General features: G+C 43.2%; 5 protein-coding genes across 9 annotated transcripts in view; 3 read left to right on the forward strand and 2 right to left on the reverse strand.

The window, feature by feature from the left end:
* The first annotated feature begins 1,391 nt into the window (after positions 1–1,391).
* On the forward strand, positions 1,392–52,155 carry LOC112256389 (storkhead-box protein 1). Its single transcript, XM_042325331.1, has 4 exons — positions 1,392–1,932; positions 46,914–47,066; positions 47,554–50,398; positions 51,331–52,155. The coding sequence occupies exons 1-4, from the start codon at positions 1,557–1,559 to the stop codon at positions 51,482–51,484; spliced, it is 3,528 nt and encodes a 1,175-aa protein (XP_042181265.1). The 5' UTR covers positions 1,392–1,556; the 3' UTR covers positions 51,485–52,155.
* A 6,494-nt stretch (positions 52,156–58,649) lies between these two features.
* On the reverse strand, positions 58,650–64,805 carry si:ch211-198a12.6 (zinc finger protein 883). 3 transcript variants are annotated; one of them, XM_024429632.2, is made up of 2 exons: positions 64,644–64,805; positions 58,650–62,722 (listed from the first exon to the last, which is right to left on the reverse strand). In XM_024429632.2, the coding sequence occupies exon 2, from the start codon at positions 62,578–62,580 to the stop codon at positions 60,928–60,930; it is 1,653 nt and encodes a 550-aa protein (XP_024285400.1). In that variant the 5' UTR covers positions 62,581–62,722; positions 64,644–64,805; the 3' UTR covers positions 58,650–60,927. The 3 variants fall into 3 exon arrangements, with proteins under 3 accessions (XP_024285400.1, XP_024285409.1, XP_024285416.1); XM_024429641.2 differs by lacking the exon at positions 64,644–64,805 and adding an exon at positions 63,682–64,620; XM_024429648.2 differs by lacking the exon at positions 64,644–64,805 and adding an exon at positions 63,677–64,620.
* A 2,991-nt stretch (positions 64,806–67,796) lies between these two features.
* Positions 67,797–69,051, reverse strand: LOC112260971 (toll-like receptor 4). Its single transcript, XM_024436349.1, has 2 exons — positions 69,015–69,051; positions 67,797–68,544 (listed from the first exon to the last, which is right to left on the reverse strand). The coding sequence occupies exons 1-2, from the start codon at positions 69,049–69,051 to the stop codon at positions 68,150–68,152; spliced, it is 432 nt and encodes a 143-aa protein (XP_024292117.1). The 3' UTR covers positions 67,797–68,149.
* A 6,755-nt stretch (positions 69,052–75,806) lies between these two features.
* Positions 75,807–80,021, forward strand: ftr14l (finTRIM family, member 14-like). Its single transcript, XM_024429661.2, has 8 exons — positions 75,807–76,342; positions 76,682–76,939; positions 77,132–77,227; positions 77,457–77,690; positions 78,002–78,161; positions 78,357–78,464; positions 79,105–79,241; positions 79,436–80,021. The coding sequence occupies exons 1-8, from the start codon at positions 76,178–76,180 to the stop codon at positions 79,820–79,822; spliced, it is 1,545 nt and encodes a 514-aa protein (XP_024285429.1). The 5' UTR covers positions 75,807–76,177; the 3' UTR covers positions 79,823–80,021.
* A 16,702-nt stretch (positions 80,022–96,723) lies between these two features.
* The window catches only part of LOC112256415 (transmembrane protein 150A), a 74,274-nt gene continuing 26,818 nt past the window's right edge, over positions 96,724–144,179 (forward strand). Inside the window, exons 1-5 of one of the 3 annotated variants that reach the window (XM_024429689.2) lie at positions 96,724–97,098; positions 97,411–97,676; positions 112,680–112,727; positions 114,809–114,895; positions 134,271–134,338. In XM_024429689.2, coding sequence (XP_024285457.1) covers positions 97,516–97,676; positions 112,680–112,727; positions 114,809–114,895; positions 134,271–134,338 — 364 coding nt within the window. In that variant the 5' untranslated portion in view covers positions 96,724–97,098; positions 97,411–97,515. Of the gene's footprint in view, positions 97,099–97,410; positions 97,677–111,980; positions 112,560–112,679; positions 112,728–114,808; positions 114,896–134,270; positions 134,339–144,179 lie in introns of those variants that run through there. The other 2 variants (XM_024429673.2, XM_024429681.2) reach the window with 2 other exon arrangements.

A 144,179-nucleotide genomic window follows, 5' to 3' on the forward strand; every position in this document is an offset into this window, starting at 1 on the left:
CTGGAAACTAGGTGAACAACAGACAGTAAAATAAAGCGTTAGCAAAAGTAGGCATTAGTTTTCTGGTATAGGCCACCACAAAATATCTCTCTGCCAACCCCATATGCCTTTGCCTTGTAACTGCACTCCTCTCCCCTCCCCTCACATCCCCTTCCTCCTCCGCGGGTAAAACACAGCACATAATTCATCAAGTGTAGCTTGGGTGATGTATCCTTTTCATGTACAGAGGAAACACAATATCCTGTTCCAGCACTGAGCTTAATACCACCGCTAGTCAGGGTGGCCCCTTTACTTCTACAGGGCTCTGAGTGCCCCTGAAACTATAGACAGACCTTAGGGGCTCTCTAAGACTGATATAATATCTGTCTATCTGTGGCTCTGACTGGGCCTGCTTAAAGTTGGAGCCTGGCCTAAGCCTGGCCTAATGGGGGTGTCTGTAGTAAAAGCATGTGGGAGGGAATGGTTCTCATTGTAGCTACAGTATCTATATAGGGCACTGGTTACCAAACTTTTATTAGAGCCCTGAGTTAGTTTTTCTTGTAACCTGTGACATTGCATGTACGTTCCATGTAGCAAAACTAAAGAACTATGGCACCATTTTGCAAAAATGTTCTTATCGGAATCAAATTATTTGTCTGTTGGAAGCAAGTAACCCCGAGCAGCAGTCTAGTGAGTTTATTCTTATGTAGAGGACCTAGCCTTCAACAAAAGTTGCTTTCAAGCCTGGCTCTGAGCTATCCCATGTTCTTTCTGATGTAGCAACCATTTATAAGAAAAACATTGAACAGGAACCAAGTGTTTTACAAGGAAGCATTGGAGCTGGTCTGTTGCCAAACCTTACCCTGCACTACTGATGTATTCTGAACAAACAAGATCTGTGTTATGTGTTCTGTGAGCAAGGGCATTTGTACATATCTCTTCTTGCATAAAGTCTTGCATTCATGATATTATTATGGAGCCTACACAATTAAATGACTAAGAACTGTTGAATATTATTGACTTCAGAAAAAACCCTTGGTAGGCCCAATTTCAATGTCATCCAGAATATGATTTTGATACCAGCTCTTATTAGACATTAATGTGCTATTGTGTAACATGTGTTAAATAATTACATTGTAAGAGGTGTATTATAGGCAACATGGCAAGTGTATTTGGGTTTAGAGCGCTCTCTTGTATAAGGACAGCCTTAGCCTACATAATATGCGCATTATTATTATGCCAATGCGTAAAAGCCATAGACATTATATAGGTAAAAATCGAGATTCGCACCTGTCTGTCAAGTTCCAGTTGAATTGCACTTCCAGTTGAATTGCACTTCAATAGCCAACCTAAGACTACTTTTATTGGCCCTGTCACAACTAGCTGATCCCTCCGCCTCCTCTGCCAGATTCACCACTGGTTACCTTGGAAGCAGGAGAAACTACCACAGTCTGCGCTCCGCTCAGATCACTTGGCACAGCTCCGACGAACACTGTCGGAATATTTTACAAATTCTAGCGTTCCAAGGGTATTTAGGGTGGGAAATACGTGCTTCGTTGTGTGATGATGTCTGTAGCATGATATTTTTCCTAGAATCGAGCGAATCGGCGATAACAAAAATGTCACAACAACAGCGGATCGTCCAACTGTCGACCGCCTCGCTCGCGCTGGTCTTCTGCAAGGAAGAGGAGAGCTCGATAATCACCGGTGGAGGGAAATACAACGTGAACAGTGCGAGTGGTCAGGAGATTTTTACGGATTTCAAAGCGCAAAATCTGCGCAGTTTTTGGAACAAAAGACTTGTGAAAGCGGTAGCTGAAGTTTATTTCCACGGATGGATGGAGAATTTGGTCCTTTTCGTCCATGGGAATGCCAACAACCTGGAGGTGTTGAGGGAAGCTTGGATGCGCAGAGCGCTGAGGTCACCCAAAGGGTTTGTCATCAAAGCAGTGGGTATGTGCCGGAATTATTATTCTACCATTACTATTTATACTTTGTTTGATTATTTTTTAGATTACATATGAGAACATGTTGCCTGTGCAACAAAATATATATGAATGGCCATTGCCATCATGGCGCACAATAAATGATGATTTTCTTCCATAAGAAAATTATCTAACCCCATTGATAAGTATTGACTTGAGTCCCTACTCTCCAGAATTTATATAGGGACTCTTTGGAAAATACTTTGTTTTACACAGCACTCAGCCTCGAGATGTAGGCTAATGAAAATAAAAGCCTGAGCAACTGTCAATGGGCGAGTGATCAACAGGCGGTATTCTGCCTTCTCCCTACAGTTTCAGCGATTAGTTTCTCCCACGACTGGCTCATGTGAACTACAATCCCGAAGCTGTGTTTTAATGTTTCGAAACGTCAATCATCATCGCTTGCGATACGCCTTTCGAAACATACAGTATATGGCACTTTCATCAACGAAAAAGAATCCTTAAAATATTTTTTGATTTAACTAGACAGGTCAGTTCATTAAGAACACATATTTACAATGATGGCCTACCAAAAGGCAAAAAGCCTCCTGCGGGGACGGGGCTGGGAATAAAAATAAATATAATAAAATAAAAATATAGGACAACACACATCACGACAAGAGAGACACCACAATAAAGAGAGAACTAAGACAACAACATAGCATGGCAGCAAGACATAACACAGCATGGCAGCAGCACAACATGGCACAAACAACAGAACAAAGGGCAAGAAGGTAGAGACAACAATACATCACTCAAAATACACTTACTGTAGCAGTTTTTCACAGTTCCATACAGCTATGGGTGCCTCCATTTGACCAAACGACACTTCTCGAGTTAGCTTACACACAGGTGTTTGGCGCAAGCTAATTTATTCCGCTTTCATAATGGTAGTCGAACTCGTATTTTTTTGTGTGAAAATTATTTCTGCCTGATATGAAATATATGTTCCTTATGTTTAAAAAACTGTACATCAAGCGTTGCGTGTTCATGTTTACAGCAAGTGTCAAGGCTCTTAATAAAATTTCCCAGGAAGTAGATGCATTCATCAATAGGCGCTAAAGAAAAAAACCAATAGGTGCTAACTACCTTTAGTTGGGTACCCTCATTGCTGCATGAAGTTTGGGGGTGGGGATGCTGCGATCTATATTGGTCCGCTAATACTAGTATAGGCCCAGTGCACTACTTTTGTGGAAAAATATTGATTAAAAAAACAAAAGTGTTTATATATATATTTTATTCTTATTTTTTAGGGGGTGCTGCAAGCACCCTCAGCACCCCTACTTCACGCGGCTATGGGTACCTATGCCTGTTTAATTTATGTGATTGGTAAACTATCTATTGTATTTGTCACAAAGCTTCAGCCATGATGTCCAATAAACGTCCGCTTGCTAAAAAACATTGTCTGGTAGTCTTCTACAGACTTTTGACTGACCAATCAGTGTCATCTTTCACGTTGAAACATTCTGTATGTTTGTCAAAGCCTGTTTACAAATTTCTGTACAACCTTAAATAGGCTTCTCTCTCTCTTATTACTTTCAGAAAGCTATATTTAAAAAAATCATTTTCAGGTAGCTATATTGTGCATGGTGTTTTGAACATCCATATATGTATGACATGATCTCATGGGTTGTATAGTAAGTGTAAATGACACCTCTGTGTGGACCCAATTATGGTATGATCAGGTTATAGGACAGAAATAGAGAGAAATATCCCTGTCATAAATATCCCTGCCATGACGAAAATCTACCAACTTTACCATGTCAACCTTTTGCCGCCTTTTTCTGTATATCTTAATGGTATTGCCAGTAACAACGCCTGTACTTTTATTTTGGCCAACTGAGGCATGAATATGCTAATATGTTTAAACGTCCTGCCAATGCCTCAGTATAAAACTTCCCCTTTCACCAGCTTTGGCACGCATTAAATAAATGAACATTCTGTTGTTGTCTGACATTAAATTTGTCCTTATCACTCTCAAAGCTTAAAGGAAATGCTTAAAATGTATGTAGTTCTGTCCTTGTGCTTTTCTAGTCTATTGTCACTGAAATTCTATGGCACCTAGCCCGGGGAATGCACACTAGAGGTCTTCACGGATCCACCTGTACCCAAATTTCTGGGACCTGAGCAGGTCCAGATGCAGAATTCTAATTTATGTCATGAGTCAGATCTGATCTGATTGTCACTCTTCTCTGTATGTGTCATTTTAACTGACTTGTTCGGAAGAACCCATACAGATCCAAACTTCACTGCTAACTGGAGAGGGGGAGAGAAATTGTTATTTATGTTGCTGCTCTTTGCTTTTCACAGTGTTGTTGTTGTCGTCCAATCATAAGGCATCAAAGAGGAATTTAATTTTTTCAATAATTTAATCTTTATTTAACTAGGAAAGTCAGTTAAGAACATATTCTTATTTACAATGACGGCCAAACCCGGACGACGCTGGGCCTAATGTGCGCCGCCCTATGGGACTCCCAATCACGGCCGGATGTGATTCAGCCTGAATTCGAACCAGGGACTGTAGTATTGCCTCTTGCACTGAGATGCGCCACGTGGGAGCAGTTGTTACAGTCATAGAGCCTTCATGTGGGGCAAAAGTTAGGAAATATCTAATCAATGGAAGATGAAATTAAAATGATGGAATTAAAAGTTAAAGAAGAATGATAGCTCTTGGTCGCTGTATCCTAACAGGTAGGTTGCTACTTTATATTCTGAGTTGTTGTTTGTAGCTGTAGGCCTAGCTAGCTAGCTTAGCTAGCTTCTCCCGGTTTGATGCGCTCAAGACAGGTAACTACCGGTACTTCCGGCGCCGACAGAGATGGCCGCCTCGCTTCGCGTTCCTAGGAAACTATGCAGTTTTTTGTTTTTTTTTACGTGTTATTTCTTACACTAGTACCCCAGGTCATCTTAGGTTTCATTACATACAGCCGAGAAGAACTACTGAATATAAGATCAGCGTCAACTCACCATCAGTACGACCAAGAATATGTTTTTCGCGATGCGGATCCTGTGTTCTGCCTTACAACCAGTGTAACGGAGTGGATTACATGCAGAGACCCAAAAAAACGACTCAGAAAAAGAAGAAAACGAAGCTGTCTTCTGGTCAGACTCCGGAGACGGGCACACCGTGCACCACTCCCTAGCATTCTTCTCGCCAATGTCCAGTCTCTTGACAACAAGGTTGATGAAATCCGAGCAAGGGTAGCATTCCAGAGGGACATCAGAGACTGCAACGTTCTCTGCTTCACGGAAACATGGCTAACCGGAGAGACGCTATCCGAAGCGGTGCAGCCAGCGGGTTTCTCCACGCATCGCGCCGACAGAAACGAACATCTTTCTGGTAAGAAGAGGGGCGGGGGCGTATGCCTTATGACTAACGTGACATGGTGTGATGACAGATACATACAGGAACTCAAATCCTTCTGTTCACCTGATTTAGAATTCCTCACAATCAAATGTAGACCGCATTATCTACCAAGAGAATTCTCTTCGATTATAATCACAGCCGTATATATCCCCCCCCCAAGCAGACACATCGATGGCTCTGAACGAACTTTATTTAACTCTCTGCAAACTGGAAACGATTTATCCGGAGGCTGCATTCATTGTAGCTGGGGATTTTAACAAGGCTAATCTGAAAACAAGACTCCCTAAATTTTATCAGCATATCGATTGCGCAACCAGGGGTGGAAAGACCCTGGATCATTGTTACTCTAACTTCCGCGACGCATATAAGGCCCTGCCCTGCCCCCTTTCGGAAAAGCTGACCACGACTCCATTTTGTTGATCCCTGCCTACAGACAGAAACTAAAACAAGAGGCTCCCACGCTGAGGTCTGTCCAACGCTGGTCCGACCAAGCTGACTCCACACTCTAAGACTGCTTCCATCACGTGGACTGGGAGATGTTTCGTATTGCGTCAGACAACAACATTGACGAATACGCTGATTCGGTGTGCAAGTTCATTAGAACGTGCGTTGAAGATGTCGTTCCCATAGCAACGATTAAAACATTCCCTAACCAGAAACCTTGGATTGATGGCAGCATTTGTGTGAAACTGAAGGCACGAACCACTGCTTTTAATCAGGGCAAGGTGTCTGGTAACATGACTGAATACAAACAGTGCAGCTATTCCCTCCGCAAGGCTATCAAACAAGCTAAGCGCCAGTACAGAGACAAAGTAGAATCTCAATTCAACGGCTCAGACACAAGAGGCATGTGGCAGGGTCTACAGTCAATCACGGACTACAGGAAGAAACCCAGCCCAGTCACGGACCAGGATGTCTTGCTCCCAGGCAGACTAAAGAACTTTTTGCCCGCTTTGAGGACAATACAGTGCCACTGACACGGCCTGCAACGAAAACATGCGGTCTCTCCTTCACTGCAGCCGAAGTGAGTAAGACATTTAAACGTGTTAACCCTCGCAAGGCTGCAGGCCCAGACGGCATCCCCAGCCGCGCCCTCAGAGCATGCGCAGACCAGCTGGCCAGTGTGTTTACGGACATATTCAATCAATCCCTATACCAGTCTGCTGTTCCCACATGCTTCAAGAGGGCCACCATTGTTCCTGTTCCCAAGAAAGCTAAGGTAACTGAGCTAAACGACTACCGCCCCGTAGCACTCACATCCGTCATCATGAAGTGCTTTGAGAGACTAGTCAAGGACCATATCACCTCCACCCTACCTGACACCCTAGACCCACTCCAATTTGCTTACCGCCCAAATAGGTCCACAGCCGATGCAATCTCAACCACACTGCACACTGCCCTAACCCATCTGGACAAGAGGAATACCTATGTGAGAAAGCTGTTCATCGACTACAGCTCGGCATTCAACACCATAGTACCCTCCAAGCTCGTCATCAAGCTCGAGACCCTGGGTCTCGACCCCGCCCTGTGCAACTGGGTTCTGGACTTCCTGACGGGCCGCCCCCAGGTGGTGAGGGTAGGCAACAACATCTCCTCCCCGCTGATCCTCAACACTGGGGCCCCACAAGGGTGCGTTCTGAGCCCTCTCCTGTACTCCCTGTTCACCCACGACTGCATGGCCATGCACGCCTCCAACTCAATCATCAAGTTTGCGGACGACACAACAGTGGTAGGCTTGATTACCAACAACGACGAGACGGCCTACAGGGAGGAGGTGAGGGCCCTCGGAGTGTGGTGTCAGGAAAATAACCTCACACTCAACGTCAACAAAACTAAGGAGATGATTGTGGACTTCAGGAAACAGCAGAGGGAACACCCCCATCCACATCGATGGAACAGTAGTGGAGAGGGTAGCAAGTTTTAAGTTCCTCGGCATACACATCACAGACAAACTGAATTGGTCCACTCACACAGACAGCATCGTGAGGAAGGCGCAGCAGCGCCTCTTCAACCTCAGGAGGCTGAAGAAATTCGGCTTGTCACCAAAAGCACTCACAAACTTCTACAGATGCACAATCGAGAGCATCCTGGCGGGCTGTATCACTGCCTGGTATGGCAACTGCACCGCCCTCAACCGTAAGGCTCTCCAGAGGGTAGTGAGGTCTGCACAACGCATCACCGGGGGCAAACTACCTGCCCTCCAGGACACCTACACCACCCGATGCTACAGGAAGGCCATAAAGATCATCAAGGACATCAACCACCCGAGCCACTGCCTGTTCACCCCGCTGTCATCCAGAAGGCGAGGTCAGTACAGGTGCATCAAAGCTGGGACCGAGAGACTGAAAAACAGCTTCTATCTCAAGGCCATCAGACTGTTAAACAGCCACCACTAACATTGAGTGGCTACTGCCAACACACTGTCAATGACACTGACTCTACTCCAGCCACTTTAATAATGGGAATTGATGGGAAATGATGTAAATATATCACGAGCCACTTTAAACAATGCTACCTTATATAATGTTACTTACCCTACATTATTCATCTCATATGCATACGTAGATACTGTACTCTATATCATCGACTGCATCCTTATGTAATACATGTATCACTAGCCACTTTAACTATGCCACTTGGTTTACATACTCATCTCATATGTATATACTGTACTCGATATCATCTACTGTATCTTGCCTATGCTGCTCTGTACCATCACTCATTCATATATCCTTATGTACATATTCTTTATCCCTTTACACTGTGTATAAGACAGTAGTTTTTTTGGAATTGTTAGTTAGATTACTTATTCGTTATTACTGCATTGTCGGAACTAGAAGCACAAGCATTTCGCTACACTCGCATTAACATCTGCTAACCATGTGTATGTGACAAATAAAATTTGATTTGATTTGATTTGATTTACTATGTATTCATATTGGATGATAAATAACCTAGCTATGGCAGCTATTAGTCTACTATGGCGTGAGTCGGGTTGGTTAGTTGCTGTCTATCCCTCCTTGTTCCCCATGTCACTTGCTCACACTCACAGTGGCCTACACACACAGCACAGCCCCTGCTAAAGTGTCACCTCTCTCTACCTCTTCTCCCATCACGCTTTATCAGCTCCGGTTAATAAAGTAGCTTAAAAATGTACTTTCTGCTGCTTCCCTCACTTGGATCGGACCAGTCTGAATCCGATCAGGTATATATGGAACAGGTCTAGTTGTCCTTGGATCCGTTCTGAACCGGTCCATATGGGACCCGCAATGGCCTCTAATGCACACTGCCATTTCATATTTTTTTCCTGTCTTAACAGGTAAATATTTAAAGGCCCTTATTTAGCTAAGAAAATGATGGGTTAATATGCATGCAACTACAAATTGCTAGTAGGCCATCTGTCTTCAGCCAAAATAACTGGTGGGTGTTTGATAGGAGAGAAAGCGTGCGATAGTGTGATCACATTGGCTGGTGATGATACATTACTGCAACATTGGGCATACTATTTAGCCAACACATGATGGGTTGATATGAATTTGCTTCTTTAGCTACACATAGCCTCTCTTTTCCAGATGAGCCCATACGCAGTTGTGCATGCCGCTCTGCTATTCCTCTTCTCCCGGAGTTGCAAAACCATATGAGTCCAGGGAGATATCTGGGGTGAGATATTTTCAAGACACACATCTGATGCGTGTGCACCCGCTTACATATTTGTCTAATATTCTAACTCTGGAAAGGGTATGTGTCAACATGCTGACATATCTAAGCCTTTATAATTAGGCAGATCCATATATTTTACATATAGTTTTAGAAATGTATCATATCAGTAGTCATCACCTAATCATTTATGTATCCGTATTTATTTATTTTTTCATAATTTCAATAGATATCCTTACATGATATGTAATATTCATCCTCATATGTCTGATAGAAAATGGGATAAATTCGACTCATGAAATGCCCAGCGGACAAATAATTTTACCTGTTCAGGTGCCGAAAATCATTGTGCTTCTTCACATGAAGTTGACATATCTGAGCATACATTTGCACCATATTCAGAAGTAGGCTATACAAAGCACGGAAAGGCAAACATCGTCATATTTCATCCAAGTTGCTATTTCTAAAGCACATCTCACATCTATTTTTGTTTAAAAAATGCAGTGTGGAAAATCCAGAGCTCCAATCACAACACGTTTTCGATAAAGATCTTTGCTAAAAACTCTTTGCTAAAAAATGTTATTTATTTAACAGAAAATAAATGTTGCACACCCTTAATACCCCTGCCTACCCTGTTTGTTATGGACAATGATGCGATGGGTGCAGATTGAGTCGTCGGCGGAGGTCCCTCGTAGTCCAGACAACTTTTCAATCAGTGTCGATAAAGGGGAGAAGACAGGTTAAAAAAGGATTTGTAAGACTTGAGACAATTGAGACATGTATTGTGTATGTGTGCCCTTCAGAGGGTAAATGGCAAGACAAAATATTCAAGTGCCTTTGAATGGATTATGGTAGTAGGTGCCAGGCGCACCGGTTTATGTCAAGAACTGCAACACTGCTGTGTATCAAGAATGGTCCACCACACAAAGAACATCCAGCCAACTTGACACAACTGTGGGAAGTATTAGAATAAACATGGGACAGCATCGCTGTGGAACGCTTTCAACACCTTGTAGTCCATGCCCCGACGAATAGCGACTGTTCTGAAGGTGTTCCTAATGTTTTGTACACTTAGTGTATGTGCACACGTTTTCCAAACCACACTCCAACATTTACTGTAGACTACCACACGTGATCGCAGCATCCTGAAAAGGCACTTGAACAGCTGGGGCAACCTAAAGGGCTCGTCTCAGGATCCTCCATCTTGCAGCAAGGATCCCAAACACGTGATCGCAGCATCCTGAAAAGGCACTTGAACAGCTGGGGCAACCTAAAGGGCTCGTCTCAGGATCCTCCATCTTGCAGCAAGGATCCCAAAGCAAGGATCCCAAAGCAGTTCTCTGAAATTCTTCTGGCTATTGAATGGTGATAGTTGTAGATCTTCTTGGCGCCATTAAAGCCAGAAGAATCTTTGAATAAAATAAGCTTTTCTATTAGTATTGAACAGGAACATGAAGGCTGCCAAATGTGTACTGTAACATCTGTGCAGCCAATGCTTTGGACATAGGCCCCCGTCCTCTTACTGGGATGCCAGATCACATTTATGTGAGGCATATAATTACAATGTCCAAGCAATAATTTTCACATATGTACAGTCACATGTATTAAGCGTATGTTACCTGGATATGGTCGCATTAGATTTACCATCAGAGGGAATGCCTCATCTTCCACGAAAACATAGGCTCTGTGTTTGGGTCCCCGGCAAGCTCTCTGACCTTGGTAGTGGCAGATGGCCTGTAATGAGTTGGGAGCTCAACTTGCTTCGGGAAAAGATTCCTGCATTTCCCTCTCGGCTATGCATTCACGTCGACCATGGTGAAGCCCATTTTTTGCCACAGAGGGATAAGCAACAAAATCCTCCTTCAGGACATGCCAGATTGCGTGGCACACTTCTGTGTGCTGCCACTGGCAAAAAAAACATGTCAAAGACAGCCTTCCTGAAGCAATGACGGTCAAGCTGTGAGTTCTCTCGTGCTAGAGGTTAGGGGGAAGTCGCTGATGCAAGTGGTCAAATCTGGCATCCGACATCCGAAAGTATTGAAAATGTCTTTCCTCATCATTGCTTCACATAGGTTGAACAACAGACGTGTATTCTCCAGCTCGTGTATTCTCCAGCTCGTGTATTCTCCAGCTCGTGTATTCTCCAGCTCGTGTATTCTCCAGCTCGTGTATTCTCTTCATTGGATGAACTCGCCATTTTGTCAGCAATTTTTTATTCTCCTGAGTAGTTCAATCTATTGCCATTCATAGAGAGACATGTTTGCTTCATCTTCTGTGGCTAAAAAGTAGCGTTGTAAAGCATAGACCAGACTAGCCTGACATGTAGCCAGCTAGCTACTATTTATAAACAGGCATGTAACACCGGATCCGGAAGTTCAAATGCTGTCACCAGCTAGAGTTAAAAAAATAAAAAAATGAAAGAGTGCCTCGACCCTCTTGCTTGGTAAGCTCCGATGCCTCCCCAAACCCCCTAGTGAATATACATTCCACAAGGCGGACTTCCTCACTGGATGGAACGCAACGGAAAGAGTCCGCTGCCCCCAAAAACATCTCCTCCCACATGCACGCAAGCATGTAGATCAATGGAGTGGAGCTTCAACTCACAACAAACTCCCACATACACACTCACCACATGGGGGACAAGGATATTGTTATGCACACCCTAAAAACACGAACACATGGGCGTGCATAAATGCATAGTGACACACAGGCAGACTGACAGACACACGTGCACACAAACACACACACACTCTTCTCTTCCTTCTGATCAGACTGATTCTACTCGATAGTGATTTGTTTGGAAATTAGTCCCTGCAGGTTGGTTTACTGCCTTTTCACTACAAGGCGGTCAGCAGTGAATCAGTCCTCCATTGGCTGCCAACCAGAGCCACCCTAACAACCCCAGTCCTTCAGGATTAATGTCCTTTCATTTTATGGCCAGTGAGGGACTATATAAGCCTGATGCCTTTATAGCAGACACCGAGAAAGACCTTGACATTGACTTCAACACGCCAGCTCCAACTTGGAAATGCCCCCTCTGACCTTTTCCAGGTTATAATTTGTTATGGAGTTTTTAACCAGACAATTTCCTACGTTTTGAATGTGACTAGAATGCAATTTTCCTAACTGAGAGGGCTGTTCTCTTTCTATTCACTGGAGGAAATTGGGTGGTAGGATTTGTAATGACGTTACCAGCTAACCAAACTATTTGATTAGCCTATCTTAGGCATTTCTTAAGACACTGCGCAAAAGCCCTAGCAAGAACCCTCTTTGAATATGGCCTAACCCTTGTTTAACACAAAGTCCCATCTCTTTTCTAATTGAGAGCTCGAGATGACAGTAAACCTCAGTGCAGTGGTGGGTTTAGCTAATCTACTGGTAGTAACATAACTCTTATTATAACTTTTAGGAGAAGTTTAGCCCAGAGAGAGCGACAGAGAGAGGGAAAGGTGAGAATCGATCACCACATCTCTGTAATTTATAAGGCGGGGTTAGTTTCCTCATTCGGTCTGTCTGATTATCACTGTGTCAGTGCTAATGGGGGGAGAAGACTGATGGTTTACTGGTGCCACCACTGTTTGGATGAGGGGAGAGGAGGAGAATGAGGGGAGAGAGGAGGACGATGAACGGAATGGGTGAGGAGATGAAGGGGTTTGGGTGACTGATTGAGGAGGAGGGGTGTTTGGAGGGGATGAGTGGAGGGAGACAGTGGGTGGTGAGGGTGAAGGATTGATGTGTTAAGGGAATGAGGAAACAGGGATGGTGTGAACTGGAGAATGAACAGGCTCTGTTTTGTCTTTCTGGAAATGGACCCCCCCTGGTACTGGAGTTGACCTCCTACGCTGGAGTAACACTCATCTCTCTCTGTCTCGCTCTTTCTCTCTCATAGCCTCAGGCTAGCCTCAAGGCTTATGAAATCATGAACAGATTTTTTATACAAAGAGTAGAAACTGTAGAGTGTTTTATTGGAATGATTGAATGATTGGACAGCTATGTTTGTCCTGAAGGTTCCTGAACAATTGTGGTAAAGTAAAGCATGAGGTTGGAAGGAAGGTCTTTTGAGAGAATGGTGACACCATACAAATAGATGTCCTAGGCTATACTGTTATTCTACTATGGGGGAGTGGCACTCTCATCAGTCTTGTTATGTCATAATACTAATAGCCTTGTCATGGAAGAACCTAGTTGTTGTTCAACTCTTTTCCTCAGGTGAAATAAGAGGCTTCCCTCATCCATCACAATGACTGTTAGCTGCCTCTGCATTATTGAGAAGGCTAATATGAGTCCCAAATGGCACTCTATTCCCTATAGTGCACTACTTTTGTTCTTGGCCCATACGGCTCCCGTCAAAAGTAGTGCATAATGTAGGGAATAGGGTGTCATTTAGGACGGCATCTCACTCTGGATATAGTTCCTGGTACGAGGCTACAGCCAGGCGGAGGGATATGCACGTAAGACATTAATGTTGAGTCGCCCTGTGGTGTAATGAGGTATCCTGTGTCCTCCAACACAATTTAACCCTCATCCTCCACTGTCAAGGGCAACAAGAGACTATGTCGTCACTGTCAGTGTCGTGGTATTGAATTTGAATGTGGAGCTTCCAATTGGGTAATTCAATCCAATGTAACTCTTCTCAACATCGTCGTTGTAAATGATATTGTGTTCTCAATATATTTACCTTATAAAATGCAAATAGATGAAGAAGAAAAAACGTAATTGGAGAAGTATTGCGTTAGGCCTATAAATTGAGTTGATGAGAGGATGTAGAATTATAGTACACATGCAAAACAAATGTATGCATTGGTTCCAACTCATTTCTGCAATGCTTCCCTCTTGAATCAATCATTATCTGAACACAGAGAACTTCTGTTTGTCCTTTTTCTTCACATCTTGGAGATGAAAGTGCTTGTATACTTTAAGACATAGGGAGTCTGATTTCATTGGTTTGTTTGGTCCGAGACTCGGAGCTGTACTAATGATCGTAACTCTACCAGATGTCCGCTTATTAGCCATGACATCCCCTCGACTTACTGGGGTTAAACTGCCCACCCTGTGTGTGTTTGTGCATATGTGTGTGATTGCCACGTGGCCTGGGCACCCTGTCGTGATCATGCAGCTAAGGTCAAAGGTGGCAACTTCTGGGCTAACTGGGGTCGTAGTTAAGGCAACCGGCTCATATAATCACAGCGTCTCCAGGTGTTCCATCCTCAGACTGTGTGTGTGCACGGGTGTTCGTGCTATGTTTCTAGATATTCCTCCTAAACAGAAAAAGCCCTGTTTGTGGGCGCGTGCATGCTGTGTTTCTAGATATTCCTCCGAAACAGAAAAAGCCCTGTTTGTGCGTGCGGACATGCTGTGTTTCTAGGTGTTCCTCATATACAGATAAAGCCCAGTTGAACCACCATGTGCCTGTAAAAGAAGTAGAACGCACACACACTCTCTCCCTGTAGAAGAACACACACAGTACAGAGGTAGTGTTTCTGAGTGGAGATGAGGCTTGATTACAAGTGGTCGGACTCTGCATTCAACAGGGCCAGTCAGGCGTAGCTTGGCTTGACAAACGTTTAAGCACACTGAATGGTGAAATGTGTTGGATTTGAATAATGAAGTAGCACAAACCATTTTCCTCCAAGAGTTGTCAGAATAGGCCTAGCTATTCCCTGTTGTCCACCGATTCAGCCAGACTGGCTGGGCCAGTGACGTTCTTACAAAGAAAAAAGGCCTTTTTATGAAGCTCCATCTTTCATGCTACCAGTCCAGTGTGACCTGATGCTGTTAGACATGGGTCTCGCTCTCACTCTCTGTGTGTCCTGGTCATGGACCCCACAGTGTGAGAAATGGAAAAAGGAGAAAGTATGTGTGTATGTGGTGTCTTGATAGCTATTTCCTCAGTTGCTTTATTATTAGTCCAGAGAGGAAAAGACAACCTCACCCTCCATTCTCTAACATGACCCCTCGGTGTCCCTGATCGTTTGTTAGCTACATCCTCTTCCCATTCAGCAGGAAACTCCCTAGGTGAGAATTATACAGACTGGGTCATTTATTAACCTGTAGAGTTTACCCACAACACTGGATCACAGCCAACAATTACACACAGATCTTGCACCCCTCAGCTTATTCACACTGGTGTGTGTGTGTGCATGGTTTGTGGGTGTGTGTGTGTGTGTGTGTGTGTGTGTGTCGACTGCTTTTATTGGATTTTAACCTTAATCTCACTGCTGGTCAGAGGTAGAAGTTACCAGGTGATGTAGTATTCTAGTATTTCTGTTATTATTGAAGCTTCAGCTTCCTGAGGGGACGTTGACTTAGCTTCATATAACACTGATAACACATGCTCGGAGATAGAAACACGGCCTGGTATTATTATATTATGGATGAAGATAAGAATGAATTGAAACATACGGTTTTTGTCTTTGGTTCAGTTTGTTGGCGCATCAGACGTCTCTCCGCTAGGCCTACTGCACATACTCTGGTTAGACTAGAGAGGAAATGGCTTTCATCTGGCCTCAATGACCCACGCACCACCATCACTCTTGATTAGAGGGGGTGGGAGTACTATAAACCATTCCTCTCTCCCAGGGGTAAGGGTAGGAGTGTGTGTGTGCATGCGTTTATATGTGTGTCTGCATGCCTGTGTGTATGTATGTATGTGCATGCTCGTGAATGTGTGTTCGAGGCTTCGAGCGTGTGTGTGCACGCGCGTGTGTGTGAGTGCATCCGTTTGTGTGTGTGCACACGTTGGTGTCCGTGTGTATGTGTACCATCACTCAATCTCATGGGGGTTAAGGCTCCTTGGGTGGAGCGTGCTGGAAACAAAGCTTGTGAAACTGAAGTCTTCTGCATTCCTCTGGGCTTGGTGGTCACTAGACAGCCAGGATAGAGGACAGAAGCACTGTGCTTTCTAACCATAACATGCCATTTTAATGACTAGGTCTAAACCATGCTCCGTCCCTTTATAATATCACATAATACCTTAGAAACGAATGCCAACCTTCGTCCCACTGTTTAATTAAAAAAAACATTGGAATGTAAGTTAACATGTTTATCTGCTACCTGCCTCCATGGTCAATGCATCACAGTGATGAGGGATCTAAAAGTTGTCTGAGCATCGGGTTACAGTGAGCACTTTGGGAACCGGGCCAAATAGGGGCTTATTCTCTGTTACATTATTACCTTTCTTCAGTCTAACACCTGGTTACTCTGTCTGGTTCCTAGGAACATTACAGGGTTCATTGTTTGGGGAATGAAGTGTCAGGATTCAGGTCACTATTGGCCCATTTCCTAAAACTCCGTATGCGGTGAGGAATAAGCGTTCTGTCTAGAGCAGGAGGAGGAGTCTAGGAGGAGGCCTAAACATCATCCAGGTCCAGGAAACCATCCCTTAGTGTGTTGATGACTGACGAGAAGGAGGTCAGCATCTTCACAGCTCTTATCCTGAAGACATGTCAAAATGTTGTGTCACAGAATTAGTGACACAGACTCTTCCACCTCTGACAATGAGGCTGCAGGACAGTAAACTTGCGTAGTCTACTCAGACTGGCCTGTGCTCTAGGGTATAACATGCAATGAAATGTTACAATGTAGCCTATCAACATTGCTCTCTTTTCACGCTGCTCCAATGTAATACATGTACAAATCTAACAACAGAAGACTCATCTGGGTCTGCATCCCCGCTCGCAATCACGCCTACATTATGTATATTTTTAAACCGACAGAGGAATAGACGCACATGAAGAGCAGACCGAGAGAAGCAGGTCAGTGAAAGGCGCTGCACGGTCATTCTGGAGCTATACGGAGCCCTCCGCATTGTTACAACATTTTGGAGACGCACATCGATGCAGTACGGAGCTCTGCAATTTGACTTCTGCATGGCTCATGAGGCTCCGCGAATGGGTCACACCATCCATACGGCGCCTCCGACCACATTTTCGGATCAAATATAAATTGGCTTTGAGGGCTGGTAGGGGATGAAGTGGATATTATTGGCTCTATTATTGGCTCTGCCCATAGAAGAGACCAGTGGCTGTTACTTAAATTCGACTGAATTTATAAACACAACTGACTTTATAAACATGTTATAGCAGGCGCCAGCAGGTTCTTTAGATCGGTAGGGCTGAAAAAGTCGGTAGTATCATATGAAACTGTACTATGGTATTCTAAAATGTTGGTGTCATAGGTATCGTGTTGTTTTGGCACTGTGATATTGCTGTGGTACCGATATACCGTGAACCACTACACTGACTGTTCTTTTTAATGCCGAAAAGCACCTCTGGCATCTCTATACAACAGTGTGTCTGTTTGTATAAAGTCAAATGTCTGGGTCTTTGCTCAACAAATGTGGTTAGATGTTTTCTTCACAGACTCATAACTCATATCTTTGAGACTTCAGAACATACACTATATATTAAAAATATTGGGATCCCATACTCAGTGAAGAGCTCAGTGACTTTCAACGTGGCACCGTCATAGGATGCCACCCTTCCAACAAGTCAATTCATGAAATTTCTCCTGCCCCAATTCATAGTGCCAACTGCAGAGTTTGGTGGAGGAGGAATAATGGTCTGGGGCTGTTTTTCATGTATCGGGTTAGGCCCCTTAGTTCCAGTGAAGGGAAATCTTAACGCTACAACATACAAAAAATATTCTAGACAATCCTGTGCTTCCAACTTTGTGGCAACAGTTTGTGGAAGGCCCTTTCCCGTTTCAGTATGACAATGCCCTAATACACAAAGCGAGGTCCATACAGAAATAGTTTGTCGAGATCGGTGTGGAAGAACTTGACTGGCCTGCACAGAGCCATGACCTCAACTCCATCAAACACCTTTGGGATGAATTGGAACGCCGACTGTGAGCCGGGTCTAATCAACCAACATTAGTTCCCGAACTCACTAATGTTCTTCAAATCAAATTTTATTAGTCACACGCGCTGAATACAACACTGAAATGCTTACTTACGAGCCCCTAACCAAAAATGCAGTTGAATAAAATACAGATAAGAATAAGAGATAAAAGTAACAAGTAATTAAAGAGCAGCAGTAAAATAACAACTGCGAGACTATATACAGGGGGTACTGATACAGAGTCAATGTGCGGGGGCATCGGTTCTTGTGGCTGAATGGAAGCAAGTCTCCACAGCAATGTTCCAACATCTAGTGGAAAGCCTTCCCAGAAGAGTGGAGACTCTTATAGCAGCAAAGGTGGGACCAACTCCATAATAATGACCATGATTTTGGAATGTGATGTTTCGACGAGCAGGTGTCCACATAATTTTGGTAGTGTAAATGTAATAATGTATTGGTTTTGAGACTTTGTCAGTGCAAGGCATTTTGTGTTGATGGGTAGATTTTTTCATCCTTTTGATATCTGACTTAGTGGGAGTGTATCGCTGCAGAATGCTGTGGTAGCCATGATGGTTAAGTGTGCCTTGAATTCTAAATAAACCACTGACAGTGTCACCAGCAAAGCCCTATCACACCTCCTCCATGCTTCCCGGTGGGAGCCATCCGTTCACTGACTCTGCGTCTCACAAAGAACGGCGGTTGGAACCAAAAATCTCAAATTTGGACTCCAGACCAAAGGACAAATTTCCACCAGTCTAATGTCCATTGCTTGTGTTTCTTGGCCAAATTAAGTCTCTTCTTATTGGTGTCCCATAGTAATGGTTTCTTTGCAGCAATTTGACCATGAAGGCCTGATTCACGGAGTCTCCTCTGAACAGTTGATGTTACTTGAAAACTGTGAAGCGTTTATTTGGGCTGCAATCTGACGTGCAGTTAATTGCCCATTTCTGAAGCTGTTAACTCTAATGAATTTATCCTCTGCAGCAGAGGTAACTCTGGGTCTTCCTTTCCTGTGGCAGCCCTCATGAGAGCCAGTTTCATCATAGCGCTAGATGGTTTTTGCAACTGCACTTGAAGAAACTTTCAAAGTTCTTGAAATTGTCCAGATTGACTGACCTCCATGTCTTAAAGTAATGATGGGCTGTGGTTTCTCTTTGCTTATTTGAGCTGTTCTTGCCATAATATGGACTTGGTCGTTTACCAAATTGGGCTATCTTCTGTATACCAACCATACCTTATCACAACACAACTGATTGGCTTAAATGCATTAAGAAGGAAAGAAATTCCCCAAATTAACTTTTAAGAAGGCACACCTGTTAATTGAAATGCATTCCAGGTGACTACCCCATGAAGCTGGTTGAGAGAATGCCAAGCATGTGCAAAGATGTTATGGAAGGCAAAGGGTGACTACTTTGAAGAATATAAAATATATTCTGATTTGTATATTCTGATTTAACTTTTTTTGGTTACTACATGATTCCATATGTGTTATTTCATAGTTTTGATGTCTTCACTATTATTCTACAATGTAGAAAATAGTAAAAAATCAACAAAAAGGAGTAGGTGTGTCCAACCTTTTGACTGGTACTGTATGTGTGGTGAATATTCGTTCTCTTTTGTGTTTTCCTGTCCTGCCCCTGAAAAATCTTCATCCAAGATGAATGGACCTTCACACAGCTTTACTTAACCCATGATTAGATATTCTATGGCCTGTTTCCTCATACTTCAGCTTGTAGTAATCATATCACTTTGCCAGCACAGCCATTTCCTCAAGCTGTGATTACTATGAGGGTTCAGTCATAACATTGCCCTTTGCTCCCACTTAAGTCTTCTACTTTATGTTTAAACACTGATGCCCTGAGATAGTAAAGTTTCTACTGAAATGTTTATCTTATGCCCATAGGGAGGGGTGGGAAGGAGGGAAGGCTGAGTTTACTGCTGGAAGTCAATGGAGCTGTTAAGTCATCACAAAGTGTTCATGGACTGATTGTTGCCTTTTTATGGCTCAGTAATGTGGATATAATTTGGTTGGAATCATTCACTTCTGTAGTGGCCATTTTGCTTGTCATATATGAAAATTCCAGAAATGATTCCGACTGTTTCAGTCCTTAAGAAAACCTTTTTTTTCTTAAAAAAAAAAATGAAACACTACATTCATCAACATGATTTGAAAACAGGGTAAATGAAGCAGTATGGTGGATGATGTCTACTGGGATTTTACTTTCATTTATCCAGCTCTTTCACATCAATAAGGAGAGGAAGTCACTCAGATTCTGGAGATGTGCCCTTTGGTGTCTGAGATAAGAAGAACCCAAGGGCAGACCCCAGAGAGAGTCAGGCTGAGATGGGATGACATTGACTGGGATGGAGTATAGAAGTTAATGGCTCCAGTGATTTGAATGCATGTGTTGCTGGCTCCACATCTGTGCTGGCCTCGTAAAGGACTCTTTTCAGTGTCTTTATGGGTCTGTTTTTACTGTTGCTGGCTCCACATCTGTGTCCTCCATGACGGCCACCGACACTCTGCTCGTAAAGACACCACACACACACACACACACACACACACACACACACACACACACACACACACACACACACACACACACACACACACACACACACACACACACACACACACACACACACACACACACACACACACACACACACACACACACACACACACACACACACACACAAGGGTGTGGCAGGGAGCCCTGTAAGCCCACAAGGACAAAAAGGCAAAGAATAGCGTCTGGGAGGATGTGGTAATAAAAATTCACAACAGGCATCCTTCACCATTTATCACTGTGTGTGTGTGTGTCTGTGGGGTGTGTGTGAAAGAGAGAGGGGTTGTAACAACGGTGACATTGTAGAGACATTGGTAAGATTTATGTCGATTTTTATTCAGTCAACATTCATCTGATGATTCACTGAAGCCGGTGGTTAAGTGTCTCTGTGAGTGGGAGGGAGAATCCTTCTAGTGGTTTAAATCAGTTTCCAGGTTCACTGTGACAGGGAGGGAGAGTCCTACTAGTGGTTTAAATCAGTCTTCAGGTTCACTGTGACAGGGAGGGAGAGTCCTTCTAGTGGTTTAAATCAGTCTCCAGGTTCACTGTGACAGGGAGGGAGAGTTTTCGAGTGGTTTCAAATCAAATCAAATTGTATTTGTCACATACACATGGTTAGCAGATGTTAATGCGAGTGTAGCGAAATGCTTGTGCTTCTAGTTCCGACAATGCAGTAATAACCAACGAGTAATCTACCCTAACAATTCCACAACTACTACCGTATACACACAAGTGTAAAGGGATAAAGAATATGTACATAAAGATATGTGAATTAGTGATGGTACAGAACGGCATAGGCAAGATGCAGTAGATGGTATATTGTACAGTATACATATGAGATGAGTAATGTAGGGGATATAAACATAAAGTGGCATAGTTTAAAGTGGCCAGTGATACATGTATTACATAAAGATGGCAAGATGCAGTAGATGATATAGAGTTGATATAGCATTGTTTAAAGTGGCTAATGATACATTTTGTACATCAATTTCCATTATTAATGTGGCTGGAGTTGAGTCAGTATGTTGGCAGCAGCCACTCAATGTTAGTGGTGGCTGTTAAACAGTCTGATGGCCTTGAGATAGAAGCTGTTTTTCAGTCTCTCGGTCGCTGCTTTGATGCACCTGTACTGACCTCGCCTTCTGGATGATAGCGGGGTGAACAGGTAATGGCTCGGGTGGTTGTTGTCCTTGATGATCTTTATGGCCTTCCTGTGACATCGGGTGGTGTAGGTGTCCTGGAGGGCAGGTAGTTTGTCCCCGGTGATGCGTTGTGCAGACCTCACTAACCTCTGGAGAGCCTTGCGGTTGTGGGCAGAGCAGTTGCCGTACCAGGCGGTGATACAGCCCGACAGGATGCTCTCGATTGTGCATCTGTAGAAGTTTGTGAGTGCTTTTGGTGACAAGCCAAATTTCTTCAGCCTCCTGAGGTTGAAGAGGCGCTGCTGCGCCTTCTTCACAATGGTGTCTGTGTGGGTGGACCAATTCAGTTTGTCCGTGATGTGTACGCCGAGGAACTTAAAACCTACTACCCTCTCCACTACTGTCCCGTCGATGTGGATAGCGGGGTGCTCCCTCTTGCTGTTTCCTGAAGTCCACAATCATCATCTTTGTTTTGTTGACGTTGAGTGTGGGGTTATTTTCCTGACACCACACTCCGAGGGCCCTCACCTCCTCCCTGTAGGCCGTCTCGTCGTTGTTGGTAATCAAGCCTACCACTGTAGTGTCGTCCGCAAACTTAATGATTGAGTTGGAGGCGTGCATGGCCACGCAGTCGTGGGTGAACAGGGAGTACAGGAGAGGGCTCAGAACGCACCCTTGTGAGGCTCCAGTGTTGAGGATCAGCGGGGTGGAGATGTTGTTACCTACCCTCACCACCTGGGGGCAGCCCGTCAGAAAGTCCAGTACCCAGTTGCACAGGGCGGGTTCGAGACCCAGGGTCTCGAGCTTGATGACTAGTTTGGAGGGTACTATGGTGTTAAATGCTGAGCTGTAATCGATGAACAGCATTCTCACATAGGTATTCCTCTTGTCCAGATGGGTTAGGGCAGTGTGCAGTGTGGTTGCGATTGCATCGTCTGTGGACCTATTGGGGCAGTAAACAAATTGGAGTGGGTCTAGGGTGTCAGGTAGGGTGGAGGTGATATGGGCCTTGACTAGTCTCTCAAAGCACTTCATGATGACGGAAGTGAGTGCTACGGGGCGGTAGTCGTTTAGCTCAGTTACCTTAGCTTTCTTGGGAACAGGAACAATGGTGGCCCTCTTGAAGCATGTGGGAACAGCAGACTGGGATAATGATTGATTGAATATGTCCGTAAACACACCAGCCAGCTGGTCTGCGCATGCTCTGAGGACGCGGCTGGGGATGCCGTCTGGGCCTGCAGCCTTGCGAGGGTTAACACGTTTAATTGTTTTACTCACTTCGGCTGCAGTGAAGGAGAGCACGTAGGTTTTGGTAGCGGGCCGTGTCAGTGGCACTGTATTGTCCTCAAAGCGAGCAAAAAAGTTATTTAGTCTGTCTGGGAGCAAGACATCCTGGTCCGCGACGGGGCTGGTTTTCTTTTTGTAATCCGTGATTGACTGTAAACCCTGCCACATAACTCTTGTGTCTGAGCCGTTGAATTGCGTCTCTACTTTGTCTCTATACTGACACTTAGCTTGTTTGATTGCCTTGTGGAGGAAATAGCTACACTGTTTGTATTCGGTCATGTTTCCGGTCACCCTCCCTTGGTTAAAAGCAGTGGTTCGCGCTTTCAGTTTTGCGCGAATGCTGCCATCAATCCACGGTTTTTGGTTTGGGAATGTTTTAATCGTTGCTGTGGGTATAACATCGCCAATGCACTTTCTAATGAACTCGCTCACCGAATCAGCGTATTCGTCAATGTTGTTTTTGGACGCAATGCAGAACATATCCCAATCCACGTGATCGAAGCAGTCTTGAAGCGTGGAATCAGATTGGTCGAACCAGCGTTGAACAGACCTGAGCTTCTTGTTTTAGTCTCTGTCTGTAGGCTGGAAGCAACCAAATGGAGTCGTGGTCAGCTTTTCCGAAAGGAGGGCGGGGGAGGGCCTTATATGCGCCGCAGAAGTTAGAATAACCACGTTCCAGGGTTTTACCAGCCCTGGTAGCACAATCGATATGCTGAAATCAGTCTTTAGGTTCACTGTGACAGGGAGGGAGAGTCCTACTAGTGGTTTAAATCCGTCTTTAGATTCACTGTGACAGGGAGGGAAAGACCTTCTAGTGATTTAAATCATTCTTTAGATTCACTGATTCACCCAAATGGCACCCTATTCCGTATGTAGTGCAGGACTTTTGAACAGGGCCCTTAGGGCTCTGGTCAAAATGCTTATTGGAAAAGATTAGAGACAAGATAAAGAGTCTACACTTACAGACATGGCCTGGGTAGAAGTGTGTGTGTGTGTTCAGTGCATGCGTGAATGCATGTACTCGGTGTATTCAGTGTGTATCACAAAGTCCACAGAGTGAAGGATCATGGTGGATTTAGCCTAAGTTTCCAATAGATCTAGAACGTGATAGTATAGTGGTATGCAGGGGGGAGCATGAACATGGTCTTGTCAACCATGCTGGGAAACTGCATCATAGATGACTATTCTTTTTCTTATAGGGAGTAGTGTTCAGTCATTACCTTGGTTTTGAGGCTTTTCCAACTGGAATGGTGGTAGTAGTAGCCTAGCCTCTCCCTACTAGAACTTGGTATACCTATTAGATACCGTATACTGCTCCTGTAATCAGTTTATCATAAAATGTCGGCACAAGGCATAATATTTGCCGATTTTAAATACAAATCAGCCAGATCCTGTTCAGTCTCTGTGAGATATTATGGGACTTGATGGGTGTGGGTCTGTGTGGGCTTGGCAGTAGAGTACTATAGGGATAAATCTCTGTCTATGCAGAGGACGATCAATGCCGAACCAGAGGGAACTGTGTCTGAGTCTTGCGTCTACTGCCTCAGTAGCTGGTCAGAATGTCTCTGAGGTTAGATGGCACAGGCACACGTTGTTCCACTGATGAGGTACTAGGTAGACGGAAACCTAAAGAACAGCTGTATAGGGCTGTTATTTCACGCGTACGGAATGAGGACCACATCATTAGAATTTGGAGATTAGAAAGGGACAAGAAAGACTGCGTGTGTGTGCACCTGCATGCATGTGTGCGTGCATGTCTTTGTGTGTGTGTGTGTGTGTGTGAGAAAGAGTGATATCAATAGACCATCCAATGATTAGAGTATGAAGTCCACACAGGCAACGGGGCTGACTCCAGACCTGCCAGTATGTCCCTTATTGGTAGTGTAGTAGGTACTACTGACTAACCCAGTGTTATCTCTCCTGTTGTGTAGGCTGTCAGAAGGGGCCTGACTGTAAGATATGTTTCTAGACCTTTAGGCTGTAATGTAATCACATGCCTAATCTAATGGGACTCATGCGACTGACCCGGTGGGGCTAAAGCAGCAGCATTTGAATAGAATACATGTGGCATTTATCAGCCTCGTGATAGGAGAGAGAGAGGCTAGATGGTCTTGTCTGTCAATTTCTTTCAAAATCACAGGAGTATCATTTCAATAAACCTAGCTTGTTTATGTGATATTTTAGATTTTTCTTTCCATGTTTACTCTAGTATGGCAACCTATTTGATGTATGAGAGTAAATATAGCCTAGATAAGATAATTGTGGACATTGCTTGTTTTGATTAGTGGTTGGCCGATTAATCGGCATGGCTGATTTAATTAGGGCCGATTTTAAAGTTTTCCTAACAATCGGTAATCTGCCTTTTTGTGCGCGGATTATGGCCGATCACATTGCAATCCACGAGGAGACTACGTGGCAGGCTGACCACCTGTTACGCAAGTGCAGCAAGGAGCCAAGGTAAGTTGCTAGCTAGCATAAAACGTATCTTATAAAAAAACAATCAATCAATCTTAACATAATCACTAGTTAACTACACATGGTTGATGATATTCCTAGGTTAACTAGCTTGTCCTGTGTTGCATATAATCAATGCGTTTCCTGTTAATTTATCATCGAATAACAGCCTTCTTCAAGGGGTGATGATTTAACAAAAGCGCATTTGCGAAAAAAAGCACAATCATTGCACAAATGTACCTAACCATAAACATGAATGCCTTTCTTAAAATCATTACACGGAGGTGTATTTTTTTTAAAAACCTGCATATTTAGTGAAAAGAAATGCATGTTAGCAGGCAATATTAACTGGAGAAATTGTGTCACTTCTCTTGCGTTCAGTGCAAGCAGAGTCAGGGTATATGTAGCAGTGTCACGCCCTGGTCGAAGTATTTTGTGTTTATCTTTATTTATTTGGTCAGGCCAGGGTGTGGCATGGGTTTTTGTATGTGGTGTGTATGTATTGGGATTGTAGCTAGTGGGGTGTTCTAGTTAAGTCTATGGCTGTCTGAAGTGGTTCTCAATCAGAGGCAGGTGTTTATCGTTGTCTCTGATTGGGAACCATATTTAGGCAACCATATTCTTTGAGTTTGTAGTGGGTGATTGTCCTTAGTGTCCTTGTTCCTGTTTTTGTTAGTTTACACAAGTATAGGCTGTTTCGGTTTTCGTTTCGTTCGTTCGTTACGTTTATTGTTTGTAGTGTTTGTATTTAGATTCGTGTTACGTTTGTTCATTAAACATGGATCGCAATCTACACGCTGCATTTTGGTCCGACTCTCCTTCACACCTAGAAAACCGTTACAGAATCACCCACCACAACCGGACCAAGCAGCATGTCAACAGGCAGGAGCCGCAGGAGAGGCAACAGAGGCAGCAGCAGCAGGAGCAGCAGCAACTACAGTGGGAGAGGCTGCACTACTTGGAGAAATGGACTTGGGAGGAGATTCTAGACGGGAAAGGACCCTGGGAACAGCCTGGAGATAATTGTCGCCCCAAAGCCGAGCTGGAGGCAGCAAAAGCGGAGAGGCGGCATTATGAGGAGCTAGCACGGCAGAGCGGATGGAAGCCCGAGAGTCAGCCCCCCAAATTGTTTTTGGGGGGGCTCACAGGGAGTATGGCTATGCCAGGTAGGAGATCTGCGCAAACTCCCTGTGCTTACCGCTAGAGAGACTGGGCAGGCACCGTGTTATGCAGTGGTGCGCACGGTGTCCCCAGTGCGGGTGCATAGCCCGGTGCGGTATATTCCAGATCCTCGTATCGGCCGGGCTAGAGTGGGCATCGAGCCAGGTACGGTTGGGCAGGCTCGGTGCTCAAGAGCTCCAGTGCGCCTGCACGGTCCGGTCTATCCAGTACCACCTCCACACCCCAGCCCTCCAGTAGCAGCTCCCCGCACCAGGCTTCCTGTGCGTGTCCTCTGTCCAGTACCACCAGTACCAGCACCACGCATCAGGCCTACAGTGCGCCTTGCCTCTCCTGCGCTGTCGGAGTCTCCCGCCTCTCCAGCGCTGTCGGAGCCTTTCTCCTCTCATGCGCTACCGGAGTCTCCCGCCTGTTCAGCGCAGCTAGAGCCTTCTTCCTCTACAGCGCTGCTGGAGTCTCCGGCCTGTTCAGCGCAGCCAGAGCTGCCGGCCTGCATGGAGCAGCCAGAGCTGTCGGTCTGCATGGAGCAGCCAGAGCTGTCGGTCTGCATGGAGCAGCCAGAGCTGTCGGTCTGCATGGAGCAGCCAGAGCTGTCGGTCTGCATGGAGCAGCCAGAGCTGTCGGTCTGCATGGAGCAGCCAGAGCTGTCGGTCTGCATGGAGCAGCCAGAGCTGCCAGTCTGCAAGGAGCTGCCAGTCTGCAAGGAGCTGCCAGTCTGCAAGGAGCTGCCAGTCTGCAAGGAGCTGCCAGTCTGCAAGGAGCTGTCAGTCTGCAAGGAGCTGCCAGTCTGCAAGGAGCTGCCAGTCTGCACGGAGCCGCCAGAGCTGTCAGTCTGTAAGAAGCCGCCAGAGCTGTCAGCCTACATGGAGCAGCCAGAGCCGCCAGTCAGCATGGAGCAGCCAGAGCCGCCAGTCAGCATGGAGCAGCCAGAGCCGTCAGTCTGCCAGGTTCCGCCAGTCAACCAGACTCTTCCAGATCTGCCAGTCAGCCAGACTGTTCCAGATCTGCCAGTCAGCCAGACTCTTCCAGATCCGCCAGTCAGCCAGACTCTTCCAGATCCGCTAGTCAGCCAGACTCTTCCAGATCTGCTAGTCAGCCAGACTCTTCCAGATCTGCCAGTCAGCCAGACTCTTCCAGATCTGCCAGTCAGCCAGACTCTTCCAGATCCGCTAGTCAACCAGACTCTTCCAGATCCGCCAGTCAACCAGACTCTTCCAGATCCGCCAGTCAACCAGACTTTTCCAGATCTGCCAGTCAGCCAGACTCTTCCAGATCTGCCAGTCAGCCAGACTCTTCCAGATCTGCCAGTCAGCCAGACTCTTCCAGATCTGCCAGTCAGCCAGACTCTTCCAGATCTGCCAGACCAGACTCTTCCAGATCTGCCAGACTCTTCCAGATCTGCCAGTCACCAGACTCTTCCAGATCTGCCAGTCAGCCAGACTCTTCCAGATCTGCCAGTCAGCCAGACTCTTCCAGATCTGCCAGTCAGCCAGACTCTTCCAGATCTGCCAGTCAGCCAGACTCTTCCAGATCCGCCAGTCAGCCGGGATCTGCCAGAACTGCCAGTCGGCCAGGATCCGCCAGTCAGCCAGGATCCGCCAGTCAGCCAGGATCTGCCAGATCCGCCAGTCAGCCAGGATCTGCCAGTCAGCCAGGATCTGCCAGTCAGCCAGGATCTGCCGAAACCACCAGCCAGCCAGGATCTGGTAGATCCATCAACCTGCCTGAGCTTCCTCTCACTCCTGAGCTTCCTCTCACTCCTGAGCTTCCTCTCACTCCCGAGCTTCCTCTCACTCCCGAGCTTCCTCTCACTCCCGAGCTTCCTCTCACTCCCGAGCTTCCTCTCACTCCCGAGCTTCCTCTCACTCCCGAGCTTCCTCTCACTCCCGAGCTTCCCCTCAGTCCCGAGCTGCCTTAGTCCCGAGCTGCCCCTCAGTCCCGATCTGCTCCTCAGTCCAGTGGGGTTCTGGGTGAGGACTACTAGGCCATGGTCGGTGGCGAGGGTGGACTATCCAAGGACGCGAGGAGAGGGGACTAAGACATTGATTGAGTGGGGTCCACGTCCCGCGCCGGAGCCGCCACCATGGACAGACGCCCACCCGGACCCTCCCTATTGTTTTGAGGTGCGTTCGGGAGTCCGCACCTTAGGGGGGGGTGTTCTGTCACGCCCTGGTCGAAGTATTTTGTGTTTATCTTTATTTATTTGGTCAGGCCAGGGTGTGGCATGGGTTTTTGTATGTGGTGTGTATGTATTGGGATTGTAGCTAGTGGGGTGTTCTAGTTAAGTCTATGGCTGTCTGAAGTGGTTCTCAATCAGAGGCAGGTGTTTATCGTTGTCTCTGATTGGGAACCATATTTAGGCAGCCATATTCTTTGAGTTTGTAGTGGGTGATTGTCCTTAGTGTCCTTGTTCCTGTTTTTGTTAATTTACACAAGTATAGGCTGTTTCGGTTTTCGTTTCGTTCGTTACGTTTATTGTTTGTAGTGTTTGTATTTAGATTCGTGTTACGTTTGTTCATTAAACATGGATCGCAATCTACACGCTGCATTTTGGTCCGACTCTCCTTCACACCTAGAAAACCGTTACAAGCAGTTTGGGCCGCCTGGCTCGTTGCGAACTGTGTGAAGACCATTTCTTCCTAACAAAGACCGTAATTAATTTGCCAGAATTGTACATAATTATGAAATAATATTGAAGGTTGTGCAATGTAAAATAAATATTTTGACTTAGGGTTGCCACCCGTTCGATAAAATACAGAACGGTTCCTTATTTCACTAAAAGTTTTGTTTTCGAAATGATAGTTTCCGAATTTGACCATATAAATGACCAAAGGCTCGTATTTCTGTGTGTTTATAATATTATAATTAAGTCTATGATTTGATAGAGCAGTCTGACTGAGCGGTGGTAGGCAGCAGCAGGCTCGTAAGCATGCATTCCAACAGCACATTACTCCGTTTGCCAGCAGCTCTTAGCAATGCTTGAGCACAGCGCTGTTTATGACTTCAAGCCTACCAACTCCTGAGATTAGGCTGGCAATACTAAAGTGCCTCTAAGAACATCCAATAGTCAAAGGTATATGAAATACATATGGTATAGAGAGAAATAGTTGACGCGTCATAATGCCTATAATAATGACAACTTAAAACTTCTTAACTGGGAATATTGAAGACTCATGTTCAAAGGAACCACAAGCTTTCATATGTTCTCATGTTCTGAGCAAGGAACTTAAACGTTAGCTTTTTTGCATGGCACATATTGCACTTTTACTTTCTTCTCCAACTGTTTTTGCATTATTTAAACCAAATTGAACATGTTTCATTATTTATTTGAGATTAAATAGATGTTATTTATGTATTATATTAAGTTAAAATAAGTATTCATTGTTCATTCAGTATTGTTGTAATTGTCATTATTACACACACACACACATATATATATATATATATATACATATACATATATATATATATACATATATATACATATATATATATACACATATATATATATATATATATATATATATATATATATATATATATACATATATATATATATATATATATATACATACATATATATACATATATATATATATACATATATATACATATATATATATATATATACACATATATATATACACATATATATATATACATATATATACATATATATATATACATATACATATATATACATATATATACATATATATACATATATATATATATATATATATATATATATACATATATATACATATATATACATATATATATATACATATACATATACAGTGGGGGGAAAGAGGAAGTAAAGTACTTTAAGAATATGTTTTTGTTTCAGTCTCCCCCATTTCCACTAACCAAAGCTAATTGTATGGATTATTTTCCTATTAATAATGTAAAATTAACATCTGTACAGAAAGACTCATGTGAAGGCCAAATTACAGAGGAGGAACTTCTTTATGCATTTAAAGCCTTTAAGTCCGGGAAAACTCCAGGGCTGGATGGCACACCAGTGGAAGTATACCAAACTTTTTTTTATACAGTGGGGCAAAAAAGTATTTAGTCAGCCACCAATTGTGCAAGTTCTCCCACTTAAAAAGATGAGAGAGGCCTGTAATTTTCATCATCTAGGTACACTTCAACTATGACAGACGAAATGAGAAAGAAAATCCAGAAAATCGCATCTCCATCTATACTGCTTGAAGGCTACAAGTAGGCTACATGTAGGCTTACATTACATTTAAATCAGAGAGTGAGTCAAGCAGGGCAGACAGGAAGAGCGAGTCACAATTTATTTTTAAGCTACAACACACAATATTTTACATACAGCAGGTTTTTAAAGGACCAAAGAGTTAGGTCTGCTTCGTGTTAACATTGTTGCCATGGAAAAAGTATTGTGATACTTAGACACAAGGGTTTAATGTCCGTGTCCAGGTGTCTGGTTCCTCATACAGACGTCCTTGCAATCGAGGTAAGATGGATGCTGGCTGTCTGAGTGAGACCAGTTGGAGGGTCATCTGCCTTCATAATCTCTCTCTTTCTTATATATTCCCCTGGAGAGAATTGGGCTACAGCACTGATCTCTATTACTGAGGGGTGGTCACACCTTCTAATGTTAGACTGAATAAAAACATTAATCCACCATAGGCAGGTCCAGTCTGCTACTGTGCTGTGTAGGCAGCTTGTGGAGCTTCCCTTTCTAAGTGCATTACAACACCTGCCAAGAGGTCTGGACCTTTGTGGTGCAGAACGCAGTGCACTTGCCCTGTTACCTGGTTGCTGGTTCCAAGCCCTGTTCAAGACGATTTGCCACACTTACATCTTAGAAAAACAACGTTTTAGTGTTCTTCCTTCCTCATTATCAATGTTTCCGGTCATTTCTGTCTAAAATGACCAATGAGCACCAACATGTGAAGTTCACAGTAAAATGTTAAATTTGGTGTCAAATGAAAGCTAAGAGTTTTTAAAAAATTTATAATTAAGGCATAAATACATTTTTCAACTATTTTCCATTAAAAAAATTAGGAATAAGCTATTGGATTTCTGGTCAAACAGATGGAAAAACCGACCAACTACTTTCAACACTTACTGTATATTTAGTTTAGGATTTTAAAAATAATTATATATATTTTAAATTACTTTTTACCCCATTTTCGTGATATCCAATTGGGTAGTTACAGTCTAGTCCCATCGCTGCAACTCCCGTACAGACTCGGTGAGGCGAAGGTCAAGAGCCATGCGTCATCCAAAACATTACCCTGCCATGCCACACTGCTTCCTTAACCCGGAAGCCAGCCACACCAATGTGTCGGAGGAAACACCGTACAACTGGTGACCGAAGTCAGTGTGCATGCGCGCGGCCCGCAACAAAGAGTCGCTAGAGCCAATGGGACAAGAACATCCCAGCCGGCCAAACCCTCCCCTAACCCGGACGACGCTGGGGCACGTGTGCGCAGCGCAGCCGACACAGCCTGGGATTGAACCCCGGTCTGTAGTGACGCTTATAGCACTGCGATGCAGTGCCTTAGACTGCTGCGCCACTCGAGAGGCCCCAGGATAATTTTTTCTATCCCTCATGTGAAGGAAGGAAAATAAAAGTCACAAGAAAAGGTAGACCTCAATTTTGTTTCTAAATTATTAAGTGATTAAAACCTAATTCTGTTACCAAATCAGTAACAGAATTTCAGAAAAATAGGTAACTGAAATCATAGTAGTCACAAACCACTTGGGTCACCTTCTACTGTCCTCCCTTCCACTGGCATACTGTTATGTTCAGCTGATAACTGTTTTTTTTCTCATTCTGTCTGCTTGGGGTGTAAAGTCTGGATAACCTCTCTCTCGCCAGCCTGGTTGTCAGGGGATTGTGCTGGGGCTGCACTTTATATGCCCGGAGACACACACACACGCCAGCATGCAAGTGCGCACACAAAACAAACATACACACACACACACATACAGGCCGTGCTGGTGATGGGCTGGTGCATCATCTATTCCAGCCTCACATAGAGGCCTTAAGAGTGTCTGGGTGTTTGTGTGTGTTCTGCGTCCATTGCCCTCTTGTCTGGTTCCTCATACAGACGTCCTTGCAATCGAGGTAAGATGGATGCTGGCTGTCTGAGTGAGACCAGTCTGAGGGTCATCTGCCTTCATAATCTCTCTCTTTCTTATATACAGTGTCTTCGGAAAGTATTCAGACCCCTCGACTTTTTCCACATTTTGTTACGTTACAGCCTTATTCTAAAATTGATTATAAATAGAAATCCTCAGCAATCTACACACAATACCCCATAATGACAAAGTTAACTGATCATTAGAAATTTTTGCAAATGCATTACAAATAAAAACAGAAATACCTTATTTACATAAGTATTCAGCCCCTTTGCTATGAGATTCGAAATTGAGCTCAGGTGCATCCTGTTTCCATTGATCATTTTTTATGTTTCTACAACTTGATTGCAGTCCACCTGTGGTAAATTCAATTGATTGGACATGATTTGGAAAGGCACACACCTGTCTATATAAGGTCCCACAGTTGACAGTGCATGTCAGAGCAAAAATCAAGCCATGGGGTCGAAGGAATTCTCCCTAGAGCTCTGAGATTATGTCGGGGCACAGATCTGGGGAAGAGTACCAAAAATGTCTGCAGCATTGAAGGTCCCCAAGAACACAGTAGCCTCTATTATTCTTAAATGGAAGAACCACCAAGACTCTTCCTAGAGCTGACTGCCCGGCCAAACTGAGCAATCGGGGGAGAAGGGCCTTGGTCAGGGAGGTGACCAAGAACCCGATGGTCACTCTGACAGAGTTCTAAAGTTCCTCTGTGGAGATGGGACAAACTTCCAGAAGGACAACCATCTCTGCAGCACTCTACCAATCAGGCATTTATGATAGAGTGGCCAGATGGAAGCCACTTCTCAGTAAAAGGCACATGACAGCCTGCTTGGAGTTTGCCAAAAGGAACCTAAAGACTCCCAGACCATGAGAACCAAGATTCTCTGGTCTGATGAAACCAAGATTGAACTCTTTGGCTTGAATGCCAAGCGTCACCCTGGAGGAAACCTGGCACCATCCCTACAGTGAAGCATGGTGTTGGCCGATGTTTTTCAGCGGCAGGGACTGGGAGACTAGTCAGGATTGAGGCAAAGATGAGCAAAGTACAGAGAGATCCTTGATGGAAACCTGCTCCAGAGCACTCAGGACCTCAGACTGGGGCGAAGGTTCACCTTCCAACAGGTCAATGACCCTAAGCACACAGCCAAGACAATGCAGGAGTGGCTTCGAGACAAGTCTCTGAATGTCCTTGAGTGGCCCAGCCAGAGACCAGACTTGAACCTGATCGAACATCTCTGGATAGACCTGAGAATAGCTGTGCAGCAACGCTCCCATCCAACCTGACAGAGCTTGAGAGGATCTGCAGAGAAGAATCGGAGAAACTCCCCAAATACAGGTGTGCCGAGCTTGTAGTGTCATACCCTAGAAGACTCAAAGCTGTAATCGCTGCCAAAGGTGCTTCAACAAAGTACGGAGTAAAGGGTCTGAATACTTATGTAAATGTCATAATTCATTTTTTTTTTGCAATAAATTAGCAAAAATGTCTAAAATCCTCTTTTTCTTTGTCATTATGGGGTATTGTGTGTAGATTGAGGGGAAAATGATTAATACATTTTAGAATAAGGCTGTAACGTAACAAAATTTGGAAAAGAAATCAAGGGATCTGAATACTTTCCGAAGGCACTGTATATTAATGTCAACTCTCCCTCTCTTTCCATTTACTGTAACATGCATCATCACCCACTAAGCACCGACTGACACCGGACGTCCTTGGACGTTGAAAATTGGTCAGTCCGCCCTGGCCTTTATTTCAACGTCCACAGATGTCTTTTTTGGTCCAAAACATAGAGGTCCATGATTGATTTGGTACAGGTCGGACCGAATCATTAACATCGATGTATCACAAGTTTGGACAGCACAGTACAGTAAAGAAAAGTAGAGTATAGTTCAGTATAGTAAGGAAAAGTATAGTTCAGTACAGTCCTGAACTGTTCTTGAACAGTAGAATAGAGTGGATATACTTCACTGTACTGAACGTTACTGTACTATACTTTTCTTTACTGTACTATAATCTACTGTAGTGTACTTAACTATACTCTACTTGATTGTACTGAACTCTACTGTACTACACTGTACTGAATGCGACTGTACTGTACTGTGCTGTGCTGTACTTTGATGTCCAAACTTGTGAAACATGGACGTCTATGATTGGACCAAATTTGGTCTTGTTTGGTGGCAGAGCTCCTTCAAATAATAACCAGTTTCTAGAACAGTACACACATATGCAAAGGAGGATATAGCATATTTATACCTTTGTACCTATTTAGGATACATCCATGAAGAGAATGACATTCATATCCATAATTATGCATTTCTGTATAGGACAGATTAGGGATCCATAATGAAATTCCATTACCTCCAGTGGTGTAAAGTACCTAGTACTTGAAAGTATTTTGTGCATCTATACTTTAGTTTAATATTTATATTTTTGGCAACTTTTACTCCACTACATTCCTAAAGAAAATAATGTACTTTTTACTCCATAAATTTTCCCTGAAACTCAAAAGCACTCCTTACATTTTGAGTGCTTAGCAGGACAGGAAAATGGTCCAATTCACACACTTATTAAGAGAACATCCCTGGTCATCCCTATTGCCTCTGATCTGGTGGACTCACTAAACACAAATGCTTAGTTTATAAATTATGTCTGAGTGCTGGAGTGTGCCCCTGGTGTCAAGGGTGTGTGTACTGGTGGCGAAGTCAGGTGCAGGAGAGCAGAGTGTTGTGAACAGGCGCACTCTTTATTCAGGCTGGAGTGAAAAAACAGATGGATGCGAACTGCGTCAAAACCTCCAGAAAAAGGCAAAAGCGCGAAAAAACTTTCACCAAAGCTAATGTACCAAACGAACATACAACGTGCACAAACATGGAACATGGAAACATAGCCTGGCGTGTCACAATAACAATAAACAATTTCACACAAAGACATGGAGTTTAACAGAGGAATAAATACATGCAGTGTGATTAGGGAATGAAAACAAGGTGTGCAGGGAACAAGACAAAACAAATGGAACAATGAAAAATGGAGCGGCGATGGCTAGAAAGCCGGTGACGTCGACCGCCGAACGCTGTACCGAACAAGGAGAGGAGCCGACTTCGGCGGAAGTCTTGACACCTGGCTATCGGTAAAAAAAAAAATACAAAAACAATTGGTGCCGTCTGGTTTGCTTTATTTGAAATGATTTATACTTTTACTTTTGATACTTAAGTATATTTAAAACCAAATATTGTTTACTTTTATTCACATAGTATTTTACTGGGTGACTTTCACTTTTACTTCAGTCATTTTCTTGAAAGGTATTTTTACTTTCACTCAATTATGACAATTTGGTACTTTTTTCACCACTGGTTACCGCAATTCTGTAACTGGATGTAAATCCACTTCACTTACTGTAGTTAAAAAAAACATAATACACTGCTCAAAAAAATAAAGGGAACACTTAAACAACACAATGTAACTCCAAGTCAATCACACTTCTGTGAAATCAAACTTAGGAAGCAACACTGATTGACAATAAATGTCACATGCTGTTGTGCAAATGGAATAGACAACAGGTGGAAATTATAGGCAATTAGCAAGACACCCCCAGTAGAGGAGTGGTTCTGCAGACCACAGACCACTTCTCAGTTCCTATGCTTCCTGGCTGATGTTTTGGTCACTTTTGAATGCTGGCTATGCTTTCACTCTAGTGGTAGCATGAGACGGAGTCTACAACACACACAAGTGGCTCAGGTAGTGCAGCTCATCCAGGATGGCACATCAATGCGAGCTGTGGCAAGAAGGTTTGCTGTGTCTGTCAGTGTAGTGTCCAGAGCATGGAGGTGCTACCAGGAGACAGGCCAGTACATCAGGAGACGTGGAGGAGGCCGTAGGAGGGCAACAACCCAGCAGCAGGACCGCTACCTCCGCCTTTGTGCAAGGAGGAGCAGGAGGAGCACTGCCAGAGCCCTGCAAAATGACCTCCAGCAGGCCACAAATATGCATGTGTCTGCTCGGACAGTAACAGACTCCATGAGGGTGGTATGAGGGCCCGGCGTCCACAGGTGGGAGTTGTGCTTACAGCCCAACACCGTGCAGGACGTTTGGCATTTGCCAGAAAACACCAAGATTGGCAAATTCGCCACTGGCGCCCTGTGCTCTTCACAGATGAAAGCAGGGTCACACCGAGCACGTGACAGACGTGACAAAGTCTGGAGACGCCGTGGAGAACGCTCTGCTGCCTGCAACATCCTCCAGCATGACCGGTTTGGCGGTGGGTCAGTCATGGTGTGGGGTGGCATTTCTTTGGGGAGGGGGCACACAGCCCTCCATGTGCTCGCCAGAGGTAGCCTGACTGCCATTAGGTACCGAGATGAGATCCTCAGACCATATGCTGGTGCGGTTGGCCCTGGGTTCCTCCCAATGCAAGATAATACTAGACCTCATGTGGCTGAAGTGTGTCAGCAGTTCCTGCAAGAGGAAGACATTGATGCTATGGACTGACCCGCCCGTTCCCCAGACCTGAATCCAATTGAGCACATCTGGGACATCATGTCTCGCTCCATCCACCAACGCCACGTTGCAACACAGACTTTCCAGGAGTTGGCGGATGCTTTAGTCCAGGTTTGGGAAGAGATCCCTCAGGAGACCATCCGCCACCACATCAGGAGCATGCCCAGGCGTTGTAGGGTGGTCATACAGGCACGTGGAGGCCACACACACTACTGAGCCTCATTTTTACTTGTTTTAAGGACATTACATCAAAGTTGGATCAGCCTGTAGTGTGGTTTTCCACTTTAATTTTGAGTGTGACTCCAAATCCAGACCTCCATGGGTTGATACATTTGATTTCCATTGAACATTTTTGTGTGATTTTGTTGTCAGCACATTCAACTATGTAAAGAAAAAAGTATTTAATAAGAATATTTCATTCATTCAGATCTAGGATGTGTTATTTTAGTGTTCCCTTTATTTTTTTGAGCAGTGTATATATTTTTTCAAAGTAATCTTGTCATGTCATAGCTGACACCCCGTTCTTTCTGCAGGTATCTTTTGATCATAATTTTGAGTTTTTGGAAAACTTGCTCACATTAAAAAAACAGAGGTTTTACCGAAATTCTGTTACCAAGCTTTGCATCTGCACAGTTCTTCCACTAAATGTGTTTTTTTTCTGTCTAAATGGTTAAAAGTAGGCCTTTTGCATAAAGTTGTATGGTCTGTTAAACTTTTAAATCAATGGTTTTTGTTTAGTATACATTTAAGTGAAAAATCTGAGTCTCGGTGTAATTCTGTTACCATGGAAATGTCCTTCCTCCATCTCCCCCACAAGACTGTGTTAAGGCGTCCGCATGTTTTTTATTCAAAACAGTTTGTACGTACACTATATATACACACAACAGTATGTGGACACCCCAACAAATTAGTGGATTTGGCTATTTCAGCCACAACCGTTGCTGACGGGTGTATAAAATTGAGCACACGCAATCTCCTTAGACAAATTTGCAGTAAAATGGGCTTACTGAAGAGCTCAGTGACTTTCAACCTGGCACCGTAATTGGATGCCACCTTTCAGTTTGTCAAATTTCTGCCCTGCTAGAGCTGCCCCAGTAAATTCTTAGTGCTGTTAATTGTGAAGTGGAAACGTCTAGGAGCAACAATGGCTCAGCCGTGAAGTGATGGGTCACACAAGCACACAGAACGGGACCGCCGAGTGCTGAAGTGCATCTGTCCTCGGTTGCAACACTCACTACGAGTTCCAAACTGCTTCTGGAAGCAACGTCAGCACAAGAACTGTTCGTCGGGAGTTTCATGAAATGGGTCTCCATGGCCGAGCAGCCGCACACAAGACTAAAATCATAATGCTCAATTCCAAGCGTGAGGTGGAGTGGTGTAAAGCTTGCTGCCATTGGACTCTGGAGCAGTGGAAACACGTTCTCTAGAGTGATGAATCACGCTTCACCATCTGGCAGTGCGACGGATGAATCTGTGTTTGGCAGATGACAGGAGAACGCTACTTGCCCCAATAGTGCCAACTGTAAAGTTTGGTGGGGGAGGAATAATGGTCTGGGGCTGTTTTTCATTGTTTGGCCTAGGCCCCTTAGGTCCAGTGAAGGGAAATATTAACACTACAGCATACAATGGCATTCTAGACAATTCTGTGCTTCCAACTTTATGGCAACAGTTTGGGGAAGTCCTAATCACCCAACGTCACCCTAATCACCCTCACTAATGCCTGTGGCTGAATGGAAGCAAGTCCCTGCAGCAATGTTCCAACGTCTTGTGGAAAGCCTTTCCAGAAGAGTGAAGGCTGTTACAGCAACAAAGGGGGGACCAACTCTATATTAATGACCATGATTTTGGAATGAGATGTTCAAAGAGCAGGTGTCCACATACTTTTGGTCATGTAGTGTATATTATGACAACATTTTGTGAAATGTTTGTTCGTTTTAGTCATTGGCAAGGGTTTTTTCGGCTGTTTGTGCGCACAACCTTTTTTTCCAGGCAAGCCGAAGTTTGGGAGCCGAAGTCTACTACCCTCTGTTAGTGATCAGTCAACAGTAAGGATTCTTCAATGAAGTTTGTTGGCGTTCAACCAGAGACAACTCGTTTTCATGCTGATTTTTTCACACGAAAAATACTGCACCAAATAGTTAGATGTAAAATTGCGGGACTAAGATCTCCTCGGCAAAAACTTTAATTAATTACATATTTCTTGAGTTAGCTTAGATTAATTCGGACTATTTTGAGGAAGTGTATACTGGCTACGGCGTCTCAATATGGACGAACAGTGCTATTGTCGATTTTTCTTTTTTTCTCTTGTTTTTCAGGCGAAGGTCTTTTAAGGAAGTATGCGAGCACACTCGTTCGGTTCGTCTAGCCGGGTTCAGCTAGGCACCAGCCAAACTGAAGCATACGGAAGCCCTAAGTCCCAGCCATTAGCTGTTGCTAGCCAGCCTGGAAGCTATTGCTCTAGGAAGTGAGCACAATAGAGCTAATACCTAATGGAAGGAACACTCAGTGAGACATCAGATCTAAGGATTAGACTGAGCTTTAGCAGCCTGTTGTCAGTGGTGAGGATGTATGGGGGTTAGGGGTTGAAGGCATATTTTTGTCTGGCTATGGCCACTATCCCTCAGTCCCCTCCCTTAGAACAGGATCAGGATGTTTAAGAAGTAAGAACAGACCTCTCCCACTAGTGGGCTGTGGATAAGTGGCTGCTGTGGCTTAACACTGACTGATAAAGGGCCTTGTTGTTGTCAGCTTAATTCCTCTACTTAGCTGTATACTGTATTTCATCAGACAAAAGCTCAGCAAAATGAATAAGATAAAATGTCATGTTATATCAGTTACACAACTCACGTTGGGCGTGTTTGTGTGTTTCAGGATTTATGAGCATTTTAACTTCTTTGCTGTGTTTGCAAACACTTTGTAGGCTCATCCAGAGATATGTATATAATGACAAGATGCTCATGTCTCCAGCCTAATAATGTGAGTCGTTGTTTCAACAGCGGGAAGGCAGGCTTAGGTCCAAAATAAGCCCATAGAAACGCATTGGGCTTATATTGGACTTTGGGCCTATATCGCCCCTTCCCCTCTGGCTCCTCAGACTGCCTCGGGTGTGCATGTATGTGTGCGTGCACACCATGCATGTATGCCATACATGATTAACCCTACCATGGCAGCCATCTGATTAGTGGTTTATTTTCGCTGCCTCCGACATAAGTGGTTCAAGTGTGTGGGGGAGGTGAATGTTTACTCTGCAGGGAGCGGTGTGTGTGCCAGACACAGTTTTAGCTGAGTGGTCTAAGGAGTGGTGGGAGAAACTCACACACACACACACACACCACAGGGTTTAACCACAGACATGTTTCTTACATTTTCTTACATGAAAACATGCAGCCTACTTGAAATATCTCACAAGAATTTGTCGATACAGCATGTGTTGTCGATGAATGAAAACCAATATCCCAGGTCTTTATGAGGTAGTGGTCACTGCCATGTGTCTGTCTGTGGTTGTGCCCGTGTCTGTGTTTGGGGTTGGTTACAACTCTCTAAGAAGAAGAGTAAACCTATACTATCTGTAAAACTCAGGCTTGTTGGTAGGCTAATCATTTAACACCTCAGGGTGGGAAAGCACTAAAGTGGCCATCCCAGATTGTGAGTTAACTATAGCTTACATTATAATAGGTTAAGTATTAAGAACTGTTGTAGTAGTCACTAGGCAGTGTGTACATATAACCATTCGAGCAAGCAACATAAAACACAACTTCAAACTGTGAACTTGAATCAAGATGTAACTAAATCGCCTCAAAGTCCATTGTTTGCCCATAAACCCAGTCCTGTTAAAACTTCTTAGGGCTGCAATCCCGTTAACAGGATCGATATGACAACAGCCAGTGAAAGTGCAGCCAAATTCAAAACAACAGAAATCTCATAATTAAAATTCCTCAAACATACATGTATCGTATACCGTTTTAAAGGTAATCTTGTTGTTAATCCCACCACATTATCCGATTTCAAATGGGCTTTACAGCGAAAGCACAGAACTTACAGAAAAATTCTGCCATTTTTCCAGCCAAAGAGAGGAGTCACAAAAAGCACAAATAGAGATCAAATTAATCACTAACCTTTGATGATCTTCATCAGATGACACTTATAGGACTTCATGTTACACAATACATGTATGTTTTGTTTGATAAAGTTGATCAAATCTCAGTATACATTGGCGCATTACGTTCACTAGTTCCAAAAATATCTGGTGATATTGTAGAGAGCCATATCATTTTACAGAAATACGCATTATAAATGTCGACAAATACAATTGTCAGACATGGAATATAGATATACCTCTCCTTAATGCAACCGTTGTGTCAGATTTCAAAAAAACTTTACGGAAAAAGCAAACCATGCAATAATCTGAGACGGAGCTCAGAATTATTTTATTTTTTATCCGCCATGTTGGAGTCAACAGAAATCAGAAATAACATTATAAATATTCCCTTACCTTTGATGATCTTCATCAAAATGCACTCCCAGGAATCCTAGTTCCACAATAAATATTTGTTTTGTTCGATAATGTCCATTATTTATGTCCAAGTACCTACTTTTGTTAGCGCGTTTAGTACACAAATCCAAATGCTCGTGCAGGTCTAGCCAAACGTCCAACGAAAACTTTAAAAAGTTATATTACAGGTCGAAGAAACTTGTCAAACTAAGTATAGAATCCATTTTTAGGATGTTGTTATCATAAATCTTCAATAACGTTCCAACCGGAGAATTCCTATGTCTGTAGAAAAGCCATGGAACGCAGGTCGCTATCATGTGAAATGCGTGTGACCAGGACCTGGCTCTCTGCCAGACCACTGACTCAAACAGCTCCCATCCGACTCCACATCACAGCAGAAGCCTCATTCAAGTTTCTAAAGACGGTTGACATCTAGTGGAAGCCTTAGGAAGTGCAACATAACCAATATCCCACTGTGTATTCAATAGGGGCTGGATTGAAAATCGACCAACCTCAGATTTCCCACTTCCTGTTTGGATTTTTTTCTCAAGTTTCTGCCTTCCATATGAGTTTTGTTATACTCACAAACATCATTCAAACAGTTTTAGAAACTTCAGAGTGTTTTCTATTCAATACTAATAATACTATGCATATATTAGCAACTGTGACTGAGGAGCAGGCCGTTTAGTCTGGGCACCTCTGGGCACCTATCATCCAAGCTACTCAATACTGCCTCTGCAGCCATAAGAAGTTTAAGGGATACTTCGGGATTTTGGCAATGAAACCCTTTATCTACTACCCCAGAGTCAGTTGAACTCAGGGATGGCATTTTTATGTCTCTGCATCCAGTATAAAAGAAGTTAGATGTACTTTTGTGAGCCAATGCTAACTAGTGTTAGCACAATGACTGGAGGTCTATGGTATCTACTAGCATGCTAGATGATACCATAGACTTCCAGTCATTGCGCTAACACTAGTTAGCATTTGCGCAAGCTCTAGTTAGCAACTTCTTTCATACTGCACACAGACATAAAAATGGTATCCACGAGTTTGTCTAACGTAGACAAAAGGGCTTCATTGCCAAAAGACCCAAACCACCCAAGCCATAGACTATTTTCTCTGCTGCCACAGGGAAAGAGGTACTGGTGCATCACGTCTGACATCAACAAGCTAACAAAATAATTACAATATTTGCACTGTCTCTATGCACATTCACAGAGCCCTATACACTCCAACACACACACAAACACATAATATGCATATACAGTACCAGTCAAAAGTTTGGACACCAACTCATTCCAAGGTTGTTTTAAAAAAAACTATTTTCTACATTGTAGAGTACTAGTGAAGACATCAAAACTATGAAATAATACATATGGAATCATGTCGTAACCAAGAAACAAAATATATTTTATATTTGAAATTCTTCGAAGTAGCCACCCTTTACCTTGATGACAGCTTTGCACACTCTTGGCATTCTCTCAAGCAGCTTCATGAGGTAGTCACCTGGAATGCATTTCAATTAACAGGTGTGCCTTGTTCATTTGTGGAATTTGAACCAATCAGTTGTGTTGTGACAAGGTAGGGGTGATATACAGAAGATAGCCCTATTTGGTAAAAGACCAAGTCCATATTATGGCAAGAACAGCTCAAATAAGCAAAGAGAAATGAGTCCTTCACTACTTTAAAACATGAAGGTCAGTCAATCCAGAAAATGTCAAGAACTTGGAAAATTTCTTCAAGTTCAGTTGCAAAAACCACCAAGCTCTGTGATGAAACTGGCTCTCATGAGGACCGCCACAGGAAAGGAAGACCCTGAGTTACCTCTGCTGCAGATGACAAGTTCATTGGAATTACCAGCCTCAGAAATTGCAGCACAAAAAATGCTTCACAGAGTTCAAGTAACAGACACATCTCAACATCAACTGTTCAGTTGAGACTGAGTGAATCAGGCCTTCATGGTCAAATTTCTGCAAAGAAACCATTACTAAAGGACACCAATAATAAGAAGAGACTTGCTTGGGCCAAGAAACACAAGCAATGGACATTAGACCGGTGGAAATCTGTCCTTTGAGATGATGAGTCCAAATTTGAGATTTTTGGTTCCACTGCTGTGTCTTTGTGAGACGCGGAGTAGGTGAACGCATGAATCATGGAAGAGGAGGTGTGATGGTGTGGGGGTGCTTTGCTGGTGACACCGTCCTTGATTTATTTAGAATTCAAGGCACACTTAATCAGCATGGCTACCACAGCATTCTGCAGAGATACACCATCCCATCTGGTTTGCGCTTAGTGGAACTATCATTTGTTTTTCAACAGGACAATGACCCAAAACACACCTCCAGGCTGTGTAAGGGCTATTTGACCAAGAAGGAGAGTGATGGAGTGCTGCATCAGATGACCTGGCCTCCACAATCACCCAACTTCAACCCAATTGAGATGGTTTGGGATGAGTTGGACTGCAGAGTGAAGGAAAAGCAGCCAACACATGCTGAGCATATGTGGGAACTCCTTCAAGACTGTTGGAAAAACATTCCAGGTGAAGCTGGTTGAGAGAATGCTAAGAGTTTGCAAAGCTGTCATCAAGGCTGTAAGATGCCTCACTAGGACGAGGTGGGTGCAAGAGTCAGGAGCAGGAGAGCACTGAGGTCCAAATAGAAAATACTTATTTGGAAGTCCCAAAACACAACAAAACTAGTCGGGAAACAAACCCAACGAAGGCACCAAACAAAACAGGAATAAGAAGTGACAACAGGAGGAAAAACAATCTACTCCTAAATAAATCACAATGGCTCAAACGACCGTGAGAATAGCCTGTGGCGCTACCTAGCACACGCACCAAACAAACACAGAAATAATCCCGCACAAAATACCAGCAGGCAACATGGTTAACAAACCCACAGAAATTAACTCAATAGAACATAGGTGTAAGAAACAGACAGAACCAAACAAAAAAGAAAAATGGATCGGTGGTAGCTAGTTGGCCGGCGACGCCGACCGACGAGCACCTCCCGAACAGGGAGAGGAGAAACCCTCGGTGGAAGTCGTGAATAAGGCAAAGGGTGGCTACTTTGAAGAACCTCAAACATAAAATATATTTGATTTGTTTAACACTTTTTTGGTTACTTCATGATTCCATATGTGTTATTTCATATCTGTGATGTCTTCACTATTATTCTACAATGTAGAAAATAGTACAAATAAATAAAAACCCTTGAATGAGTAGGTTTGCCCAAACTTTTGACTGGTACTGTACATTTACACTGACCCACCACACCCGCACACCCACTCACATGCAAGCTGCCGCTACTCTGTTAAACGCATATCCTGTTGCCTAGTCCCCTTAGTCCTATACACATCTACCTCCATCACTCCAGTATCCCTGCACATGTAAATATTTATATTGGAACTGACTTTTAAAATATTTCCTGTATGTAGTGTTGTGGCAATTCTCACAAATGTCGTGGAAATTACCACCAGGGACACTCAAAGTCAATCTTGAATGAATCATCCTTTATTATCAGCGCGCTGGAGAGTTTCCAACCAACTCAATGCACCAAGTACACATGTCAATCAGGAGCTCCACCTGGGGTAGTCCCGTTAGTTCTCTTATATACAGACAAGTTATATTTGCATGATTGAGCTTATTCACCATTCATAATGAATTAACGTTTGCTTTATTCATGTGACCGACCAATATCTCACGAGGCTTCTTCTCTCTAAGCTGAGACCTTGAAACTGAGATCTTTTGTTCTCAAAACAAGGTCTGGGCGTACTGCCAAATTGCAGATACTGATAAGTGAGGATTCGTTCAATCAGTCACTTGCACGAACATAGAAATTGGTTATTAGAACAGCACATGAATAGAACACAAAACTGAGTTATTAGAAAAGTACAAGTATAAAATATCCATCACAGTAGTATGCTTACTTACTTACGTTATTGTGTATTTCATATTTCCTATGAGACATTATAACTTGAAACTATCCCTTTAGGGGGGGGGGGATCTTTATGGTTTTGTTATCTCCCCCTCTCTCTCTCTCTCTCCACATCTGTTTCCCTGTCGCTTTTCTCTCTCCCGCTCTGTCCCCCCCACGTACCATCACGGTCTCTCCTCCCCCTGTCTGTGCATCTTCAGTTAGTAAAGAAACAGACACTGAAGCAATACTATAAAAAACCTGTAGTCCTGAGGGAGTTCAGTCCTTCTAGTCTAGGCTGGTATGGCAGGTAATTGACTGTTTTACTGTATGTGAGGAACTCCACTGCAGTTTCTTGTCTTTGGTCCTGAGATGAATCAGTCTTAAAATTTTAAAATGTCTGCTATGTTTTGAAATGAGTTTGTTTTATGATTTCAAAGGCCTGTGGTTTCTCTCTGAGATGGCTTCCAGATCTTAGAATCATGTCATTGGAACTCTGTCAGTCAGCCCTCGGGTTGGTTGGGTGGGTTTGATGTGTGTGTGTGTAGTGTGCACTCCACGGGAGGTTGGTGACAGCTTAATTGGGGAGAACGGGCTCTTGGTAATGGCTGGAGTGGAATTAGTGGAATGGTATCAAATATTTCATTTCCTCCGTTCCAGCCATTATTATGAGTTGTCCTCCCCTCAGCAGTCTCCACTGGTGTTCACTTGTGCATGCGAGAGAGAGACACAGACAGAGAGACAGAGACAGAGACAGAGATTTTAGGTACAGTCTGAGCTTTGTACGGATTGAAGTGTCTGTAAAATGCTCTCTCTTTCTCCCTTCCTCCCTCCCTCTCTTTCTCTCTTTTAAACATACATTTAGTTTATGTATTTTTCTTGGATCACAAGAAAATTCCCAAAAGTGTGTGGCCGGGTTATAGCAGCTGAAGACACAGTATGATATAGAGGTGATATGTGATAGCCTGGCAGGCAGAACTTGTGGTCACTTCTGTGGGGGTAATGACATTCCGTGGTCGCTCCCAGCATATATGGAATACCGCAATCCATCCCAGTATTAATGGAATTCCAATGGAAGTCAGGCCTGGTCTACATTACTCACTGGACCACCCGCATTCAGAAATCTCATCTTGGGCGTGACAGGATTATTTTTTACTGGAAAAAGGATCTAGACCACAAAGTAAAAGTTGCAACCATGACAGAATTAAGTTATTTTGACTGGCAAAAACAGACTTGTTGAAGACCAACAGTGGTCATAACATTGCTACTACATGAAAATTCAAAATTAACAGATGTGGATGTTACACAGATGTTTGTGTGTTTCACCAGTCTAAGTAAGTGTGTGTGTGTGTGTGTGTGTGTGTGTGTGTGTGTGTGTGTGTGTGTGTGTGTGTGTGTGTGTGTGTGTGTGTGTGTGTTTTTTTTCCAGGTGACCTGTCCCCAGTGCAGATGTCTCCAGTGCCCCAGTCTCAGTTCATCCCTCTAGCCGAGGTCCTATGCTGTGTCATCTCTGACATGAACTCCTCCAACATCACCGTCAACCAGGATGCCCTCATCAGTCACATGACCAAGGCTCACCAAGGTAACATATACAGATGTATGGGGAGAGCTTCAGAGCATGTCCTTACATACAGGCAGCCTAGTGGTTAGAGCGTTGGGACACTAACCGAAAGGTTGCTGGATCGAATCCCAGAGCTGACAAGGTAAAAAATCTGTCGTTCTGCCCCTGAACAAGGCAATTAACACACTGTTCCCTGGTAGGCCGTCATTGTAAATAAGAATTTGTTCTTAACTGACTTACCTAGTTAAAATAAAGGTTAAATCAAAATAAATAAGTTAAAACATACAGTACATTCAACCACAGGTGCTCCTGAAAAAGGGGAATTGTAGTTGGGAAAAAAGGGGAGAATGATATTTAGTGTATTAAGTCTAACGCTTAGTCTCAACTGGCAGTTTTCAGCCTGGCGGTAGATTAGTCTGCAGACATACAGTGACTTTTGAGGGATTTAAAGGAGATAAACTGTATTAACTAATATGGCTGAACTTCTCTCTCTCTCTCTCCTTGCCAGGGATGACCATCCCTACTCAAGACATCCTGTACAACGCTCTGGGCTCGTTGATCAAAGAGAGGAAGATCTACCACACAGGAGAGGGCTACTTCATTGTCACCCCTCAGACCTACTTCATCACCAACAGCCTGGTGAGAGAGAAGAGCTGGTGGACCTCAGGGTCTGGAGACAATGAGTTGCCCTCCCCTCCCCCCATCACCTACCTGCTCAGTAATGACACTCTGGAGAGCCACCCACAGTCCCCCCTGGTGACCCACTGCAAGTCCTGCAGCTGCTTTGCTCCTGCCCAGAACGTGACCAATGCTGCTACTACGGCCACTATAGCTGCCATGGTTCCTCCATCTGTCCCAGACCAGCACTCAGTTTCTGTTTCTATTAGCGAGTGCACAGGGAAGAGCCTGAAGTGGCCTCGAGACCACAAGCCTCAAGTCCAGCACCAGTCGACCTCGACGGCCGCAGACTACCAGATTAGTGAGGTCAGCAAGACCACTACGGCTACCACCACTGCCACTAGCCGTAAGGACAAAGACAAAGATGGCAAGGAGAAACTAGGGAGGAGGTTTGGCCTTAGCCTCTTCAGGAGGAACGGAGGGAAGAAGGAGAAAGTGAAGAAAGAATATGCCTTGTTCTCAGGTCAGTTCCCTCCGGAGGAGTGGCCAGTGAGGGACGAGGAGGATCTGAACAATCTGCCCAGAGACCTGGAGCACGCTATCATCAGACGCATCAACCCTGAGCTCACTGTTGACAACCTAACACGCCACACTGTACTAATGAAGAAACTGGAGGAGAGAGGAGGGGAGAGAGGGATGGAAACGGAAAGACGAGGGGAAAGAGGGGTGGAAAGGGACAGAGGGTTGCACAAGGGGGACAGGGTTGACGAAGGGGACAAGGGTGTGGACAAGGGCATGTCCACTGAGATCCTAAACTGCTCCAAGCCCAGACACCACCAGTCCTCCCGAGCCAGACTAGGAGCAGGGGCTGGGGGCAGGAGATCTACCTCCAAGGCCTCTCGCAGTAAGAGAAGGGCCCATTCCTCCAGAGAGAAACGGAGAGACCGGCTGAAGACTAAGGCCCCAGTGTGTGTGGATGTGGACCCAGACGGGGAGGACCTGGTCCCCTCTTGCCTCAGACCAAAGGTCCCTATTGATGAATTAGACCACAGAGAGGAGCCAGGAGCGGTGGAGGGGAAAAGCCTCTATAAGAAACGCATTGACAACCCCTTTGATGGTCAACCACCTGGGAAAGATACAGCCACAACCCAGACTGTGGCACCTACTATGACTCACAAAGAACAGAGGAGGAGAGAGGGAAAGACTTCAGGAGGAGGGAGGAGAGAACCAGCGGGACACCGCTCCAAATCCTGGGACCCGCACAAAGCAAAAGCAACCTCTGCTGACACACAGTATGCTGGGAAGTCTCATACAGCCGAGGACAGGTCATGTGACCGTCTCCACGAGAGGGTGTTCACCACCGAACCCCTCCTCCTGCCCCTCTCTGACACCAAACCACCCAGTGAATTACCGTTGGACTACAGCTCGGCTTACCCACAGAGCAGCACACTAAGGATGGACGACAAGGTTAGATATCAGAGGGAGGGAAAGAACAGAGGGAGGAAGAGCAGGGAGGGAGGGAAGGAGAAGGAGGGAAAGCATAGGACGACACAGCAAGTAGAATATGGCAGTACAACAGACCATAGACACCCAGCAGTAACAATCCAAACCCTGGACTCTGATGCCAACCTCCCTAGTACCCACCCCCATGACTCAGTCCCTGCCCACCCGTACGACCAGGCCATGCCTTGGCCAAAGCCTGCTGTGCATCGCAGGCACTCCTTCAAACACACAGGCACACAGGGAGACCTAACCCACAGGCCTGACCTGCTCTCCTCACACCAACAGGCCTGCAGTACCACCCCCAAACAACATGGGCTGGTACACAGCAGTGGTGTCAGTAGAGCCCACAGGAGTCCAGGGCATGGGCAAAGGGCCAGTGATGGGTTAGCAGTGAAGAGTAATGGCTTTATGATAGAGAGTGATGAGTTTATAGAAGATGATCACAGGTTTTACCAGAGAGCAGAGGAAGAAGATGAGGATGCCTGTAGTTCTCTGTATCTGAGTGAGGAGGGAGTCATTGACAACAGAGAGGTCTATCAAACACACCTGTCTCATTATCGTGACTCTCAATCCCTCTACCACGATCCTAAGACCATATACCAAGACACTATCACCCACTACCACAACCAACCTCACTCCCCTTACCACGAGCCCCAACCCCACTGTTCCAACCCCCATTCCCTCCAAGCAGACTGGAACAGCACTTTTCTGGGGGAACACTCTTCCCCTATCCACCAGGACCCCCCTCTGTCCCCCCACAGCCCCCAAAGACAAGAAGAGGAGAGGTGGTTCAGGGTGAGCGGCTCTACCCATAACCACCGCAGCCACACGTCCCCAGGAATCCACAGTGATCCCATCCCCAGACGAAGAGCTCCAATCCTGGGGGAGCGAAGACAGGACGCCAGCCTCTCCCTGGAAGCTCCAGAGGGTTTAGAGCCACCTGAGGCGGCAGACAGCAGCATCTTTGACTACTGCCAGACCAGCGAGGTGGACTCGGATGCTGAGACCCTCCATAAATCAGCAGACGAGGGGGACAGGGAGTCATCTCACTGGGGGTGTGGAGTAGAGGAGGAGGAGGAAAAGGGCGGCTTTGAGACCCTGGGGGAGAGAGGAGGCCCTCAGACCTCAAGTGCCAGTCTGGGCATGCCCAGTGGAGCTGGACGGGGAGAGATAATGGGGGAGGCGGGGGAGAGTCAGAGCAACACAGGAGACAGCGGGATAGACTCGCCACGGTGAGTTTATTTCTTTGTATTAAAATGTTGATGATCATCATCGTTACATTTTTTTAATGGATTGCAGTTATACCACTTTTCACAAAGGGTCTCGTTATATTTTGTGGAGTGATTGTGACAATTTGGCACCAGCTAGATATTATTAAATGACCATGATATTCATCAGTATTAGTCTATTTTAAAGGACTATGCCCCAGGAATGGCCTTCATTTGTAGTGCTATCTCACTGGAACTCCTCTAGGCAGCAGTACCTATCCTCCTCACATCCTCTCCTGTGTGAGGTCCCAGTCAACCAGAAAACATAACAGAGGCACTTGGCCCTTAAATCCCCTGTTTATTTGTCTTCTCGCCTGCGGCCTCGACCTCTATCTCCAGCTGTAACCCTAGCCTCTCTCTTTGGCTGAGGTAGAGGCCATAGAGCCTATAGTGCTGGCCCAGGGAGGGTGGAGGAATGTGGAGATGCAGAAAATAAGCTAAGGCTGGGAGTAGTTAGATCACCCATGGCCCTGGTCGGTGGTGTGCCTTCTCTCTCTTCCCTTTTCATGTCAATGGAGATGAAGCTGAACAAACACCCCATAGCCAATTACACCAGGCAGTATTTAGACAGAGGGGAATGATTATAGTGATTAATGTAATTACTTTGGAATGAGTACACCCTCATGTTTAAAACAAAGAAAGGGGAAAAGGTCCAAAGTTTTTCCATGAACTTTATAAGTACTTGGCTTTTCCCCTTTTGTGGTGAAGAGCAGAGTTGTTTTCACTTGGATTTCACAGTATAGTTAGTGTGTGTGACTAACGGTGTATTGCATATTGTATTTCTATCCAACTGATATGGTTAATCTCTCCAATCCCCACAGACCAGTTTGTGTTCATGTGCACACAAGTGTCCATCCATGCATTTACACCCTGTTCTTCTATGTTTCTCCCTACAGGACCTGTGTTTGTCTGGCAACTAACAACACAGGGATTCTGGAGAGTCTAAATAGGCAAGGTTTCCTACAGAACCTGGAGAAACTGCACTCCAAGAGCTCAGCCATGCGACCACAGAGCTCTCTGCTACAGCTCACACCCGTCATGAACGTATGAGACCATAGGCCCCCTGATGCAGCTCCGTGTGAGGGATCATGAGCTCCCCGATGCAGCTCTGTGTGAGGGACTATGATCTCCCTGATGCAGCTCTGTGTTAGGGCCCATGAGTCCTCTGATGCAGCTCCCTCTTTTCTACTACCAAAAAGCATGGGAAGTAGGAACACTGTGCTATCAGATATGGGGTACACAACCCCAGTCTTTATGGACTTACAGCATCTATTTGTTTCACTGCTGTCATAAATCTGCTGTGAACCTCTAACCTTTCCTCATTGTCTAGCCTGGTTATATATCCTGTCCTCCAGGGCTACAGTCTATAGCAGCAATTTATGGATGCTCAACTCCAAACCTACCCCAATGGAGGTCTTTGTACAGATGTATAGTCTACTTTTCCCATTCTGTATATAACATTTAACAGGAATATCCTGAGAGACGTATTCGGCTAATGACTGGTGAATCGGCTACGTTAAATGCATGATCAATTGATTGGTGGGGTTGAAGTAACAGGTTGTACTCTGAGTTGCTATTGTTTTTCACTACATTCAACTTGGCCTAAAATGATGACAAAATAACTCAGTACTGGATCTGCATCTTAACCTGCATCTTCATTTTCACACCTCTTTCCTTGTCGCCATGTGTAACACAAATAAATCTTTATGCACCACAAGCCACCTCCTCGCTGAATGTGTGGATCATATCTTCTATCATAAAAATTATTTTTTAAAGAAATTGGATGACACATGTACACTCACAAGAAAATAAGGTGACTCTACTACTACCTAACCTTTCACCTGAAATGACTAGATTTACAAGAGGAATTCCAGTGAAAGGCAAAAAAGTTAATTCACATCACTCAGGAAAGACCTGAACCTGGCAAACAGCTGATGAGCTAAGCATTGGGTGTTGGTGGAGGCTCCAGTGAAGAGGTGTACATGGAAGAGAAACCCCAACCATGTCACCCCGTCTCTGGGGGAGCTAGCGTTAGGAGTGTGGAATGGGTGGAGGAATGGGAGGTGGTTTAGTGTTATGTGAAGGCTAGAGGGCTGTTGTGGTGGCAATATTACCACCACACCACCAGTCATGAGTCATGACCACAGTCAAATTCCATGTGACTGTTGAGTCATGGTAATTTCTTGTTATGCACTGTGGACATGCTTTGGTAGTACAGGTTCTAATGGCCTGGTTCTAAGGGGTCTATTGTCCCTCTAACCACTCTGACATCAATGTAACTGCAATCGAAAATCACATCAAAATAGTATCATGCTTTTAAAACTCACCTCACTGGTGATCAATTTGAAAAAAGAAGTTCAACAGCCGGTTGAAACTGAGTGTACATGGTCATTGTAAATGTTGTTTCAAAGACTAACAATGAAATGGACAGCATTCTAAGGTGATGATTCATTAAAAACGCCCATATCCATATTAGAGTTTATGCATATGCTTTTGAGCCTAAGCCCGAAAAAACCCGGAATTAAAATGATGATTGTGCCGTTAAACAATACATAGCCTACCGCATATTATGCATGACAGAAAAACATAAAACAAAACCGATTTAAGATGTCTTTAGTACATAATTAGTCTAGGCTATACTTCAAAATTAAACAATTTCGAGTAATCGCCTTTGAGTGTGGACTGTATTATTATGCATAATGGATGGACTGGTTACCGTATACCAAATGTTATATCCACGAGCGATTTTGAATAGCCTTCTGATAGGGAATTTTTATATTTGTATAATTAATTGGGTGGCACACCTTTAGCTATAGCCTACATCATTTCTCACCACAATTCGTTTCCCATCTCTCCTTTATTTCTTTCTCGAGCGCACAGAAGGGCTGTCAACAGTTTATTGAAATATGTTTCGTTGTGAAACCATGTTCCCGAACAGATTTCACTCGGTTTCCCAATATGGCAATATGTAACTTTTTGGGCTAACCGACCAAATCCACATAGCAATTTGAGTTATAGATCTATCATTCGACTTGAAATAAAGTTTAAGAAGCGGTAGATCTGTTCTAAATACTGCAATCTAACTGCAAAATTAATGCAGTAAAAAAACAGTGTTGTTTTGGATGCAGTATTTGCAGCACACTGCAGTTATACTGCACTCTTGACTGCAATCGTTTTTCGTAAGGGTTTGGTTATGGAAAATATATTTTAGCTGGTACAATGATTATCTACACTATACTATCTTATTTTGTCACTTAAATTGAAATTAGGTGTGTTGTGGACAATTGTTTCAGAAATATAATACTCTCAGAAGAACTTTGTGAATTCAATGTAGACTTTAATACACGTTATTAAGAGCCGTGCTGGCCCGCGGAATAGCCCACGCTTCTTAGCACTGGCTCTGCTTTTATACATACATAGTATTTGTGTACATCACATATGTAAATAAAGTTACTCCCTCTTAGTTCGTCTGCCACCATTAAATTCCTATTCTGAGTTCTTTGCTTGTTTACGCCCACTAACGCTCATATCTGCTTTTGGTTATAACGATGGCAGAACTCTTTCCATGTTCTAAAAATAATGTATGTATTGCATGCTTATGTTTTACGTGTTAGTCATCAGCTATCTGGCCTACATCTTTCTTCCTGTATTCTGCTGACCACAGCACGTTCAGCTGTCATGAATGCACGTATGGTCTTGGTTAATGTATTCTTTCAAAAATAGAGTATGGTCTGGGTGTCATATGGCCTGGGTATCATCTTCTCTTAATATGCATGTCCTTGCTACTTCAGCCTAGCAGCCAAACCTATCTACATGTAATGCTGAGCTTTCCTCAATGGTTCGCTCCAACAGGTGTACTATTAGAGTTTGGTAACCAGGAAATGGTGGAGCGATTTCTGCATAGTACAACTTTAAGCACTGGGTAGCTGCAGGAACAGGTTTGGTGAGAACATGGCATACAGAGTTTGGGCGGAATATCACCTGTCGCGCAGCGAGAGAATGCTCATCAAACAGCGGTTGATGCGTGGAGTGAAATAAGTGTTATAGTATTTATTTCTCAGCTGCTCATATTACGCACATGCTCAGCTATAAAACCGAAGACGTATCATTGAACAAGACCGGTGGGAAAGTGCGCGGCCTCCATTCACTATTTGCTTGCATACAGATAACATGTATTTTTTTCTCCTGCACTTGTTCCTGCCCACTTGATAATTGCTCATTCTAAATCTAAACAAATTGTACATATTAGTAAAGACAAGATTAATTGAGAATAGTCTGATGGGTGACAATATGATCAATTGATGAGAGAACAGCTGTGCAGCTTGAGGCAAGGAACAGAGTGCAAGCTTTTTTCTACTTTCTCAAATTTGGAATAGCCGATAATAGCATCATGCAGGCCATATATGTGTTGATTTCTAAGACATTCTAAGGTTTGTATTATTCACAAATTAAGTTGCCAAATAACTCTAAATCTATCATATAGGGAGGACCTGCTTCAAAGACACTTCATATGCACACCCACTCCGTAATGGGAAAAATATCCTTAGTATTTTATTCAGTTTAGTTCAAAATATTCTTCCTACTATAAAATCCTATAATATAAAACAATGGCATGACTTATAAGCATAAGTTTCAGCTAAACCAACAAGCCTACAGTCTATGGCATGGAACATAACCAGATAACATACAGTAGGCCAACCATTCTGTTCTTACATATATTTTCTTCATATCAGGATTCTTTAGACCTGACTAAAATAAATAATGGATTTATTGTGTATATTCAATTGATTTATTATACTTAATTTAATATAGATTTAGCAAAAGCACGCATCAGCGGCTTGTATGCATGGAGGCCTGGAGATACTAAGGTAACTGAACTAAATGACTATCACCCCGTAGCACTCACTTCCATCATCATGAAGTGCTTTGAGAGACTAGTTAAGGACCATATCACCTCCACCCTACCTGACACCCTAGACCCACTCCAATTTGCTTACCGCCCCAATAGGTCCACAGACCCAATCACACTGCACACTGCCCTATCTCATCTGAACAAGAGGAATACCTATGTGAGAATGCTGTTCATCGACTACAGCTCAGCATTCAACACCATAGTACCCTCCAAACTCGTCATCAAGCTCGAGACCCTGGGTCTCGACCCCGCCCTGTGCAACTGGGTCCTGGACTTCCTGACGGGCCGCCCCGAGGTGGTGAGGGTAGGTAACAACATCTCCACCCCGCTGAACAATGGGGCCCCACAAGGTTGCGTTCTCAGCTCTCTCCTGTTCTCCCTCTTCACCCACGACTGCGTGGCCATGCACGCCTCCAACTCAATCATTTTCAAGTTTGCAGACGACACTACAGTGGTAGGCTTGATTACCAACAACAATGAGACGGACTACATGGAGGAGGTGAGGGCCCTCGGAATGTGGTGTCAGGAAAATAACCTCACACTCAACGTCAACAAAACAAAGGAGATGATCGTGGACTTCAGGAAACAGCAGAGGGAGCACCCCCCTATCCACATCGATGGGACCGTAGTGGAGAGGGTAGAAAGTTTTAAGTTCCTCAGCGTACACATCACGGACAAACTGAAAGGGTCCACCCACACAGACAGCGTGGTGAAGAAGGCGCAACAGCGCCTCTTCAACCTCAGGAGGCTGAAGAAATTCGGCTTGTCACCAAAAACACTCACAAACTTTTACAGATGCACAATCGAGAGCATCCTGTCGGGCTGTATCACCGCCTGGTACGGCAACTGCTCTGCCCATAACGGTAATGCTCTCCAGAGGGTAGTGAGGTCTGCACAACGCATCACCGGGGGCAAACTACCTGCCCTCTAGGACACCTACACCACCCGATGTCACAGGAAGGCCAAAAAGATCATCAAGGACAACAACCACCCAAGCCACTGCCTGTTCACCCCGCTATCATCCAGAAGGCGAGGTCAGTACAGGTGCATCAAAGCAGTGCCATCAGACTGTTAAACAGCCATCACTAACATTGAGTGGCTGCTGCCAACATACTGACTCACTCCAGCCACTTTAATAATGGAAAATGTATGCAATAAATGTATCACTAGCCACTTCATATAATGTTTACATACCCTACATTACTAATCTCATATGTATATACTGTACTCTATACCATCTACTGCATCTTGCCATCTTGATGTGATAAATGTATCACTCGCCACTTTAAATAATGCCACTTTCACATGTTTACATACACTACATTACTCTTCTCATATGTATACTGTACAATATACCATCCACTGCATCTTGCCTATGCCGTTCTATACCATCACTCATTCATATATTTTTTTATGTACATATTCTTATTAATTCCTTTACACTTGTGTGTATAAGGTAGTTGTTGTGAAATTGTTAGGTTAGATTACTCCTTGGATATTACTGCATTGTCGGAACTAGAAGCACAAACATTTCGCTACACTCGCATTAACATCTGCTAACCATGTGTATGTGACAAATCAAATTTGATACTAAATGTGTTTATGTTAATTAGCATAACCTTGTGACCGGCAGTATTTTGCATAACATTAACCGGCTGACAAAATGTCATGCTGCCACAGCCCTAACTACAACTACAAGGAAAGGCTATCATTTTCTTGAATTATTAAATCTGTAACCTATAGCAGAAGAATGGCGGAAGATCCATGCATTAAAGCAATTTAAATTTAAAGGCAATTTTCCCGCATTCGAGGGAATGCATTCAAGGTAAATGCTGCATATGTCAGCCCGATCAGAAATTACCTTCACATTTTAAGGTGGATCTTCTGTGATACAGATTGAATCCAGCTCTTAAAGTATCTTCCCTGTGTTCCAGATTTCAATGAAATATTTACCAAAAATATATAACAATATGGATTTAATAGATGTCCTTCCAAAAAAAAAAAATTACGACGTTAAAAGCAGGTTTTCTGTGCCCCTTGGCCTGTGGGGAAATAACAGAGTGGTTTGAGCAAATACAGCTCAGCCAATGAAACGTGCATACACTTGGTTATTCAAATTAGCTACAAATTCCATGCTTGCCTTTCTGAAATTATATTTGTGTACTGATTTGCTCACACCAGATGCCTTTTATCAAAATATTTGACGCTCAAGCAGTAAGACATCCTGCAGCCTCATTAGCGTGCTTGTGACTCCTGCCTGTTTGAGTTGAGGACTTACAGGATGTTTGATTTGTTTTATATTAGATTGCTTTGTGGTTTTACTAACAGTGCTTTTTGAAAATGCCCAAAATGATTTTTTTGTAGACTGGCAAGGTGTTGAAAGTGGGACATACACAGCTGGTGGAAGATATAGTTAATTCAGTAGTTAAGTAACTTTTCTGATTCGTACTTCTTCTTGGCCATCAAATACGTCGAAAACCGGCATATGGTAAGTTAATTCCCTCGGAAACACGTATGTAATATATATCTTATATGACCACGTTTTCATGAATTAGACGATGCAAAGTGTTAGGCCATTCTTAGCCTACAAAACGAGACAACAGTAAGTACCACTTTCTAATGCCTGTAGTCAGTATAGATGGATTCAGTATTTGGAAACACATGATGGAACTACTAGAGCATTTAACTACAACAGAAATAAATGCAGAATGATTATTTTACAAGCGTGAGTCATTTCTGTCCATTGCTTTGTTATTTTTGTTGTTAGCTAGCTACTAGCTAGTCATGAATGCTAGAAACAAATTTCAAGCATTTAAAAAAACGTTTTTTTTCTTTCAAAAATAAGTTTTAGATGGTTGAGTATTTGCCCTAATTTATACTTTGGCCACAACTACAAGGGACGAGTTCAGAACATTATTTGAAAATGAGAAAACAGAATATGAGCTTTAAAAAATTAGATTTTCACTGGAGTGTTACTTTACTTTATGTAAGGCTGCCCCCAAGTGGACTCAAATGTAGGCATGTGTCTGAAAAATCAAGACCAAATGAGCCGATGCTTGGGGAGGAGGCGAAAACATCACTTAAATAATTCATAAATTCTCACATCAAATAGTTGTAAGTGGTAGTTTTCAAATGACACGGATGCAATCATGAACATAAAAAATAAACATTGGCCCACTATTGTATTTTTAGGGCATCCCAAACTGAGTCAATATGTAAATGGGAAGTCTGTGGGTGTCATTTCAAAGTGTTATATTTATATATCAAAATGACAGAATCAGGAATCAGACAAGAAACCGTTGATGCGATGTTGACAGTCAACCTTTATTTGTCCATATGTTCCACTCAGAGATCTGGGGGGAAAGGTGGGGCTGGCTGGGGCCTCTACAGAAAGCAGAGCCCTATATGGATTGATGACATTGTAACAAAATGTATTTTCCTTAATTAAGCTTCAATAAGAAAACCTACATCGAGGCCAATCAACAAAGACAGGAGAGAAAATTAAATGACAATGAGATGTGTGTAAACACATGGTAATATACATAGAAGACTGAAAGTAATGACATCTTAAAATGTTGGAGTAAGTTAGTATGAATAACAAAAAAATAACAAACAAAAAAAGTTGACAGCTCAGCATACATTTCTACATAGCATGCAATTAGGCACCTATCTAACACAAGGAATAAGCCTATGCTATGGTTTGAAGCATAAATGTTTTTCAAAAGGGGGAAAAGAAACTGCTCAAAATATCATTCCCTCCCATAACAGTATATGTATTTTATCCTTTGAAAATGACCCAAACCATTAAAAAAAAGTATTTTTTTTTGTTTTTACACAGAACAGTAAATAGAGCTCAATACCATGGAATTTGCACAAAAAATAATAAACTGGAAGTCCAAAATTAAGTGTTGTCAGTAAAAGCAACCTAGTCCTGTAGTCGTATAGATTAGTATACACAATAAATCTATTCAGGATAGAAGTTCTCATCTGAGTGAAGACCTATGAAGCTAACTATAATTCTATACACTGATAATCGAATGAGTCTCCAAAGCAAAAAAAAATGACTGGAACACCTGAGTCCAGCCCATTGTCTATCTGTAATAACAATGATATACATTTGGTACGGGAACACAGAAATCAATAGGGACTCAATGAAAAAGGACACAAGTCAACTTCAAATAAAGCTACCGGGTGGTTTTATTTTTTTTAAGCGATGCATCTTGTCCACTTATCATCACGACTTAATTGCATCCCATACTACGATGTCTTGAGGCAGTATTGCTCTCCAGTCTGTTCAGCTGTATGACCACGTCACTAGGTACATTCCCATCCACTTTACCTGATACACATGGAGCTGCATCACACTGGATGGAGCCCCAGATCCGAGATGACTGTATGTACATAAGAGAGCAGTAGCAACATTTCCTGGTAGCTCTGTAACACCTAAAACAAAGACCAATGAATAAAATGAAAATGGATTGGGGGGGGGGAGACTATGGGGATGTTACTAATTTTATATAAATAAAAGTCCTATTTCTGGAACAAAACTGCACACTAGCCACCTATACAGATATATAAAAGGATAAATCAACAATTATTTACATGGATTTCTTATTTTTTCACGAGTTTACAGGTGAGGTGGTAAGATGGGGCAAAAAAAAATAGCAAAATGGCTAATTTATGCTATCAAGACAGTATGACTTGATAGCAAGTTGCATCAGTAGCCAAGTGTGGGAGATTGACCTCAAATGTTAGATCTTGAAAAGCACTCCATATAGTCATATACAGTGAGACTCCCCCATACGTGTCAGTTAGTTACACCATGACTTGAATTCTCAGAGTAAAGCGTGTAAGTGGTCACACTAGGATAAGGGGGTATTATGTATGAATTAAATAACTACATTGGTCAGATAACATTTTTATCATGTAGATCAGGGTTTCCAAAACTGTTTTGCTGCCCCCCCAGGTGCACGTTTTGGTTTTTGCCCTAGCACTACAGCCAATTCAAATAAAGTCATCATCAGGCTTTGATTATTTGAATCAGAGGTATAGTGCTAGGGCAAAAACCAAAAAGGTCCAGAACCAAGTTCAGGAAAACCTGATCTAGATTATCAAATCAGATTTGATCTCTTTAAAACAATCAATCAAAAAGAGGGTCTCCAGAGCAAACGTTTAAGCACAATCACAAATGAGAATTGCAGGCTCATTCAAAATGTCTATCAGACAATTTATTTTAAACAAACTAATCTCAAAGGTCCAAGGAACTTGTCAACAGCTCCTCTGTAAAGGGTTATAATAAGTCCTTTAAGTTCAGGCAAGAACTTTTATTTATGATTTCTTCCTCCTCTTGAAAAATGATTTTTTGTTGTGTCATTGTCCATTTGTTTTGACTGCTCCACAAAGACAAACTCCTTGCCCCTGACCTCTACACTGTTTACTGTGAGAGCTGGCCTGGTTTTATTCGCAGTAGTCGTGTCATGTCTGGAGCTTGGGACAGATTGGTAGAACAGAAACATCACAGGGGTGGGTGTCAGCCAGGGCTGTGTGTATGAGACTATGTTTGGGTGTGTGTACTAGAAGCTCACTGGTCTATGTGGATCCTATGATGCCTGGAGAGTGAGGATGAATGGTTGAAGCCTTTACCACACTGGGAGCACCTGTATGGCTTTTCGCTGGCCAGGATGCGCTGTTTGAGGATGGTGGTGTGGGGGAATCCCTTTGTCGAGGGCACAGCGCTGTACTGTTGCTGCACTACCACCTGTTGCTGCACCTGCTGCTGCTTCTCCTCTTGGTGAACACGCTGGTGCCTGGACAGGGAAGAGGAGTGGTTGAACCTCTTCCCACAGTGGCCACAGGTGTAGCTTTTCCCCTCCGAGTGCACTCTTTGGTGGCGGGATAGGGAGGAGGAATGATTGAAGCCCTTGTCGCAGTGGTTGCAGCTGTACGGTTTGTCCCCCGCACCTCTGCCTCCCCCCTGGTGCAGTCTTGCCTGTTGCTTCATAGTGGACCCGTAGGAGAAGGCCTTGCCCTGGGGAGGAGAGGAGTAGATGCGGGCCTCCAGGTGGACCTTGTGGTGCCGGGAGAGCGAAGAGGAGTGGTTAAAGCTCTTGTCACACTGGGAGCAGGAGTAGGGTTTCCCACCAGAGTGGACCTGCTGGTGCTTCTTGAGGTGGCGCTTGCGGACGAAGCTCTTCCTGCACTGGTTGCACTTGTAGGGCTTCTCCCCAGAGTGGATCCGCTGGTGCTCCCGCAGGGTGGAGGCAGCGGCAAAGCACTTCCCACACTGTGTGCAGCGGTGGGGCTTGTCCCCTGCATGGGTCCTCTGGTGCTGCTTCAGGTTGGAGGACGTGGTGAAGCCCTTTCCGCACTGGGAACAGGTGAAGGGCTTCTCCCTGGCGTGGAGCTCCTGGTGCTTCTTGAGGTGGCGCCGGCGGATGAAGCTCTTTCTGCACTGGGTGCACTTATATGGCTTGTCCTCCGAGTGCATCTTCATATGCTCCCGCAGGGTGATGGCTGCCGCAAAGCTCTTGCCGCACTCAGAGCAACGGTGGGGCTTCTCTGGGCTGTGGATCATCTGGTGAGACTTGAGGTTGAACGTGTCGATCACCCCCTTGCCCACCATCTCCACGCCTGTGGTGGCGTACGCTTTCTCTTTCATGTGGATCTTCATGTGCTGCTTGAGGCTTGACTCCACAGCGAAGCTCTCGCCGCAGTGCACACAGATGTAAGGGTTGGTGGCCTTGTGAATCTCGAAATGCTGGTGCAGGTCGGCCATGCTGCCGAAGATCTCGCCGCACTCGTTGCACTGCAGGCCGTGGGCCTCGTGGATCACCACACCATTCTCTGACTCCACCGTCAGCTCACCGCCCACGTGGTCCGACTCCACCTTGACCATATGCTCCGTCTCAGTTTTTAACAGCACCTCTCCCAGCAGTGCCTCCCCCTTGCCCTCACCCCCCATGGTGAAGCACTGGATCTCACCATGGTGGTCCATCTTGGTAACATAGTCATGGTCCGTCTCTGTGACCATGGCGTCCACACAGGCCACCGCGGTGAGCCCCTCGATCTTGGCCAGGTCGGCCCCGTGGATCTCCAGTTCCAGGCCGCGTTTCTCCTCTGTCATGATCTCAGTCTCGGCCGCATAGTGCAGGTCAACCTGGCTGTGGGCGATGACACACTCCGACCCCAGCGTGTCAAGGCCGGGTGTGTCACACTCAGTCTCTGACTCAGCCATCAGAACACACTCCAGCCCGACGACCTCCGTTTTTGTGCTGGACGAGAAGCTTAGAGGGACTTGGGGGTAAGAGAGCTCCACTTAGTATGGCGAGCACAGCGGGTTGGTAGTCGTGCTTGGATCAGCAGTCAGTCACAAAGGGCTGTCAGGCGAGAAAATACAATATACAGCTAGGATTAAATGACATGACAATGAGCTATCATTTACATCTCAACGAAGGGTTTCCATGCTAATGAACAGTAGCACTGTGGGGCATATTCAATGTTACTGATACTAAGCACAGGACTGCTGGTGTTCCTTAAAACAAATTATATTTGGAATACTGTATTGTATTAACTTGGCTATGAAGAATAATATTCTGTTTTTGTGCTATATAACCCATGAAAACACCCAACACGCCATGGAGCCATAGCTTCTGCACTATGACACTTGTTGTTATTAGCCAGCTAACTAGCCAGCCAAGACCACCAACTAGCAATTCATTTAGGGCTAACTAGCCAAGTAACAGGAGGAACAAGGGCAACACACAGCACAAACTGATAAAAGAATACTTGTATTAATTCTACAACAGAGACCACGGGTGTGTACCATCCTCTAACAATGGATATAAATGTCACCAATTTACATTAGATTTGAAACAGTTCAAATGCATCTTAGTGCTTCATTAGATGGCTATAAATCGCTATCCCAAGTTGAGCTCAAGAACTGCGGCTACCTAGGCAGAATGAAAGACATCGGTTCTTGCACAGTCATTCATTGCATAAGACATGGCACGCAGATGTTTGATAAGACAATGCACGCGGGCTTCACAGAAGCCACAAGTTATTTACACATTATTTGAAATGGCATGACAATAGTGTAAACGCAGTGTATAGCTAGCTAGCCAACGGAAGACAACATTTACCATCTTGGCTACATAGCCAACATTAGCCCGCTAGTTAGCTGGCTACGGTAGGGCGAAAACAACTTAACGACGACACAGCATTGTTAGCGGCTAATGTTTGCCAAGATAGCGCGCTAACTAGCTTAGTAGCTGACAACTAGCTGGCTTGTTTTGATCATCAAAACAAGAGTTCCCCCCGAACATGCAACAAACCTTACATGCACCCAAGTCATTTTTCAATGGTTAGGAACACAATCACGAATGCGGAAATTATCCCTGAGCTTGTGCGCAGTTTTAACAGGCCATCTTGTCTTTGCCACACCACCACTTTCCAGTTAGCCAGGAATAAGCATAAGATGGCTGCCACTACGCTAAGTACCGCCCTTCACAGCGCATTTCAGAACTACAAGGGGGTTTCAAAAAGCACTGCACATTCCATATTCAAGTAAATTGAGCTACACGAGCAGAAAACTATTTTGTATACAACACAAATATGCCACACCGATGTGTAGAAGGGTTATTGTTTTCACTATAATCCGATAAATCAACCTGAAACAAAGATGGCTAACATTATCCGGGCGAGGAGTGTTCGCGTCGCTAAAAAGCCCGGGAAAGGCGACCCCATCTTATATAATCAACAATGCATAACAAAACACGTCTCAAATGCCTTAGAAATAATACAACACAGGACAAATGCCTGTATCATTTACAGTTAATTGAATTTACCCATGTATTGTAAGATTGAGAACGCTCGAGCATCAAGTTACCCAAATATATACTCGAGATGAGACAGCATTGCAGGAGTATATTTTCAGCTCACATACAATGTGGCCTAGTCTCGCTAGCTACCGCGCTAGCGTACTCTTGTAGCAGGCTACTTAGCCGCGACTTCACGCTAACTAGCCGGCTATCTTCCTAGCCAGCTATAACTAAGTCCGTACGGGGCCCGACTGTCATTTCTTTCTTGGATTTCTTGGATCACTGGGGTGAATCATTGACATTTCATAGTGGCATATTTTCAATTTGTGCGAAAGTAATGAATCTATAAATTAATTGAATTTAAAACATACAAAATGATCACCTGATTGTATAGCCTGTTAATACGCAACCTAAACAAAACAAACAATCAACCTCGACAGCTGATTGGGAGTTTAATTCGTGTAGGTCTGCGGGTACCCACCTTTTTGTCTTCTGGTTATGTTACCTAGCTAGGTGATGAAAAAATGTTTATGGGCTCTGCACAACCGATAGCTTGCTGCCTGCGACTGTCTGCAATGTCTTCCTCTCTCTTTCTGTAGAGCTGGCGCCACTGATCTTCCTTCTGGCGCCAACAACGTTGGAGCGCATTAGCGAATGCGTTGTAGCTTGTCACTGGCATATGCAATCAAGACTGCCCCCTATAGCCCCGGAGTAATACATGCCGACTGCCTCTACTGTAAATTTACGAAGTTGCCTTCACTACCTGTGTCCTCTCTCTGTTCAATTTCAATTCAATGGGCTTCATTGGCATTGGGCACATATGTTTACATTGCTAAAGCAAGTTAAATTGATAAACAAAAGTTAAATAAACAATAAAAAGTGAACAGTAAATATTCAAAAATAATATTATGTCCATATACAGTGTTGTAACGATGTGCAAATACTTAAAGGAAAAAAGGAAAAAGAAATAAACATAAATATGGGTGGTATTTACGATGGTGTTTGTTCTTCACTGGTTGCCCCTTTCTTGTGTCTACAGGTCACAAATCTTGCTGCTGCGATGGCTGTGATATTTCACCCAATGGATATGGGAGTTTATCAAAATTGGATTTGTTTTTTAATTCTTTGTGGATCTGTGTAATCTGGGGGAAATATGTGTCTCTAATATGGTCCTACATTTGGCAGGAGGTTAGGAAGTGCAGCTCAGTTTCCACCTCATTTTGTGGGCAGTGTGCACATAGCCTGTCTTCTCTTGAGAGCCAGGTCTGCCTTCGACGACCTTTCTCAATAGCAAGTCTGTACATAGTCAAAGCCTTCCTTAATATTAGGTCAGTCACAGTGGTCAGGTATTCTGCCACTGTGTACTCTCTGTTTAGGGCCAAATAGCATTCTAGTTTACCATTTTTTTTGTTCATTCTTTCCAATATGTCAAGTAGTTTTGTTTTCTCACAATTTGGTTATGTCTAATTCTGTTGCTTTCCTGGAGCTCCGTGGGGTCTGTTTGTGCTTGTGAACAGAGCTCCAGGACCAGCTTGCTTAGGGGACTCTTCTCCAGGTTCATCTTTCTGTAGGTGATGGCTTTGTTATGGAAGGTTTGTAAATCACTTATTTTTAGGTGGTGGTAGAATTTAAAGGCTCTTCTCTGGATTTTGATAATTAACGTGTATTGGCCTGAGGATGATGTTAAAGAGTTAAGTATAGCCAATTCGAATTTGTGGTCTGTATATTTTATCATTTCATGTTGGATACCATCAACACCTTTTTGGGTTTAAGGGTTTGTATTTTCTCCTGTAGTTAATTCAATGTAATTGGAAAATCCACTGGGTTCTGGTAGTCTTAAATAGCTGATTCTAAGATTTGTAATTGATAATGGACATGTTTTTGCTATTTGTTCTTTGTTATAGACCAAAAAGATTGGTATAAGATTGGTATCTTCGTTTTGGATGGATAACTTCGTGTTGTTGTTTGTTTAGTGTGTTCCAACTTTCCCAGAAGTGATTAGATTTGATAGATTCTTCAATTACATTGAGCTGATTTCTGATGTGCTGTTCCTTTTTTTTCCGTAGTGTATTTCTGTATTGTTTTAGTGATTCACCAAAGTGAAGGCATAGACTCAGGTTTTCTTGGTCTCTATGTTTTTGGTTGGATAGGTTTCTCAATTTATTTCTTAGGTTTTTACATTCTTCATCAAACAATTTGTCATTGTTGTTAATGTACTTAGGTTGTCTTCTTGAAATGTTTGATAGGGAAGCTGAAAGTTCAAATATACTGTTTAGGCTTTCTACTGCCAAGTTTACACCTTCACTATTACAATAAAATGTTTTGTCCAGGAAGTTGTCTAAAGGGGATTGAATTTGTTGTTGCCTAGTTGTTTTATGGTAGGTTTCTACACTACTTTCCTTCCATCTATAGCATTTCTTAATATTGTGTAGTTACTTTGGTTTTGATGCCTCATGGTTGAGTATTGCTCTGTTCAGGTAGACCGTGATTTTGCTGTGATCTGATAGGGGTGTTAGTTGTCTGACTGTGAACGCTCTGAGAGACTCTGGGTTGAGTTCAGTGGTGAAGTAATATACAGTACTACTGCCAAGGGATGAGCTGTCGGTGTACCTACCATAGGAGTCTCCTCAAAGCCTACCATTGACTATGTACAGAACCAGCGTGTGACAGAGCTGCAGGAGTTTTGACCCATTTTTGTTGGTTGTTTTGTCGTAGTTGTGTCTAGGGGGGCCATATTTTGGTGGGAATACTGTCACCTTCAGGTAGGTGTTTGTTTCCTGTGTGCTGAGACTGTCAGGTTCTTGTCCAGTTCTGCCATTTAGGGCGCCACAGACTAGTACATGTACCTGGGCCTGGAAATGGTTGATCTCCCTCTCTATGGTGGAGAAGCTGTCTTCATTAAAGTATGGGGATTCTACTGGGGGGATATAGGTAGCACACGTGGACATTTTTGGGGGGTTGTCAGGAGGGCTTACAGGGGGGCTGACAGGGGGTGGGATCCCCTGGGCTTAATTTATCTGTCCTGCTGTGATGTCGAGGCTATGGTCAGGGTCTGAGGTGCGCTGTTCTGCTCTGGTGTTGAGACTTTGGTCAGGATTTGAGGTGGACTGTTCTACTGGCTTCTCTGCGGGGGTGGCCAGCTCTCTAATGGGTTGTTCTCTGTCACACGTCATCTCTCTCACACACACATTTTTTGGCACTTGACATGTGTGTCTATGGTAAATCAGCAGCTAGAACCCGCTGTCTGTAGGCGAGTCACGTCAAACAAAAAAATCAGATTTTGTGTATGTAATTTGATGTCTTTTTCATGAACCTTTTTTCCAATGGAAGTATTTACTATTCAGACCATCAACATTCTTGCCTGTAAACAACAACCAATCTGATAGATGAAATCCGATAGCTATAGGCTTGGTGTCAATGACTCCGGACGTCCCTGTATTTGCATGCATTCACTGCAGGCGTTGTCTTATAAATGGAAGCATTTGTATTACAGTGCCAGGACAATGAGGCCATTCACAGAACTGGAAGATGCATGATTTCCACAATTCTCATCCTCCTGCTTGGCCTATATTATGGACTTCATATTTCTCTGGTAGTCAAACTGCTCTCGGAGAATTAAAACAGCATTCTGTAGTTAACTGTGCAAAAAGGGAGTGTTTGTAAATTCCCATGTGTTTATTCGAAATAATACAGTTGGACCACGTGAATATATGTAGAGAAGAATAATAAAAGCTGCAGTCATGCCTTTTTACAATCACATTGTCTAAAGTCAACAAATTACAAAATTGAGGTACATATGTGCAGTACTGCAGTGAGTACAGTCTAATATAAAGCACTGTATCACTGAATAATCTCTTGTATCAAAAAAGTCATTATACAATTAATTGATGTTAAATGTATAACCTAAGTAAAGGGTTAGGAACTTAAAAGACTCACTTCTCAATATCTGAGCATGTGACACACAAAATGATGACATGCAGAACCAGTTTATCGTGTCTTTGAGATGACAGCCTTCCTGTGGTGACTCCAGAATCTCATGCTGCTGATGGGGTTGTCCCTCCATTTCAGGTAAGTGTTCCTCTTCAAGTATTTGTGGAGCTCAAACATTTTCTTGGTCCTCTTCTCCACATCCCCCAGTATGATGATGATGATGGTGATGATAGGGTTGCCCTTCAGCACCAGCCAGGACTGAGCTACATCAAACTCAAAGCGACACCATGCGCTGTTGATGAAGTGGCGCGACACTTCCATGATGACTTTGCGGCTACCCTTAATGTCCTTGTCTATGATGTTGGAGGTGGTGGACTTAACCACTTCAAAGTCCCACTCGTGGAGGCACAGTTGAATGGGAGCGTGTAGTGATGACTGGAGAAGTGGGTATACTCAAAATGTACCAAATAAATCCCAAATGAATGAAAGGCGCCCTGTGTGAAAAATGACATGTGAAAATGATATGAGAAACAGTGACACACTCTGAATGATCTAATGATAAATCCCATATTGGTCTTTTACAGTCAGGTCAACCTAAGCTAATAGTAGGCCTACTGTTGAAACAGATAATAAGCTGACTGTTGTTTTTTACATTTCAGGTTTTCATTCTCAAAGTTAAGATTTTTTAATAGATTAACAACAACATTGGATGTTGTAAGTCCACAACAATGCTTAAACCACATCAGGAGACCACTTTAATAATAATAATAAATATTTATTTTTTTCATTGATAAGGTTTTTGGGAAAACCTTTCCATCTACAAGAAGATGGTGAGGCCTATCATTAGCATCACTATATTTTTTATGTTCCTTAAATTGTTTGAAACTTGGACGTTTTACTTCATATATGAGGCATTTCTTACCTTGCTTCGAAGTAGCCTTTAGCCAAAGTCCCACCATAGAACCGTGGAGTCAATTACTTATAAAGACTTTCTTTTATGCATTCTCCTGTTCTATTGCTTTTCTTTCAACTTTCTTTCATTGTCTAGCAGCCAAAGGCATTATCCTAGTCATATTAGCAACCCATGATAGTTGTTGCATCTTTAGATCTCCCCTCTCTAAATTTCTTATGTGTATTTCCATCTCTGTCCATGAAACTGCTTGCATGTGGGGTGCACATTTTGGAACAGGTGTCATGCACTCTATGCGTAGTGGGTGCGGAGTCGGGTGCATGAAGCAGAGGGTAAAGAAAATGTTTTATTCCAGCGCAGGGAAAATGATCACGCCAAACACCAGGCGCACTAATAAGACCGGCCCAAAACCTGGACCCAACCACACAACCACAAACATGAACAGAGGAAAAATAAGCCCGCACAAAGAGCAGGCGGGCATTACCGGCTTAAATAGCCCAACTAAAACCTAAACACGAAACAGGTGTAACCAATAAGACAAAATCAACAGAAAAGGGATTGGTGGCAGCTAGTAGACCGGTGACGACGACCGTCGTGCGCCGCCCAAACAGGAAGTGGAGCCACCTTCGGTGGGAGTCGTGACAGTACACCCCCTCCCTGACGCTCGGCTCCTACAGCGTGCTGACACAGGCCTTGAGGGCGACCCAGAGGGCGAGGCGCAGGGCGATCTGGATGGAGGCGATGGAAATCCCTCAACAGTGACGGATCCAGGATGTCCCCCACCGGTACCCAGCACCTCTCCTCTGGACCGTACCCCTCCCAGTCCACGAGGTACTGCAGGCCCCTCAACTGGAGTATAGAGCCCAGAACAGCATGTACTGTGTCCACCGAGGACCCCTCGAAGTCCAGAGGGGGGGAGGGACCTCTGGCACCTAACCTTCCTGCAGGGGACCAGCTACCACCGGCCAGGGGAGAGACACATGAAATGAGGGGTTAATACGATAGTAAGAAGGGAGTTGTAATTTATAACACACCTCATTTATCCTCCTCAGGACTTTAAAAGGCCCCACACACTGCGGCCCCAGCTTCCAGCAGGGCAGGCAGAGGGGCAGGTTTCGGGTCGAGAGCCAGACCCTGTCCCCCGGTGCGAACACGGGGGCATCACTGCGGTGGAGGTCAGCGCTCCTCTTCTGCCGTCCACCAGCTTGCTTGAGGGATACCTGGACAGCCCTCCAGGTCTCCTTAGATTCAGTCTCCTCGCTGCCCTGATATACTCCAGATTACGGTGGTCAAGCCAGTGTCTCCACACCTTCAGGGCCTTTACCACAGCTAACAACTCCCGGTCCCCACATCATAGTTTCGCTTTGGTGGCGTGCCCGAGTGCTGTGATAGCACGGCTCCAACCCCAGCCTCGGACGCATCCACTTCCACTATGAACGCCAAAGAGGGGTCCGGATGTGCCAACACGGGAGCATCAGTAAACAGCGCCTTCAAATGATTGAAAGCTCTGTCCGCCTCAGCCGACCACCGTAAACGCGCCAACCCTTCCTTCAGCAGTGAGGTAATGGGAGCCGCCACCTGGCCAAAACCCCGGATAAACCTCCGGTAGTAATTGGCAAACCCTAAAAACCACTGCACCTCCTTTACCGTGGTCGGAGTCGGCCAATTACGCACGGCCTTAACGCGGTCACACTCCATCACCACCCCCGAGGTGGAAATGCGATAACCCAGGAAGGAGACGGCTCGTTTGGAGAACACACATTTCTCAGCCTTAACGTATAGGTCATGCTCCAGCAGTCGCCCAAGCACCTTGAGCACCAGAGACACATGTGCGGCATGTGTGGCGGAATAGATCAGGATATCATCAATATACACCACCACACCCTGCCCTTGCAGGTCCCTGAGAATCTTGTCTACAAAGGATTGAAAGATGGCTGGAGCATTCTTTAACCCATACGGCATGACGAGGCACTCATAATGGCCAGATGTGGTACTAAACGCGGTTTTCCACTCGTCTCCATCCCGAATACGCACCAGATTATACGCGATCCTGAGGTCCAGTTTCATGAAAAAAATGCGCACCGTGAAATGATTCTACCGCGGTAGCGATGAGAGGTAGCGGGTAACTAAACCCTACTGTGATGGAATTGAGACCTCGATAATCAATGCACGGATGCAGATCTCCCTCCTTTTTTTTTCACAAATAAGAAACTCGAGAAGACGGTTGACGTGGAGGGCCGAATGTACCCCTGTACCAGAGATTCCGTGACATATGTCTCCATAGCCAACGTCTCCTCCTGTGACAATGGGTACACGTGACTCCTGGGAAGTGCAGGGTTCACCTGGAGGTTTATCGCGCAATCCCCCTGTCGATGAGGTGGTAATTTGGTCGCCCTCTTCTTACAGAAGGTGATAGCCAAATCGGCATACTCAGAGGGAATGCGCACAGTGGAAACCTGGTCTGGACTCTCCACCGACGTGGCACCGATGGAAACTCCCATACACCTACCTGAACACTCCTCTGACCACCCCTGGAGAGCCCCCTGTTTCCATGAAATCTCTTTTTCCTTCACTCTGCGGTCCAACTCATCCCAAACCATCTACATTTGTAAGTCAATTTTTGAGGTTGAGGTCGGGTGATTATGGAGGCCAGGTCATCTGATGCAGCACTCCATCACTCTCCTTTTTGGTCAAATAGCCCTTACACAGCATGGAGGTGTGTTGGGTCATTGTGCTGTTGAAAAACAAATGATAGTCCCACTAAGCGCAAACCAGATGGGATGGCATATCACTGCAGAATGCAGTGGTAGCCATGATGGTTAATTGTGCCTTGAATTCTAAATAAATCACCAACAGTGTCACCAGCAAAGCACCATCACACCTCTTTCTCCATGCTTCACTGTGGGAACCACACATGCGGAGATCATCCGTTCACCTACTCTGCATCTCACAAAGACATAGCGGTTGGAACCAAAAATCTCAAATTTGGACTGATCAGACCAAAGGACATTTTTCCACCGGTCTAATGTCAATGCTCGATTTTCTTGGCCCACGCAAGTCTCTGCTTCTTATTGGTGTCCTTTAGTAGTAGTTTCTTTGCAGCAATTTAACCATGAAAGCCTGATTCACACAGTCTCTTCTGATGTGTCTGTTACTTGAACTCTGAAGCATTTATTTGGGCTGCAATTTTTGAGGCTGGTAACCCTCATGAATTCCTGTGGTGGTCCTCATGAGAGCCAGTTTCCTCATAGCTCTTGATGGTTTATGTGACTGCACTTGAAGAAAATTTCAAGTTCTTGACATTTTCCAGATTGACTGTGGGGTTTACCCAAAGAGGATGTTCTTGTATAAGTGTCTTTGGTTTACCTCGTTACACAGTCATGTGTAATTATGCAATACAGACATACAGCTATAAACACTAGAGATGTGTTTAGACAGACAGCCCAATTATTTTATTTTTGTTCACTAATTGGTATTTTGACCAATTTAGATTGGCTCTGAAAAAGATCTGATGTCAAAAGATCTGATGTGATTGCTCAAAAGACCAATTAGTGGCAAAATATCAGAATTGGGCTGCCTGTGTAAACTCTACCTGAGAGACAGCAGTGGACAAATCAAATCAAATGAAAATTGTCACGTGCCGAATACAACAGGTGAAATGCTTACTTACAAGCCCTTAACCAACAATGCATTTCAAGAAATAGCGGTAAGAAAATATTTACTATATAAACTAAAGTAAAAAATTAAATAACAATACAGGGCGTACTGGTACTGGTCAATGTGCGGGGTACAGGTTAGTTGAGGTCATTTGTACATGTAGGTAGGGGTAAAGTGACTATGCATAGATAAACAGCGAGTAGCAGCAATGTAACAGTGTAAAATAATCTGGGGACCCATGCCAAATCTTTTCAGTCTCCCGAGGGGGAAAAGGTTTTGTCGTGCCCTCTTCATGACTGTCTTGGTGTGTTTGGACCATGATAGTTTGTTGGTGATGTGGACACCAAGGAGTTTGGTCCTCCTTTTCCTGTAGATGAACACTTTCAGAATGAAGGGATGTTTTGATCTCAAAGTGTGTGTCACGTGTGCTCCCTCTCCGGCCTCTAGGTCACCAGACTGCTTGCTATGGTGCAGACCTGTCACCATCGTTACGCGCGTCTTCAGACTCACCTGGATTCCATCACCTCCTTGATTACCTGCCCTATATATGTCACTCCCTTTGGTTCCTTCCCCAGGCATCATTGTTTCTGTTCCAGTGTCATGTCTGTGCGTTGTTTGTGTTTCTTGTTTTGTATTTAGTTGCATTTATTTAATAAATCACTCACTCTCTGCACTTGCTTCCTGACTCTCAGCACACTCGTTACAGTGTGGTTGCATGAATGAAGCATTCATCTGAATAGAAGTTTAACATGAAACTGGATCAGTTTCCTGTAATTTATACATTTTAGTTGACCATGAAGCTCAACAGGGCTAAGTGAATCAAAACAAAGTTAACTACCCACAAAGACAGGTGTGAAAAATGGCTGCCTAAGTATGGTTCCCAATCAGAGACAACGATAGACAGCTGTCCCTGATTGAGAACCATACCCAGCCAAAACAAAGAAATACAAAACATAGAAAATAGAACATAGAATTCCTACCCACATCACACCCTGACCTAACCAAATAGAGAAATAAAACGTTTCTCTAAGGTCAGGGCGTGACAGTACCCCCCCTCCCCCCCTCCAAAGGTGCGGACTCCGGCCGCAAAACCTGAACCTATAAGGGAGGGTCCGGGTGGGCATCCATCCGCGGTGGCGGCTCTGGTGCGGGACGTAGACCCCGCTCCACCTCTGGCTCACCCCGCTTTGGTGGCGCCTCTGGTGTGGGGACCCTCGCCGCCGACCCCGGACTGGGGACCCTCTCTGCGGGCCCCGGACTGGGGACCCTCGCTGCGGGCCCCGGACTGGAAACCCTCGCTGCGGGCCCCGGGCTGGGCACCCTCGTTGTGGGCCCCGGACTGGGCACCCTCATTGCGGGCCTCGGATTGGGGATCGTCGCTGGAGGCTCCAGACTGGGGACCGTTGCTGGAGGCTCCGGACTGGAGACCGTCGCTGGAGGCTCCGAACTGGAGGATGTCGCTGGAGGCTCCGGACTGGAGGACGTCGCTGGAGGCTTCGTGCCATGACTCCTCACTGGAGGCTTCGTGCCATAGATCATCACTGGAGGCTTCGTGCCATGGATCATCACTGGAGGCTTCGTGCCATGGATCATCACTGGAGGCTACTTGCCATGGATCATCACTGGAGGCTTCTTGCGATGGATCATCGCTGGAGACTTCTTGCCATGGATCATCACTGGAGTGGAGAAACACACAGGAAGCCTGGCTCTGGGAGCAGGCACAGGACTCACCAGGCTGGGGAGACATACAGGAGGCCTAGTTCTGGGCACAGGCACAGGACTCACCAGGCTAGGGAGACACACAGGAGGCTTTGTCCTTGGCAGAGGTACCGGATACACTGGGCCGTGGAGGCGCACTGGAGGTCTTGAGCTTAGAGCCTGCACAACCCGTCCTGGCTGGGTGGTTATCTTCACCCTGCAAATGCGGGGAGCTGGCACAGGACGCACTGGGCTGTGCCGACGTACCGGAGACATATCCTATCCTGGGCCTTAGAGACGTACTGGCGGCCAGATGCGCTGAGCCGGCACCCTCCGACCTGGCTGGATGCCCACTCTAGCCCGGCCACTCTGGATGCCCACTCTAGCCCAGAGCTGGAAGGTAGCGCACCGGGCTGTGAACGCGCACTGGAGACACCGTGCACTCCACCGCATAACACGGTGCCTGACCAGCACGACGCTCACCATGGTAAGCACGGGGAGTTGGCTCAGGTGTCCAACCTGACTCAACCAAAGGCCTCCCGGTCTTTAGTGCCAGCCGTGACCCTGTGTAATCCCGGGCCCTCTTTCTCACTGCCTCCGCCTTCCTCTCTGCTTCCACCGCTCCCACGGCAGGCGATCCTTTCCGGACAGAATCTCCTCCCACGTCCAGGATCCCTTGCCGTCCAGGATGTCATCCCATGTCCAGTCCTCCTTTTTCCCACGCTGCTTGGTCTTTTGGTGGTGTGTAGTTCTGTCACGGGCGTCTGAAGAAGAGGACCAAGGTGCAGCGTGGTGAGCATACATTTATTTTTATTTAAGATAAATGTTGCCAACAAAACAAGAAAATGACCATGAAGCTCAACAGGGCTAAGTGCCACAAACAAAGTTAACTACCCACAAAGACAGGTGGGAAAAAGGGCTGCCTATGGTTCCCAATCAGAGACAACGATAGACAGCTGTCCCTGATTGAGAACCATACCCATCCAAAACAAAGAAATACAAAACATAGAAAATAGAACATAGAATGCCCACCCCACATCACACCCTGACCTAACCAAATAGAGAAATAAAACAGCTCTCTAAGGTCAGGGCATGACAGTTGGGCATGGTATAATTGACAGATTCTCTCAGTATATTGAACTTTGGCTTCTTCCTTTACAAACCATAAAAGGAAGTTATTTATAGGTGTTTATAAAAGTTAGCTAGCCAACTTACTGATCATTCTTTGTGAAATAACACCTTGTTTTAGTGTCTTCCTTGTTGAAACTCCCCTCTGCTTTAAATTCCTTTGTGCTCGCCTGTCTTTTTGTGAAATGCAGCACCTGTGTGCAGTGAAGAGCCACACCTCTCCAGCCTTTAAACATCCAACCAGGAGGACTGGTTTAGCCCAGTGACCAGGCTTCATTACTGACAATCTCTCTCTCTCTCTCTCTCTCTCTCTCTCTCTCTCTCTCTCTCTCAAGCACATACATTCCAGTCACACAGTTTCACTGAAACCAACCACTTGTCAACATCTATCTCTGTGGATTTCACTTTTACCTATGGATCCCATCTCCTACATATGTGAACATTCTTCACCTGCTGATCTCACCTAATTTACCAGTAGATCTTACCTAATTTAAATGTGGAAACTCAACTTTAACTTTTTACTTGTCTGTCACACTTTTACCTGTGGATTTAATCTTTAGACCTCACTTTAACCTTCTGACACCCCCTTTTAAATCTGTACTGCTCATTTACCTGTGGATCTCACCTGAGGACCTCACCTTTAGGGATCTCACTTCTACCTGAGGATCTGACTACTACTTGTCCCAGGAGAGATGTCTCGTCGTGCCAGTACCTTGGACCTGGACATTACCAGCAAGTACAGCACTTTGGGAGGGCAGGCCCAACGGCGCTCCACTACCCTGAGTTCCCAGTCTCAGCCCAAAACCTCCAAGCCAGGCGATGTCCTTTGTGACTTCTGCACCACTCGGAAACAAAAGGTTTGGTTTTATCTTATTTTGGTGAATTTTTTTAAAATAAAATCTTTTTACATTTTAGTAATTTAGCAGATGCTCTTACACAGAGTGACTTACAGGAGCAATTAGGGTTAAGTGCCTTGCCCAAGGGCACAACAGAATATTTTTCAACTAGTCAGCTCGGGGATTCAAACCAGTGACCTTTTGGTTACTGGCCCAACACTCTTAAACGCTATACTGTAGATGACCTGCTACCCCATAACATTGTTCGACATTGTTTTGTTTATTTTTTATATTGTAAAGTGTCTTTAGGTTCTGTAAAAGTGTCATATAAAACCCGTGTTGTGTCGTCTTCTTCTTAAGGCTGTGAAGTCCTGCCTACTGTGCCTGGCCTCCTACTGTGAGACCCACCTCCAGTCCCACTATGAGTACCCAGCCTTGATGAAACACAAGCTGGTGAAGGCTACGGGCCAGATGAGGGAGAAGATCTGTGCCCAGCACGACAAGCTGCTGGAGGTGTTCTGCCGCACAGACCAGACCTCAGTCTGTGTCCTCTGCATGATGGATGAACACAAGCGCCACGACACTGTGCCGGCTGGCACCGAGAGGATTGAGAAACAAGTACGTGAGTTTTAGTAATACCATACTCTAGGCCCCATTAAAAAAGCCTCAGACAGCTGGCCTTTTTTTACACACCATATGCATTCATAAAGCCTTTATAACAGATACTACTTAAGACATTATGACATCCATCATAGGCCTGGTTCATATGTTGATGCTCCTATAACATTGTGTCAACGTTGTCCCCTACAGAAACAGCTGGGGTCCACTCTAATGAAGTCTCAGCAGAGGATTGATCAGAGAGTGAAGAAGTGGACAGACCTTCGCCAGGCTGTGGAGTCAGTCAAAGTGGGTTAAAACATTATGAAACTTTGCATGCAAGCAGTGGGTGGGAGAGCTTATTATTTTAAATCACATCAATAAACCCCCACAAAACTCGTAAGAGACTCTTCCTAACAAACTGGGGATGTCCCTCTCTCTTTAACCTCCCCTTTTCCCCCTCCCTCTTTCTTGCTTACATGTCCCCTCTTTCATTTACTCCCGCTCTATTATCTCTCCCTCGGTTTCCCCCATACAGCACTCTGCACAGGCGGTGTTGGATGAGAACGAACATATCTTCACAGAGCTGCTGCGCTCCATAGAGAGAAGGTACATAGAGGTGAGGGAGCTGGTGCGAGCCCAGGAGAAGACCACAGTGATCCAGGCTGAGGGACTGTTGGACCGTCTGGAAGAAGAGATAACTCTGCTGAGGAAGAAACACACTGACCTGGAGAAACTCTCCCACACTGACGACCACATACACTTCCTACAGGTTGGTATAATGTACAGTTACAGTGTCACACTGCCAGATTTCATAGTCTTGTATTCACTTGGCTACAGGAACTGACACAGGAACGTGATGAAGCTGGAGCATCAGACTTCCCCCCAGGCACTAAATGTATACTGGGCAGAAGTGGATGGAAACCAGATTGTTTCATCTGTCCTTTCAACTTACTTCAAACTCAATTTCAGCTTAATGAATTAACGTAATTATGTTGTATCATCAATGTGGCTATTTAACTGAATTGCTCAAAGTCATCATCATGCTCCTCTTTTCCAACCTTTTCTCCATCGTTCCTCTAGAGCTGGCAGTCTCTGTCTGGTCCCTCTGGGTATGAGGATCTAAACAATGTCACCGTCGTTCCATACTACTCCTTCGATGGAGCCAAGAGAGCCATCGCTGCGTTGAAGGTGCAAGTGGAGGAAATCAACAAGACGGAAATCAGCAAAATCGCCTCAGCAGGTGAGTTACCTCAAAACACAGTGATTTCTTATTTTTGGGTGACTTTGCTCTGGTTATTCTTTACGATGTATGTCATGCTATGTTTGAAAATGTGTGTTTTGATTCATTCCGTTTTCACAGTAGCATATTTATTTGCTATTTAATTGTTTTTGTTTGTATCAAATATTTATTACTGCGGTCTGTCTGTCTCCACAGTCAAAGAGGTCCACATTATCCAACCACTAGAACATATGGCACGAGAAGAACTTGAAACTAAGACAAGAGAATATTCAGAACCTAAGACAAGAGAGGATTTCAAGAAATGTGAGTCATTTTAACACATTTTTTATTAAATAACAGTGTTTCTATTTCAATTTGTGCCCTGTCTCCTGTAACAGCAGACACTCATATTTATTTGAAGGAAGGAAGTAAATGTAACACGACTTTCCTGTGGTCACATTATCATGATGGATGAAACTGGCATTGAAACCAGTGTGCCACAGTTACAGAGATAGTCTGTCTACCTGCAGAACAGGTTAGGTGAAAACAATCCATAACTGTGTCGCTCCCAGCGGTGGAAAAACACGGAACATTTATGATTGAACAAACAGTTACGCAATATTGACACCTAATCATGTGTCACGGGACAGAGTTTCTTCTCTTTTAATAAGAGAGAAGTGCAACTGGAGCTTCCACTTTATAAGTTGTTACTCCACGGCAACTATAAGGAAACAACAGCATAATTAAACAGCATATCACACTGGTAGTTCCTCTGATGTAGGCCTTGTTTGGTCATTGTTTGGTCTATCTTGTTCAAACCCCCTGCTGTAAATGTTAAGTGTTGGATTGACAGCTACAGGGTCCTACGTTCAAGTCCTGGTTGGGGACACCCCCCTGAAATTGCCACAGTATTTATTGGTTTGGTCTATCTTTCTATTCTAAAGCTTTTATCCCTCTGTTCCAGACCTGGTCCAGCCGACCCTGGATGTCAACAGTGCCCACCCCAACCTGTACCTATCTGAGGGCAACACTGTAGCCAAGATGATGAGCGAACCCAAGAACTACCCAGACCATCCAGACAGGTTCGACCATTGGCAGCAGGTAAGAAACTTTTTTTGCTCAGGTGTGACATCACATGATTTAGACAAGGAAAGGATAGGGCTTTCTCATTGTTTCATATAATATTTTTCAAAGCACTCATAGTGCTTTACATTGTATGGTGGGTGGGCAGAAAGTCAGATTCACATCCAATTAACTAAACTCATTCAATTCAACTCAACTCTCTTCCATCCCAGCTGCTGTGTAAGGAGGGTCTGTCAGGGAGTCGCTGCTACTGGGAGGTGGACTGGAGAGGAACGGAGATAGACATCGCCGTCACCTTTCAGAGCATCAACCGCAAGGGCAACAGCAACGAATGCAGCCTGGGTTGGAACGACAAGTCCTGGAGCCTGTACTGCTCTGAGGACAAATATTCCTTTGTGCACAAGAACCAGAGCACAGATATAGCCAAGCCCAGGTCCTCAAGGGTAGGAGTGTATGTGGACCAGATAAAGGGGACTCTGGCATTTTACAGTGTGTCTGATAGCATGAACCTCCTTCACAAAGTACAGACCACCTTCATAGAGCCTCTCTACCCTGCCTTCAGTGTGTGGGGCTTTGGTTCCAGTGTGAAACTAGTGTAATGATTGAGTGGGAAACACTAAATGGGGGTCTTGAACCAGCGACCCTATGGTTACAGAGAAATCTCACTAAATCTGTGCCATAAAGGTCCAGACCTCTTGAAGTTGTTGTATGCTTACATACAGGGAGGCTACCCTGTATGAGCATATTGTTTGAAATGTACCTGTAAATAGATTGATGCTCATTATAAAGTGTGTATAATTCTGTCACTACAATAGATTAATTACATTTGAATACCTATGTAATTGCAGAGAGATACAATGTTTTATATTTTATGAAGAAAAAAAAGAGAAAAGAGTAAGCAAATGTTTAGAAGCTTTAAGATGAGTGATGGGACGGAATCTGCTCTGACAGTTCGGTGAGACCATTACTGTTGGATGTTATTGGACCTTTCTGTCCTGTATTTACCTTTATTTCCCTTTTATAATAATCAGATATTGTATAATCATAATGAATGTAAGAAAAGTGGACCCTACCCTATGGTATTCCCCCTGGGCACACAATGTACTTTCAACATGGAGAATTGGGTAATATTTGATTGTGATGTTGATAAATTAATTAACAACCAAAAATCACTCAAAAAGACAGTCAAAAGTTAATTGAATTTCCAATGTGTTATCACTATGCTTTCAACCATCTAAAAACACAACCAAATTCCAACCAAATTCCAATAGAAAAACAATTCGATTTTTGGTTTAGTTTGTCACCCAAATGTCTATCACTGCGCTTTCAACCATTTAAAAGCACAGAAAACTTCAAATGGGAATATGTCAGATATTTTCTTTATTGGTACAACATATTTGTAATGCTCCGGGTGTCGTGGGTGTGGAGTCAAACGCAGGAGACAGAGAGTGCAATGCTGTGCGTCTTTAATAGCACCAACGCACCACAGGGTGCTCACAATAGTAACGGCCCCAAACACAGGGAATGAAAATGTACAACGGACAAATCACGACCAGGCACTAACACATACCTCTACAACAGAGCCGAAGGTTACACTGAAATAATCCCGCACAACAACCAGGCGGGCCTGTCTAATAAAGACAAACTAATCATACATAAACAGGTGCTACCAATACCTATACAAGGAGGGGGAGGAAAGACAATCAGTGGCAGCTAATAGGTCGGTGACGACGACCGCCGAGCGCCACCCGCCCGGGAAGGGAAACCACCCTCGGTCGGACTCGTGACAATATTAATGTGTTATCGATGTTCTTCATCTAAAATAAGAACCAAATGACCTGGGCCCGGTTTCCAGATAGCAATGGAATTGAGGCTTATGAACGTTTGAATGATGCTTTGTTGCAAAAAAAGGCCAAAGCTGTAACATTTCCCAAAAGACCATGCAGAGAAAACGTTCCCTGACTTTAAGTACATCATTGAGGCATAGGCCTACAGTCGACACTGATAGGACGGAAAGAAAGTCAAATTTGACCTTAACATTATAATTATTCCACAATACTGACAAAGGCTCCGCTCCTTGAAAGATATCACCTACGGCTGCAAATATTGTGGCGGCTTATTCTAATGCTTAGTCTACCCTATAATGACTAAAATGTCAATGTAAATCAAGACTTCGCATATCATTAAGCACATGTTGTTAAACATCATTAGATTAGATCTGAGTCAAAATGACAGACTGTAGGCAGCCTACAATTAGAAAAATAGGAAATGACATTGATTTCAATATCGTTGAATTACAAAAAAGAGACCATGTTTGTATGCGGCTTTTTTAAACTCAGTTATATATATATATATATATATATATATATATATGAGGGCTGAGGGCTGAGTAATTAGAATGTTCTACTTAAGGTGTGTTTGCCTAATATTTATTTGTTGAATGTTTATGTATTATTATGCTGTGATATGTTGAAATGTATTATATATTCACCATTGATATGATAACTATGAGAAGTAGGCTATTGATTGTGAAGGAATTTATGAAATAGCCTACCTGTTTAGGTGCATATTGGATTGGCCCAGTATTAGGGGTGGGGTTTGTAATTTCAGGGGAATTGAGAAGTCACAGTGCTCTCCTTAACTCAGCTGTGTGAGGAATGATTGGCCCAGTATTAGGGGTTGGGTTTATAATTTCAGGGGAATTGAGAAGTCACAGTGCTCTCCTTAACTCAGCTGTGTGAGGAATGATTGGCCCAGTATTAGGGGTTGGGTTTGTAATTTCAGGGGAATTGAGAAGTCACAGTGCTCTCTTTAACTCAGCTGTGTGAGGAATTATTGATGCTTTGACAAAGTTATAGGCACTCTGTCTAAGGTGCTCTACCTTAGAAGCCGGTCTTAGTGTCTGCATATGAGCCATTTGGCTTATTTGTTTGTTATTTTGGAATTCTTAATCTATATGTCAGTGTTCGTTAACATCTTGTAAATATCCATGGATCCAGCATTTTACATTGGATTAGAATTTTTTTAATCATCATAAACTGTTGTCTTTGAGAGTGAAATTTCAACCACAGGATTATGTCATCATGGTAACTAAATTTCAACATAGACAAATATGTTGAATTTGTACCTTTAATACAAGTCAGATTTTCAACTTTATAGCCACTATCCGAAAAAAAAACTATAGGCTGGGCAGCACCTCTGACTAGAGAATGTATCTATCTAAAGCTACCCTTTGGTCTCCCATCCACTGGCGACCCGTCATTCAGGGCAGAGACCCACCTGTTTTGAGCACCACAATTTTGCAAAACCCTCACCTGTTTTTCATGCTATTTTGGCTTTAATACGTGTCATATCAGTTTGCAAACAATGTAAAAAAAAAAATATATATATATATATAATTGAGTTAATAAAGCCGCATACAGACATGGTCTCTTTTTTGTTTTCTTGAGTAAGGCTGTGACACTATGTCACTGCCAAGTCTAGGGGTAGAGCTAAAAAATTAAAGCCCCTTGGATGCTGCCATAGAGTTACATTAGAAGTGCCTATCCAAGAAGGCTCAAGGTCATTGGCCACAGACAAAAATATGTCAAATCATGTTATATCTACAGTAGCTGTGATTGGACTGATCATGTCAACATCATACCTTCAAAATCTTAGCTGGCAGTTATCATCATGAATCAAGTCGACAATCTACTGGCAAATACTTTTTAATCCTTGTCACATGAAGATAAATAATGAAGAGAAATTATAGACAAAACGTATCTGTGCTCATCGGCCATTGGACATAAACATTACACAACAAGTTAGAAATTGCAAATTGCAACAATGGTTTGGCAGGAATCAATAGTTAACTGCAAGTATTGCAGGGAAATCATTAGCCTGCTATTCAGTGGAATGGCTATGTCTAAGATTAAGGGTCTCTTTTCCTAGTTTAAAATTATAAACATTCAACATTGGCCATGCTGTCAATGAAGCATGATTTGTGCCGCGCTCAAAACAACTGTTAACTTGGAACTGCAAAATCTGACTTTAGTGAGTTCAAGACAACTGGGAACTCGGGGAAAACAAGCTATGACTGGGAAAATATGTTTTGAGCTTTCATCCAACTCGAAATTGTAAATCGGGAACTCAGGCCTCTTTCTTGAGCTATGACCTGAAGATCACTGATGTCATCATGATTCAACTTTTTTTTTGTTCGAGCTCCCAGTTGTCTTGAAAGCACCATAAATCCAGAGAATGCCAGACTTTGATGACAAAATTTGCCCACGAAGGACCCCCACGCCACCTTCCTGTTCAAGTGAGCACAGCACAACAAGGCGAGTCCAAAAATGTATTGTATGCTGCTGCATAAATCATGTAATATGCCTGGGAGATATGTTTACTGTAGCTAAGAAAGTAATGCTAAGAGTATGTTGTGTAGTAAGCTGTTAGTAGCCCATGTGCCTCACCATTATAATTTGGTCTATTTTCACCTCTTAATTTCACCTACTGTTCTGACTTGGTGGTGCACATGTAGCCTATAACATGTTTTTGAGAAATGTAATCATCAAACATTGTAAGAGCTTTCATTGTCTGCTTATATGCCCCCTACGGTTCTGATTTGATCTACAGGGAGTACACTGTAAGAATGGCCCATGTTCTGAATTCTGTCCCTGTACATTTCAAAAGTGGTGAACAAATAGTTATATTGACTACGTCCGTCCTAGCTCACTGATTGTCTTAATCAAAATTACGGATTGCCTCATATCCGTTTGTCGTCCTCTTATGCCATAGTTTGTACAACTCAATTGTCAGTAGAAACCACCATTGTTTAAGCAAGTCAGCCATGTTTTTTAAGGCAGTAAATTAGGCTGAATTAAATGTTTCGTTACCAGACCAAGCTCCACTGATTTTTTGCCCCACCAAGATTTACATGCTAAAATCGCCACTGCTCCCATCCAAGGTTTTAACCTGGCCCTGCTTAGGGGTAGGGTAGCCTAGGGGTTAGAGCGTTGGACTAGTAACCGGAAGTAACCGGAAGGTTGCAAGTTCAAACCCCGAGCTGACAAGGTACAAATCTGTCATTCTGCCCCTGAACAGGCAGTTAACCCACTGTTCCCAGGCCGTCATTGAAAATAAGAATTTGTTCTTAACTGACTTGCCTGGTTAAATAAAGGTAAAATAAAAATAAATAAATACAGTATTTGTCACTTACTATTACCAATGTGTTATCGTGAGAATGATTATTAAGAGATCTCCACTTAAAAGCTAAACAGATTCACTGTTTCTATCTGTCATTCCAAAGAGTTGGTTTAACAGGGCAAATGAAATGTGCCCATACTTTATCAATCATACAGTGCATTTGGAAAGTATTCAGATCCCTTGACTTGTTCCACATTTTGTTACGTTACAGCCTTTTTCTAAAATGTATTACATCGTTTTTCCCCCTAATCAATCTACACACAATACACCATAATGACAAAGCAAAAACAGGTTTTTAGACATTTTTGAAAAATAAAAAAATGAAATATACATCATACAGTCCATTCAGAATGTATTCAGACCCCTTGACATTTTCCACATTTTGTTTTGTTACAGCCGTATTCTAAAATTGCTTGAATAGTTTTATTCCCTCATCAATCTACACACAATACTCTATAATGACAAAGCAAAAACAGGTTTGTTGAAATGTTTGCAAATGTATTAACAATAAAAACTGAAACATCACATTTACATAAGTATTCAGACCCTTTTCTTTGTATTTTGTTGAAGCACCTTTGGCAGCGAATACAGCCTTGAGACTCATTGGGTTTGACGCTACAAGCTTGGCACACCTGTATTTGGGGAGTTTCTCCCATTATTCTCTGCATATCCTCTCAAGCTCTGTCAGGTTGGATGGGGAATGTCCCTGCACTGCTATTTTCAGGTCTCTCCAAAGATGTTAGATCTGGGCCCTGGCTGGGCCACTCAAGGACATTGTCCCGAAGCCACTCCTGCGTTGTCTTGGCTGTGTGCTTAGGGTCGTTGTCCTGTTGGAAGGTGAACCTTCGCCCCAGGTTTTCATCAAGGATCTCTCTGTACTTGGCTCCGTTCATCTTTCCCTCGATCCTGACTAGTCTTCAAGTCCCTGCCGCTGAAAAACATCCCCACAGCATGATGCTGCCACCACCGTGCTTCACCATTGGGATGATGTCAGGTTTCCTCAAGACGTGACGCTTGGCATTCAGACCAAAGAGTTCAATCTTGGTTTTATAAGACCAGAGAATCTTGTTTGTCATGGTCTAAGAGTCCTTTAGGTACCTTTTGGCAAACTCCAAGCGAGCTGTCATGTGCCTTTTGCTGAGATGTAGCTTCCGTCTGGTCACTACCATAAAGGCCTGATTGGTAGTCCTGCAGAGATGTTTGTCCTTCTGGAAGGTTCTCCCATCTCCACAGAGGAACTCTGGAGCTCTGTCAGAGTGACCATTGGGTTCTTGGTCACCTCCCTGACCTAGGCCCTTCTCCCCCGATTGCTCAGTTTGGCCGAGAAGCCAGCTCTAGGAAGAGTCTTGGCGGTTCTAAACTTCTTCCATTTAAGAATGATGGAGGCCACTGTGTTCATGGGGACCTTCAATGCTGCAGACATTTTTTGGCACCCTTCTCCAGATTTGTCCCTCGACACCATCCTATCTCAGAACTCTATCGTCAATTCCTTCGACCTCATGGCTTGGTTTTTGCTCTGACATGCACTGTCAACTGTGGGACCTTATATAGACAGGTGCGTACCTTTCCAAATAATGTCCAATCAATTTAATTTACCATGGGTGGACTCCTATCAAGTTGTAGAAACATCTCAAGGATGATCAACGGAAACAGGATGCACCTGAACTCAATTTCGAGTTTCATTGCAAAGGGTCTAAATACTTATGTAAATAAGGTATTTCAGTTTGTTATTTCTAATACACTTTTAAAAACTTGTTTTTGCTTTGTCATTATGGGGTATTGTGTATAGATTTATGAGTTTTATTTTTTTTAAAATCCATTTTAGAATAAGGCTGTAACATAACAAAATGTAGGAAAAGTTAATGGGTCTGAATTCTTTCCAAATGCACTATCTATCATCAATTATGCTATTTTGGCCTATGGCATTTGCAAAGTCATCAGCATTCAACTAAAAATAGGGTTTCAAGCTCTGACTGATTTCAAATGTATTAATATTTAGGGATATTGAATTGTGTATGGCTGTCAATTTAACGAAATATCAACATTTGAAGGAGATGTATCTTCTTATTGGATAGTTCCATCCGTGCCACTAATTAGTCTGGTTTTAATTCCAGTTTGCCCACAAATTAGTTAATTAGTTGATTTGTGATTCATGTCTCCATCTCAACCAAAAATCTAAGTTAAAGAATAGGAATAAATCGAATCAAACTTTATTTAAAGTGCATTTAAAGTTTGATTTTATTTAGTCATATTCTTTTATTTTGGTTGAGATGGAGATGTGAATTCAACATATCAATTATTTGTTTGTAGATCAACTGGAATTAAAGTCAGACTAATTAGTGGCACGGTTAGAACTGGCCTTGTCCTTCGGCAGCAGGTGGTTCAGGGGAGCAACGACGCTTGAGAATCCCTGTACAAACCTCCTGTAGTACGAGGCCAGGTGCAGGAAGCTCTTCAGCTGACGCGGGTCGGTGGGGGTGGGCCAGTCTCGGGCAGCCCCCACCATGTCCTCCATGGTGCTGATACCCTCCTTCCCCACTTCGGGTGCCCAAGAAGTGGCACTTCTGTGGAGCTTCAGACCTGCGGCAGCCAGCCGCCCCAGCACATGCCGTAGCGCCCCCAGGGCTGACTGGAAGGAGCTGCCATGGGCCAGTATGTCATCGAGGTTTCCTTCCTGGTTACCTCACTCAGCCGCCTGTAGTCCGCACAGATGCTCAGCTTAGGAACCATGACGACTGGCGCGCCCAGGGGCTGTCTGAGGGCTTGATGAAGTCTGCCCTCTGCACCTCCAACACAGCCTTGTCTGCCGCCTCCTGGTGTGCCAGAGGGATACGGCGGGGACGCATCTTGATGGGCCGAGCATCACTTGTGTCGATCTCATGCTGCACCAGATGAGTGACCCGCCTCTTCCTCACTCAGCACAAAGCTGTCTCTGAATTCAAACAGCAACTGCTACAACCGTTCCTGCTGCTCGGGGTCAAGACCAACACAGTTCCTCCCCAATATCTCCCTCATTGCAGACAGTGTCCTCTCCTCTCCCATCTGGGGCAGCCGGGCTGGGGGGGGGCGCGGCCCAGGCTCACGGAGGGATATGTCGTGGAGGTAGCTGGGGGAATGTAACACACAGCCATAGGTGACAGAGGAGCTGGGGAAATGTCACACACAGATGTGGGGGAGGGGGGGCAGCCATGAGTCTCTTCTGCTTTAATGTTGGAGTAAAGGGTTTGTTGGGTTGAGTAAATGTGACATTAGGGGGGGCCATGGTGACTGGCGGCCCTCCCTGGAAGCTCAGTGTGCCCCCATTTAGGTCTAACTGGCAGCCTACGCTCCTAAGAAAGTCCAACCCCAGGATACAAGGGTTCTGCACAGCCACCCACACAAGATGACGCACAGACCTGCACCCTACTGTCAGAGTCATTATTCCCTTTCATGGGTGCCAGCTCACCTGTGACTGTGCGGAGCTGCACAGTTGTGGAGTCCAACCTGGCACAATATCCTGCCTCACCAGGGTTACTGTGGACCCAGTGTCCACCAGGGCAGAGCAGGGCACCCCCTCCACAGTGACAGGGACATGACAAAAGTCCTCAACACAGGTCCGGCCCACCACAACAACAGGCTCCATCAGCTTGCCCTCGTCTGCTTCTGGGGAAAGTGGAGCCTTGCTTCCCAGTCTGTGCGGTGGTCTCCTCCTGAAGATGATGGTGGTTGGGAAAGAGAGCCAGCGGTCCACACTACCCGGTCTATGCGGACCCCGAGCCATTTCCCTGAGCTCTTGGGGGACATGGGGCAATCCCAGCGCAGATGGCCTGGCTGGCCACACCCCCAGCAGACCCTGGGACCAGAGCGTGTGTTTCATGCCGCCTGTAGCGACACAGCACAAATTAGTTCTGTCATTTCAGCCACCCATGCAGGCTTTTCCAGTGCTGGGCTGCTCTGCCCCCTGCCCGCACAGTGGGTCTGTCTTCCTGCACCCACATCCAAGCCCCAGCTGAAGCCCCAGCCCACACCAGCTCCCTCTCCAAAGCCATCTCCAAGACTATCTGCAATGAGTCAGGATGAGCCAGCTGGGTCTGTATGTGCAGCTCTGTAGGAGAGAGCACCTGTATGAACTGGTCCTGTGCTAGCTCGCTGTGCACAGAGGGGGGCATGTGAGCATATGCCCGCCGAGAGAGGCTCTCAATGTCATTAGCTAGCACCCGTAGTGGCTCTCCAGGATGTCTGCATCTATTTCTCAGTTCGGAGCGCAGCAGCCCGGGATGTACACACTGTCCACAGCGCCTTCTCAGTGCTCCCACTAAAGCCCCATAATCACATCTGTCCTCAGGAGCTAATCAATATCAAACAGGCCAGAGCATCATCCGTGAGGCATGAAGCCAACTGCAGTGCCTTATCTTCATTCGACCACCCCCCAAAATTAGCTAAAAGTTCAAACTGAGCATGAAAAGCTTCCCAATCCGCCTTACCGGAATACTTCGGGGTCTTGTTTGTTAACATCCTGAGCCCCAGATTCCTCGTCCCGCCCACCATAATCCACACGAAGTACAGTCAACGAAGCACTCATGCCTCCATCATTCTAGCATCCTCCCTCAAGCGGCCTCTGTGCTCCTCAAGCGGCCTCTGTGCTCCTCAAGCGGCCTCTGTGCTCCAGAGTAATTAGCGGGACAGATGGAAATATCCAAGTTGAAGATGCATCTAATTCAAATGTTAATATTTGGTTGTGTTGACAACAAAACACAATTCAATATCACTTTTGAAACACAATACATAGCATATTAACTTGTCCACAAGTTAACAAAGGATACTGCATGTCTCCAACTCAACCAAAAAAATACAATTATAGAATGGAATTAATCAAGTGGCTCAGATGGAAATGTCCAAGCAGTAGATACATCTCTTTTAAACGTTCTGAGGTTACTGTGACTATACATGTCTAATATGGAGCGTGCATGTTCAAGATACTGTGTATACTGTAGCTAAGAAAGTAATGCTAAGTGTATGTTGTGTAGTAAACTGTTAGTAGCCCATGTGCCTCATCCTAATAATTTGCTCCCTGTTCACCTCATAATTTAGCCTACTGTTCATACTTGGTGGTGCATATGTAGTCTATAGCCTATTTTAGAGAAATGTCATCATCGAATATTATAAGAGCTTTCATTGTCTGCTTATATGCCCCTTTTATTTATCATACGGTTCTGACTTGGTGGGATGGACCAGGGGGGTGGAGCATTGGAAGTTAAGACCAGGTTTAGCCATTGTTCTCTCTCTTACGTCTTGCCTTTACAAGAGAAGGTCACGGTTGTTTTATTGGGTATCCTTCATTTATTTGGCGTGGGCTACGGCCAAACAGTAGCCTGTGTGAAGTTGGCTTAATAAACCGTAAATTCGTAAACTCAACCCTCTGTCTGGACAATTGTTCCTTCATGATCTAGCCAGGTCATTACAGTATGATATGTTACTCACATGACACTTGCTATAAGGTTTAGTATCAAGCCAAACACCAGTTTTTCCTTCATAATTTGGGAAACAATGAGATTTCAAAGCACTAGGTGGCAGTATGAAGACGTTTTCAATCTTTTCCTTTGACTCCCAAATGCATTACGACGTTGCATTTGTAATCATTGTCTCTTGATTTAGATTATTTTGATTAGCTGAGGGGTATTAATCCAAACTTGTATCTAACATGTTTTTTATCCTTGATTGTGATACGGTTTTGGAAACCTTTACTCATACAAAATACACACTTAAGGCGTATTTTGGGGAAGTGTACTTATTGCTATGCCCTCTCAATAGGGGCAGTAATATTGCCGTTTTCTTCTCGTTTTTCAGGCGAACGTCTTTTAAGGGAGTATGCAATCACACTCGTTCGGTTGGTCAAGCCCAGTTATGCTATGTGCCAGCCAAACCTATGTATGCAGACGGCTTTACTGTTAGTTGTTTTACCACTGATTTCCTTTTTTTTGTGTGTGTAACACAGGTTCGAGCCAACGTTGTTTTATGTTCACTCTTCTTTTGGAATTGTAAAATTATTTCAGGGTGATAATACAGTAGAGTTTCTTAGGTTTCCAAACCCGTTTAATTAACACCCAAGGATTATTTGTCACGTTCTGACCTTATTTCTTTTGTTATGTCTTTGTTTTAGTATGGTCAGGGCGTGAGTTGGGTGGGTTGTCTATGTTCATTTTTCTATGATTTGTTATTTCTGTGTTTGGTCTGGTATGGTTCTCAATCAGAGGCAACTGTCAATCGTTGTCCCTGATTGAGAACCATACTTAGGCAGCCTGTTTTCCCTCTTGAGTTGTGGGTGATTATACTTTCTGTTTAGTGTGGTGCACCTGACGGAGCGGTTTCGGGTAGATGGTGTTCAGTTGAATTAAATAACATGAACAAGTACCACGCTGCGCTTTGGTCCTCACCTCATTCCAACGACGATCGTTACATTATTAATAGTTAATAATGTTCCCTCGAATTGTTTGGGGCACTGAGCAAGTATGCCGACATACTTGATTATAGCTGTGAGACTTACACAAGTCCGAATTTCTTATAGCCTAATTTTCTAGACATCAATGTACAGCAAAAAAAAATTTGATGACAGAACACCCGCCAGTGGCGGTTTGTGTCGTTTAAGATGAGGGAAGATACATTTTTTTCATCAGCATGGTCTTATTTCTATTATAGCATATTGGATGACTCTCATTCATATTCCATCCACCCAGTTCAATGTAACAGCATAAGTTTAGGCTACTAGACGATACTCAAATTTCCCTATACCCATCATGAGGTTGCTACAACAGACAGTGACATTCAATACCGTCTTGCACACTCTTGCCTGCATCTACCTGACATAGGGTGTAGTCATTAGTCCAGTTGCAAACAAGAGTTTCTATGGACAAATTCAGGTATGTTTATTCCTGTTTGCTTCCGTTTAAGAAACGTTATTCAACAATATCGGCGGAATGAATACACCCCCGATCACGCGTAAACGGAGTTCACTCTTGTGACATCCATGTTGTATTCCTTCTCTTCCCTTCGCTTTGGACTTCAATGCACAACACATTTTGTGACCAGGCGAAAAAACCTTTCCAAGCCAAACCTCTACAAACAGCCTACATTGTTGTCACCATATTAGCTAAAGTAACGTCATAGTCAGCATAGCTAATAGAAGTAAACCTGCTACATTAATAAACCTGCTACCTGTCATACCAAAAGCTTATCTCGACTTGGAAGAGTTCCAGTGTTGTGTTGGAAAGTTACAGCCAGCTAGCTAACATCGCATCCCTCTGTTTGAGCAGGGTGTTTCAGTAGACTAAACTGGCTAGCTGCATTTGCTAGCTAAGTAAGTGAAACGGAAAGTGCAAAAATAGATCTCTCTCTCTCTCTCTCTCTCTCTCTCTCTGCTTCTCCTTCATTTTGGTATAAATTAATTTACTCAAAACTGTTCAACTATTGCCTTTCTCTCTCTTTGAGTATAGTTTAGTATAGTTTTATCTAAAAAGGATAACTTTTAAAATGTTTTACAAATTCATTTCTTGATGAAATTCACAGAGGAGGATGGTCCTCCCCTATCTCTGAGGAGGAGCCTCCACTAATGCACACATACTCAGCTGTGGGGCTTACAAGACCTGAATTTCATATAATTTTCAAGACATCAATGTAGCAGTAGAACAAATATCACAATATCGGAATATAACTCCAAATAAAATAAATAAATGAAGGCTACAGCAGAACACACATATGAGAATATATAGGCCTCCTACCTATGTGATAATATAAAGCACATATTTAGATTATCTTCACAGTACCGAACAAGTTTGTAAAAGAAAAAAAATGTCCTACCTTAGTTTTCAAAACCTCCCACAATGACTCTCCCCATGTCAAGTCCATTTAACTCCTGAGAGCCAATTTCTTGCCATGAGCGGACCTGTGGCTGTGACGTTTTGTCTCCTTCTAAGGCTGTTCTGAAGACTGGCTGTAGTGTCTATTTTTTTTTTCATTTTGAGTGTTAACTATAACCTAGGTGTCCTCTTTAACCTTGTCTATAAGACTTGCTCCCACCAAATGCGCCTTGGTTTGGGCGGGCATGTTCAGAAAACATTTTTCTGAGGGCTCTTTATTTGAGGTTTTAATTATTATTATTTTTTTTTACATCTGAGGCATAGGATGGTAATTTACTATACCCACTCTTTTGCTAGTTTAATCCCTCCAGTCGTTTCTAGCAGTGCTGCTAGGTAAGGCATCGCCATCAGGAACAGTTTTCCCCTCACTCCTCTCCTCTGGCACTGACAGCTATCTGAATCATTCTGGGTTTGATTCACCATCTCTCTCTGGATTTTTGGACTTGAAATTGTAATCCAACTCGATTGCCTTTTCTTATCCATTTTTTATTCAGCTTTTCCACAATTCAAATTCAGTAGGGAGATGACTAGCCTAGACTATGATGACTAACATGATTACGTAGGAACCTCTTCACTGGCTGACCACGACTACCAAGACCTTTGTCAAGATCAGTTACTTACCCCACTGACCCTCCCCATAACCTCTATGTACAAAGAAGAAAGCAGGTCTGGAATCAGTGTGGCAGGATAGGATGATTACACAGAAGGATCACCGTGCTTTTACATGATGGTCTTTCTGGAGGGCGGGAGAAATAACGAGAAGGCAACTTGATTTAACACTGATAGCTTTTATTAGAATGTCTACAGTTCGAACAGGGAAACAATGAATAAATCATGCCGCAAGAGGTACCGGATGTAGGCAAATAGGTGCCAGAACAAATAAAGTGTAACGGCTGTTGTAGATGGAAGAAGGTAGGTCTTGTAGGTGGACCAAAGTGCAGAGTGGTAAGTGTCCATTATTTTAATGAAACAACTGAACACCGAACAAAACAACAACGTGAATAAACGGAAAACCGAAACAGTCCTGTAAGGTGATGAAGAAACACTAAACAGAAAATAATCACCCACAAAACAAAGGTGGGAAAAGGCTACCTAAGTATGATTCTCAATCAGAGACAAAGAACGACACCTGCCTCTGATTGAGAACCATACTAGGCCAAACACGTAGAAAATATAACCTAGAAAAAAGAACATGGATAACCCACCCCAACTCACGCCCTGACCAACCTAACACAAAGACATAAAAAGAAACTAAGTTCAGAACGTGACATAAAGTCAAATCTGAGAGGTGTCGGATCCTGTCAAATTAAGCACTGACATTAGTGGCTATTTGAGCAGTAAGTAGTGTAGACCAACAAAACCAATGGAGCAAATCCCAAACATTTTCACATGGAAATAGCTTTTGATTTCTATGATATAGGTTTCAGTAGCCTATATGTGTTGTTCAATGTAGGCCTACATTGCATGAGACATAAAAAAACGTTTTTACATTATGAAGGGTTTGACATACAATTTTAATTGTTCTACAACACCATGGGCCAAATAGGTAACTGTAAATGACATTGTATTGTATTGTATGATGCAAGAAAACACTTTACAAAATACAATTAATTATTATTACCGTACCATACCGTACTCTGCCTATTGGCTTATTTGCATATTCAAGCCTGTCTAAAAATACAACACTGCCCCTTTAATTAAGACAAACGTTTTACCTGACTGGCTTTTCAAAGACAGGTTGAAATGTAGCCTGCATGTTTTGTGCTCTTGTAGGAAGAAGTAACTCCCCATTATTGGCCTATACTTATTTGTAAGGGGGCTAATAACTGGCTAACTAACAAAGAATATCAACAAATGTGCACACTTCTATGCTCTGATCTGAAAAGCTCATTCACTCACAGATGATTGAAAGACTGCTGGTGGGCTATCCCTGCCAATGGAATTCTACTCCATTGTGCTCTGGCTTTGCCTATAACAAAATAATAGACTCAGTCTTGCAAAGTTAGATTTGTTTTGTTGCATTGAAAAGGGACTGATATAATGTTGATTCGATCACAGAAAAAAATGGTTTATATAGTGCAAACTAATGGGGCGAACTTAGTGACATTCAATCCCTTGTGTTTCTGCATACCATGCATTTATTCTGTGCAGCAGACCTAGATGAGGTGCGTGACGCACGTGTGCAGCGCAGAAAGAACATTAGTCAGGACTGTTGTACACATTGGCCTTGCTTGGGGAGTGGGGACCAGACAGGTACATTTCTAAATTTGATTCTTGAAATGGTCCTCTCAGGTCCTCTAGAAGCCAGAATGTTGAATAAAATGACATTTGAACTTACTCTACCGGTTGTCTGCGTGGTTGGTCCTTATATAGACAGGAATTTGAGACAATATATCCACAGGAAAGTATTATTAATTAAACCAACTATCACATGAAGCAAAAATGTGTTAAAAATGTGTATTATATATTTTTTTATTCAAAATTTCCAGGGGTGCTGCAGCACCCCTACTTCCTGCAGCTATGTTTCCTGTGGATATATTGTCTGAAATTCCTGCCTACATAGAGAGCAATAGTAGGCACTTAACTCCGCTCTTTTTGTAGGCACTAACAAACTAGGGTTTTTAGATAAACGCAGAAAATAAGGTCTATGGTAAACACAGGTTTAGGAGATCTTATACGTTTCGTTCTATGATATAATCTTCATCAGCTAATGTTACTTTTTGTGAATTTTGAAGCATTTATGTAACAAAAAAAAATCACATATAGCACACAGTAAATGCTTCATAATTCATAAAAGTCATGTTAACTAATTGATATTATCTCAGAACAAAACATATAAGATCTCCTAGGCCTGTGTTAACCTATTCTTTCCCTAGTCATTTTCCCAATAGGAATGGCTGAACGAACCAGCGATAACTAATTTCCGGGTTTTAGGACTACAAGTTGGCGAACTCTAATAGGACCATCCACGCAGACAACCAGTTATGAATACAGCATTTTCAACCCCGCCCTCTGGAAACGTATTTCTCAAATCTAAGTATCCCCCAGAACAACCTCAATTCATTGGGGCATGGACTCTACAAGGTGTCAAAAGCATTCCAAAGGGATGCTGGCCAATGTTGACTCCAATGCTTCCCAAAGCTGTGTGAAGTTGGCTGGATATCCTTTGGGGGGTGGTGGACGATTCTTAATACACATAGGAAACTGTTGAGCATGAAAAACCCAGCAGCGTTGAGCATGAAAAACCCAGGCACTTAAATCTTTTGTCTTGCCCATTGACCCTCTGAATGGCACACATACACAATCCATGTCTCAATTGTCTCAAGGCTTAAAAATCCTTCTTTAACCTGTCTCCTCTCCTTCATTGACACTGATCAATAAGGGATCATAGCTTTCACCTGGATTCACCTGGTCAGTCAATGTCATGGAAAGAGCAGGTGTTCATAATGTTTTGTACACTCAGTGTACATGAAGGCTACAACCTTCTAAGTCTGTCGTAATGGATATTGCCGTTGCACAAGCAAGACGCAGTCTACAAATTGCATTGCAGAAAAAACAATGAGTGTTTTTTCTATGTGTGTCTTGCTTGTTTGATATACAGTAGCTTGCCTAAATAACTGCATGTAACTCCCCTCCTGAAAAAATAACATGAAATTGCTGAACAACTTGTTTGTGTCATGCTTATGTTTGCAATAGCCTACTGTTTCAACAGACAAATAACTATGTTTGTTCAAATTGTATTGTGTACAAGTGGAGCAGCTGAAAGAAGGTAGGCTAGTGGATCTTGCATGCACAGAAATCTCCATATTTTTAGCAACAGCAAGTTGGGTTCCAGAAAATCTTCACCCATATGGTCCCCAGGCAAACATTGGCCATGCTGTGGTCAATGGTTCAAATGGGTATGACCTCTTGGATTCCTGAGAGCTAGTTTTCAACCCAGTCATATTGATGATGGATTAATGTGTTAAAATTGATTCCATACAGATTTAGATGTAATGTACATGATACAGCTGTGCAACTTCTAGTATGCTATGCTTATTTCCTGCTACCTATTTGGTTTGACCTGAAGGTCTCCTTTCCTTCAAAATATTGGACTGAAAGGAGATGATGAGAGGAGGTCAGACTATTGAGACACACCAGGGTAATTGGGATTTAGGCATAGTTAATACACTGAGTAACAACAATGTCATTCCAAGAGTAAGGAGAATAATATGATTGAGTAAAATATTAGGAATAACGAACAAACAAAAATTGGGAACAACAAACAAACAAAGCAAATATGCCTAATTACTTTCCCCAAGAGAGAACATGCAGGCTGGAACGTCAACGCATTTGGAGGCGCGAGAAAACCCAAAGTTGCACTTGATTTAGTTCACGTGACCGGAGTTCGTCCTTTATGGCCGTTGGATTTCCAGTCATTTTCTGCACATCTACTCCAACCGGCGCACATTGGTGAGTTAAATTGAATCCACTCAATCTCGCGTCTGTGGGAGGAGTCCAGCTCAACAGCTGGCTGGCTCGCTTTGATGCTTTTTGACCCTGCCACACTTCGATACACTGTCTGTGCCCTTTGAAAAAAACACATTGTCCCATTCAAAGAAGAAAAACGGACAAGGAGGACTTAAAACTACCCAAAGATTTGATGGACTATTGCAACTTGCATCGTTGAATTAACTGAACTTAGTTTTTCGTGAGAAACACCGGAGATTTGCCTCGTTAAATGGTGACCATCATTGGATTGTCTTTTGACAGAGGTGTTGCAGCTAGCTGAAGGCGCTCAGACGAGCAACAAGAAACAAAAGGTGAGAGCGAAAAACTTGATTCTAATCCAAAAGGGAAAAGGTGATATACTGACAATGTATCTTATCTTTATTTCCTGTAAGAATTTGCTAGAGTTGATATCTAGGGAATTCAGCATCAAACCTCTAACTGAAGTTATGCAAATGTTGCACATAAAGTTCTGCCATTTTGCTGCGAAAGTGTCAAAAAGCTGATCATCTGGTGTGTTTACACTATAAACCAGGCGGCTAAAATAGCTAAATGATCTGACCTGATCATGATAGCCAATAGTGACAACACGATGTTGAGTATTTATAAATTTTTCCTCTTTCTAGACGGGACACGTCGCCGCTTTACTCTCTCCCTTTCCTCGCACCCAACTTGGGGCCCAAATCACGAACAAATCGGCTGAGATGCAGCTGCCAGTCACCTTGAGTTAAATGGTAGTTCATGAGAGGAGAGTGCAAGTTTGGCCAAGGACGAGGAGAAAGAAGAAGACCGATTCCCGAAGCGGAGGGACAGGACGGGGAGTGGACATGTCTTTTTGGGCGATACTACCTGTCAGTCTGCCTGCCTTGACCATCACTGGAATTTGGGTTGTGTGAGTGCCTCTGATTTTGTTTTAATCTAGGCTTGAACCCAAAGGCAGGCAGGTGGTGATATTGAGCAGTTTCATTGTACTGCCAGCTATACACTCCTATCCCCGTGGACAGGTACTACATAAAACATTCGCATTTTAGCCATATTTAATGAGGAGATGGTGGATATAAAAATATATGCATACTTTCTTTATGAAACACCATTTTTCCATCACCATTTAAGAGTGGCTAAATGCTAGTCCCGGATGTTGCGTATTGCGTTCAGACAATCAGGTTGCAGCAGTCTGTTGTTTACCCTTGGTCTGAACGCTGTACACAAGGTCAGGAATTAGCATTAGTCACCCTAGCATGGTGGTGTAAAATGGTGTTTCATAAAGAAAGTAGGCATATTTTCCAAAAAATGTCCAGCCTTTTTCCACCAGAAAATCAACGCCTTTGCAGCCTGAATGAAGAATGTTTTATGTACGAACCGGTCCACAGGATACAAGTGTATCACAGGAGGCTGCTGAGAGGACGATGGCTCATAATAATGGCTGAATGGAGTCAATGGAATGGTATCAAACACATGAAACACATGTGTTTGATGAGTTAGATTAACATTCCATTTATTCTGTTCCAGCCATTACTGTGAGCCTGTCCTCCCCAAATAAGGAGAGTGAGAGAAGGAAAGATGGATAGGGAGGAAGGGGTGTTGGCTGCTGTGTTGCTGCCAGTTTCCTCTCACCTATTTCTAGGCTTGGGCGGTATACCGTATGCTGGGATATTTGGACATAGCCACTGGATGGTTTTTCAATACTTTCAATACCGTTAACTATTTTTGAAACAAATGTTTTTCAATTCATTTTAGTATTTGTAGCTACTTTTTAAGTAAATATCTACAGTCAACTTGTGCAATACCTTAGTAGATAAAGCAGATTATGTTCTTCATTTCACCTGTCACATTATTTAGCATTATGAAGCTTACATGCTGACCACACCGCTCGTGTCTCGTGAGCGAGTGTTGCAAAATAAATTTGAATTCATCATTTCACCCACACTGCTCGCGCGTGTCAATGAACGGCTGTGTAGCTAGGCGCTAAAATAGAACTTGGTTCTATTTGTGACGCTCGACGCCCTGCAAGTCCTGCCTCTCCCATCTCCTCATTGGTTTTTAGGAGCATATACCCACATGAGTGATTGAAAGATGACCTGAGGTCCACACTCTAGTCCAGTCGGTTGTGGTAATGCACCTTAAAGTTGGTTGCAAACCGCCATATAAAGTCCAAAGAAGAAGAAACCTGAAGGAGGAGAGATTCCTAGAATTGAACTCTGTTGACTGTTTGATCTGTAGATTAATTGTCAGAGGATCTTGTGAGTTTCAGGTAAAATAATAACCCAATGTTTATATCCCAGGACAAATTAGCTAGCAACTGCAAGTTACCGAGATAAATTGCCATACATTTTTAATGCTTTTCGACCTGTCCCCAAATTAATATAATTGGTTCAGAGTTTTGATATTTCAACCTGCGTGTCCTGATCGCGTCTGATGTGGGGGGACAAAATCAACTTGCCCGAACGCACGCGAGCCTGCGGTCTGGTCAGCATGTTACCATAGTTCACCAGAACAGTTGAGCCAGCCACCTATTTGTTTGTAAATAGCACAACGGGAGAAAGGGGGAGCAGGTGAGTCCAGCTGTGTATTGAGAGGGGTCATGTTTTATATTGAAAGTCAAGTGCTTTTTATTTATTTCAGTAGAGTGATCAGGGACGTGCAACTATAGTTATCCTTCACAGAAAATAAATTGTTGCAACACATTCGGCAGAAAATAGCTTAATTTTCATCAGATGACAACAGAAGTGCAACGCTATTTGGCTGGCAGAGTAAATAAGCTTACAATGAAGAAGCAAGGTATTTTTTGCACGACCATCATATTTATACTGTTTATCATTAAAAAAATATAGCCAGCTACATTTCCTAATGTTTTGCTTAAAGTTAATCTTGCATTTTAGCAAGAAAAGTAGGCTGGCCCCAAAGAGAAAATAAAAGTACCGGAGAAAAGTATCTACCCATCAGTCAGAGCGATGTCTGCTGATAGAATGCCGTTTGGGAATTCTCATCATAGTGGAGAAGTCCAACTGAAGCACAAAGTTAGTCTGATGCTGAGCAGAAAAACAATAAGAAGCGTTTTAGATCTGCGTTTATGAAACGCAATAAGTTATTTCTTTCTGTTTTATCTGTTTTCATGTGTGGAAAAACACATAATTCTGCATGAACACGACCTGTAAATTTAACTTGCTAGTTATCTAAGTAAGTGGCTGAATTAATACGTTGACGGGGCATCATATTGTGTTAGCTTTCTGTCATGTTTGAGAAGTCAAGCCCTTTGGATTAGTTCTATGTACAGCTGCCACTGCTATCTTGATTTCCTTGCGTTTCTTTCTTTTCCTCTGTTCACGGTTCATTTTCTCCTTCCCCTTCTTCTCCGAGCTGGCCTGTTGCCCTAGCGACTCCTGACTCCACACAGCTACAGCGTGTACACATGCTGCTCCAGAGCCAGTAATGTTGTTCCTGTAGACAAACATGCATCCAAAACTTTGTTCATTTGCACAATGTCTCTACTTCACATTTTCTTGTAAATGTCCAAACTCACCAGAAATGACATTCGGTAGTTTCTACTTACAGTACCTTCGGGAAGTATTCAGACCCCTTGACTTTTTCAACATTTTAAAATGGATGAAGTTCTTTTTTTTCCTTCATCAATCAACACACAATACCCCATAATAACAAAACAAAAACTTTTTACTTTTTTTATTGCAAATGTGTAAAATTGAACAAAAAAAATACATGATTAAATTATTTTGTCCCTCATCTATCTACACACAATACCCCATAATGACAAAGCAAAAACAGGTTTTTAGAAATGTTAGCAAATTTATTAAAAATAAAAAAACAGATACCTTGACTTGAAATTGACCTCGGATGCATCCTGTTTCCATTGATCATCCTTGAGATGTTTCTACAACTTGATTGGAGTCCACCTGTGGCAAATTCAATTGATTGAACATGATTTGGAAAGGCACACACCTGTCTATACAGTATAAGGTCCCACAGTTGACAGTGCATGGCACCCCCTTGTATACTAAGCCGGTAATACCGTAAATCCCGGGATGAGAGAAGGACCATCTGAACATCTGGATACCGCCCAACCCTACCTATTTCCTTCTTGTCCAGTGGGCCTCACAAGGCTGCCCTGTCTTCCAGAGCAGTCAATGGTCCCTCTCCCTGGGCAGCGGAATTGAAAAGGCACGCTTTGTTACGTAAAGGCCCTCCTCCCACTGCCGTGGCTGGGTGGAAGTAGGGTAAATACTGGGCTGCCTGGGTAGTCAGAGTGCTTATTCAGGGCTTTCACATGGGAACACGCAAACAGACACACACACACGGTAAGCCCTTCTCAGCCCTGCACCATGAAAGAGCTACTCAGAGCTAGACGATGACTTGACTTTATGGTCCACCCATAGCTAGCCAGCTTCTTACATTGATTCTTCCATTGACCTTTCAGTTCACTAATGTTTAAATAAAAAATGTTTTATTGAAGAGCTGTGTCTATTCAGTACAGTGTCCTTTTTTCCATGCTCTTCAAAATGATGAAAACAGGTGTCTGAAAATGCTAATATTATATTGACAATTTACATGTAGCCTAGAGATACCCTGAGGTAAGTTAATGTGTACTGATAGTCAGACATTCAACTCTTCTGTTTTGTTTCAGTGAATGAAATCTTAGATGTTGATTTGATTACAGAACAACAAATGATAGCAGCACTCTCTCTGACATTTCATCTCCGTTGCATTTGTCATGAGGCATTTCTGCAGTAAGACCTTTTTAGATTCAACAGTCTCTCTACATTTCTGTTCAGTTTATAGTTGTCCATACTTTGATATTATTGTCCAAAAACTGTTACCAAAATCCACATGTGACTTGGACTAGAGTACTAGCTTATGCATGTACCCAAAACCTAAGCTACAGTCTCGGATGACATTGTGTTATTTTATAGTGTTCCAGAATGTACAGATTCTAGAAGTTTCCATAGCAAAACATGGCTTTCCCTTCTGTTGCCTCCCAGTCATGCAATTATAGCCAAACCATACACACCACCACAACTCAGCCCACGGATGTAAGCACATCTATTATTATCATGCCACCATATACAGCCCATATAGCTAGTATCAAGGCAAAGAAAGAGCACTTTATTTCGAGAAATTGTCTATAACCAAACCACACTTGGTGTTATTTTAACTTCAAGAACTCCATGAGTTCACAAAAACGGGTTTGAGGAAAAGGGAAAAACTGGTTGAAAACAGTTAGCCAGCCCAGCTCAGTGAGGCGTGACTGTTCAGGTTGAGTGAATGTGGTGATTGTGTTTCTGCAGGAGAACTCTCTTGCTCTTTTTTTTTTTTTTTTTGAACTCTGTCCTCTCCATGTTTTTGAAACCCTGAGAGGCCCATGCAGGGTGAGGACACTTTCAATAATCTATTACTACCTGTGTCTTGTCTGTCATTCACACCTACCTGTCCTATTTTCACTTTGTGTGTGTGTGGCAGCATACATAAGCTGATTTGTATTTTGGGAGCAGTTACTTGGTGTTTTGAGGCTCGTAGACTAGGATCTCTTTTTCTCTTTCTCCCTCTCCTTTTAACCCCCTCTTTCACTTTTAACCCTCTCTCTCTCTCATCTCCCCCTCTTTCTTCCTCCCATCGCTTACCTCTCTCTCTCTCTCTATGATGATTATTCATGGTTGCTGTGGTTTCAGAGGCAAATGGTGGAGTGTTTGTTTACCAAATGTAATTTAGTTTTTGGTCTCAGGTGATCTGTGTGTCATGATGCTCCTAGTTTTTGATGTTATGTTGGTGTCGGTGTGCGTGCTCAGTCCCCTCCTGTACTCCTTGTTCACTCATGACTGCATGGCCAGGCCTGATCACCGACAACGATGAGACAGCCTATAGGGAGGAGGTCCGAGATCTGGCTGTGTGGTGCCAGGACAACAACCTCTCCCTCATCGTGATCAAGACAAAGGAAATGATTGTGGACTACAGGAAAAGGAGGACAGAGCATGCCCCCATTCTTATCGACGGGGCTGTAGTGAAGCAGGTTGAGAGCTTCAAGTTCCTTTGTGTCCTTATCACCAACAAACTATCGTGGTCTAAACACACTAAGACAGTCGTGGAGAGGGCACGACAAAACCTATTCCCCCTCAGGAGACTGAAAAGATTGACTATGTACCGGTACCCCCTGCATATAGCCTCGCTATTGTTATTTTACTGCTGCTGTTTAATTATTTTATTTTATTTTTTATTTTCTATTTTTTACTTAACCTGTCTAGGACTGGCGGAACCCCTCGCCAACACCCAATGAAATTGCAGGGCGCCAAATACAAATCAACAGAAATCTCATAAATCAAATTTCTCAAACACAAGTATTAGGCACAATTTTAAAGATACAATTCTCGTTAATCCAGCCACAGTGTCTGATTTAAAAAATCCTTTACAGCGAAAGCTCCACACTTATTATTATGTTACTCACAGAAAAACCCAGCCATTTTTCCAACCAAAGAGAGGAGTCACAAAAATCACAAATAGAGATGAAAATTAATCACTAACTTTTGATCTTCATCAGATGACACTCATAGGACTTCATGTTACACAATACATGTATGTTTTGTTCGGTAAAGTTCATATTTACATCCCAAAATCTTATTTTACATTGGCGTGTTATGTTCAGTAGTTCCAAAACATGCAGTGATATTGCAGAGAGCCACATGAATTGACAGAAATACTCATTATAAATGTTGATGAAAATACATGGAATTATAGATACACTTCTCCTTACTGCAACCGCTGTGCCAGATTTTAAAAAAACTTTACGGAAAAAGCATAATCTGAGTACGGCGCTCAGAGCCCAAAACAGCCAAAAGAAATATCCGCCATGTTGCGCAGTCAACATTAGTCATAAATAGCATTATAAATATTCACTTACCTTCATCAGAATGCACTCCCAGGAATCCCAGTTCCACAATAAATGTTTGATTTGTTCGATAATGTCCCATTTATGTCCATTTATGTCAAAATAGCTTCTTTTGTTAGGGCGTTTGATAAACAAATCCAAAAGCGCGTTCAGGCCCAGTCGGACGAAAAGTTCAAAAAGTTATATTACAGGTCGAAGAAACTTATCAAACTAATTATAGAATCAATCTTTAGGATGTTTTTATCATAAATGTTCAATAATGTTCCAACCGGAGAATTCTATTGTCTGTAGAAAAGCAATGGAACGAGAGATACCGCTCATGTGAAAGCGCGTGACTGAGAACGAGGCTGCTGCCAGACCCCTTAGTCAAACAGCTCTCATCCGGCCCCCCTTCACAGGAGAAGCTTTTAGTTTCATCTGACCAGAGTACCTTCTTCCATATATTTGGAGAGTCTCCCACATGCCTTTTGGCAAACACCAAACGTATTTGCTTATTTTTTTTTCTTTAAGCAATAGCTTTTTTCTGGTCACTCTCCGTAAAGCCCAGCTCTTTGGAGTGTACGGCTTAAAGTGGCCCTATGGACAGATACTCCAATCTCCGCTGTGGAGTTTAGCAGCTCCTTCAGGGTTATCTTTGGTCTCTTTGTTGCCTCTGAATGCCCTCCTTGCCTGGTCCATGAGTTTTGGTGGGCGGCCCTCTCTTGGTAAGTTTGTTGTGGTGCTCTGTCGGATGTTCAAAGTTTCTGATATTTTTTTATAACCCAACCCTGATCTGTACTTCTCCACAACTTTGTCCCTGACCTGTTTGGTGAGCTCCTTGGTCTTCATGGCGCCGCTTGCTTGGTGGTGCCCCTTGCTTAGTGATGTTGCAGACTCTGGGGCCTTTCAGAACAGGTGTGTGTATACAGTGGGGCAAAAAAGTATTTAGTCAGCCACCAATTGTGCAAGTTCTCCCACTTAAAAAGATGAGGCCTGTAATTTCTATTATAGGTACACTTCAACTATGACAGACAAAATGAGGGAAAGAAATCCAGAAAATCACATTGTAGGATTTTTAATTAATTTATTTGCGAGGGGAACTACCACTCCAAGTCTCAGAGCGAGTGACGTTTGAAACGCTATTAGCGCACACCCGCTAACTAGCCAGCCATTTCACATCGTTTACACGAGCCTAATCTCGGGAGCTGATAGGCTTGAAGTCATAAACAGCTGCTGGCAAACGCACAAAAGTGCTGTTTGAATGAATGCTTACGAGCCTGCTGGTGCCTACCATCGCTCATTCAGACTGCTCTATCAAATCATAGACTTAGTTATAACATAATACCACACAGAAATACGAGCCTTAGGTCAGTTAATATGGCCGAATCCGGAAACTATCATCTCAAAAACAAGACGTTTATTCTTTCAGTGAAATACGGAACCGTTACATATTTTATCTAACGGGTGGCATCAATAAGTCTAAATATTCTTGTTACATTGCACAACCTTCAATGTTATGTCATAATTACGTAAAATTCTGGCAAATTAGGCGGCCCAAACTGTTGCATGACTCTGCGTGCAATGAACGCAAGAGAAGTGACACAATTTCACCTGGTTAATATTGCCTGCTAAACTGGATTTCTTTTAGCTAAATAAACTAGTAATATCATCAACCATGTGTAGTTAACTAGTGATTATGATTGATTGATTTGTTTTTTATAAGATAAGTTTAATGCTAGCTAGCAACTTACCTTGGCTTACTGCACAATGAGAGGCAGGTGGTTAGAGCGTTGGACTAGTCAACTGTAAGGTTGCAAGATTGATTCCCCCGAGCTGACAAGGTAAAAATCTTTCGTTCTGCCCCTGAACGAGGCAGTTAACCCACCGTTCCTAGGCCGTCATTGAAAATAAGAATGTGTCCTTAACGGACTTGCCTAGTTAAATAAAGATTAAATAAAGGTGTAAGAAAAGAAAAAAATGGCCAAATCGGTGTCCAAAAATACCGATTTCCGATTGTTATGAAAACTTGAAATCGGCCATTCCGATTAATCGGTCGACCTCTAGTATGTGATCAATAAAATTTGATTTATGAAGAGAAATTATAGCTAAAATGTATCGGTGCTCATCGGCCATTGGACATAAACATTACATAACAAATCGCAAATTCAAAAATGAGTGGTTTGGAAGGAATGAGTGGCTAACTGCAAGCGTTGCAAAGCAATCCATTATTTTGCTTCCCCTGCCTGCTATTCGGTGGAGAGGGTGTGTGGTCCAAGTCTGGGTTTAAGAATGAAAAAAACTCCAAACTTAAAATGATGAACATTAACACGCAACACCAAGGTACAGAAGAGGTTGAATACATTGGCCATGCTGTCAATCCAGCATGACTTCTTCTGCGTTCAAGACAACTGGGAACTCGGGGAAAAAAACAAGCTCAGACTGTTAAAGTATGTTTTGAATGGTCATCCAACTCGGAATTCCAAGTCGGGAACTCGGGCAAATGTCTAGAGCTATGACATTCCGACCTGAAGGTCAATGATGTCATTATTTGACCTTTTTTTTTCAAGTTCTAGGATATATATACTGTAGCTAAGAAATTATTACTAAGTGTACAGTATGTTGTGTAGTAAGCTGTTAGTAGCCCATGGGCCTCACTGAGAATTTGGTCCCTCATCCCCCTCAGAGCTTAGCCTACTGTTCTGACTTGGTGGTGCACATGTAGCCTATAGCCTGTTTTTAGAGAAATGTCATTATCGAATATTGTAAGAGCTGTCATTTTCTGGTTATATGCCCCTTTTAAACTACATGACTACTACATGTGGACACCTGCTCGTCGAACATCTCATTCCAAAATCATGGGTATTAATGATGTTGGTCCCCCCCTTTGCTGCTATAACAGCCTCCACTCTTTTGGGAAGGCTTTCCACTAGATCAGTAGCTCCCAAACTTTTTATAGTCCCTTACCCCTTCAAACATTCAACCTCCAGCTGCGTCCCCCTCTAGCACCAGGGTCGGCACACTCTCAAATGTAATTTTTTGCCATCATTGTAAGCCTGCCCCACACACACTATACGATACACTCATTCTTATGTTTAATTAATGTGAGTTTTTGTCACAACCCGGATCGGGGGAAGTGACAAATTGCTCTTATAGGACCAGGGCACAAATAATAATAATCAATAATTTTGCTCTTTTATTTAGCCATCTTACATATAAAACCTTGTTTGTTAACCTGTGGTGAGTTATTCACCATTTTTGATTAATGAGAAGGGTGAGAAAGGATGCACAGAACTCTGCAATGTTGTATTGGAGAGTCTGTCTTTTTCCACACACAGTCTGTGCCTGTATTTAGTTATCATGCAAGTGAGGGCCAAGAATCCACTCTCACATAGGTACGGGGTTGCAAAGGGAATCAGTGTCTTAACAGCGTGATTTGCCAAGGCAGGATACTCTGAGTGCAGCCCAATCCAGAAACCTGGCAGTGGCTTCTGATGAAATTATATTTTCACAGAACCGCTTGTTGCAATTTCGATGAGGCTCTCTTGTTCAGATATCTCTAAGTGGACTGGAGGCAGGGCATGAAAGGGATAACGAATCCAGTTATTTGTGTCATCTGTTTTGGGAAAGTAACTGCGTAATTGATCCCCCAATTCACTCAGGTGCTTCGTTATATCACATTTGACACTGTCTGTAAGCTTGTTCATTTGCACACAAAAAACCATACAATGATAAATACCTGTGTGTTGTCCTTGTTAATGCAGACAGAGAAGAGCTCCAACTTCTTGATCATAGCCTCAATTTTGTCCCACACATTGAATATAGTTGCGGAGAGTCCCTGTAATCCTAGATTCAGATCATTCAGGCGAGAAAGAACATCACCCAGATAGGCCAGTTGTGGGAGAAACTCGTAATCATGCAAGCGGTCAGACAAGTGCAAATTATGGTCAGTAAAGACCATGGCGTCGGGAGCAACTGCTTACATGTGCGTTACCACTCCACTATGTCTCCCTGTCATGGCTTTTGCGCCATCAGCACAGATACCAACACATCTTGACCACAAGTCCATTTGACGTCACAAAGCTGTCCAGTACTTTATAAATATCCTCTCCTGTTGTCCTGGTTTCCAGTGGTTTGCAGAAGAGGATGTCTTCTTTAATTGACGATGTCTATAAACGTAACGGACATATACCAGGAGCTGGGCCTGGCCGCCACATCTGTTGACTCATCCAGCTGTAACGCATAGAATTCACTGGCTTGTATGTGAAGCAGTAATTGTTTCAAAACATCTGCAATGTCACTGATGCATCATGAAACAGTTGTTTGAAGTCATTGTCTGTACAGTTTTTTTTTTTTTTAACCTTTTCCACCAGCATTGTCCCAGCCATATCCACAGCAGCAGGAAGAATTAAGTCCTCCACCATAGTATGGGGCTTGCCTGTCCTAACCACTCCGTAGCTCACCATATAAGACTCTTCCAGCCCCTTCTTATTAATGGTATCTGTTGCTTTAATACATGACTTACTACTCGAAAGTCATCTTAATTCTTGCTAAAAAAAACCCTGTGGCTTATTTTTCACATTGGCATGTTTTGTTTCCAAATGTCTGCGCAAGACTGAAGGTTTCATCGAGTTGTGAGGTAGTACTTTTGCACATATAACACACTGTAGCTGAGGAAAGGCACTACTCCTAATATAAGTGAACCCCAAATCAATGTAGTTATCATATTTGCGTCTCTTTGATGGTCCAACGTCCTTGTCTGTTGTTCAGTGCTTTCCCAGGTAAGGGGGCAGTAGCTCTTCGGCTGCATCAGATTCACACCTGTCAGTGTCCATGCTAGCTGGGCTAACAACAATGTAGAATTACTGATGCTAGCATTGGAAGTGCTCATGGAAGCAGAACAACTTGTGTCATTGACAGGTGCAGGTGTAGTACTGCTGGTAGTAGCAGTACTACACCTGCACGGGTCTTACTTTTTTAAACCATTTATCTATTTTCGGGCAATTGGAATGAGCAGCAGCTACATTTGGCTACATACTGACCGTTAGTGGAATTCCTGCAAGAGATTAATGGTTAATTTGATTGGATGTTAATTATTTGACTGGGCTGCATGTATTTGACATTGTGTTGTTATTTCGCTGAACACTAGATGGTTTCATTTTATTTTTGGCAGTGAAACGAGACTACTCAGACGACGAGAAAACATCACAAATGTATAGCCCTGTTGGAAAATAGAAATGGACTTTTTTGAAAATGTGAAGAATAATAATAATAATAATATATTTTTAAATGTGAATTACATTTTTATTTGGCGTACCACCGACCGAATTGCAAGTACCCAAGTTTGGGAATACCTGCAGTAGATGATGGAACATTGCTATCGGGACTGGCTTCCATTCAGCCACGAGCATTAGTGAGGTCAGGCAGTCGGCGTTCCAATTCATCCCCAAGGTTTTCGATGAGGTTGTCAGAGCTCTGTGCAGGCCAGTCAAGTTCTTCCACACCGATCTCAACAAAACATTTATTTTATGAATGTCGCTTTGTGCATAGGGGCATTGTTATACTGAAACAGGAAAGGGCCTTCCCCAAACTGTTGCCACTAAGTTGGAAGCACAGAATTGTCTAGAATGTCATTGTATTCTGTAGCGTTAAGATTTCCCTTCACTGGAACTATGGGGCCTAGGCCGAACCATGAAAAACAGCCCCAGACCATTATTCCTCCTCCACCTAACTTTACAGTTGGCACTATGCATTGGGGCAGGTAGTGTTTTCCTGTCACCTGTGAAACACAGATTCATCCGTCGGACTGCCAGATGGTGAAGCGTGATTCATCACTCCAGAGAATGCGTTTCCACTGCTTCAATGGCGGTGAGCTTTACATCACTCCAACCGACGCTTGGCATTGATATGATATGTGCACATAAAGATGTAGGAAAATTCATCTCATGTAGGCAAATACAATTTTGTTCCCTGTGTTAACCCTCCTGCTGTGTTCTGGTCGAATTTGACCGATTTTTACAAGTTCTCTCTCTAAAAAATGTAGTTAATTAAATCTGATTGGAACTTCTCAAAGTCAGGGGCGTGGTCGACAGTGCGCACCTCATCTCTGCTGTCACATCCAACCTGGATCGATATTTGTTTTTAATCCCAGTCGGAGCTAATTTTTTCTGATTTCCCAGTTGTCTTGAACGCACAAAGTCGGAAGTCTGAGATTTCCCAGTTCTGTGTTGGTAGTTGTTTTGAACGCGGCATTAATGCTCAGAGGGAGGCAGCAGGATATTCCCTTTGAGTCTGGAATCAAAACTCCACCGTAGTGAACCGTGAATACATTTGGTCACATGACAGCTCGAACAGCTGTTTAATTTCACTTACCGGCATGTCAATCCAGGAACACAGTCAAATGGATTGGGAAGTAGGTCCCAAAGTGATTTTCCAAGTGTTTGAGGTAAGCAGTCATCACTCGTGTGGGACTCTTACTGATGCTGTTTTCTGTTCGTAACATTCACAGCTGAGGGAAGGGGGCATGGTTTCCTTTTGAAAGACCCCAATAAGAATGACTTCCTCTGAATCCACTGTTTTGGTCACTCATCTATAGAATGTTTTTGTATTTCCCCTGCATGCTTGTGTTTAGTTTCCCAAATATGTCTGTTACATAGGCAAGGAGACACATTTTCTTTTCATTACAAAAAAAGTAAACCAAGTCTTTTTACATCCGTTGTAAATGACAACAGTTCTGCTTTCAATACGGAAAAAGCTTTCCAACACTCTCCCCTCGAAACCACCAAGCCTCGGTATGAAATAGAACACTTGTCTTGCGCTGATCCCATATCTCCACTTAGTTTTGCGAACAGGCTTGCGCTGATCCCATATCTCCACTTAGTTTTGCGAACAGGCTTGCGCTGATCCCATATCTCCACTTAGTTTTGCGAACAGGCTTGCGCTGATCCCATATCTCCACTTAGTTTTGCGAACAGCCTTGCGCTGATCCCATATCTCCACTTAGTTTTGCGAACAGCCTTGCGCTGATCCCATATCTCCACTTAGTTTTGCGAACAGGCTTGCGCTGATCCCATATCTCCACTTAGTTTTGCGAACAGGCTTGCGCTGATCCCATATCTCCACTTAGTTTTGCGAACAGGCTTGCGCTGATCCCATATCTCCACTTAGTTTTGCGAACAGGCTTGCGCGCAGTGGATGTAGTTTACACTTCGAACACACTGATAGCGTTATTGCATTTTGGTATACAGGAATTACATTCATTTCCAATGAAACACTGTTGCCTTGCAGCATTGCGTTTCAGAGGCAGTTGCAGTGCGCTTGGTGTGGTGCATACGTTGGATTTATCGAACTGTATGCGTAGACGGCTTGACAGAAATTGTGAATGTGAAACTTTTGTTGCATACTATTTTGCGCGAAATCACTGTCGATGTGTTCAAAGTGTACAATGGAAGTTACCTGCTGCAGTATATCTCCGAGATCTGCGCTCAGCTCTTTTGCTGCTAGTTGCTCTCATTGTATCATACAAAGCATCTGTATGGCAGAGGGAGACACATTCATAACTAGAGTGCAGAGGCCTGCCCGCCGTCCTGCTATAGATGGAATCTGTTTTTCGTCATTCTAGCCACACAGCACACTGAACATCCCCTGTGTCATTTCATGCTTGGGAATCGTGAGACAGAAAAATACGTCATCGTGAATAGCATCCGCTGACATATATAGCGAACAAAAGTAAATGCATGGGCATCTCGGCCCTCACAGCTAACGTCAATTTGGCGAGCATAATCTGGGGAGTTTGAGTTGTTTAGTCAATTTCCTCTTGATTGCTAGCAATAGTATGAATTATTTGTTTAACAATGTTATCTGACAAAGGTATTGATGTGAGTTTCTGTACCTCTGCACTCCACACATGGTGAAAACTATATCAATTGAGACCGGTAAGTCTCTGCAATAGTGTGTGGTTTCATAGCGTAGCAGGCATAGCCATTCACCTTGTGAATTATTGAAGTGTAAGTGCTACCTGTGTTTGCCGAATGGGTGTGTAAACAGTATAACTTTAGACCGTCCCCTCGCTCATACCCGGGTGCGAACCAGGGACCCTCTGCACACCAACAACAGTCACCCACGAAGCATCTTTACCCATCGTTACCCATCAATCGTCACCGATTGAAACACTATTTAGCGCGCACCACCGCTAACTAAGCTAGCCGTTTCATATCCGTTACAGGTGCAAGAGGGAAGTTCCTAATGGTGCTGAAACTCCCTATTCTCAACTACAGAGAATGGGTGCATATCCGTCTATAAACCAAAGACTGTAAAAAAAAAATATGAACACAGCCTACCTATCGCTCTTGTAATTTATTTGGCCCGGTCAGATGTTGTTTCTTTGCGTTTCGGTCTTGCTCCGGTATACTGGGGTGATGTCCACGTACATTTGTCAACATATTTGAGGCGTTGGCAATTGCATAGGCTTTTCTCGTTGAGTGTGGCGACATACTGTTAACGTTTTATCCACAACTCTCTGTCCGTCGCCGTTGTATTCGACTGGGAAGCCAAAACATTCCCAAACTGGATATTTAAACAATGATGGAAGATCCTCAAATTCTGGTTGATCGACCCCACCACTTGCGTAACTAGTTCCCGGCTGCACCTCACAAAAGGACAGTTTGAAATGCGCCAATTAAGATTTTGATTGCAACGTGCACATAGACTCTAGTTGTTTTAACGGAATAGCCTGAAAAGTTGTTTTCAGTTCAGATTTACTCAAGAGCTATAGGCCTACAATGCAGCATAGCCTAAAGGCCTAGTGTTTTTATTTTGTATTTTTTATGTATTCATTTAGGTTCACAGTGTGGACCAAACCGAGGTGCAATGCTTCAAGTTCCAGTTGTGTGGTCCAGATTTAAGACCATGGTTAGTTGATGAGTTGAGTCAGGTGTTTTGCATCCTGCCTGATGTGTTTAACCCTAACCATGTGCCTTTTACCTGATCCATGTTGTCTGATGTGTAGGCTAACTCTTTTCTTCGTCACAGGTACGCAATGGCCTTGTACAACCAGCATGTCTGCCCTGTGGATAACTGGTACGTAGCTAAATCATACCCTATTCGTGTTCAAGTGTAACTGACAGCCTTTGAACTACTTTGCAGATATGAAACAAACAGACAATCATATCAGTCAAAAATATAATGATGTTATAAAACCAACATTATAAGAGGTTTTAAAAATGGGTTATATTTCACTCAACATTCCATGACATACAGTAAGGAATTGTTGGAAGAATTGACGGATGCAGTTCAATGCATGATTAATATAATTCACCAATACATGTCTTGGTAGTCCAAAAAAGATTGCTATCAGGTTGTAAATCAGTTTCAATGACTCAATATTTTGTACAAAAACTGATGAATGTAACTAAGGCTGGGAATGTCAATACAATCAAACTACCAGGGGCAATGATCACAAGTCAGTCATAACGTGGCTAATCGGCTAGCATATCTATTTATATAGCAAGCTAAAAACAGAGCCTAATGTTAGCTATATAGCTAGCTTGGAGGATGTCATGTCATTGGAGGAGTGTGTGAGTGGCTGACTTTTTCCCTCAGTTTTTCGGTGGCTACACAGCTAAAGATGTCATTTGGTGTGCCAGAGCTCAGAATAACTGGTGAATTTAAGAACTCGTAACACCCGCTGAATGTGACCGGTGTCAGTAAACATAGGCAAAAAAAAAGTAATAGTAAAAGTTCCCAAATGTAAGAGGACTCCTGTGGTATTTACATATTTGCAGTAATCCATTTCTAATGTTCTAAATTTGCGCTGTTGCAACTGCCTGTAAACTCACAGTCAAGTTCAAAGTGAATGATAACTTTATGATAACTTTATGCTTGTTTGCATAAAGGCCTACTGTAGCTCTGATTGGCTATGTTAACCAGCTAAAGTTATAACCAGTTATTAAACTGGAACTGACAGCATTTTAGCGACAGTTAACCCACTGTTCCCTGGGCGCCAGAGACGTGGCTGCCGATTAAGGCAGCCCACCGCACGCACCTCTCTGAATCAGAGTGGTTGGGTTAAATGCAGAACACACATTTCAGTTGAACGCCTTCAGTCGTACAACTGACTAGGTATCCCCCTTTCCCCTTAAAATTGAAATCCTTGAATGGGCCGCCTAAGCATTTTCCCCCCCCGGGCTGCCTATGTAAAAAAACAGATATAGATCTTTTAATTTAATTTTAGAAACACATTTTTGGGATGGAAAAACACTTTCAGTGTAAACTCAAACGATTAAAACCAGATATAAAGTATGCAGAAAAGATCATGGAGCTACAGGATATGTTTTTTATAATACACCCCCTGCCCCTACACCACCTAAGCCCCTTTTTGATCCAGGGCAAACCCTGTTTAGGCTAGTTAATGTTTAGGCTACAAATAGAAACTCTATAGCACTCACGGCCATTGTCCCTATAATGTGACACCACACCTGTTTCTGGGGCTAGTAGGTGCAGACACTGACCTAGAGCATACAGTATGTCTAAAGGGAATGCTAGAAAAACATGAATGACAACTTTATTGAGAGCAGGTGGAATAACACTCCAAGTACCATTGTATTGTCTCACTCTGTGGTGGTAGAACCAATAATATACAACATTGATGCTAATATTTACCTCAGGTCAAACACACCAGTATAATGTTGCTGATCTTGTGAGAATTCAAACTGTACCACACAGAGGGAGGTGCATTCCTCTGTGTGTGTGGGTTTACATGGTGTGGGAGTAGCTGTGGTTCACCAGAGTATTTCTGGGTGAGGTGAAAACCACACGTGTGTAACGTGTGTAATGTGTGTGTGTGACAATGTGTGTGCACTGTGACATACTGTCCTTACTGATGATGTTTAACTGTCTTTGACTCACTCCCAAAGTCTTCCACCATACTGAGTGTGTGTGGGGTTGTCAAAACTGTCTTCCATGTAACATCACTTCCAGACTAGTATTTCCATAACAGGACTATTGCAATAGACAAACAGTCTGCTATTACACACTAGACTGTTCCACAGTGTTACAATTACAAGGCCTGACATGATTTTTAAAACGATGTACTCATCAAAACATTCCCCCTCTGTGTGTGTGTGTGTGTGTGTGTGTGTGTGTGCATTTTATTTTTCTAGGCTGTATAACCAGTCATGTGAGGAGGAGCTTTATCTACAGAGTGGACCAACTTTGTGCTGTACTCTGGACAATGTTCCTCTCATCAGGTTAGTCTAATCACTCACTTACTCACTTGCCATGTTGTGCTGCCTCCATGCTGTGCTGCCGCCATGCTGCTGCCTCCATGCTGTGCTGCCTCCATGTTGTGCTGCCTCCATGTTGTGCTGCCTCCATGTTGTGCTGCCTCCATGCTGTGCTGCCTCCATGCTGTGCTGCCGCCATGTTGTGTTGATACGATGTTGTTGTCATGTTGTGTTGCTGCCATGCTATGTTGTCGTCTTAGGTCTCTCTTTATGTAGTGTTGTCTCTCTTGTCATGATGTGGGTTTTGTGGCAGGTCATTGTAAATAAGAATTTGTTCTTAACTGACTTGCCTAGTTAAATAAAAAAATACAAAATAAATCGCTCTGTGAATTTAGAAAAAGTAAAACAAGTGCTCATATCAAATGGCACCCTATTCCCTATATATTTATTTTAATTTAATCTTTATTTAACTAGGCAAGTCCCTAACCTGGACAATTGTGCGCTGACTCCCGATCACAGCTGGTTGTGAGCCCGGGATCGAACCAGGGTCTGTAGTGAAGCCTCTAGAGCTGAGATGCATTGCCTCAGACCTCTGCGCCACTCGGGGGGCCCCCAAATAATGCACCACCTTTGGTCAAATGTAGTGCACTAAATGGTAAATAGGTTGCCGTTTGGGATGGTCACAGCACACAAACTCTAAGCTCTATTTGTCTCCATTCAGACAGACTAACCATGCACACAGGAAAATACTCCCCTTCTATCTCTACTACATCATTCTCTTGAACACCCTTGTTGCCACAGGAAAGAGAATAATCATCTCTGGCCTCCTGCCATGCTATAGAAGTTACAGCTGTATCGCTGCCCTAAACGAGTTTCTGAAGAAACTTTGCAAAGACAGGAATTTCTCTTTTTGTGACAATTTTAACTCGCTGTGGGAGCAACCAACACTCTTTAAAAAAGAAGGCATTCACTCTAACCGCAGAGGTTCCCAGATTATCTCCATCAACATAGCAAACTGCTTAAGAGACTGACTGTCTAGTCTCCAGTCCTCCATCTCCAGTCCTTTCTGTCATAATAAGCAACAGAGGACATGGAAATTGTATTTAAAGGTGAAATAATATATATATATTTTTTAACCAAGTAGGCTAGTTGACAACAAGTTCTCATTTACAACTGTGACCTGGCCAAGATAAAGCAAAGCAGTGCAACACAAACAACAACAGAGTTACACATGGAATAAACAAACATACAGTCAATAATACAATAGAAAATTCTATACAGTGTGTGCAAATGAGGTAGGATAACGGAGGTAAGGCAATAAATAGGCCATAGTGGCAAAATAGTTACAATATAGCAATTAAACACTGGAGTGATAGATGTGCAGCTGCACAGTTTTGTCTCTTTTCGATGGCGGTTATGACATTGTTTACGACCTTGAGCGTGGCTGAGGTGCACTCATGACCAGCTCGGAAACCAGATTGCATAGCGGAGAAGGTACGGTGAGATTCGAAATGGTCGGTAATCTGTTTGTTAATTTGGCTTTCGAAGGCAGGGTAGGATAGATATAGGTATGCAGCAGTTTGGGTCTTCAATCTTGAAGAGAGGGATGACCGCGGCAGCTATCCAATCTTTGGGGATCTCAGACGATACGAAAGAGATTGAACAGGCTAGTAATAGGGGTTGCAACAATTTTGGTGGATCATTTTAGAAAGAGAGGGTCCAGATTGTCTAGCCCAGCTGATTTGTAGGGGTCCAGATTTTGCAGCACTTTCAGAATATAAGCTATCTGAATTAGAAGTGGGGGATGCTTGGGCAAGTTGCTGTGGGGGGTGCAGGGCTGTTGACCGGGGTAGGGGTAACCAGATGGAAAGCATGGCCAGCCGTAGAAAAATGCTTGTTGAAATTCTCAATTATTGCATATTTATCGGTGGTGACAGTGTTTCCTAGCCTCCGAGCATAGGGCAGCTGGGAGGAGGTGCTCTTATTCTCCATGGACTTTACAGTGTCCCAGAACGTTTTGGAGTTTGTGCTACAGGATGCAAATTTCTGTTTGAAAAAGCTAGCCTTTGCTTTCCTTACTTCCTGTATATATTGGTTCCTAACTTCCCTGAAAAGTTGCATATCGCGTGGGCTATTCGATGCTAATGCAGTATGCCACAGGATGTTCTTGTGCTGGTCAAGGTCAGTCAGGTCTGGAGTGAACCAGGGGTTATATCTGTTCCTGGTTTTAAATTTTTCGAATGGGGCATGCTTATTTAAGATGGTGAGGAAGGCACTTTTCAAGAATAACCAGGCATCCTCTACTGACGGAATGAGGTCAATTTCCTTCCAGGATACCCGGACCAGGTCGATTAGAAAGGCCTGCTCGCTGAAGTGTTTTAGGGAGCGTTTGACAGTGATGAGGGGTGGTCGTTTGACCGGAGACCTGTTACGGATGCAGGCAATGAGACAGTGATCGCTGAGATCCTGGTTGAAGACAGCAGAGGCGTATTTGGAGGGCAGGTTGGTTAGGATGATATCTATGAGGGTGCCCGTGTTTACAGATTTAGGGTTGTACCTGGTAGGTTCATTGATCATTTGTGTGAGATTGAGGGCATCAAGTTTAGATTGTAGGATGGTTGGGGTGTTAAGCATGTCCCAGTTTAGATCACCTAACAGTGCGAGCTCTGAGGAAAGATTGGGGGCAATAAATTCACATATGGTGTCCAGGGCACAGCTGGGGGCAGAAGGTGGTCTATAGCAAGCGGCAACTGTGAGTGACTTGTTTCTGGAAAGGTGGATTTTTAGAAGTAGGAGCTCAAATTGTTTGGGCACAGACCTGGATAGTAAGACAGAACTCTGCAGGCTATCTCTGCAGCAGATTGCAACACCGCCCCCTTTTGCAGCTCTATCTTATATGAAAATGTTATAGTTAAGGATGTAAATTTTAGGGTTTTTGATGGTCTTTCTAAGCCAGGACTCAGACACAGCTAGGATATATTATGTCCCAGAGAAAGTTCTGTCAATGTAAGTAACCTAATCTATGTTCTTTTAACTGTTAGCTCTGATGGTATTGATCAGAGCTAACAGTGAATGATAATATGTACGTTGAATTCTGCTGTTTGCACTGAAACTGTCTGCCTTAGGAAGAAGCCCACTGTGGTCAGCTCACTCATTACCATTGGTTCAAATGTCACTGAAATGTCTACCTCAGATCAGCCTCTCAGAATAGCCCAAGAAACAAGGTTCATGAAATGTACATCTTACTTACATCAGAAAACATTCATATTCTGGCCAGCTCTGAATCACACGGAGATGATTCCTTTGATGCAGTAGTAGCTCTACATGGTTATGGAATTTACAGGAAAGATAGAAATTCAAATAGAGGTGTTGCTATATATGTCCAGAGTCATGTTCCATTTAGGCTGAGAGAGGATCTCATGTCCGATGACGTGGAAGTAATGTGGCTACAGATTAGTTTGCTTCACTTAAAGCCTATTATCGTAGGAAGTTTCTATAGACCACCCAGTGCTAAAAGTCAGTATTTGGACTATGTGTGTAATGCTTGATAATGCATGTCAGAAAAAAACAGAGGGGTGTGTTTTCTGGGTGATTTAAATATTGACTGGTTGACATCAAGATGTCCACACAAAAAAACCAACCTTTTAAACTGTAACCGTTGCCCGCAATCTGGTTTAGGTTATCAGTCAATCTTACTGGGTATTTAAAAACAGAACAGGAACTAAATCATCCACGTGTATTGACCACCTCTTTACTAATGCGGCAGAAGTCTGCAAAAGCAGTATCCTCACTCATCAGATGTAGTGATCATAATATAATAGCCATATCTAGAAAAAACAAAGTTCCATAGACTTGACCTAAAATTGTGTATAAACAATCATACAATAGGTTTTGCAATGATTCCTATGTCAAAGATTTGAAAAATACTTGTTGGTCTGATGGATATAATGAGGAACAACCTGACACCGCACTTGAATAACTTATTAAATAACTTATTCCGGTTACTGATAGGCCTGCCAAGAACTTCCAAATCCTCATGGATAGATGATGAATTGAAAAACTGTATGGCTGAGAGGGATGAGGGAAAGGGAATAGAAAATAAATCTGAAAACACAGCAGATTGGCATACATACAGTAAATTGAGAAATCACGTAACTTAACTAAACAAAAAGAAGAAACTATACTATGGAACAAAGAAAATGATATAAATAATGATTAAAAAGTACCTTAAATGAAATTCTAGGCAAAAAAGTGAACTCGGAACCATCCTTCATTGAGGCAGATGGCTTGTTCACAACAAAACCCTTTGATATTGCCAACCACTTCAAGAACTTTTTGTCAACAAGATTAGCAAACTTAGGCATGACATGCAAACAACAACCGCTGAGACTTCAAATTCATGCATAACGGACCAAATAATGAAAGACGAGCACTGTTATGAGTTCAGCAAAGTTGGTGTGGAAGAGGTGATAGTAAAACAAAATATCAGCCATCTTGTACCAATAACCTGGATGGTAAATTGCTGAAGTTGTTAGAGGATAACACTGAGACTCCTGCTTGCCACATCTTCAATTTAAGCCTAGAAGACGGCGTGTGCCCTCAGGTCTGGAGGGAGGCAAAAGTTGTTCCATTGTCCAAGAACAGCAAAGCGCCCTTTCATGGTTCAAACAGCCGACCAATCAGCATGTTACCGGTGCTTAGCAAACGTTTGGAAAGAAACGTGTTTGACAAAATAAAATGTTATTTTACAGAAAACAAATTAACAACAGACTTTCCCAGCATGCTTTTAGGGAAGGGCACTCAACATGCTTGGCACTGACAAAAAAGACTGATGATTGGCTGACAGAAATTTATAGTAAGAAGATTGTGGGAGCTGTTTTGTTATATTTCAGTGCAGCTTTTGATATCATTGATCGTTACCTAATGCTGGAAAAACGAAATGTTATGGTTTTACATCCTCTGCCTTATCATGGATTGAGAGTTTCCTATCTAATAGAACACAGAGGGTTTCCTTTAATGGAAGCCTCTCTAATGCAAATTTGGTTGAGTGTGGTGTACCGCAGGGCAGCCGGCTTGGGCCATTATTGTGTTCTGTTTTTACTAATGACCTTCCACTGATCTTAAATAAAGCCTGTGTGTCTATGTACGCTGACGACTCAACATTATACATGTCAGGTACGACAGTAAAATAAATAACTGACACCCTTCACATAGAGCTCCAGTCAGGTTTTGAATAGCTGACTAGTAATAGGCTGGTGTTAAATATCTCTGAAACTAAAAAAACTATTGTTTTTCTTTACAAAAGACTCACTCAACCCTAAACCTCATCTAGATCTATTACTGAATAATGTGGCTATTGAGCAAGTTGAGGAGACTAAACTGCTGGGTGTCACCCTAGATAGAAAGCTGTCATGGTCAAGACAATAATTGCTAAAATAGAAAGAGGTCTGTCCATGATAAGGCTTTGCTCTGTAATCAAGCCTACCACTGTAGTGTCGTCTGCAAACTTGATGATTGAGTTGGAGACGTGCATGGCCACGCACCCATGGGTGAACAGGGAGTACAGGAGAGGGCTGAGAACGCACCCTTGTGGGGCCCCAGTGTTGAGGATCAGCAGGGTGGAGATGTTGTTTCCTACCCTCACCACCTGGGGGCGGCCCGTCAGGAAGTCCAGGACCCAGTTGCACAGTGTGGGGTCGAGACCCAGGGTCTCGAGTTTAATGACGAGTTTGGAGGGTACTATGGTGTTAAATGCTGAGCTGTAGTCGATGAACTTCATTCTTACATAGGTATTCCTCTTGTCCAGGTGGGATAGGGCAGTGTGATTGCGATTGCGTTGTCTGTGGACCTATTGGGGCGGTAAGAAAATTGGGGTGGGTCTAGGGTGTCAGGTAGGGTGGAGGTGATATGGTCCTTGACTAGTCTCTCAAAGCACTTAATGGTGAGTGCTATGGGGCGATAGTCATGTAGCTCAGTTACCTTAGCTTTCTTTGGAACAGGAACAATGGTGGCCCTCTTGAAGCATGTGGGAACAGCAGACTGGGATAGGGATTGATTGAGTGTATCCGTAAACACACCAGCCAGCTGGTCTGCACATGCTCTGAGGACGCGGCTAGGGATGCCATCTGGGCTGGCAGCCTTGCAAGGGTTAACACGTTTAAATGCTTTACTCATGTTGGCTGCTGTGAAGGAGAGCCCATAGGTTTTGGTAGCGGTCCGTGTCGTTGGCACTGTATTGACTTCTGGAAGCAGGACATCGTGGTCCGCGACGGGGCTGGTTTTCTTTTTGTAGTCCGAAGTTAGAGTAACAATGGTCCAGGATTTTTTTCACCCGGGTAGAGCATTCGATATGCTGTTAACATTTAGGAAGTCTTGTTTTCAGATTAGCCTTGTTAAAATCCCCAGCTACAATGAATGTAGCCTCAGGATCTGTGGTTTCCAGTTTACATAGAATCCAATGAAGTTCATTCAGGGCCATCGATGTGTCTGCTTGGCAGGGATATATACGGCTGTGATTATAATCGAAGATAATTATCTTGGTAGATAATGCGGTCGACATTTGATTGTAAGGAATTCTAGGTCAGGTGAGCAAAAGGATTGAGTTCCTGTATGTTGTTATGATCACACCACGTCTCGTTAATCACAAGGCATACCCCCTCACCCTTCTTGTTACCAGAGAGATGTTTGTTTCTGTCAAAACAAAGAACGTTACAATCTCTGATGTCTCTCTGAGCAGCACGTATTGCACTTAGATGTACACAGAGGGCGAATGTCAGTATGTATGTCAATCTCTCGTGGTTCAAAGTTGAGGAGAGATTGACTGCATCACTATTGGTCTTTGTGTGAGGTGTTGCAGAGTTGCCAACTCTCACGCATTGGCCTTGAGACACAGGCATTTGACCCTCTTCTCACGGTACACCTCTTATATCTCACTCATTGAAAAGTATTACTTTTATTTTTAATTGGTCCATTGCATAGTCAGCTCATTAACTTTTCAACTCCAAATCGTTTTGAAATTGGATCATCTACACCTGCAATTTAACATCAGGAACTGAACCTCGATCATAGTCCTGTCTTGCCACAGCACTGTGAACAGCGGCACATTGAAGCATGTGATTGGTCTAGTTATGTAAGGGATCAAGGGGATTGGATGAATGTTTTAAAGAAACGCCCCTCAAGATTAGAGTGGATCTTCTCTGCTGAGAACGTTCTCTGCTGAGTTTATACAACTCTGATAAGAGTAGCATTGTAGTGCTGTTTTATGTACAATGTTGTCAACAAAATTAGGTTGTTGTTACTTCAGTCCTTATTGCAGAATACAGCCTTTTAACAGCATGTGCTAAAGTCGATTTAATCGACACTTGCATTTGTCCCCTCGTTTAGCGTTTAGGCTGTGACAACGAAAAGGCAGCAGACAGACCTACAGTATTTGGTAGGGTGACCTGATTTCTAACTGTGAAAATATTTTTTCAAACAGATTGTGAACCCAAAAATATGTTTTATTCTAGAGGGGACAATAAATATAACAATTATTTGGTTAGTGTTTCGGGGCACATTTATGTAATCTTGTCTTCGGAAGATTTTATTGATTTACTTTAGTGTTTTGGGGCACATTTATGTAATCTTGTCTTCGGAAGATTTTATTTATTTACTTAATTTAATCTGATCAGTGGAACAATTCTCCTTAACAATGGGCTTAATATAGGCTCATTACTGAACACTACTGTTATTCCCCACACGTATTTCATTATTACACTTCTTCCCAATTTTGCCAGTGTAATCACATATTTGAAATCCGATATGGCTACTTGTGTAGTAAAATGAGTTATATGAGGCTAGGTATTTTTGCAGCCATTTTATTAACCGTTTTGAATAAGTCATACAAATAAGCATTGGATATTAAATGCTCCATGAATCAAATGTAATTTTTTACATTTTAGTATTGTGCACATGCTAGGCAGAGATGGTAGGGGGACTCACAACTCATAAACTCATCATATTTTGTCTATGTAGAGTAAGGTGATTGCAAGGATCTTCAACTAGTAGGCATAAGCCACCTGAATATTCATATTCATTAGATGTTTCATAAAGTTTGGGTGATTTTGAGAAATTGTTTTAACAAGAACATTTTCAAACACCCAGAACTTCAGGGAGACCAACTCTCCTGGAGGACCATCTTCTATCTTTATTTTGAAGAGATAGTTCACCCAAATTACAAAATGTTTGTATCCTTACCTTGAAAGTTGTCTATGGACAAGGAGACTGCAATCTATGATTTGGTTACCCATTGCCATCAACCATTCATATACATTTTTTACTTTGAATTTCATCTACCAAAAATGGCAGAGTAACAAAGTCAACTTTTTTAAATGTTAATTTAAGGTTCAAAGCATCCTGAATAAAGCATCTTTATTTTTTCCATTTTTTTTCTCCACGGATAAGCCATGTCAAAATATTTAGAATTGCAGGAAATTCACTTTAAAACAGTATAATTTTCCAGGGGGCAATGAAATTCACATACCAAATCTCACTCCAAGCTTTCTTCAGAACTTGGCAGCCCTGATGTTGTTTGGTAAAGATACCGAACTGTCTGTTCAAGCAGTTGGCACACAGTTCGAACACTCATCAGTACCACACAAGACTTCTCCCTTTGTTTCCTCCTTTTCTCCCTCTCTCTCGCTTGCACTTCACCACCCCTTTCTCTTTCCTTCTTTCTCCATTTGTTTCCTCCTTTTCTCTCTCTCTCTAATAGGAACAAGGTGCGGTTGTTTCTCATGATCTGAGTCGCCAGCCAGTTGGCACTCATTGACTGAAGCTCAAAGGGACTGTGCACACTTGTGATTGTGTGTGTGTAGTCACACACAACTGTTTGCGTGTGCACAATTACGTGTCTAAAGTACACGCGTGCACATGTCTGCATACTAGTGATGGACAAAAATGTATACAGTTACATATTGGGATATTATTTTTGACGATATATCGTATCGTTTTGACAATATTATTTTTTGCTCTAGTTGGCTGTACCTGCACCAAAACTCCAGTATTTTCCCTTCATGACTTGTTCTCATCTTCTTTTTAAATAGGGAGCCAATTTCTTTGCAACACTTTTATTTATTTCTCTCTTGTCCCTCTGTAGCAGACATATGGTGAGCGATATGTTTGGAACATCGAATCGCAATAAAATCACAGTATCGAATGGCAATACATATAGAATTGTGAGAGTCGCAATACATATAGAATCGTGAGAGTCGTGAGAGTCTTGGGCTAATATCGTATTGTGAGGTCCCTGGCAATTCCTAGCCCTACTGCATATGTGTGTGTGATTCCTGTTTCTGAAAATAACTGACGGCTGAGATTTCCTGCCTTCCTCCATGGATGCAGGAAAGGGTGGGAAGGCACGGGTCTGCACATGCCTGATATGCGCGCACACACACACACACACACACACACACACACATTTCTACTGACTCTACACACACTTGCATACAATCATCATGTATGTTGCTGCTACTCTGTTTATCATACATACTGATGCCTATTCACCTTACCCATATACAAATCTACCTCTTTCACTCCAGTATCCCTGCATATTTTAAATATGGTATTGGAACTGACACTGTATATAGCTTCTTACTACGTTGTTTTTCTTTTATTTATTGTGTTTTTGTTTAAACTTGTGTTTTTTTTTTGTGCTACATTGATATTGATTACTGCATTGTTGGGTTTGGAGCGTGCAAGAAAGGCATTTCACTGTATTGTGCACGTGGCATTAAAACTTGAAACACACACACAGTCAATTCCCCAGAAAAGAGGAGTTTGTTTTCAGATGGGGGGAGTGAGAGAATAAAGAGACTTGTGCTTTCTTTAGCCTCTCCCATTCCCAGAGCTTTGAACATCAAAGGACCATTAGGGAATGTAAATATATGGTTTCTATGAAAGACTAGGGGGAATGTAAATATATGGTATTGAAAAAGCTTACAGGATATCCTGCCTCTAGAAGTTGCAATTACTCTTGAATGGTTCTCCAATCTGGCTATGAATGAAAGGGTTGAGTACTTGCTTTTTAGTGTCTGTCTGTATGTGTTTGTTTGTGTGTGTGCTTTTTAGTGTCTGTCTTCAAGTGTTTGTGTGCGTGCTTTTTAGTGTGTGTGTGTGTGTGTGTGACAGAGTGGCGAGGTCTAGTCAGCTGAGAGGGATTGGTGTTAACAGGAGACAGGACCAGGCAGACAGGCCACACTCACGCACGTACACAGGAACACACACGCACACAAAAACACTCGAAAGCAGGCAGGCAGGGGGGCGGTATTATGACTGATTGCCTCCCCCCTATAATGGCTGGTTCCTTCACATAATTTTCCTAGAACACAGGCTAGAAGAGTAGGTGAAAAGTCAAATGCTGTTGCAGAGGAGATCACTCAGGCCTTTTCTGAATTGGATTTCCTCGATACTTGTGTCCTTTTCTTCGTCCTCACCTCTTTTTGAAAAAGTTTCAACGTAATCAAGGAGAGGAAACGTGGAAACAAATGCACTTGTATAAAAGACTCTCCTTCTCTGCTAGCGTGTCATCAGGCAAATTATGTTTACATAGATGGAATTCCAAAATCTGTTTTTTTTTTTTTTTTTTTTTTTTTGAATCTTTATTTAACCAGGTAGGCTAGTTGAGAACAAGTTCTCATTTGCAACTGCGACCTGGCCACGATAATGCAAAGCAGTTCGACACATAACAACACAGAGTTACACATGGAATAAACAAACATACAATCAATAATACAATAGGAAAATCTATATACAGTATGTGCAAATGAAGTAGGATACGGTAGGTAAGGCAGTAAATAGGCCATGGTGGCAAAGTAATTACAATATAGCAATTAACTGGAATGGTAGAATGTGCAGAGGATGAATGTGCATGTTGAGATACTGGGGTGCAAAGGAGCAAGATAGATAAATAAATACAGTATGGGGATGAGGTAGATTGGATGGACTATTTACAGGTGAGCTATGTGCAGTGATCTGTGAGCTGCTCTGACAGCTGGTGCTTAAAGCTAGTAAGGGAGGTAAGAGTTTCCAGCTTCAGGGATTTTTGTAGTTCGCTCCAGTCATTGGCAGCAGAGAACTGGAAGGAGAGGCGGCCAAGGGAAGAATTGGCTTTGGGGTGACCAGTGAAATATACTTGCTGGAGCGCATGCTACGGGTGGGTGCTGCTATGGTGACCAGTGAGCTGAGATAAGGTGGGGCTTTACCTAGTAGAGACTTGTAGATGACCTGGAGCCAGTGGGTTTGGCGACGAGTATGAAGCGAGGGCCAGCCAACGAGAGCATACAGGTCACAGTGGTGGGTAGTATATGGGTCTTTGGTGACAAAACGGATGGCATTGTGATAGACTGCATCCAATTTGCTGAGTAGAGTGTTGGAGGCTATTTTCTAAATGACATCGCCAAAGTCGAGGATCGGTAGGAGGGTCAGTTTTACGAGGGTATGTTTGGCAGCATGAGTGAAGGATGCTTTGTTGCAAAATAGGAAGCCGATTCTAGATTTAATTTTGGATTGGGGATGTTTAATGTGTGTCTGGAAGGAGTCTAACCAGGCACCTAGGTATTTGTAGTTGTCCACATATTCTAGGTCAGAACCGTCCAGAGTAGTGATGCTGGATGGACGGGCAGTGATCGGGTGAATAGCATGCATTTAGTTTTACTTGCGTTTAAGAGCAGTTGGAGGCCACGGAAGGAGAGTTGTATGCCATTGAAGCTCATCTGGAGGTTAGTTAACACAGTGTCCAACAAAGGGCCAGAAGTATACAGAATGGTGTCATCTTTGTAGAGGTGGATCAAAGAATCACCAGCAGCGAGAGCGACATCATTGATATATACAAAGAGTGTCGCCCATAGAATTTAACCCTGTGGCACCCCCATAGAGACTGCCAGAGGTCCGGACAACAGGCCCTCCGATTTGACATACTGAACTCTATCGGAGAAGTAGTTGGTGAACCAAGCGAGGTAATCATTTGAGAAACCAAGGCTGTTGAGTCTGCCAATTAGAATGTTGTGATTAAAAGAGTCAAAAGCCTTGGCCAGGTCGATGAATACGGCTGCACAGTGTTGTCTGTTATCGATGGTAGTTATGATATCGTTTAGGTCCTTGAGCGTGGCTGAGGTGCACCCATGACCAGCTCTGAAACCAGATTGGATAGCGGAGAAGGTACGGTGAGATTCGAAATGGTCGGTAATCTGTTTTGTTAACTTGGCTTTCAAAGACCTTAGAAAGGCAGGGTAGGATAGATATACAGTGGGATCCAAAATTACTGGCAATGCACAAACAATGCTTCAACAAATATAAACCATATAATTATAGAGAAACTCAAAATACCAATATGTGAGAAATACTGTACTTTATTAATGTTTCAATGTAACCAACCCCAAAAATGTGTTGATTTAATTAAAAATCAAGGTTTCACAATTATTGGCACCTTTTTAAGATTATTGTAAATAACATCTACCAAAATTAAACCACAAATTAAATTCCACTAATTTAAGTTTGCCCCGCAGAATAGGGAGGAGGATGGTGAGAGAAGCAACAAAATCCCCAAGAATCACTGTGAAAGAATTACAGGCCTTGGTGGCGTCTTGGGGTCACCAGATTTCAAAAAGCACCATCAGATGCCACCTTCACATCCACAGGCTCTTTGGAAGGGTTGCCAGAAGAAAGCTCTTTCTGACCCCAAGACACAGACGCAAGCGCTTGGAGTTTACCAAACGTCATTTAAATTATGACTGGAAGAAGGTGCTCTGGTCAGATGAGACCAAAATTGAACGTTTTGGTCAGAAACAGCATCGGCATGTTTGGCGTCGAAACAGAGATGCATACAAGGAGAGGTACCTCATACCCATGGTGAAATATGGAGGGGGGTCAGTGATGTTTTGGGGCTGTTTTAATTCCAGAGGTCCAGGGGCACTGGTTAAGATTGATGGCATAATGAATTCTACCAAGTATCAGGCAATTTTGTCTGACAATCTGGTTGGCTCTGCCAGAGGGCTGAGACTTGGCCGTAGGTGGACTTTCCAACAAGACAATGACCCGAAACATACCTCAAGATTCACACAAATGGTTCTGTGAAAACCTAATCAATGTTCTGCCATGGCCATCTCAGTTGCCGGACCACAATCAAATTGAAAACCTGTGGAAGAGGGCAGTTGATAAGCGCAAACCCAAGACTGTGAAGGATCTACATAGAGGAATGGTCCAAAATCCTTCCAAATGTGTTCCTTAACCTTGTCAAACATTACATGAAAAGACTCCATGCTGTTATCCTTGCCAGAGGTGGTGGCACTAAGTACTAAATGAGGAGTGCCAATAATGATGAAACCTTGATTTTGGTTAAATGTATTTTGTATTAAATAATTTAATGATTTTTGTTGGTTCCATTGAAACATTAATAAAGTACAGTATTTCTCACATGTTGGTATTTTGAGTGTATCTCTATAATTATATTGTTTATATTTTTTAAGGATTGTGTGTGCATTGCCAGTCAGGGGTGCCAGTAATTTTGGAGCCCACTGTAGGTCTGTAGCGGTTTGGGTCTAGAGTGTCTCCCCCTTTGAAGAGGGGGGTGACCGCGGCAGCTTTCCAACTATGGGAATCTCAGACGATACGAAAGAGCGGTTGAACAGGCTAGTAATAGGGGTTGCAACAATTTTGGCAGATAATTTTAGAAAGAGCGGGTCCAGATTGTCTAGCCCGGCTGATTTGTAGGGGTCCAGATTTTTCAGCTCTTTCAGAACATCAGCTATCTGAATTTGGGTGAAGGAGAAGTGGGGGAGGTTTGGGCGAGTTGATGTGGGGAGCACAGGGCTGTTGACCAGGGTAGGGGTAACCAGGTGGAAAGCATGGCCAGCCGTAGAAGAATGCTTATTGAAATTCTCAATTATTGTGGATTTATAGGTGGTGACAGTGTTTTCTAGCCTCAGAGCATAGGGCAGCTGGGAGGAGGTGCTCTTATTCTCCATGGACTTTACAGTGTCCCAGAACCTTTTTGAGTTTGTACTACAGGATGCAAATTTCTGTTTGAAAAGTTAGCCTTAGCTTTCCTAACTGCCTGTGTACAGTGGGGCAAAAAAGTATTTAGTCAGCCACCAATTGTGCAAGTTCTCACAATTAAAAAGATGAGAGGCCTGTAATTTTCATCATAGGTACACTTCAACTATGACAGACAAAATGAGGGGAAAAAATCCAGAAAATCACATTGTAGGATTTTTAATGAATTTATTTGCAAATTATGGTGGAAAATAAGTATTTGGTCAATAACAAAAGTTTATCTCAATACTTTGTAATATACCCTTTGTTGGCAATGACCGAGGTCAAACGTTCTGTAAGTCTTCAAGGTTTTCACACACTGTTGCTGGTATTTTGGCCCATTCCTCCATGCAGATCTCCTCTAGAACAGTGATATTTTGGGGCTGTTGCTGGGCAACACGGACTTTCAACTCCCTCCAAAGATTTTCTATGGGGTTGAGATCTGGAGACTGGCTAGGCCACTCCAGGACCTTGAAATGCTTCTTATGAAGCCACTCCTTCATTGCCCGGGCGGTGTGTTTGGGATCATTGTCATGCTGAAAGACCCAGCCACGTTTAATCTTCAATGCCCTTGCTGATGGAAGGAGGTTTTCACTCGAAATCTCACGATACATGGCCCCATTCATTCTTTCCTTTACACGGATCAGTCGTCCTGGTCCCTTTGCAGAAAAACAGCCCCAACGCATGATGTTTCCACCCCCATGCTTCACAGTAGGTCTGGTGTTCTTTGGATGCAACTCAGCATTCTTTGTCCTCCAAACACGACGAGTTGAGTTTTTACCAAAAAGTTATATTTTGGTTTGATCTGACCATATGACATTCTCCCAATCTTCTTCTGGATCATCCAAATGCTGCAGATTCAGTCTTCCCAGCCTGGTGCAGGTCTACAATTTTGTTTCTGGTGTCCTTTGACAGCTCTTTGGTCTTTGCCATAGTGGAGTTTGGAGTGTGACTGTTTGAGGTTGTGGACAGGTGTCTTTTATACTGATAACAAGTTCAAACAGGTGCCATTAATACAAGTAACGAGTGGAGGACAGAGGAGCCTCTTAAAGAAGAAGTTACAGGTCTGTGAGAGCCAGAAATCTTGCTTGTTTGTAGGTGACCAAATACTTATTTTCCACCATAATTTGCAAATAAATTCATTAAAAATCCTACAATGTGATTTTCTGGATTTTTTTCTCTCATTTTGTCTGTCATAGTTGAAGTGTACCTATGATGAAATTACAGGCCTCATCTTTTTAAGTGGGAGAACCTGCACAATTGGTGGCTGACTAAATACTTTTTTTGCCCCACTGTATATTGGTTCCTAACTTCCCTGAAAAGTTGCATATCACGAGGGCTATTCGATGCTAATGGAGAACGCCACAGGATGTTTTTGTGCTGGTCAAGGGCAGACAGGTCTGGAGTGAACCAAGGGCTATATCTATTCCTAGTTCTAAATGTTTTGAATGGAGCATGCTTATTTAAGATGGCGAGGAAGGCACTTTTCAAGAATAACCAGGCATCCTCTACTGACGGGATGAGGTCAATTTCCTTCCAGGATACCCTGGCCAGGTCGATTTAGAAAGGCCTGTTTTAGGGAGCGTTTGACAGTGATCAGGGGTGGTCGTTTGACCGCAGACCCATTACGGATGCAGGCAATGAGGCAGTGCTCGCTGAGATCTTGGTTAAAAACAGCAGAGGTGTATTTGGAGGGCGAGTTAGTTAGGAGGATGCCCGTGTTATGAGGGTGCCCGTGTTTACGGATTTTAAATTTTTTTTTTAATGTATTTTTATTTCACCTTTATTTAACCAGGTAGGCTAGTTGAGAACAAGTTGTCATTTGCAACTGCGACCTGGCCAAGATAAAGCGTAGCAATTTGACACATACAACAACACAGAGTTACACATGGAATAAACAAAACATACAGTCAATAATACAGTAGAACAAAATAAAACAAAGTCCATATACAGTGAGTGCAAATGAGGTAAGTTAAGGAAATAAATAGGCCATGGTGGCGAAGTAATTACAATATAGCAATTAAACACTGGAATGGTAGATCAGCAGAAGATGAATGTGCAGGTAGAGATACTGGGGTGCAAAGGAGCAAAATAAATAAATAAATAAATAAATACCAGTATGGGGATGAGGTAGGTAGATAGCCCACCTGTAAACAGCCCATCTATGTACAGGTGCAGTGATCTGTAAGCTGCTCTGACAGCTGGTGCTTAAAGCTAGTGAGGGAGATGTGAGTCTCCAGCTTCAGAGACTTTTGCAATTCGTTCCAGTCATGGGCAGCAGAGAACTGGAAGGAAAGACGACCAAAGGAGGAATTGGCTTTGGGGGTGACCAGTGAGATATACATGCTAGAGCGTGTGCTGCTATGGTGACCAGTGAGCTGAGATAAGGCGGGGCTTTACCTAGCAGAGACTTGTAGATAACCTGTAGCCAGTGGATTTGGTGACGAGTATGAAGCGAGGGCCAACCAACGAGAGCGTACAGGTCGCAATGGTGGGTAGTGTATGGGGCTTTGGTGACAGAACAGATGGCACTGTGATAGACTGCATCCAGTTTGTTGAGTAGAGTGTTGGAGGATATTCTATAGATGACATCACCTAAGTCGAGGGTCAGTTGGATGGTCAGTTTTACGAGGGTATGTTTGGCAGCATGAGGGAAGGATGCTTTGTTGCGATAAAAGAAGCCGATTCTAGATTTAATTTTGGATTGGAGATGCTTAATGTGAGTCTGGAAGGAGAGTTTACAGTCTAACCAGACACCCAGGTATTTGTAGTTGTCCACGTATTCTAAGTCGGAGCCGTCCAGAGTAGTGATGCTGGGCAGGTGCGGGCAGTGATCGATTGAATAGCATGCATTTAGTTTTACTTGCGTTTAAGAGCAGTTGGCAGCTTTCCAATCTTTGGGATTCTCCGACGATACGAAAGAGAGGTTGAACAGGCTAGTAATAGAGGTTGCAACAATTTCGGCAGATCATTTTAGAAAGAGAGGGTCGTACCTGGTAGGTTCATTGATAAATTGTGTGAGATTGAGGGCGTCAAGCTTAGATTGTAGGATGGCCGGGGTGTTAAGCATATCCCAGTTTAGATCACCTAACAGCACGAGCTCATAAGATAGATGGGGGGCAATCAATTCACATATGGTGTCCAGGGCACAGCTGGGGGCAGAGGGTGGTCTATAGCAACGGTAAGAGTCTTGTTTCTGGAAAAGTGCATTTTTTTGAAGTAGAAGCTCAAATTGTTTTGGTACAGACCTGGATAGTAAGATAGAACTCTGCAGGCTATCTCTGCAGTAGATTGCAACAACGCCTCCTTTGGCAGTTCTATCTTGTCTGAAAATGTTATAGTTAAGGATGGAAATTTCAGAGTTTTTGGTGGTTTTCCTAAGCCAGGATTCAGACACGGCTAGGACATCCGGGTTGGCAGAATGTGCTAAAGCAGTGAATAACGCAAACTTATGGAGTAGGCTTCTAATGTTAACATGCATGAAACCAAGGCTTTTACAGTTACAGAAGTCAACAAAGGAGAGCACCTGGGGATTAGGAGTGGAGCTAGACACTGCACGTCCTGGATTAACCTCTACATCACCAGAGGAACAGAGGAGATGTAGGATAAGGGTACGGCTAAAGGCTATAAGAACTGTTCGTCTAGCACTTTTGGAAAAGAGCGTTAAGGGGGCAGATTTCTAGGCACTATAGCATAGATTCAAGGCATAATGTACAATCAAAGGTATGGTAGGAAGAGAGTACATTGGAAGTAAACCTAGGCATTGAGTAGTGATGAGAGAGAGATATAGTCTCTAGAGACTTTTAAACCAGGTGATGTCTTCGCATATGTGGGAGGTGGAACAACATGGTTGGTTAAGGCATATTGAGCAGGGCTAGAGGCTCTACAGTGAAATAAGACAGTAATCACTAACCAGGACAGTAATGGACAAGGCATAGTGATATTAGGGAGAGGCATGCGTAGCCAAGTGATCGTATGGGTCCAGTGAGTGGTTGGGCTGGCTGGGGACATGGCGATTCAGACAGTTAGCAGGCCGTGGCTAGCAGTTAGCAGGCCGGGGCTAGCAAGCCAGCATAAAGGCCTTACAGGGACGTCGCGATGGGGGAAAGTCTGTTTTTGCCTCCTTGTGTGGTGACGTCGATAGACCAGTTGTGGAATTAGTAGGGTTCCAAGTAGCAAAATGGGTATAGTGGTCCAAGAAACTGGCTGAAGGATCAGCTAACAGTCCAATATGCTCTAGATAGCTAGCAGGCTACGGCTAGCAGAATGGGCCTTCAGGGGACGTCGCGCCTGAGGGCCCTGTTGGGAACCTCGGGCAGATTATGTCGGTATTCCAGTCGTGAAGGATCGGTGGGGTTCCGTGCCCCGTACCAGCAGTAGAAGGGTCCGGATATTGTAGCTGAGGAGTGGGCTTCAGGAGTGGCCCTGGATGGTTCTAGTATGTGCTAGCTCCAGGCTAGTTGGTGCTAGCTCCAGGACGGAAACGTTAGCCAGGAGTAGTCAACCCGGGTTGCGGTTAGCCTGCTGCGATGATCCAGATGAAAAGGTTCATAGTTTGCGGTAGGAATCCGGGGATATGGAGAGAAAAATAGGTCCGGTATGCTCTGGCTTGAAACGCGTTGTACAAACTGGCGACAGCTTTCCGAGCTAAAGGTTAGCTGATGACCGCTAGCAGTGGTTAGCTGACTCATAGCTGGTAGCTGGTAGCTAGTTAGCTAGCCAGCTTCAGTTGAGGTATTCCAGTTCGGAGGTAAATAGAAATACTTTAGAAAATTAACAGGTCCACACCACATTGGGTGAAGTGGGTTGCAGGAGAGTATTTTGAAGTTGAGGTTTGGGAAAAATATTAAAAGAATGCAAAGAAAAAGATGTATACATGGGACGAGACAAGAAAAAGACATCTGACTGCTACGCCATCTTGTGTAAAGGGGTCAAAAGAAATGTAACTAGTTATGCTAGACATTTTCTAGACAAATTGATAACTATCGTATCATTTTTCAATGTCTGTGCATGCTTTTCTCCTCCGAGGAAACCACCGTTGTTTCAAAGGATTTCAAAACTCTTCTGTGGTAGGATACACCTTAGAATCCTGAGGAGGCAATCGAGGAGAGGAGCAAACTCCTTTGTTCACCTTTTAACAAATTTACACCCTCCTACATATGGCGACCACTTATCGGAGGAAAGGAGAACGGAGGAGTCGAGGAGAGGACAGACTTTTATCCAACTGAGAAAGGGCAGATTAGACACACACACGGAGCGAGAGACATTCTTTGTCTGTTGATGTTTGGCGGTGATCTGATTTGTCTTTTGGTTGTTCTGCTGTCTTCAACAGTAAATGTGGCACTCTTCCTCCAGAAAGCTGCTTCTTCAGCCTCATCTGCAGCACTGGGTCCTTCATGGGTGAGTCTATACTCTTCACTCACATACACTCATACATCATATGCACGTGTCGTGCCCTGTGTGTGTTGGAGTTTGAGTAACAGCTCCAGTCAATGATTCCCAGCTGTGGCTGAGCCCACCCCATAGATACACAGCGCTGGGCATGCCTGTGTGTGTGTGCGGGTGTGTATGTTATACACTATGTCTGGGTGGGCCGGGCGGGCAGCAGGACACATGCCAAGCATAAGAGAGCCATCCCAGCTCTGCATGGGGTGTGTGTGTGTGTGTATGCCTGCGAATGTCTATGGCTGTTTGTGTGTGTGTTCATAGTTATACAACGGGCAGGTCTAATCCTGAATGCTGATTGGTTAAAAGTGCATTCCAGCCGGTGCCTTTTCCACAAGTTACCACCGGCTATATCTATGACGTTAAAATGCCTATTTACCCTGTTCTGACTGCGCAATCCACTGTCTCATCAGCCCAGCCAGGGAAGTTATGAACTTGATCTCCACTATATAAAGCATTTAGACATTCTCACATTTCTTTTAGACTAACATTTAGTTTTCAACAGCGGAGATTTGTATAAACCTCACTGTCTGTCTCTCTGACATTTGCAACTTTGTTTCAATATTCAAATTCGATCTTCAACTATTCCATAGTAATGAACGTGTAGATCGAAATCATGAATTAGCTGGCATTTTATTGGTATATACAAAGAAATGTCAATTGAAAAAAAGGTAAAACAAAATTAAGTGTAGCTAGTTTCCAGCTTCAGTTTGAAGTGATTGTGTTAGCTATGTTGTTGGCTAGCTCCTCTGAACAACAGTGTCCTAATGAGAGAGCACATTTTCTATGCCAGGCGAAATTGTGCTTCATTAGCTCATTGTTATTAAGTATCCAAATAAATGTCACTACAAAACAACTTAAATAAATGCAGCTACTGTTGTTATTCTGTCTGCACTGTTCCACGTGACTGTAAATTCGCCGTAGTTGGCTAGCTGGCAAGCAAGGGATAGGAACGCTGACAGCCAGTATGGCAATGGGACATTCATGGGTAGCATCCCTGGGTTTGTTTCGGGACTATAGTATGAATAAATTCATATCAATAACGTTTTTTTACAAAAATCTGTCAATCATTATTTAAGTAGGTTGGTACCCCGTTGTATAAAAGTGATAATGTCCTCGAAGCCGGTGTTTGGAGGATATACTGGCACGGTTTGGTGGGCATCGACTTCATCTCGGGCCTAACAACACCTGTGCCAATCTCCTCCAAACACTGGCTTCTTGGGCATTATCACTTAATTGTGTGTGTTTCTGTGTCCCTACCCTACTATCACGGGAGAGGAGAACTGATGAGCGCTGCTATTTAAGGTCTGGCTGGCTGTGGCAGCTTTAACATTACATCTTTGAGTGCAGGTCTGTGACCCAAATGACAACCTATTCCCTACATAGTGCTCTACATTTGACCAGGGCCCATAGGGCTCTGGTCAAAAGTAGTACACTAATACTATATTGGGAATAGCCATTTGGGATGTAGCCCAGGACATTTCTCATTCCCGGAGCCTCGATAAGAGCTCTCCTTGACTTCGCTCTGACTTGACCTCACAGAGAACACAGATAGCCAATCACGCCATATTGGATTGAAAACAGGGAGAGGGAGCTTTAGATGGTCGGTATAAATTGAAGAAACATTGCTTTTGTTCTGATAAAAGCATCTGGGAAATGCTTCTTTAGAGTATATAGAAGCAGATGCCTTAGCTCATTAGTTTATGGTTCTGATGAAATTTGAGAAACACTTTTGGCATGTCATCTTCAGGGTTACTACAATCTGACCAGCACTGTAATGTCATCATGTTGTGGTTATGACCACTCTGAGTCTCTGTATGGCCTTGGTTTCTGCTAGGGAGACACACATTTGACTGTGTGGGTGTGTGTGTATATGTGGTGGTGGGGGGAGGTGGGACAGCTGCCAGCTCTCTGTCCGTAGCAGTCCAGTGTGAACCACCTGACACCCAGCAGTGAAAGTCTCTGTGTTGGTCTGGCACTCTTACTCAACCATGACCCCTGAGCTAGGGTCATGTTCTGTCTGAGCTCTACACTCTCTGTGTATGTGGGCATTCGCCTGGACATTTTGAAACAACGTTGAGTATAGATGACTTAGCTTAGTGTAGCCTTTTAAGCCTTTTAACAGTTAACAGTTAACATATTCTTCTTAACATTCTTAAAGCCATCAGTTACATAATCCAGCCGTCACACACACACACACACACACACACCACTGGGTCCCTGAGGTCTGGCTGAAACAATAGGATGTTATTATAGTTGGCTAGTGGTGAGCTGAAGACGTGTAGGACTGTGCATAGAACAAGGGCTCAGGGATGGATCACACCCTCTGGTTCAGTCAGCAAACTGACTCCGCAGCAGTCACTATCAGTCATACCATACTCTGGTCCATAGGAGTCTGTCTCACCCCTCAGGACCTTGAGTTAGGCTACACACAGTCCTGCCGTTTTTCTGTTCTCCCTGGACCTTAGATCTTATTTATACACCAATGTTACTGATTGGGGATTTTTTGGGACGAAAACCTTCGCTGGTTAAAAGTTCAGGATGAAAACCAGCATGCACTGTGGCCCTTGAGGATTGGATATATCTGGTGTAGAAACTAGGGATAAAGGGCAAGAGGTTGACATTGAGAAATGGAGCTTAAATGTGTAATGTGTAACTTTTGTGGCTACCCAACCAAATTCACATAGAAATGTGTAATTCTCATTGAAAGCAAGTCTAAGAAGCGGTGGATCTGTCCTATGTGCGCTATGCTTCCCGTTCTTAAGTTTCGTTTTTGCGTCATTTACTTTCGGTTTTGTACACCAGCTTCAAACAGCTGAAAATATACGATTTTTGGTTATTGAAAAGGTATTTGTGACCCACAACCTATGCAGCATAATAGAAAATTGTATATTGTACACTGAATGTTTTGGTGCACCCACGGTAGAGCTCTTCTTTGTCTACACCCATTCAACATCGTTCACACCCTCTTAAGCCTTACACGGAACCTAAACCGGCTGCGCGCTTGTGTCATCGTGCATAAATTTATTTTGTCCCCCTAAACCAAATGCAATCACGACACGCAGGTTCAAATATCAAAACAAACTGAACCAATGACATTAATTTGGGGACAGGTCGAAAAGCATTAAACATGTATGTCAATTTGGCTAGTTAGCTTGCACTTGCTAGCTAATTTGTCCCATTTAGCTAGCTTGCTGTTGCTAGCTAACTTGTCCTGGGATATAAACATTGAATTGTTATTTTACCTGAAATGCACAAGGTCCTCCACTCCAACAATTAATCCACGCATAAAACGGTCAACCAAATCGTTTCTAGTCATCTCTCCTCCTTCCAGGCTTTTTCATCTTTGAACTTATATGGTGATTGGCATCTACACGTTCATATTATTACCACGACAACCAGGCAAAACAGTTAGTCTTTCAATCAACCACGTGGGTATAACCATTGAGGAGATGGCACGTGGTTACCTGCTTCTATAAACCAATGAGGAGATGGGAGAGGCAGGACTATTACTACACCGATCATACATGTAACGTTATCTAGTGAGCCAGCCAGCTAACAGTAAGCTTTAACTTGCAATGAAAATGACTTTCAGACAAAATTTGAAATGTATAATATCTGATCATGGATGAACGCTTCTCCCTCTGTCTTGGATGCCATGGTTATCTTTAGTTTGAAGATGTAATCCAGAGATAGCCAAGGAGATGGAGAAAACACCTATCATACTTGAATTCCACTGATTTCATAACTCGGTCCTCCAGAAAGTGGAGAGCAACAGTTATGCAGATCTACAACGCAATATATAATAAAAAAAAAAAAGCCTCGTTAGACAGGATTAATGACCAGCTCAATAGACAGAAGACCAATCCGAATGAATCTCCCGGCATGTCCAGCCCACTCATTATCTCAGCCAATTATGGCTAGCGGGAATGGCTAGGGTCTTTTTCTGTGGCTAAACCAACTAGACCCGTAATTTAACAATTTTATTCATATTTACAGATGGCATACAAGTTTGTTATTAAGGCACATGAAAGTTCACATGTTCCAGAAGGCATTTCTGCCAAAAAACCTATTTTGATTTAAAAAAAGGTTAAGTTCATGGCTCTCCAGCGAAGTAGTGACCCAGTACGCCTAGTTTCCTGAAACAATTCACATGTTGATTTAAAAAAAGGAAAAAAACATTCAAATGACTATTGTAGCTAAAAACTGCTGATTTAAAAAAAAAAAATAATGTCTACATAGGCGTCTACAATGTCTACATCAGCAACCATCACTCTTGTGTTCCAATGGCACGTTGTGTTAGCTAATCCAAGTTTATCATTGTTAAAAGGCTAATTGATCATTAGAAAACCATTTTGCAATTATGTTAGCACAGCTGAAAACTGTTGTCCTGATTAAAGAAGTAATACAACTGGTCTTCTTTAGACGAGTTGAGTATCTGGAGCATCAGCATTTGTGGGTTCGATTACAGGCTGAAATTGGCCAGAAACTAAGAACTTTCTTCTGAATCTTTATTCTTGTTCTTGAAATTTAGGCTGTTCCATGCGAGAAATTTCCAAGAAACTGAAGATCTGGTACAACACTGTGAACTACTCCCTTCACAGAACAATGCATACTGTATCTCACCAGAATAGAAAGAGGAGTGGGAGGCCCCGATGCACAACTGAGCAAGAGGACAAGTACATTAGTGTCTAGTTTGAGAAACAGACACTTCACAAGTCCTCAACTGGCAGCTTCATTTAATAGTACCCGCAAAACATCAGTTTCAACGTCAACAGTGAAGAGGCGACTCCGGGAAGCTGGCCTTCTAGGCAGAGTTCCTCTGTCCAGTGTCTGTTATTTTGCCCATCTTAATCTTTTCTTTTGATTGGCCAGTCTGAGATATGGCTTTTTCTTTGCAACTCTGCCTAGAAGGCCAGCATCCCGGAGTCGCCTCTTCACTGCTGACGTTGAAACTGATGGATCCTGGATCCTAGACCTCCTGACAGGCCGTCCCCTGGTGGTAAGGGTAGGTAACAACACATCCGCCAAACTGATCCTCAACACGTGGGCCCCTCGGGGGTGCTTGCTCAGTCCCCTTCTGTACTCCCTGTTCACTCATGACTGCACGGCCCGGCCCGGCACAACTCCAACACCATCATTAAGTCTGCTGATGACACAACAGTGAAAGGCCTGATCACCGACGATGAGACAGCCTATATGGAGGAGGTCAGAGACCTGACTGTGTGGTACAACCTCTCCCTCAACGTGATAAAGACAAAGGAGATGATTGTGGATTACAGAAAAAGGAGGACCGAGCACGCCCCCATTCTCATTGACGGGGCTGTAGTGGAGCAGGTTGAGAGCTTCGAGTTCCTTGGCGTCCACATCACCAACAAACTAACATGGTCCAAGCACACCAAGACAGTTGTGAAGAGGGCACGACAAAACATTTTCCCCCTCAGGAGACTGAAAAGATTTGGCATGCGTCCTCAAATCCTCAAAAGGTTTTACAGCTGCACCATCAAGAGCATGCTGGCGGTTGCATAACTGCCTGGTATGGCAACTGCTCGGCCTCCTACCGCAAGGCACGACAGAGGGTAGTGCGTATGGCCCAGTACATCACCGGGGCCAAGCTTCCTGACATGCAGGACCTCTATACCCAGCCGTTGTCAGAGGAAGGCCCTAAAGATTGTCAAAGACTCCAGCCACCCCAGTCATGGACGGTTCTCTCTGCTACCATACGGCAAGCGGTACTGGAGCGCCAAGTCTAGGTCCAAGAGACTTCTAAACAGCTTCTACCCCAAGCCATAATACTCCTGAACATCTAATCAAATGGCTATCCAGACTATTTAACCCCCCCAACGCTGCTACTACTCTCGTATCATCTATGCATAGCCACTTCATCTATGCATCTATGCATAGCCACTTTAATAACCCTACCTGCATAATTACCTCAACTACATCGGTACCCCCGCACATTGACACATTGACACATTGACCCTGAACCGGTACCCTTGCATATAGCACCGCTCTTGTTACTCCCTTACTTTAAAAAAAAAAGTGTTTTCTTAAAACTGCATTGTTGGTTAAGGGCGTGTAAGTAAGCATTTCACTGTTGTATTCGGCGCATGTGACATACAATTTGATTTGTGTATAGGTTGATGAGGGAAAAAATACATTTAATCATTTTTAGAATAACGCAGTTGCGTAACAAAATTTGGAAAAAGTCAAGGGGTCTGAATACTTTCCGAATGCACTGTATACTTCCATATTGTTCTCCAGACGAGTCTTGTAAGGCTAGTGGGCATCCTAGAGCAAGACAATCAACATTTACATGTTCGTGGGAGACTCACCATTCCATAGAGGGTCAAATCAGTGTTTTGTCCAAACTAACTCAAACTAGGGCTGGTCGATATGTCCTAAAAATCATATCTCAATGTTTTTCAAACGTTTAGGCTATTCACGATATATATCTAGATTTTTCTAAATAAGCTTTGTTGCACAATTTAAGGTCAATAAACTGCATGTGAAATTATACCTAGGCTAAATATAAGCCTTCCACAACCATAAGACCCACTAATAATTTAATTATTTTGTCAAAATAGTTTAACCTGCTATTTTGCAAAAATCACTGATCTGGCTTTCAAGTCTGCTTATGAAAATTATGTTTTTTGTTACAAATTGTACCAGAACCATGCACAATGCACATTCACTAATAATTAACAACTTCTTATAGCAGGCGTTGTAGAAAATTAACACTAGTCTCATAAACAATCTCTCAAGCACAAGCCCGCATGCTAGTGAGTAGCCAGCTAATCATTATATTTCAAGTCTAGCCAACTTGGATTGTTTTCCTTGCAAACAAGGCAGAAAAGTAGAACTTTTATGAGTACACCCTCATGTCTGTCTCCAACTGTTTGAACAACAAAGCCTTTTCACTCTAAGATATTGAAATCAAGTAGCCTACCTGGTTAAGAACATACATATTTCTCAGAATGAGAACAAGTTGCCCATTCCTGATATAAATTCCAATTTTTATACTCTTTGCACATTTATGAAGCACATACTAGACAACTAGTAAACCATTTGGGATATTACAACAACAACGAAAAGAGTGCCTTTTGTGTCCCTTTGCTATTTTAAATTGAAATTGATCACCAATATTTCATTTCAAAAGCCTGTTAAATTAAATGCAGTGCCTTTTAATATAGACCACATGGAGAATTCAAATTTTTTATATGAATAAAGACTTCTTCATTTTGACATGTCCCTCTGTGCAACCTCTGTGACATCTATGAAGATTTTAACCTACTTAACCCCAACATTTCTCCTAGTTTCACCATAATTGTAAAGTCCTAGTTATGTTGTTGCTTTGACAGTCATTTCTGAAGATGATTTATTTCATGAGAATAGCGATTCGCTTACGTCTGTCCCTCATTTTAAAGTCAAGCCTGTTACGTGAACTGAACTCTTGTTTTAATGTGGTGAAACTATTCCTTTTTTAAATATTTTTTTTCCAAAGAAACATTGAACATTTAACAGTAAAAGCAGTGTAAAAGCATGTGTGCTGGTCCTACTCTTTTGGCAAATTTTGTGGTGGAAAACTGAGTGGGTCGAGGTTAACACGTCAACACTGTTACCCATAGGACAGGCTAGAAATGTTTTAACAATGACAATTATTTTGTGCCGCTTGCTTTCAACTGCCATTCACTGTTGCAAACAACAAGCTTTCATGTATGGCGCTTTTAAGATGAAGTCGTCAAACATGTTAACTTAATTGCCACTACTATAGGCTAGTCTTTTTTATGATGAGAACTTGTTTTTTCTGAATTCGAAAATGTGCTCTTTATGACAGAATGTTAAATTGTTATGAAATGAAACTGTAACGTAGACGCAGGGAGTCAGGAAGCAGGTGCAGTTAGTGAGTTCCATAATAATGAACATGGAACGGTACAAACCAAGAAAAATGTCTGACATGGAAACATAAACAATACTACCTGATGAATGGGTAAGTAATCAAGGGAGTAATGAAGTCCAGGTGTGACTAATGATGAGACGCAGGTGTGCATAATGATGGTTGTGCAGGTGTGCATAAGGATGGGTTGCCAGGACCGGTGGTTAGTAGACCACCGGAGCGGGAACCGGGAGTAGATGTGACATGAACGTTTTTTGGGGCCAAGTTACACCTTGCGAAAGGCACTGAATTGGACCCTACTGCAAACAACAAACACGGGTTCTTTCCCTGTTTGAAATAATTGTACATGCGATAGAACAGCAGAATATGAGCTGTTTTGATTTTTTACTACACTGTTCAATGTACCTCAGCTCAATTTCGACCACAAAACAAAGGTGCTGGGGCAGACAGTGGCGTGGATTCCATCTTGAAGTTAGTCTCAAGTTAGGATATGGTACTGCAGAGCAGGTTTCTTCTTGCCGCCTTAATCCTATTGAGCTACAACTACTTAGATACCCCTGGTATGACATTCTCTACCCTATCCCAAAATGTCAACCGCCTGTCTGCAGGCTACTACACTCCAGTAATAACACCAGTTTTAACAAGGCAGTAAACACACTGGCAGTGTTTGGGTGTAAATGCATTGTTTCCTGCCAGTTACTACTCATAAATACACAGCATGCGGTCAAGCCAAATAACACGTGTTTGTATGTGCATTTGACAACCCAGAGAATTTCCTAACCCATTTAACTGAGGTGTGTTGGGACTGATTTAAATAGATTTGTGTGTGTGTGTGTGTGTGTGTGTGTTTGTGTTAGGGCTGCACGATTTATAGAAAAAAAATCTAATAGCATTTTTTTATTTTTTTTTATTCTACAATGAGATCATCGGAATGAATTCATACTGTGCTAACTGAATACAAAACCAAATGAAACAAATATTTTCCAACATGTTTTATTGAACTTTTTAACATAAAAATAATGTCTACCACCTTCTGGGTATTCAACCATGTTTAATTATTTTATTGACTGCCCCTAAAGTCAAATAATATAACTGAAATGATGTCACTAAGTAATAACCAAACTTACATTTGCTTCATTTAGGGTTAACTCTTCTTGAACTGCACTTCATGGTCAAGTCTAAACTTGTTGTATTCGGCGCATGTGACAAATAAAGTTTGCTTTGATATGTTTAAACTGGGGCTGGAAAATACAACAGTAACAAAGTTGTGAAAGGCTGTGCAAATTCTGTAAAATAAATAACATTCAAATTACAAACCACAGTCGCTGACATCGTAGTGCTGTAGTAGAGTGGTTTCATCACGGTAGCACAGTCAGATCGATTTCTAGCCATTAATCTAATATTATTCATAGATTTTAAACCAAAAACTTTCTGTTTGTCATAGACAAAATTAATATGAGATGAAAGGCAAGTTCCTAACGAGTTCAGGAAGCCCTGTGCACATTTTTTCTAACAAACACTAAACATACAAATATGTATTTTACAGTTATAAGGAGGGTGAAATCTTATAGTTAGTCGTTTTATAAGTTGATTATGCTATATTTAGAAAGCATATAAGTCATTTCAAACCTTATTCATACAGTTTTGTTGAATAGGTAATGCATCATATGATTCTTTAAATATTTGTATCATATTTGTACTGTGTACTTCGAAAGTCACTACCTTTGCAATTTACCAGAAAGGTGAGATTTTAACCTTTCTTTGAGTGTGCAGCATTACTAAACTCAGCAAAAAAAGAACCTTTTTTTTTCTGGACCCTGTCTTTCAAAGATAATTCATAAAATCCAAATAACTTCACAGATTTTCATTGTTAAGGGTTTTAACACTGTTTCCAATTTT

Source organism: Oncorhynchus tshawytscha, linkage group LG01 (genome assembly GCF_018296145.1).
Source record: "Oncorhynchus tshawytscha isolate Ot180627B linkage group LG01, Otsh_v2.0, whole genome shotgun sequence".
In the NCBI taxonomy this organism is placed as follows: domain Eukaryota; kingdom Metazoa; phylum Chordata; class Actinopteri; order Salmoniformes; family Salmonidae; genus Oncorhynchus; species Oncorhynchus tshawytscha.

Coding starts and splice junctions, on each gene's coding strand:
- LOC112256389 (XM_042325331.1), top strand. CDS start 1,557: ATGATATTTTTCCTAGAATCGAGCGAATCGGCGATAACAAAAATGTCA. Junction 1,933..46,913: donor GTTTGTCATCAAAGCAGTGG/GTATGTGCCGGA, acceptor TTTTTTTTCCAG/GTGACCTGTCCCCAGTGCAG. Junction 50,399..51,330: donor AGCGGGATAGACTCGCCACG/GTGAGTTTATTT, acceptor TTCTCCCTACAG/GACCTGTGTTTGTCTGGCAA.
- ftr14l (XM_024429661.2), top strand. CDS start 76,178: ATGTCTCGTCGTGCCAGTACCTTGGACCTGGACATTACCAGCAAGTAC. Junction 77,691..78,001: donor ACCACATACACTTCCTACAG/GTTGGTATAATG, acceptor TCGTTCCTCTAG/AGCTGGCAGTCTCTGTCTGG. Junction 78,465..79,104: donor AAGAGAGGATTTCAAGAAAT/GTGAGTCATTTT, acceptor CCTCTGTTCCAG/ACCTGGTCCAGCCGACCCTG.
- LOC112260971 (XM_024436349.1), bottom strand. CDS start 69,051: ATGGTGGGACTTTGGCTAAAGGCTACTTCGAAGCAAG. Junction 68,545..69,014: donor AAAGGCTACTTCGAAGCAAG/GTAAGAAATGCC, acceptor GTACATTTTGAG/TATACCCACTTCTCCAGTCA.
- si:ch211-198a12.6 (XM_024429632.2), bottom strand. CDS start 62,580: ATGGCTGAGTCAGAGACTGAGTGTGACACACCCGGCCTTGACACGCTG.